The 144,179-nt window shown below is 42.1% G+C and overlaps 4 protein-coding genes across 8 annotated transcripts in view; 3 read left to right on the top strand and 1 right to left on the bottom strand.

Annotated features, from left to right (window-relative positions):
* The window catches only part of LOC111150709 (chromosome unknown C1orf112 homolog), a 49,100-nt gene extending 4,934 nt beyond the window's left edge, over nt 1–44,166 (bottom strand). The window contains exons 1-20 of one of the 3 annotated variants that reach the window (XM_022508256.1): nt 44,056–44,166; nt 41,944–41,983; nt 40,315–40,403; nt 38,158–38,262; nt 37,528–37,668; nt 36,164–36,329; nt 34,429–34,513; nt 32,108–32,246; nt 19,228–19,308; nt 17,813–17,877; nt 14,578–14,726; nt 14,200–14,329; nt 12,912–13,098; nt 12,093–12,175; nt 11,690–11,741; nt 10,101–10,190; nt 5,680–5,865; nt 3,577–3,699; nt 2,389–2,484; nt 789–902 (exon numbers count right to left, since the gene is read on the bottom strand). In XM_022508256.1, the coding sequence (XP_022363964.1) occupies nt 789–902; nt 2,389–2,484; nt 3,577–3,699; nt 5,680–5,865; nt 10,101–10,190; nt 11,690–11,741; nt 12,093–12,175; nt 12,912–13,098; nt 14,200–14,329; nt 14,578–14,726; nt 17,813–17,877; nt 19,228–19,308; nt 32,108–32,246; nt 34,429–34,513; nt 36,164–36,329; nt 37,528–37,668; nt 38,158–38,262; nt 40,315–40,403; nt 41,944–41,983; nt 44,056–44,166 (2,232 nt within the window). Of the gene's footprint in view, nt 1–788; nt 903–2,388; nt 2,485–3,576; nt 3,700–5,679; nt 5,866–10,100; nt 10,191–11,689; nt 11,742–12,092; nt 12,176–12,911; nt 13,099–14,199; nt 14,330–14,577; nt 14,727–17,812; nt 17,878–19,227; nt 19,309–32,107; nt 32,247–34,428; nt 34,514–36,163; nt 36,330–37,527; nt 37,669–38,157; nt 38,263–40,314; nt 40,404–41,943; nt 41,985–44,055 lie in introns of those variants that run through there. The other 2 variants (XM_022508257.1, XM_022508258.1) reach the window with 2 other exon arrangements.
* Nucleotides 44,167–44,944: 778 nt separating this feature from the next.
* LOC111150712 (methyltransferase like 18) lies at nt 44,945–46,743 on the top strand. Of its 2 annotated transcripts, none has more exons than XM_022508261.1 (2): nt 44,945–45,011; nt 45,370–46,743. In XM_022508261.1, exon 2 carries the CDS (start codon nt 45,578–45,580, stop codon nt 46,688–46,690), a length of 1,113 nt encoding a protein of 370 aa, XP_022363969.1. In that variant the 5' UTR covers nt 44,945–45,011; nt 45,370–45,577; the 3' UTR covers nt 46,691–46,743. The 2 variants fall into 2 exon arrangements, with proteins under 2 accessions (XP_022363969.1, XP_022363970.1); XM_022508262.1 differs by lacking the exon at nt 44,945–45,011 and adding an exon at nt 45,039–45,105.
* Nucleotides 46,744–87,547: 40,804 nt separating this feature from the next.
* LOC111150801 (selectin E) lies at nt 87,548–96,091 on the top strand. Of its 2 annotated transcripts, none has more exons than XM_022508410.1 (13): nt 87,548–87,599; nt 88,170–88,556; nt 89,081–89,188; nt 89,567–89,752; nt 90,519–90,704; nt 90,811–90,999; nt 91,936–92,124; nt 92,242–92,430; nt 92,639–92,815; nt 93,296–93,406; nt 94,141–94,162; nt 94,274–94,346; nt 95,221–96,091. In XM_022508410.1, exons 1-12 carry the CDS (start codon nt 87,563–87,565, stop codon nt 94,320–94,322), a joined length of 1,830 nt encoding a protein of 609 aa, XP_022364118.1. In that variant the 5' UTR covers nt 87,548–87,562; the 3' UTR covers nt 94,323–94,346; nt 95,221–96,091. The 2 variants fall into 2 exon arrangements, with proteins under 2 accessions (XP_022364118.1, XP_022364117.1); XM_022508409.1 differs by having other exon boundaries at nt 87,549–87,599; nt 94,277–94,346.
* An 8,266-nt stretch (nt 96,092–104,357) lies between these two features.
* LOC111150721 (selectin L) lies at nt 104,358–125,216 on the top strand. Its single transcript, XM_022508275.1, has 8 exons — nt 104,358–104,465; nt 105,529–105,610; nt 107,791–108,177; nt 109,099–109,206; nt 112,889–113,074; nt 116,423–116,551; nt 120,524–120,542; nt 124,828–125,216. The coding sequence occupies exons 1-8, from the start codon at nt 104,463–104,465 to the stop codon at nt 124,844–124,846; spliced, it is 933 nt and encodes a 310-aa protein (XP_022363983.1). The 5' UTR covers nt 104,358–104,462; the 3' UTR covers nt 124,847–125,216.
* The last annotated feature ends 18,963 nt before the right edge of the window (nt 125,217–144,179 follow it).

Genomic DNA, 144,179 nt, shown 5'->3' with positions numbered 1-144,179 from the left:
AAAGGTCCTCATCAGTGAGCTGTTGTTTTTTTTTTTTTTTAAAGGATGTATTTATTTATTTGAGAGGGACAGAGTCTTACGCAGACTCCTCGCTGAACACAGACCCGACGTGGGCTCGATCTCAAGACCCTGAAATCACGACTGGAGCTGAAACCAAGAGTCAGACACTTACACAGCTGCGCCATTCAGGCGCCCCTCAGGGAGCTTTTTATAGTCTCACCCATGGAGGTCAAAAAGAAAACAGTCAACGACCTAGAATTGCTGGATTCGACAGCACTGAGGAAGGCAAAACTCAGTTGAGGAGGAGGCTCTTTCACCGTGAGGTGGGTCTGAAAATTCAGAAGTGTATGCAGGCCTGTATGGAATTACAGATGCTCTGCAACACTTTCAGAAATATGGTCTTAAAAACAAACAGGCTCCCTTTCATGGATGTAAAACTACGAGAACAACTTTGATAAATTTCCTCATTATATACTCTTTCATAAGAGACAAACATGTCTTTCTTCCTCAGGGACTATGTGGTAAAGCCCAACTGGAAGGAGACTCTCCGACTACGGCCAACTCTCAATTATTTGTATGTCAAGATATGTTTTTCTAACAAAAACAGACAAACAAAAAAAACACTTAAAATGAGTTCTATTTGACAAAGTCACCATCTCTTCACAAAATACATTTTCCCCCGACTTTCACTGCCAACGATCCACAGAATTCCAAAAATTAAGTCAGAAAATTTTAGTAATTCTTACAAGGATCTTGTTAACACAGAACAAAAGAATTAAGAGTATTACCTGGAAAGCTTGAGGTATGAAAAACTTTCCTAGAGAAGATACAAAATCAAGCACTGCCAAACAAACATGGTCAGGAGGCTCTAATTTAAGCAGTGAAGTCTGCAAAGTTACTACCTAAAGTGGTAAAGATCAAAGAACAGTTATAAATGAAAGTAAATATTTTGTAGAGACATAAGAAGATTCTGATGGGCATGTGGGGGAGGGGAAACACAACAAAATCCAAAACAGTCGAACACTACGAAACCTAAACATATGTGGAGTTTGAATAAAATGATCAAGTGATGCACTTATCATAGTGTTCCTCCTACCAACTGCTGTAAAGAAAAAAAAAAAAGTGCTCCTGAGAAACTATATACCAGTGCTCTTCTTTCAAATCCTTAAAAATTGTTTTGTATTTTAAATTCTAGTGAGGGAGGTTCACTATTTAAAGCAGGGATTGGCAAACTTTCTATGAAGGGCCAGTCAGTCAATATTTTAGGTTTTATAGGTAATGTGTTCCTTGCTGCATACCGTTTTTTTATTTTTAAATTATTTCAGACCTTTGAAAATGTAAAAATCCTCCTTAGCTCTTGTCCTGTAAACAGGAGGGCAGAATCTAGCTAGGAAGCCAGAGTTCGCCAACCCCTGACTCAAAGGAACACAGAAAGTCGTCCATAAAAGAAGCAATGCCTAAGTGAACAATTTAGTTATGCTGAAATTTCAGTAATTCATGTTACACATACAGTAATTTAAAAATATACCTACCCAGTATTTGTAATGCTAAGTTCTTAATGTACACAACCACTAACAAAGCTACTAAAACCAACCATTAATAGTTTCACTTTCCAGCATATAGGTCCTATGACAGGGTGTTATTTCTTCCATCATCTTCCTAAATAGGAGTTAGTTTGACCTCATAACTTTGTTTCTACACGTGCCTGCGAACTCCGGCCGGCTCTTTATTTGGGGGATCAGTTCTGCCCAGTACAGACTAATTCCGGAGCCTCTAACTTCAGGAAAGTGCCTTTTCCTGTTGCCTTTTCCTCTATCAGCTTAGAACCTCCAAAAGCAGGTCATATCTAGGCATCATCAAAAGCGTCCCCTGACAGTGACCTCTGTTCTGCCTGCCCCAGCCATGCAAGCTGGGGGCCAGAGAGAAAACTCCGTAGTCCTCTTAACATCAAAATCATGTTATTTCTTCAAAGAAACAATGAGGATTACCCTTAAGTCCACATCGGTTATGTTCCATACTCCCACAGCTGCTGGAATGCCTTGAATGTGGGGTTCACACATGATCTATGACTCCTAACCTCAGGGATGTTCCGGAGCAGTTAAAAAAAAGTTCTGACTCTTCGGTATCAGGAGGTAAGGAAGAACAGATTTAGGCTGAATCAACAGCGCCATATACGAACCACACTCTACTGGAAGAGCGAAAGAGACGAGGACACCTCCCTAAGACGAACAGATCTGTGACACTGAAGTTCAGTTCAACAGGAAAGAAGTAACAAGCAAATTGAGGAAGAAATCACTAAAAAGGACTGTTTGTAGAAAGCTATTTTAAGTCCTGTTTTTCCAATAATTTCCTCAGCAAACAAAGTATCAACTAGCTTATTGTTCTTACCTGACTTATCAGATGAGGATCTAGAGTCTGAACGAAAAATCCCAATAGTGGAAGTAAAAGACTAAGCGTCTGCTGAACATGCGGCTGACCTGTTACCTTAAATAGGGAACACAAAATAGTTTGGTGAGAATTTTCAATTACATGAAAAGAGCAACCTTTTAGGGAGCATTTAATATATCCCAGGCAACCTGCTATGTGCTTTATACTACCTCACATACACCTTAGAACTTAATGAAGTAGAACTTTACTCACTTTACTAATAATTAAGAAAAAGGGGGAAAGAGGTTAAATAATTTGTTCAAGATCACAAGACAGGAAATTTAATGCAGGTGGAGACCTAGTTACTTCTGTTTGCCGCTGAGAAACTTGTGTATGCCTTAGTGTTCTTAAAATTCCATTTCTCTTCCCTATAACTATTGTTTCTATCGTAGTATTATAAGCTACATCACCGGCAGAGAATCCTCAGGGAGTACTCACTGAATGACTGGTGGGCACTGGGGAAAACTCCAGGCAGAATACTGCAGAAGGGAAACTGAATTCTACATAAACTTTAATGATAAAACATTATCCGCAAAACCATTTCTATGGTTTACCAAAAGTGTGAATGTTGCCTTCAGCTTCCAGTGGCTGGCACTACTTAGTCAAAGGAAACACATATCATATTTAGATTTTTAAACTAAATGTCATTTGTAAACTGCAGTAATCTGTGGGACACGCAGCATCCGAACTCTAACCCGGTTAACCCCCCGGCCTTCCGCCACGGCTAGGGAAGAGGAACATGAACCAGCCGGAGCCACTCCCTTGCCCCTGCCACCTTTAAGCCGAGTCCCTCCCCACTGCCCAAAGGATTATATGGAAGACCATGGAATCACAGAAACAGGCCACACTAGCCCAAAAGAGGAGAGAAACAATGGGAGAAGAAATTTGCTTTTTTAAGTAGGGTCCGAATGGTCATGAAAATAGCTGAACTGTCGCTGTTACTCTACTAGGTTCCGGTTTTACTCATGTAATTCTGTCACACTCAGAACTGGCTGGAGAGTACAAATAGGTATTTTAAGTTCTAATCACAAGTTCTGCCAAGCCCCTAAAGAAATTACATACATTTTACTCTACAGGGTATTTCGGGACTATGCTCTTTCTTCAGTGTTTTATTTGTTCTTCAGGGAAATAATCAGTTGCTTTCCTTACCAGGTTAGTGTTTAAAAAAGCCCAGAGCTGACTCCCAGTCTCCATAACCGCAGTTTGCTGTGGAATATCCAGAGCTTCACGGGCAGAATTACACGCAGCAAGCAACGCAGACAGCAGCGTGTTCTACAGGGGGAGAAACAGGGAGGAGTCCGAGGTCAGACCCCAGTCTAAAGGAGCTGAGGCCGCAGACGTTATGAGTTACTGTAACCTTCCTAAAGGCCCATGTCCACTTTATATTCTGAGACCCAAAGCCATCTTTTCAGCTACTTAATACAAAATTATTTTATTAGAGCTGGTTTTCCTCATACCCAGAAACATTTGCTTCATTTTCTAAGTATTTTTTCCTCTTAGGTTAAAATTTAGTATTAAAATGGAAACAGCATTGTATTTTAATAAATAGGCTCAATCAAACGGTCAGTAGCTCAAGCTAATTTAGAAAGTTCATCAACTAAAAATTCTATTGTTTTTCACATTATGCAGCTAGCAATCTTTTAACATGACTAGATTTTTATTGTTGCTCTTGTTTTATGTCTTTGAAATTCCTCAGCAACACTGCATTTAATAAGCAAATACAAGACTTGAGAAGTATACTTATCTAGATTTAAAACAAGACGACCTTTTCTAGATTCACTCCCCTTCATATATCAAATCTTTCTCTGACTGGCCAGGAGTGGGGGTGTTGGGGGACAGTGGGAGTAAAGTGAAGGCCATGTGGAAATGGAGTGATTAGTAACAACGCCTTTAATCCATTATACTTCAACAACACTTAAGTTTCAGTGGTTCCCGTACAGCTTTTTATTTAAGATTTAAAGTTGTAGTGAGGGCAAGGATATATTCAATTTTAGAAAATAGGTACATTACTTTCCCTAATACAAAAGATTTTTTATCTTCAACTACAAAAAATCAGTACACAGTAAATGCAAAACCTCAACAATTTAACCTACTTTTAACTAGCTGTGTAACAGTTTTCTCAAAATAAGTGCACATAAAAACTTGTATTCCCTTTGCGTATATGTTTTAAATTATCTTGATAATTATCATCAGATGCCATTATATAACAGTATCAGAACATTTACACTCAGTGTGGAGATAAAAGCCTTCAGAAAACCCTGACCGCCTAATTTAAAATTGCAAATAGGCCCCTAACCCCTTGAATGCCCTATCCCCATCCCTGTTTTTCTCCACTTACCGCAAGCTGATACAACATACTTATACACATATTTATTACTTATTTTACTGTCCACAGCTGAGTTACAGTGAGAGCTCATGAGAAAAAAAAACTTCGCTTTTGTTCCCTGATGCCTGGAACAGCACATGGCACGTAAGAGCACTCAAAATATGTTTGTTGGGTGAATGAATGAACAAAGGAGGAAATGAAACTAAACTGGAAAATTCAACCACATGTACTATAGTCAATTTTTTCAGTAAACTTTAAAAAAACATGTTCTTCTTTACTTCTCACAGATGAATTTCTTTTCTATTTCATTATTTTAAGAGGGAGTATTCTAAATGAAAAGTTAAATAAAGGCTCAGAACAGATGTGTATAAAATGGGGATTGTGTTTTATCAAATAGAAGAATCATGTCTGGGGCGCCTGGGTGGTTGTCGGGTAAGCATCTACCTTCAGCTCAGGTCGTGATCCCAGGGTGCTGGGACTGAGCCCCACATAGGGCCCCTTGCTCAGTGGGAAGCCTGCTTCTCCCCGGACTGCCATTTCCCCGCTTGTGCTTACTCTCTCCTTCTCTGTGTCAGGTAAATAAAATCTTGGGGAAAAAAAGTCTGCTTAATCTAATGATGTGTCAGCAGAAATACTACAAATATTTTATAACAGGTTTCATCTTGGTCCAGTGTGTCTTCAACTACAGTCTCCCTGCCCCCCCAATATAATTTACATCAGTCAAGATAACAGTAAGTTTCTCATAGACCCCTTTAAAACAGAAATCTGAAAATCCTGCTAGTTTCTAACCTGAGGGCAGAGACCGTATCTTATTAATAGCCCATCGCCAGTACCTTGTACTAGTACAAGTACTAGTACTGGTACCTTGAGCCGTGCTCAGTAAATAGCTGCTAAATGAATCAAATCCATTAAAATTCTTGTTTTACCAAAGATTCAAGTTCTCCCCAAGTCCGGCTACTGCTGAGCCATTCCTGACACCGTGCAGTCCCAACTCTGGTGACGTCATGTACCACTTGCTTCCGCAGCGCAGCGGGTAACGCCTGGAGGGAAATACACCGCCAGAGAGGCAGGTTTTCTGCTGCTTTGGGGGAGAACTTCTGGACAAACTCCACCTGAAACAAATTGAAGTGTAACGTGAGACAACCTGACGATCGAATGCACAAAAGCTAAATATTCGCTCCGTGTTTTATGTTTTTAAAAGTCTTTAACTGAGTAATAATATCACAAGTACCAGACCACGGCAAGCAGAGGAACACACACCATCATTTTTGCTGTCGTCGCATTTGTTTGCAAAGTGAAAAACACAGTTTAAATGGAACGTGATACAAAGAAACTGAGAAATGTTAAAAATAATGCATTTCATTATTAGTCAACCAGCTATTTTTATCCTATTATCTTCCTAAGAACTTTTGTGCTTGTGACCTTGTTCAGCTGAGTCCAAAGTAATATTCCAAAATATGCCAAAAGACTAATCTGGTAACCCTGGTGGCTGTTATCTCAGCTGACTAGAACACAGGACCTTAAGAAAGAAGCAAAGGTCATAGGTTTGATTTTCCACTGGGCTAGCTGGCTCTGCTCTCAGACAACACACAAAATTGGTTTCACAAATCAGCCCGGGGCAGTGTGGCTGGCAAATCTATTCTACCGCTGAAATAATTCAAAGCCTTTGCCAAGTTAACAGAAAAACAGCACTGTTTTGTTAAAATGAGGCATCAGCAGACAAACTAAAAACAGAACACAAAAGTTTAAAAGAAAAACACCAAAAACAGTTTAAATGTTAGTTTCCAGTAGAAAAACAGCAAAAATACTATTGTACTTAATTTCTGAATTAACTATAATCTAGGAAGTATATTAATGTAATTTTTAAGTAGAAGAATTTATAGTATCCCAAATCTGCTTGATAAATGACAAATTCCTATGTTAAGAAAAACCCACTGTATTAAATTTGACAATGAAATCTTCCTATGTTTTATATACTATATTTATATTTGAATTTTGTTAGCCAAAAATATTTAGCGATCAAAACCAAGGGGAAATTGTGTGGCTATCCACTGGAATAGCTCTTAGAGCCAGAAAAATGGACCCTAGAGGAGCTACGTGTCTATAATAACACGCTGCTTTATTCGTGAAACGAAACTGCTTCATCAAAGCCAAGAGAATTGCGCCAACTGATAAACATCAGTTGAACATGACCTTTCTTTATAATAAAATCCAACGAAAGTGAATGAACTAGTTCCTTCCCCAAAACAGAAATGATAAATAATGGTGCCCTGGACAACAGAGGAGGGTAGGCTCTGACAAACTTCGTTATGTACAAAGAGTGATCCATTTACTATTCTGAGTTTGAAAACCCTGGTCTCAACACAATTTTCAGTATTTAAAGCCACCAGTGTCAACAGAGGTCCATAGCGAGTGAAGTCTAAGTGAGTAATCCGCAGAGAATCAGAACTTCTCTCCTTTAAAGTGAGAAGAGAGAAAGAATACAAGAGTGGGCTTAAAATGCAAATAATTACCGTACTTTTTACTTTCCATAAAAACAGTAGCACAACTAATAGTGTACTTAAACCAGGTATATTAAATCCTTTCCTCTTAGGTAACGCTGTACTTTTGCTTGTTTCTATAAACAGAAATACTACCAATAGTTACACACTAAAGAAATAATAGGATATCAGTAACTTCTCTCCATATAGAAAAAGAAACACATTCTAATCTCCCTATTTATACTAGCATTTCCCCCAAATTATTACCACACTTTATTGTAGAGTAAAACATCACTGTGCTGGGATTCACTGTTTTCATATATGTAAACGCTGCATCACTAATATAAAAATCTGGGGTTTTATTTCACTTTTTAAAAAGATACCATCTTGTGTGCAAAGGAATAATTATTTCTAGCTTCATTACTTGCCTCTCCTTTGCTGCAGGCCCTGCTCTCTCCCCGCACTCCTGCCCCAGCCGCCTCTCCACCTTCCCCAACCTAGAGCCTGCATCGAAAATGCCTCCATCTCCAACAGCTTTCCCGGGTCCTACCTAATTCCCATCCTGCAGCTCTCCAGAAATGATCTTCTAAGCTATGAACACCCAACACAACCTATCTGTGCCCGTCTGGGTGCTCATTACGTACCACCGTCCACTACGAGCACATTCATAAATTTATAACTTCTACTAGAATGTATGTTTTTTCTGGGATCATGATCTACTACAGTGGTTTCCAAGTTTTTTATTTTAAACACTAATCGCTATTAAAAATGAACGAGCAAGCTTTATGCATGTAAAGAAAGCAAGCAGATTTCATACAGTTCAAAGGAGTAAGGAGGCAGAGCCAACAACCCACACACAGAGGAGGCCCCAAAGCAATGGCAGGAAAAGGACCTGAAGGCGACACTGGAGCAGTGGGAAGTGCAGCTTCCGGAGTGAGCGAGGTCTGGCTTGGATCCCACCTCACCCATCATCACGGGGAGTTTGCAGACATTCTTTTACTGCCCTAAGCTGCTGTTTCTTCATCTGTAGATGAACATCATCCACATACCCCATAGGCTGACACAGGAAGTCCAAGAACTGAAGTGTCTAGAACACAGCCCAGTTCTTACTGTTGTCCATTCCCCTCCCTTCAGGAAGAAGGGGAAAGAGCAGAGCCCAGCAGAAGAACAAACGCTTATGCGGTGCTCCCTTCAAGCAGCTTACGTTCCAGGCCTCCCCACATCTCAGGTTAGTCTCTCAGGTTTAGGATAAACCAACACCCAAGGACTCTCAGACAAGAATTCAAATTTAGGTATGTCCGTTTAAATTTTAACACTGTAATTTGACCAGGAAATTAGTATTTGATAACTGAAGAAAAAAATTAAATGTAACCCCTCAAATATCTACAACACATATACCTGATAGCCTCAACTACTTGGAAAAACTTAGAACTGAGGAGTATCTAAGAGATCTCTAAAATAAACTGGAGTTTGTTTATATCAAAGTTCTTAGATCTCACTGAGAGGTCATTCATTCTGAGTTGTATTATTCTAAACGTTAAAATTTCACAACAACCCTGGGAAAAGAATAATTTTATTCTCATTTAACAAATAAGAAAACAGAAGTAATCCCTCTGTGAGGACAACATACCAGGAACCAGGCACAAGAGTTTGAGAAGAGAATAAAAGGTATTAAAATTCGAAGGGATATGCAACAGACAACTCTTTCGGAGTTTGGGAGGGGAGCACATTAACCCTTACATATTTTCTAGAGGGCTAGTATGTGGGTCTAGTGTGCTTTCAGCCTCGGAACAACCTGCAAGGAAGACGGCTCGGAGGCTGGCATGGCTTCTCTGGTGCCCGACCAACCTCTCTCGGGCAGAAAGGCTGACACGGACCTGAGGCAAATTCTCTATTGACAAGTAACTCCCGGGGCACCTGGGTGACTCAGTTCCTACACCGACTCTTGATTTCAGCTCAGGACAGATCTCAGGGTTGCGAAATTAAGCCCCATATCGGGCTCTGTGCTGGGCGTGGCGCCTGCTTGAGATTCTTTCTCACCCTCTGCCCTTCCTCCCCTCTGCACACTTGTTCTCAAATAAATAAATAAATAAAAATAAAAATAACAGCAAGCACTCCCAATATTTACTGAGCACCCTTCTAAGCATGGCACTATGCTACATATTTTGTATATATGACCTCCAAGTCCTAACAAAAGTTTTCAAATAGTTAACACCTATCACTCTGTAGACAGGGAACCAAGTTCAGAAACTTCCCTGAGGTCACGGTAAGACCGGATTCAAACCAGAAGATTCAAACCCCCTTCACTAACCTAGTGGTTCCCAAGCTTGTGTCTGTGGGAATCATACAGGAATTTAACGACAATCATGCCACGACTGACGGCCTGCATCATCCAGCTTTAGCAAGAATCCTGCTGAGTCAACCTGGAAAGCACTCCCAGCCTCGGTGTGTGTCCAGCAAGAATCTTACCTGCCAGTTTAGCAAGAACTACCGCCGTAGCCCTGACATTTTTCCTCTTAGTAATTTGCACCCATCGACTTACACGTTGGTCCTTCATTATAGTCCCTAATAGGCTATGTTATATTCAGGCTTGAGCCCAGTTTTACACTGAGGCCTCTTTCCCCTACCTCAAGAATCCCAGGATAAAACTCACTTTTATCACTGTACGGCTCTGGTTTTTCTTTAACAACATCAAAATCTAAACACATCTAAAAGCAATAAGCAAAGTAATCAATAGGTCAAAAAATGATGCTCAGATCATATCAACATTTAAATGTGGAATAAATGGGGCAGTGGGAAGCCTTCAAAGAGTCTGAATCCTTTTCTCAGCAGATGCTCAAGGACAGTGACTAAGATGATGTCCTTGCCTGTTGGGGTGGGGCCATGAAGAAGAAGAGTCGCCTCAAAAGTATGGACAGGTTGGTGAGCTGGTAGCATTCTCCAGGGCAAGATTTTATCTGGGAAAAGACAGAAGAGGAGAGACTGAATTAAAATCGTGGCTTTTACAAGCTTTTATATGCTAAAATAAATAGCAGTTAATAAACAGTTTCTGAGAGAGAAGATTATAAGTTATTTAGATTTTTAATTTAGAGCTTTTCTTTGTTTTTCTTCCATTAACCTAGATTACTTTTATAATGAGAAAGCAATTTGACATTGTATTTATAAACAACCCTCAGGAATTTCTATTTCGGATTACCATTTGGATGATAACTTGATATGTTAATCTTCTTACTCAAAGACAACTCATGGAATTTTTTTTAAGATCTAAGCACAGTAGTGCAGAAGTGAATATAACTCTAGATATTAGCTCCATTAAAAGATTTTATAAGCTCAATTTTCTAGAGATCAATTCCTATCATAATACACTAGGAGAGCTTTTACTTAATTAAACAAATGTTTTTTATTTGAAGAAGATAATCTAACATAAAAATTACCTGGACCGGTCTTGTACAAGACATGTTAAGGGCTTAGAAGTGGGTACATGCTCCAGACGATTAGCCATGGAGACATACATTCCAGCTGTGAGGTTATTACACACTTCCCTGGATTTAGTCTACAACATCTTTAAACAATAAACTAAGAAATGTATGACATAATAGCTACTAAGAAATGAAGGACAAATGGACCCAGATGAGATCTTTATAAAAGGCCAGGGACAAAAAAAACAAAAACATGTCCATATCATATGGAATATATCAAGCATCTCAGAATTAAAAAGCAAAGGTCAACATTGAAAAAATTAAAATAAATCATCACTAAATCATTTTCTCTCTGTAGCTATTTACAAAGCATGACTTCTTTCCCCAAAGGCATCAATCACTGTCACATTTAGTCCCTCTCAAATCATCCTGAGATAACAAAACCAAGAGGCAGCTTATCTAAGTCACTTTAAGGAAAAAACAAAAACAAAAACAAAAAACAAACCTCTCATTAATCCACATTACAACTAACTCTTTTCTTATTTTCTACTTTGTGTTCAATTTTAAATTTACTCTTCATTAACCTAGTCTTTCTTTTCCAAAACAGTTAATAGAACTCTGTAAGATTTTGACAGTATGAAACAATTGCCCTAGTTTGACAGTTTTTGGCACATCTTTCTCAATAGCATCAGCATTAAGGGACAGGAAAGAAACTGTCAAAAAAATTTATCTATCATACTATCTGTCCTTTTGATATTCATATTCTTCAAGATTATCATATCCCTAAATGAACTGCCTGTAAAGTGAGTATTTTTTTTTTAAAGATTTTATTTATTTATTTGACAGACAGAGATCACAAGTAGGCAGAGAGGCAGGCAGAAAGAGAGGGAAGTAGCCTCCCCGCTGAGCAGAGAGCCCGATGTGGGGCTCGATCCCAGGACCCTGAGATCATGACCTGAGCCGAAGGCAGTGGTTTAACCCACTGAGCCACCCAGGCTCCCTAAAGTGAGTATTTTAGACCTTGTAATTCTACTCACCAGCTGAGCCACTATGGTGACATGGTGTGCACAGAGTTCAGCAGTCCCGTATCTGTGATACAAGAGAAGATTATCTTTCCAAAGTAATTTTTACAAGTATTGAGAAAACCAAGGTGATGAACTTCCAAAAAGCAATAAATATTCTAAGCTGCAATTTCTCCACGGCCAGGAACACCACAATATACAAAACCACCTGAGCAACAGTTACTCACTGACTTCAACCACAGAAGGAAAGAGGGAGCCTGGTTCCTGATTTAATGCTATGATACGAAATCAAACCATTTTGAGGAGCTACTAAGGGATTATCGAGACAAAATTTTTCTATAAACTTACAAGTATAAAACATCATTTACTGTCAATTACTACTATAAATCAATCCAAAAACCAAAAAAGCACACTGTACCGGGAAAGGAAGCACCATGCATCCATAGCTAACAGAGACGTGATCATATTAGCACTGAGCACAGCATTCAACAGAGCAACATCCTAATGAAAAACAGAAAGTTCATGATACATTACTATTCACATTACATTTCTCAGAACAATCAAACACCATCACAATCCAAGTAACAACAGAACCTCGATGAGAAGGCTCAACTTTCTAGTATCTGAAAGAGACTGTAACACCATTCCTTCCACATTTAATGAGCACCTGCTCTATATTAAGCATTGGGCTATGGAGAGTCAAAAGTGATTTTAAATGTGGTAACTCAGTCATTAGGATCCACAAAAATCCTAGTGCTAGATCTTAACCACTGTAAAATATCTCAAATGATATAGATCCTTATGTAAATTTTAAGAATTCTTTTCCTACAATTTTATCAACATATTTTCTACTTTAATTCCATTAAAGAAAATCAACATTATGCCCAAGATCTATAGGAGACTTGGTGCTACAGTCTACTCTCTACTTCTGATTCTCTTTATGAAACTGAATCAGGTAAAATCCTAACACTTTTCCTCTTTTCACTCTATCTTTCCGTATCTTGCCACCCAAATGCTTTCTCAAATGTTTTAGCTAGCCATTATATCGGAGGACTCTAGGATTACCATTTCCTAAGGCATAACTGAATTAAAGGGTAAAAGGTAGAAACCGAGAGAACAACATTCAAAAAGAATACACATTAACTATTCCTTTCTTCTGTACAGAAACCAAAAATTTCAACGAAAAGAAAGCAGAGGAGTAATAACCTCAGCATGGCCCAGCAGGTGACAAACTCACCAGTTCAGGGAACAAGGAGGGATGAAAGGAAGTGATAAATGCACAGAGATGAACACAAACGTGCTGATACAGGGTGACGGCAACTTCCACTTGCCCTTTACTCTTTACTCCTCGCAGATAAACAGGCAGAGAGAGTTCACCGGCACATTGCTCAAAACTGCAGAAAACAGCTTTGAACAGAGATATCCTGCAGGGAAATGGAGAACACTGAACCCAACACTCTTCACATTTAACATTTAGCAGGTACAATAATAATATGGCATATGGAGAGTTATTTTCCCAAAGCAAAATGTCTCAAGAGGTATGTATCAATGACAGTTTCAAATATGTGTGAACATGTAACCATAAAAATAAAATACAGTCACTGTTAGAGAAATTCCTTAAAGGAGAAGAATTTTTTTCCTGTATTTTTGCTTTTTACCATTTACCAAATGTTTATCATAGTACTGAACTACACAAAGACAAAATTCATCAAGGAACCTGAAATTTAAATATATATTAGCTATTATATAGAAAATAGGTGTAAGACAGAGGGGCCATTTTAAGATTAAAATAGTTTTAAGAAATCTTCATAGAGGATTTAAACAACAAATTAGAAATAGGCACAAATAAAGAGGCGAAGATGACGAAGCACGAGGAGAGACAGGTGTGAACAGCAGTGTGCCCAGAGCACGGCGCGTGCAGAGAACGAGTGTACCAGTGACAGCACGCGGAGCGACACTGGACTGCAGCGGCAGAGGGACAGATGTGGAGGCAGAGCTGGACCGGCCGGCATCGGGCTTGCGTGTCTGTGCAGGGAGGGGCGGGAGCTCACAGCCGGGCTCCACGAGGTGACTTGCTACCTCACACAGAAGGTGCACAAGGAAAGGGTGAATGCTAGGGCCCAGCAATCATGCGTGCTGTGAGTTGCAATGGCCTGGCAGCAGCGAGGAAGATGAATACGAGGAGTGATATTTCCCGGGACAGAACTGGCGGAATCCAGCATTCTGTGTATCAGAGCTCATCTTGGAATGTTAGCAAATACACCTACCATATTACCAACATTTATAACACTAAGTCTACACAAAAGCTTCTAAAACACTAAACAAAATTGATATATTTTTAGCATCTGTTTTAGATTTATGTTTATTTATATTTATAAAGTAGCAATATACGAGGCCTACACAGGAATTACTAACTAGAATTATCTGATGTAACCAAAAACTTCAATGTCAAGATCAGTCCAAATGACAGGGCATCCTAACCCATCTGTCAGGTGACCGGACGGGAACACCGCCGCGTCTGCTACCTGGCCGCAGCTTCCGGGAGCTGGCTCTCTGTGCACCACAGCGCCTGCACATGGTCGGGCTGAGACGGCAGCTTATCCATGATGACAACCAGCAGAAGACACTGTGGGAGCTGTAGGTCACAAGGCAGCTCTTGCAGGTAACAAAAACATATTCAGTAAGTCACAACAAATTGGTAAAAATACACTCTCCATATTTTCAACAGAAATCTGACTGTGATGTGTAAAGAAGTCAGAGGCGTAACTGCTTTTTGCAATTTTTTTCATTTAAAGAAAAGCAGAAGAAATTTTAAAAAGAATGATTATGTTAGGGAAATAACGTTGTTTCTAACAAGTCGTATTTATTAGATGATTTAAAATTAAAACTGTTTTGAAGCTTACCTAATTTACTGTCTAAAACCACATGCGTGAAAGGTTGGAATGTGAGAAGCTGACTGACGAGCGGGTCCAATGTAGCTAGGAAAGCGCCTGCTATTTCCTCCTGTTGCACTTCAGAGATCCTGGCAGCGTATAGGCTTGGAGGGAATTTGCTGGAAAGGGGAGGGAAAAATACATCCATTTACAGCTATCTCCTAATTTAGGTAGACATAAGTCTAAACTGATCTTCTTCCAGCAGTGAAAATATAAAGAATACACACAGCATGTATTTTATAAAACAAAATTCAAAGCACTAAATTGATACCACAATTATATAAAGACCCCGAAACTAAATACATGACTATAATTCCACAAAATTAAAAGTTTATAATTTTAGACAAATCTTTGGTATTGTTTTGATGCATTTTAACACCATTTTGACAGTAGTGTCCTTACAAAAGGACCGTGAAGGGGCGCCTGGGTGGTTCAGTTGGGTAAGTGTCTGACTCTTGATTTGGGCTGAGGTCATGATCTCATGGTCCTACAATCAAGCCCTGTGTTGGGCTCCACACTCAGCAGAGGGTCTGCCAGAGATTTTTCTCTCTCTCCCTCTCCCTCTGCCCCTCTACCTGCTTTCTCTCGCTCTACAATAAAAATGAATACATCTTAAAAAAAAAAAAAAAAGACCATGTAAATATGACTATCAAATAACCAATAAAAATACTATATATAGAAAGATATTTCTGATAAATTCTGGCTCAGTCGCTTCTGTTAAAAGTTGTTTTAAAATAAAGCAGGATGCTGAATTTGCTATGAATTAATGCTCAGAAACAAGGGCTTTGCAAGAATTAAACTGTATACTAGTCCTGGAAGAAGATGCAAAGACTTTTTCATGAAAGACTGTCTCAGTTAGTAGACTTGAAACGAAACTTTAGTCAAACCTATGTGAAGTAAAATAAAAACTTGTATTTTGGTGTATTTGTTACTTTTTGCCATTTTATTTTGAGAATTTTTAACTTGAGGATACCTGAGAAATTCCTGTCTACGTGCCATGCTCTGTTCCAGGAGCAGGTAACAAAGTAGTACAGAGAATGCACAAGGTCACTGCCTTTATGAAGTTCACATGCTAACGAAGGGGGGCAGTTAGCAAATAAATAAGCAAGTAAGTCCATAATATAACAGATGTTAGTAAGTGCCATGGAGAAAAAAATAAAAGAAGGTTAAGGTGGACAAAAAAATCCTACTGAATTTTGTTTGAATACTAGATCATTGGTGGGTTTGTACAGAGAAGTTCCATGATCTCATTGATGTCATATCACTCACTTTGGGTACCATATGGCCAAGAGAATAGAGGAAGGCAAGGGGGGAGGCAGAGAGTGGGCAGGATCTCTGTGGAAACTCAGGCAAGAACCCAGTAGTGGACAGCATCGGATGCGAGTTCTGGTGGTGAGAAGTGGCCGCGCCTGGGTACGCATACACAGCAAACACACAGTTCAAGTGTGTGATACTGACAACAGGCTAATGGATGACATGTGGATATGAGAACAAGGAAAAATGTCAGATATGACAGCAAGGTTTTTTAGGCCTGATCAATTTGAAGAATAGAGCTGCCATTTATTTACTGGGGGGGGGGGGGGGGGGGGGGGAGACAACGAAAGGGAGAGAGAATCTCAAGCAGACTCCCCGCTGAGCACAGAGCCTAATATGGGGCTCAGTCTCGCAATCCTGAGATCATGACCTGAGCCAAAACCAAGAGTCAGATGCTTTACCAACTGCGCTACCCAGGCCGCCTCAGAGTTGCCATTCAAACTGAGATGAGGATGCTACCAGGGAAGCAGGTTCTGTGCGCGGGTAGAGATGGAATGGCTGGGAATCAAGAGTTCAGTCTGGGTGAATGTGAGTTCAGATACCCTGACTGGCAGAGTTAGACATTAAAAGGGGAGATGAATTTAACACTGTGAGACGAAATGACCAGAAAGAGATCAATGAGGCCTGAGAACTAGTCACTGAGGCACACCCAACTTCAGTGAGGGAGACAAGGAACCTGCTAAGGAGAAGCAGCCAATGAGTTCAGAAGAAGATAAGACGGAGCGGTATCCTAGAAGCCAATGGAAGAAAGAGTCCGAGAGGAAGGGTCAAGCGTTGCTGACAGGTTACATAACACGAGGCTGAAAACTGACCACGGGATGCAGCAGTGTGGATGTCACTGATGAACTTGACAAGAGGGGTTTTGGTCATGTGGTGAAATGGAAAGCCTAACGAGAATGGTCTCAAGAAAAAAAAGTACAGACAGTAGTACAGACAGACAACTCCCAGGAGTTCTGTTGTAAACAGAAACAAAGAAGTGGGAAGGTGTTTGGAGGAGGATATGGAATTGACAGATTATGTTTGTATTCCTAGAGATCCCGGCACTCTGGTACACTGACAAGAAAGACCCAGCTGGGGGCGGCGGGGGGTAGACTGGTGATGCAAGAGGGAAAGGGAATGAATGCTAGAGTGAGGTCCCTGAGCTTGTGAGTGCGGATGAACCAATGCACCTTCGGAGAGGCCGGCCTCAGGCAGGCGCACAGCCTGTTCACGGGAACAGGGAGCACATGGGCTGAGACAAAGGGAGAGCAGTCAACATGCGGAGGAAGTCATGCTTCCATCTTAGTGACGTACACAGTGACGACATGAACTGACAATGGGGGATAGGGAGAAGGTGTTAGAGATGTGGGAAGTTTAAGGAGGGAGAAGTATGGAAAAAGCTGTCTAGGAGACTAGAGAGGACTGCTGGACAAATGAGATGACCAAGTATTTTAGTGTCAACTGAGGGCTCCTTGGAAGTAATTGTCAATTTCACATATTACTAGCTCCTATCTAAATTATGATACTTTTCTGTAATTTATGTTTTTTTCTGAGATGGAGTTCACTACTACTAGACTTAAATCTCACCGAAGTAAAATAAAAAGTTAAAAGATAAAAAAACAATATATCTACATACATATAACCTTTTTTTCCCGGCCTTTGGTATTTATCACCACACCAGTAATTCATCACTCAGGCATGAGGTACTAGTTAAGAATACAAAGGTAAGTAAAACTCACATGGAAGCTACTCTTTAAAAGCTTCCATCTCCAATTATTTTAAGCAAGCAGATACAAATTTACTAAAACAGTAAAAAATTACTCAGGTGTTTTATTTTAAATGGCATACACTTAAAGTTTGCATGGTTCAAATGTCACGTTACGTTCTGACAATGACATGGTGTTCTTCTTACCTGTGTATCTGAAGATAAAGCTGGTGCAGTGTACAGCAAGAATCAGAAAGTAAAGGAAGAAATTCCTAAAATAAAACAACTCTACTCATTCTTTGTATGCACTGTGCTTTTCTAACACATATCTTCTCACAAAGACATGCAAAATAAAATAAAATCCTGGATGTGCCACGTTAAAAAAAAAATAAAGGTTCTTGCATGAGAATAAAAAGGAGGATAAGGCTAAGCACCTAATTTACCACTAACACTATCACTATAACCACAGTTAGCAGCTAGCACGTACTGAATACCTACTAAGTGCTCAGTAGACATGCAGGAAATGACTTTAGTATATCACTTCATTTCACTTTAGCCCTCTCAAAAATCTTATGACACATTATTATCCCCATTTCACAGAAAACAAAGTTAAAGTATCAAGTAACTTGACCAAGTCACAAAGAAAAAACAAGGCTAGGATCCGAGTACAGCTGTGATTGCTCCATTACAGCTAGGCTATCTCTTAGGAAGTAAAGCAAATAGTTCTTACTGTATTATAGGATGTAGAAAAAAGCTCTCATTAACTTTTAAAAATTAAAGATTCCTTTGATAGAAAAGGATTGATTTAAAATGGCATAATTCGGCACAATTTTGCCTCCTACATACCAAACAAGTATCAGATGGGCAAGTACCCATTAAGTGCCATTGGTGCCAGGACCCTCTCAGCGGGCCCTGCCATTGATGTACCCATCCTACAAGTGCAGGAGCCAGGGTCCGAGCAGCCAACTACAAAGTGGCAGCCGCCCAGCTCGGGAGCACACAGAACAGGCTGGCAATGTGTCAGAAGTCAGTTTGCCTGCCACAGAGCCCTGATCATAACAAAGCCATTGGAGATCTTTATCTCTTCCTCCAAAGCAAGGAAGACAAAGACAAATTCAACAGGGACAGAGTATTTTTTCTTAATCACCAAAATGTATTACTAATGATATTTCTTTGACTAGCTGCTCTAAGCATTCTCTGCTCTTCTCTCCAAATAATCGGCCTTGATAACTTACCTACTCTATTCATGTATCTTCAACTATCACTGCTATCCTGATGACTCCCCAATATGCAAGTGTTCTTAAAATCAGTATACAGTTTTAAAGCTTTGAACATGTCAACAATTAAAACATTTAAAATACGGTAGAATTTATAAACACTATTCAAAGCCAAACTGAATTATCTTCTGAAAACTGACTTGTGCTTATATAAGTAATTTTATTCATACTTATACTTACCGATGTAACAGATGTTCAACATTTAATATTTTAAAATGAAACCTGTAAAATATATTCTTGACAAAATAACTTCAAAATATTGTTTTTGGTGGTAATGACAAAAGCAGGACAATTTATAATTTATTGTGGATTTCATATTTACACATTATAAAAAATAAGCCTTACCTTAGTATAGTGCAAAAGAGAGTTGGCAAAGAAACGACACAATTTGAGTGTTTTCTGAAATAATTTATAGTCAGCATTATCCTGTTCCAAAAAAAGGAAAAAAGAAAGCATAACGAAAAAGAAAATATGAAATCAGCTAAACGTATGAGACAATATTTTCTAAAAAGATCTGTTAATAAACAGAGTATACACATTTTCCAAGCAAACCTAACTCTTCTCTGAACTATTGTTAGAAGCAACACAAACACCAAATGACAGATATTTCAAAAAATTAAGCTCTACTGAAAAGAAATCTTAAGTTACAAAGCAAAAGAGGTAGGTGATCATTCCTGGTTGATCTGAAAGTGAAAGAAATTTAAATACCTTATTGCTCTTTGCTATACGGAAATGAACAGTCAAAAGAAAAAAGTCTCCAATCAATACAAGAATGAGATATGAAAGCAAACAGGAAAAAGATATGAGAAGAGAGTTCACAGATAATATAAACTGTCAATAAATTAATACTGAAAAAATTCAAATTATAACCTAATTATATATCTTTTGAGGAAAAGGGGGGTGGGCTATTTGATTAGCAAATATGAAAAAAGCTGATAGTATCCTAAAGTTGCTGAAGAAGTGAGGTAACAGGCACTTTGTTTTACCATTCCTAGGAGCATCAGATAATACACTCCTTGCATTATTATTAAAAGCTAAAGTGTTGAACTCCCTTGATCCAGGAGCAGTTCCACTTCTGGAAATATATCCTACAGAAACACTAGACAGCACAGAAATGCAATGCAACATTTTTATATAGTGAAAACTGAAATGAATGAAGTATCTGTCAAAAAATTCAAGGTATTTTCAGGGCGCCTGGGTGGCTCAGTGGGTTAAGCCGCTGCCTTCGGCTCAGGTCATGATCTCGGGGTCCTGGGATCGAGTCCCGCATCGGGCTCTCTGCTCAGCAGGGAGCCTGCTTCCTCCTCTCTCTCTGTCTGCCTCTCTGCCTACTTGTGATCTCTCTCTGTCAAATAAATAAATAAAATCTTTAAAAAAAAAAAATTCAAGGTATTTTCATAAACTGTAATTGCATAGAGCTGTTACAAAGAATTGGGTAGCTGTATCTTCCCAGACACAGAAAGCCCTAAGATAATTCAGTAAAAAATCAAGCTATAAAACAATATGTATATAATCCTATAATTATTTAAAACTGTGTGTTGTGTTAGTATTTGCTCCCTAACCCCACAAAAATAAGTCAAAACTTTCCCTGTGGATCTCTCTATAAAGATAAAAGTAGGATTTCACTTTCCATGTTAAATCTTACTGTAATGTGTGAGGGTTTTGTGAGTAGGTATCACATTTATAAACTGATAAAACAGCGGCTGAGTGTATGCAGGGGAGATAGAGACTATGGAGTCATACTGCCTGGACTGAAACCCCAGCCCCACTACAACTACTACATACCTTGGGAAAGCTATTAAACCTCTCTAAGACTGCAATGTGTGGCTTATACTACAGTTTATTTGGAGTTTTAAAGTGTCTGACATCTGGGCAACTTAACTCAATAAATGTGGGTTGTTTTGTCACTTCAAGGTATTAATACACACTATAATCCAAAAAGCTTAAATTAGTACCATAAAATTAAGTCAAATAGATACCTTACTATCTTTAATTCTGAGAATAATTTCATATGAAGTAACATAACTTTAATGTTAACTATGCTTGATTTCTTTCCAGTATAGCAAAACCTTAAGTAAACCAATCGAAACAGCAATGGACGGTCCATTAATTAAATATGACCCTTTTTTATTTTTATTAACAATATTTGGAAACAGTTAATTTCCTCACCAGAAATCAGATGAAAATTCACCTTCTGTGATAATAATAAACATAAATTTTCTCATAAAGTGTTATAGAAGCTTAAAATTATGGACATTAAAGATGAATCTAGGGACGCCTGGGTGGCTCAGTTGGTTAAGCGGCTGCCTTCGGCTCAGGTCATGATCCCAGAGTCCTGGGATCGAGTCCCACATCGGGCTCCTTGCTCGACAGGGAGCCTGCTTCTCCCTCTGCCTCTGCCTCCCACTCTGTCTGCCTGTGCTTGCTCTCTTGCTCTCTCTCTCTCTGACAAATAAATAAATAAAATCTTTAAAAAAAAAAAATTAAATTAAAAAAAAAAAAAAAAAGATGAATCTACGCTGACCATGTAATATACTCAGTAAGAAATCTTAGGCTTAGGTGTTGTATCACAAGAAATCTTCCCTGACTCCGTGACTGGGTTCCTACCTTTACTCCCATTAGCCAACATCAAGTTCTCCAAAGATCACACCATTCTCTAATTACCTGTTTATTTTTCTCCTAGCCTAGACTGTAAATTGTAGAGGACAGAAAATGTGGCTTACACAGAATAAGATCTCTGGAAATGCGTATTAAATAAATGGCCAGTGACACACAACTTACCATGTTTGCCTGCTTTCAATTTTTCTTTCTCATTCAAAGGAAAATTGTGGAATTTTCCCTTGCAATCCTTCAACCAAAGGATTGAAAGGATTAGTTTGGTTGAAGGATTAGTTTTGGTTCATCACTAAGCGTACTGATTCAATATAGAGCTTTTACGTTGACATTTTCAAAAGGCAAGTGTACGATTTATAATCCCATCTTCATATACTGATTAATTAATTTATATTTTATAAGATTTTATTTATTTATTTGACAGACAGAGATCACAAGTAGGCAGAGAGGCAGGCAGGGGCCGGGGGGGGAAGCAGGCTCCCCGCCGAGCAGAGAGCCCGATGTGGGGCTCAATCCCAGGACCCTGGGATCATGACCTGAGCTGAAGGCAGAGGCTTTAGCCCACTGAGCCACCCAGGCGCCCCTATAGTGATTAATTTAAAGCAGGAAGTGTGTAGGGGTGCTTGGTTAGCTCAGTTAATTAAGTATCTGCCTTCGGCTTGGGTAATGATCTCTGGTTCCTGGAATCAAGCACCATGTCAGGGTCTCTGCTTGGCAAGAAGCCTGCTTCTCCCTCTCCCTCTCTGAACATGTGCGCTCCCTCTCAAAGAAATAAATAAATCTTTAAAAAATTACACATATATAGTTATAATAAGCTATATATTTATGTAGAAAAGGGTATGTTCACTTTCTAAATAGCAACTTCTATAAGCATTATATGAACAAGTTAGCAATTACAGTGGAAATTAAATTTATAGTAACTGCCTTACAAATAAAATCTCCCTATCTTTATAAAAAACTAAATCATTGGTGGTTAAAAAACTAAATCATTGGTGGTTAAAAAACTGTATGTTAGAGTCAAGATGGCAGAGGTGTAGCACACTGAGAAGACATCAGGTTGCAGGAGTTAAGCTAGACAGTTATCAAACCACTGGGAACACCTACAAACCCAACAGGAGATCAAAGAGAACAGCAGCAATTCTAGAAACAGAAAGTCAACCACTTTCTGAAAGACAGGACGTGCGGAGAAGAGAATCTGAAGCCACAGGAACATAAACCACAGGGGGAAGGGCCGGCTCCCGGCAAGTGGCAGAGCAACGGAGCACTAAATCTGAACGTTTAGAAGTCTGCTCCACTGAGGGATGTTGCTCCAGAGGCTAAGCGGGGGTGAAGCCCTCGTGGGGACAGTGTGGTCTCAGGTCCCACGGGGTCACAGAAGGATCGGGGGTGTCTGAGTGCAGCAGAGCTCACAGGTATTAGAGCGGGGAAGCCAGCTGCAGAGACAGAGCCCAGGACTGAGCTCTCAGCTCTGGGTTACCTTAAACTCCGATCTGAGGCACAGTCACGCCACTGCTCTTTCAGCAGGGACCCCACAAGTGGCAGATCCAGGGAGACCCACCGGAGGAGCAGAGCGGCGGGAATCTGCTGGGTTTGGACACCAAATGGGGCCATGTGCCAGAGACAGAAATGCTCGGTCACAGGCTAGGGAACCTCAGAGCACGGTCGGAGACCAGGGACATGGGAGGGATTAATGGCTTTTCTCCGAGGGCACACTGAGGAGCTGGGCCCGAGCTCTCGGCTCCTCCAGCTGGAGACTGGGCGGCCGACATCTTCATTCCTGTCCTCCCAAGCAGTTCGGAAAGCGCTCAGGGAACAAAAGCTCCGAGCCGACCCTAAGCGGATTGCTTAGCCCGGGCCCTCGCAAGGGCGGTGCAGTTCCGCCTGGAGCAAAGACACTTGAGAATCAAGGCAAAGGCCCCTCCTGCGAGGATCAGCAAGAACATCCAGCCAAGACCAAGCTCACTGATCAAGAACAGCGGAATTCAGAGGAGAGGAAAGCAAAGCATGAAATTCATGGCTTTCTCCCATGATTCTTTAATCTTGCAAAGTTAATTAAATTTTTTAATTTTATTTTTTTCTTATTCTAATTTTAACTTTTCCTTTTTCCTCTTTTAAAGATTTTTAACTAGTTTATTTTAACAATACCTTTCTTAAAAAAAATCTTTTTAAACCTTCATTATTATAGTCCTATTTTATCCTTCATTGTATCTAACTTTATTTTTTGTACACACTAAAAAACCCTATACAGGGTTTTTTCTTCTAAAGAATTCTGGGATACAACTTCTTCTAATAGATCAAGATATACCCTAAATCTAGCACAGGGCTTTGTTTTAGTCTCCAGCCTGAGCAAATTCTACCCACTTTCTTTTCCCAACCAACTTATCAACTCCTTTTTCAGAGTATTTTGAAATTTTCATCTTTGCAGTCATATTCCATCCCTTCATAATGTTTACCCTTATTTTTGTGTATATACATATATAAGTTTTTCTTTCTTTAAAATTTTGGGAGGTAGTTTCTTCTAAGGGACCAAAATACACCCCAAATTAAGTCGGTGGCTCTGTTCTATTCACCAGTCTAATATATATATATATTTAAAAATTTTTTTTAACTTTTTATTCCCTTTCTTCTCCCCATGATTTGGGGGTCTCTTCTGATTAGGTTAACGCACATTTTTCTGGGGTCTTTGCCACACTTTTAATATTTTATTCTCTCATTCATATATTCTTATCTGGATAAAATGACAAGGCGGAAAAGCTCACCATTAAGAAAAAGAACAAGAGGCAGTACCGAAGGCTAGGGACCTAATCAATACGGACATTGGTAATATGTCAGATCTAGAGTTCAGAATGACGATTATCAAGGTTCTAGCTGGGCATGAAAAAGTCACAGAAGATATTAGAGAAACCCTTTCTGGAGAAATAAAAGCCCTTTCTGGAGAAATAAAACAACTAAAATAGAACCAAGCTGAAATCAAAAAAGCTATTAATGAGGTACAATCAAAAATGGAGGCTCTTACTGCTAGGATAAATGAGGCAGAAGAGAGAATTAGTGATATAGAAGAACAAATGACGGAGAATAAAGAAGCTGAGCAAAAGAGAGGTAAACAACTACTGGACCACAAGGGGAGAATTCGAGAGAGAAGTGATACCATAAGATGAAACAATATCAGAATTGGGATTCCAGAAGAAGAAGAAAGAGAGGGGGGAAGAAGGTATACTGGAGTGAATTATAGTAGAGAATTTCCCTAATAGGCAAAGGGAACAAGCATCAAAATCCAGGAGGCAGGAAACCCCCTCAAAATAAGAACAGGTCCACACCCCGTCATCTAATAGTAAAACTTAAAAGTCTTAGTGACAAAGAGAAAATCCTGAAAGCAGCCCAGGACAAGATGTCTGTAACATACAGTGGTAAAAATATTAGATTGGCCGCAGACTTATCCACAGAGACCTGGCAGGCCAGGAAAGGACTGACATGATACATTCAGAGCACTAAGTGAGAAAAACATGCAGCCAAGAATACGATATCCAGCTAGGCTGTCACTGAAAATAGAAGGAGAGATAAAAAGCTTCCAGGGCAAACAAAAACTGAAAGAATTTGTAAACACCAAACCAGCTCTACAGGAAATATTGAAAGGGGTCCTCTAAGCAAAGAGAGAGCCTAGAAGTAGTAGACCAGAAAGGAATAGAGACAATATACAATAACAGTCACCTTACAGGTAATACAATGGCACTAAATTCATATCTCTCAATAGTTACCCTAATGTAAATGGGCTAAATGCCCCCAATTAAAAGACACAGGGTATCAGAATGGATAAAGAAACAAAACCCATCAATATGCTGTCTACAAGAAACTCATTTTAGACCCAAAGACACCTCCAGATTTAAAGTGAGGGGGTGGAAAACAATTTACCATGCTAATGGACATAAAAAGAAAGCCAGGATGGCAATCCTTATATCGGATCAATTAGATTTTAAGCCAAAGACTACAATAAGAGATGAGGAAGGACACTGTGTCATACTCAAAGGGTCTGTCCAACAAGAAGATCTAACAATTTTAAATAACTATGCCCCTAACATGGGAGCAGCCAACTATATAAACCAATTAATAACAAAATCAAAGAAACACATTGTCAATAATACAATAATAGTAGGGGACTTTAAACCCCTGTCACTGAAATAGATCATTCAAGCAAAAGATCAACAAGGAAATAAAGGCTTTAAATGACACACTGGACCAGATGGACATCACAGATATATTCAGAACATTCCATCCCAAAGCAACAGAATACACACTCTTCTCTAGTACACATGGAACATTCTCCAAAATAGATCACATCCTGAGTCACAAATCAGGTCTCAACCAGTACAAAAAGATTGGGATCATTCCCTGCAGATTTTAGACCACAATGCTCTGAAGCTAGAACTCAATCACAAGAGGAAAGTTGGAAAGAACCCAAATACATGGAGGCTAAAGAGCATCCTACTAAAGAATGAATGGGTCAACCAGGAAATTAAAGAAGAATTGAAAAAATTCATGGAAACAAATGATGATAAAAACACAACTGTTCAAAATCTGTGGGACACAGCAAAGGCAGTCCTGAGAGGAAAATATATAGCGATACAAGCCTTTCTCAAGAAACAAGAAAGGTCTCAAATACACAACCTAACATAACCCTACACCTAAAGAAGCTGGAGAAAGAACGGCAAAGAAAGCCTAAACCCAGCAGCAGAAGAGAAATAATAAAGATCAGAGCAGAAATCAATGAAATAGAAACCCAAAAAACCGAAGAACAAATCAACAAAACTAGGAGCTGTTCTTTGAAAGAATTAATAAGATTGATAAACCCCTGGCCAGACTTATCAAGAAGAAAACAGAAAGGACCCAAATAAATCAAATCATGAATGAAAGAGGAGAGATCACAACCAACACCAAAGAAATACAATTATAAGAACACATTATGAGCAACTATACGCCAGCAAATTTGATAATCTGGAAGAAATGGATGCATTCCTAGAGACATATAAACTACCAAAACTGAACCAGGAAGAAATAGAAAACCTGAACAGGCCCATAACCAGTAAAGAGATTGAAACAGTCATCAAAAATCTCCAAACAGGGGCGCCTGGGTGGCTCAGTGGGTTAAGGCCTCTGCCTTCGGCTCAGGTCATGATCCCAGGGTCCTGGGATCGAGCCCCACGTCGGGCTCTCTGCTCCGCAGGGAGCCTGCTTCCTCCCCTCTCTCTCCCTGCCTGCCTCTCTGCTTACTTGTGATTTCTCTCTCTGTCAAATAAATAAAATCTAAAAAAAAAAAAAAAAAAAATCTCCAAACAAACAAAAGCCCAGGGCCAGACGGCTTCCCAGGGAAATTCTACCAAGCATTTAAAGAATTAATTCCTGGGGCGCCAGGGTGGCTCAGTGGGTTAAGCCGCTGCCTTCGGCTCAGGTCATGATCTCAGGTTCCTGGGATCGAGTCCCACATCGGGCTCTCTGCTCAGCAGGGAGCCTGCTTCCCTCCCTCTCTCTGCCTGCCTCTCTGTCTACTTGTGATCTCTGTCAAATAAATAAATTAAAAAAAAAAAAAAAAAGAATTAATTCCTATTCTCCTGAAACTGTTGCAAAAAATAGAAATGGAAGGAAAAACTTCCAAACTCATTTTATGAAGCCAGCATTACTTTGATCCCAAAACCAGACAAAGACCCCACCAAAAGGGAGCATTACAGACCAATATCCTTGATGAACACAGATGCGAAAATTCTCACCAAAATACTAGCCAATAGGATCCAACAGTACATTAAAAGGATTATTCACCACAACCAAGTGATTTATTCCTGGGCTGCAAAGTGGGTTCAACATCCGCAAATCAATGTGATACGATACATTAATAAAAGAAAGAACAAGAACTATATGATACTCTCAATAGATGCTGAAAAAGCATTTGTCAAAGTACAGCATCCTTTCTTGATCAAAACTCTTCAAGTGTAGGGAGAGAGGGTACATACCTCAATATCATCAAAGCCATCTATTAAAAAACCCATAGTGAATATCATTCTCAATGGAGAAAAACTGAGAGCTTTTCCCCTAAGGTCAAGAACACGGCAGGAATGTCCATTATCACCACTGCTATTCAACATAGTACTAGAAGTCCTAGCCTCAGCAATCAGACAACAAAAAGAAATGAAAGGCATCCAAATCGGCAAAAAAGTCATCAAACTATCACTCTTTGGAGATGACAGAATACTCTATGTGGAAAACCCAAAAGACTCCACTCCAAATCTGCTAGAACTTGTACAGGAATTCAGTAAAGTGTCAGGATATAAAATCAATACACAGAAATCACTTGCATTTCTACACACCAACAATAAGAAAAAAGAAATTAAGGAGTCAATCCCATCTACAATTGTACCCAAAACCATAAGATACCTAGGAATAAACCTAACCAAAGAGGCAAAAAATCTATACTCAGAAAAAAGTACTTATGAAAGAAACGGAGGAAGACACAAAGAAATGGGAAAATGTTCCATGCTCATGGATTGAAGAACAAATATTGTGAAAATGTCTATGCTACCTAAAGCAATCTACACGTTTAATGGAATCCCTATCAAAATACCATCAATTTTTTTCAAAGAAATGGAACAAATAATCCTAAAATTTATATGGAACCAGAAAAGACCTTGAATAGCCAGGTGGCAGCACAATTCCACACTTCAAGCTCTGTTACAAAGCTGTCATCATCAAGACAGTATGGTACTGGCACAAAACAGACACATAGATCAATGGAACAGAATAGAGAGCCCAGAAATGGACCCTCAACTCTACGGTCAACTAATCTTTGACAAAGCAGGAAAGAATGTCCAATGGAAAAAAGACACTCTCTTCAACAAATGGTGTTGGGAAAATTGGACAGCCACATGCAGAAAAATGAAACTGGACCATTTCCTTACATCACACATGAAAATAGACTCAAAATGGATGAATGACCTCAATATGAGAAAGGAATCCATCAAAATCCTTGAGAAGACAGGCAACAACATCTTCGACCTCAGCCGCAGCAACTTCTTCCTAGGAACATCACCAAAGGCAAGAGAAGCAAGGGCAAAAATAAACTATTGGGACTTCATCAAGATCAAAAGCTTTTGCACGGCAAGGGAAACAGTCAACAAAACCAAAAGACAACTGACAGAATGGGAGAAGATATCTGCAAACGACAGTATCAGATTAAGGGATAGTATCCAAAATGTATAAAGAACTTATCAAACTCAACACCCAAAGAACAAATAATCCAATCAAGAAATGGGCAGAGGACATGAACAGACATTTCTGCAAAGAAGACATCCAGATGGCCAACAGACACATGAGAAAGTGCTCCACATCACTCGGCATCAGGGAAATACAAATCAAAACCACAATGAGATACCACCTCACACCAGTCAGAATGGCTAAGATTAACAAGTCAGAAACGACAGATGTTGGCGAGGATGAAGAGAAAGGGGACCCTCCTACACTGTTGGTGGGAATGCAAGCTGGTAGCCACTCTGGAAAACAGCATGGAGGTTTCTCAAAAAGTTGAAAACAGAGCTACCCTACGACCCAGCAATCGCACTACTGGGTATTTACCCTAAAGATACAAATGTAGGGATCTAAAGGGGCACGTGCACCTGAATGTTTACAGCAGCAATGTCCACAATAGCCAAACTATGGAAAGAACCTAGATGTCCACCAACAGATGAATGGATAAAGAAGATGTGGCATGTATGTATGTATGTGTGTGTGTACATATGTGTCATATATATGGTATGTGTGTGTATATGTATGTAGGCAGAGGCTTTAACCCACTGAGCCACCCAGGTGCCCCAAGAAAGACAATTATTATATGACCTCTCTGATATGAGGAATTTGAGAGGCAGGGCAGGGGGATTGAGGGTTAGGGAAGGAAAAAATGAAACAAGATGGGATCAGGAGGGAGAAAAACCATAAGAGACTCTTAATCTCACAAAACAAACTAAGGGTTGCCTGTGGGAGGGAGGTAGGGAGAGGGTGATTGGGTTATAGCCATTGGGGAGGGAATGTGCTATGATGAGTGCTGTGAAGTGTGTAAGCCTGAGGATTCACAGACCTGTACCCTTGGGGCTAATAATACATTATATGTTAATTAAAAAAATTAAGAAAAAACTATATGTTAAGTAATCTAATACAGTATTCTCTTTCTGAAACCATGTTCAAGACTTAATAGAGAATAAATGCCAATCTTACAGCTGTTAGACGTTGAACTGTATCCCCCAAAAGGGTATGTTATAGCGTTAATCCCTGGTACTTCAGTGACTTTATTTGGAAACAGGGCCATCACAGATTTAATTAGGTAGGCTGAAGCTACATTGGAATAGGGTATACCCTCAATTCCGTACGCCTGGTGTCCTTGTAAGAAGATGGTGTGAAGACTCAGGGAGAGAACAGCACATGATGATGAAGCCAGAGAATAGAGTTCTCCAGCTGGAAGCCAAGGGATGCCAAGGACACCGGAAACTTACAGAATGGCATGGAGCAGACTCTACCCTAGAGCCTTAAAAGAACATGGTCGGGGCGCCTGGGTGGCTCAGTGGGTTAAAGTCTCTGCCTTCGGCTCAGGTCATGGTCTCAGGGTCCTGGGATCGAGCCCCACATCAGGCTCTCTGCTCAGCCAGGAGCCTGCTTTCCTTCCTCTCTCTGCCTGACTCTCTGCCTACTTGTCATCTCTGTCTCTGTCAAATAAATAAATAAAATCTTTAAAAAAAAAAAAAAAAACTTGAGATTTCTCTCCTCTGAACTGTGGGAGAATAAATTCTGTTATTTTAAGGCACCCAATTTGTGGCAATTTCTTATGGAAGTCCTAGGAACCGAATACAGGGACTGATACATCTGTATGCTTTCATAATTAGCATATATGCTATTATTTTGAAAAGTTTTATTTTGATTTTTTTAAAACAAAGTGAGATAACTTCTTAGAATACTTTTAAGATAATGGTTTGATTCCTCAACATATATCAATAGTGAACGGCAGAGGGCGTTGCGGCTCAGAATTTAGAGTTCAGAATGGAGAAACCAAACAGACCATCTTGTCCATTTCAGGCAATGGACAGTGAGTAGTGCTAGTCTCTCCACCAGTCCCACATTTTCACAAGGAAAAACATGAAAATTTGCTTGAATAGTTAGGAAAGTTTATAATGTAAATTCTTTGATTTCTACATTCAAGTGATTATATAAGCTGAACTTAGATACTTCATGTGCAAACAGCCAGCCTGGTCAGGCAGCCCCAGGACCTCTCTTCTCTCTTCCACTATACTATTGCCTGGGCTCTCCCCATGTGTCTCCCATCCTGCATCTCTTCCGATCTTACTCTCCAGCACTAGCTGGAAAGTCTGTGGGGTCAGGTTAAGCAAGAAGGAAACTGGGAAAAAAGAAGGTCAAGGTTGAGAATACAGATGTATAGGTTTAAAGTGAAGAAGGAACAACCTTCCTGCCCTGACACACGATACTCAGCCAAAAGCCTCCTCCTTACAGACGGGTGAGGGGAACTGGCAAAGGGACTTGATAACAGGAAGTGGGGGTGGAAAAGAAAAGGGGAAAAGAAAGGATGTAAGCAAAGAACAAATAAGAGAAAGAGAGGCAAGAAGGAAAAGGTGAGCCCCTTCCTAAAGCTACTCCTGAGTTCATTCCGAACTCCTTTTCAAAATTCCATCTTCCCCTTGGGTTAGTCCTTTCATATCACCTCTGCCCTAAAAATTACAACCAGTGTTTCAGAAAGGGAGGAACCCTTACACATCCACCCCCACAGCAGCTGGTTGGGGACAAGCACAGATACAAAGGAATTACCCGTATCTGTTAGCAAGTCCACAATAGGAAGAAATCTTACTGTTACTTTAGGGAAGAAACATTTAACTCATTTTCCCATTGAAATCATTATATACAACTTTTAGGTCCTGAGTACTATTAATGCTACAATTTAGGGCCATTATGAGTTAAATAAATTTAAAGAGCTAGTCTGAGAACAAAAGATACTATGTATAAATTGTAAGAAAATGAACTATTAATTCCCAATGAACTTCTTATAAATTTTTATAATACAGTATCTTTCGTAAATGGGATACCAATTCAACACTAACTTTCTGAAATCAAAATAAATGTAAGTAAGTGCACATCAATCTGAGAACACTGATACACACACACAGTTACATATCACATCACTACAGGTTCCAATAGATTGGGGAAGAACAGGCCAACTGCGGGTGTACCAGACAATCTTACATAAACACAGAGCTAAGGAGTTAGATTTTTGACCTAGGGTAGAAAAGAATGAAAGCATTCTGAGGAGAATGCCTTGACAACCAGTGATTACATAAAAAGGGGGGCTAGGCAGGAGACAGCTAGTTTCTAGAGGGAATAAGAGTAGGTAGGAGTCTAATGCAATGTTTGGGGTGAAAAATAATTATGGGCTGTAAATAATCCTAGATCGAAAAAACAACAACAACAACAACAAATTACAACCCTTTAGGTAAACCGATCCATAGATTCAAATGAGATTTAGTAACTGCCAAATGAATAGAGCTACTGTTCAACGTGCTGTTAGACCATATTTTACCTGTGCCTCTGACTGTGTCATCTGCTCAGCTAACTGTAAACAAGAATGGAAGGAGAAAAGAATGTCTTCACACAAGCTGGCAATTATATCTCTGTGTTTCAGCTGATTTTTTATAACCGACTGGTGCTTAAGGCTCTGCCTAAATGAGTAAAAAGAAAAGAACACAATCACAAGGAACACATCAAGTAACACAGGTCCATAAAAATATGACTTGAAGTAACATGTAAAAATCACAATGTGTCATATATATTAGGCATGGCATAATTAAGACGTGCTGATATTACCTCTGAAGCTGTCATGTTAGCTTATTAAATGGCTACTTTTTTACTTCTCCTTGTAAAATATTAGTTGAACTCTTACTAAAGTTCCAGGTATTCTCCTAGGCCCTGGGGATGGAAAAGTGAATGAAGACATAATCTCTGCTCTGTCTGCATGGAACTTCTGCTCTAGCACAAGAGAGAACATTAAATAATTTTAAGAATAATCAATTACAGTTGTGATAAATGCTAAGGTAGGGAAGTCCAGGATGCTACAGTAGAGAGATTTAAAATACCGTATCCTCAGGGTGGGAATATCAAAGAACACGATCACGAGGCTGGAACATGACAGCTGAGAACAGAAAGATGAGCAGGAGTCAGCAAGGTGTGGAGGAGCGTCCCAGGCAGAGGGAAAGTGGTGAGAAGGCCCTGGGGTAGGAAAGTTCAGTATGTTTGAGGAATTAGGAGCAGGGACAGAGCAGCAAACACAGGCTGGGGAAGAAGGCAGAGGCCAGAGAGGATTAGGTTGTAACCCACAGTAAAATGGGATGGATTTGAAGCAGTAGAGTGACATGATCTGACATTTTCAAAAGATCAGACTGAACACTGGCTAGCAAATGAACTGGAAGAGGACAAGAGTAGAAGACACTCAGTGGTAAAGGCGGTGATGTGGCAATTGGCTGGGCTATGGGCCATGCAGAGTTCTTAGGATTTCCTATTGATAAACTCAATTAATTCTCACTATAAACCCACCAAGAGGGAGCATGGTGGTTCAGTTGGTTAAGAGTCTGCCTTGAGTTAGCAGAGCAAAAGTAAAATTAAATCATGCATCCACTACACACACACACACACACATACACACACACCACACACACACACACACACACACACACAAAGCCTGCTTTCAACTTAGGTCATGATCTCAGGGTCCTGGGATCTGAGTCCCACATCAGGCTCCCTGCTCAGCAGGAAATCTGCTTCTCCCTCTCCCTCTTCCTCTTCCCCCTGTTTGAGCTCTCTCTCAAAAAAATAAAATTAAAAAAATAAATAAATAAAATACACCCACCAAGAAAGCTCTATTTTAATTACTCCCATTTTTGGATGAGCAAATTGAGGTTCAGAGAAGATAACCAAATTGCCCAAGCGTTCAGAAGAGTGATTTCAGAATAGATTCAAGCACATGCAGACTGGCTCTGGGCTGACACTTTAAGCCTCTCCACTATTACTTATTGGCAAGTTAATGATTTCCTGGCGGTGCAAGAAATGCACCTAACACCTAAAAATATTATACTGACCTTTACTTTTTATGCATGTGTATAAAGCAGAGGTTCTTAGCCATTTTTTAATACCTCAAATCCACCTCCTCCCACCCCCAGGAATCTGATGAACACTATGGGCACTCTCCCTGGTAACCTTTCATAATGCTCTAGCTAAAATTACTTTATAAATGGAATTAAACTTGAACAACTCAAAGGCATATAATAAAGGGATTATATTCAGCTCTAATTATAACTATTAATTTATTAATTTATCTAAGCCTGGAAATAAAACACCTTGTGGGTTAAATAACAGTAGCAGAAGGAAATTTCAGAAGTACTTGTGGGAGGCAAACCATAAAAGACTCTTAACCCTAGGGAACAAACTGAGGGTTGCTAGAGGGGAGGTGGGTGGGAGATGGGCTAAATGGTGATGGGCATTAAGGAGGGCACTTGTTATGAGCATTGGGCATCATGCAAGGGATAAATCACTAAATTCTACCTCTGAAATGAGTAATACACTATATGTTAACAGACCTGAATTTAAATACTATCTTGAAAAAGAAAAAAGTATTAGTAACAAAGTAGAACTTTTTAAGTTTTAGAAGTAGCAGATTAAAGAGGCCCAGTTTGGTTCAGGAGCTCTGTGTACAGTATCCGGATTAATCAAGACAGCAGTGTCAGTAAACATTATTTATACATACCATACAAAATGTTTTAAATGCAATCTACAAAACTTATGAATAATTAAGATTTGGGATATGGAAAATATGTTACAAAAAAATAAAAGTAAAGAAAGAAAACTTACTTAATTATAAATTTCCAAGTATTGGCATGAAACGCGTGGTCCATACTGGAAATAACAGAGCAGATATCCAACAATGAATGAATAACTACAAAAAAAGATAACAGAACTCTTAGGACATTCAAATGTCATACGGGGGAGTTTCTCCTATATTTAAAACTATCTACAGATCAATTTTGACATCTGTTAAAGTAGGTAATACAGTTAGAAAAAAAACTTTCAAAGTAATTTTTTAAAAAATAAGTGTCATACTTTTGACTTATGGTTTTTACAAACTATAGAAAATTAATTTTTGATATTTACACTACCTAAATAAAACTAAATGACCTAAATTAACTGAAATGTTCAGTAGAATAAAAGCTGTACCCTATTATAATTGAAATATTCTGTAGCTATTCTAATCCAAAATGACAAAATAAGCTGCAAAGGAAATACCAAACAAGGAATTAGAGCAAATATGCAGTATTTATGAAAGGCTTCTACTCTTTCATTTTATTTGTAAAAATGGCCAGTGACTTCCCCTTCTGAATCCACAGTTCCACTCCACATTGCTCTGGGGCTTAGCTGTACGACACGCGTTGGTCAGTCGGATAACAATAACTACAAGGTCAGCAAAGAGCTAAAAGCGCCTGCACACTGGGGCTTGCCCTCTCCTGATGATGACCCTGAGGCTGTCGTCAGGTGACCGATCCCAGGCTACTCTCCTGGATGGTGTGCCGCATGTGCCCAGCTCAGTGCTTCTGCCTCTGCCAACAGCCAGATGTGAATGTGGTTACTGCAAAAACGCCAGCGAGCGAGCCATGGCCCAGAGAAAGCTGTCCCAGCTGAGCCCAACCGAAACTGCGGACTCACAGAATCTCGCATAAATAAAGCAGGAATTGTTATAACCTAATAGATTTGGGGTTGGTTTTCTTTTTTTACAGATCAAGAGGTACCTGGTATACTGCACAAAGTCAACTTAATTCTTTTTTTTTTTTTTTTAAGATTTTATTTATTTGACAGAGATTACAAGTAGGCAGAGAGGCAGGCAGAGAGAGAGGAGGAAGCAGGCTCCCTGCTGAGCAGAGAGCCCGATGCGGGCCTCGATCCCAGGACTCTGAGATCATGACCTGAGCCTAAGGCAGAGGCTTTAACCCACTGAGCCACCCAGGCACCCCAACTTAATTCTTTATACAGACGCTATCAATGAAATCTTTGTCCTTATACATTACTGTTCTTCAAACTCTGGGTTATAATGCATTGCTGAGTGATAAAATTATGAAGCAGCCATCAGCAATTCTTTAAAAATGAAACAGTATGACGGAGTACATTACAGGTAAAACAGGTATTATTTTACATATAATAAATAAATGTGGTGTATACAGATACATTCACAAACATACCCATACACTTCATTTCTTACTGAACTATTGTTTAAAAACTCTGAAAGCTCCTGCCTCAGAATCTGGACTACTTTAGAAGGTATAAAGTTGCATGACTTTCTTTGTTAATCACTGTGGAAAAATCACGTATGGTGAATATTAACTGAATATACAAATTTATGTTAAGGCATCACATATCAATTTTACAAATTCTAAAATTTGGAAGATTAAAAATATATCAGGTAGGACTTAAATTTTTTTATACATCATGAGTAAAATACCATGAAGCATTAGAAACAATGTTGGGTTCAATAATTAGTGGATATATAGTTTAGTCAGCATATGTCACATATTAAGTAGGAAGTTTTCTCACTTACCTATTACCATATTCAAAATATCATCATTTTCATCTATTAAAGGGTCCATGCAAACCATATCCAGGAGTTCCATTAGCTGCTTTTGCAGACAATAGGCCTCCTTGAAAAGAGCCTGGAGAAGATCTGAAACTAGGTGTAAATGCCCAGAATAGACAGATTCACTATCCTGATCACAAATAAAAATGAGAGAATTAGCAAATCATAAAAAAGCTCAAGAGCCAAGTTTACTTTAACTCATTCCATCACTGCACGTAACTTTAGTGCTTTCTCCTGAATTACATATTTACTCATTAAACCAATGTTTAGTGACCATCCGTTATGTATCGTGTACTCCAAGAAACACAGACACGTATAAAGCATGATCTCTGACTTCCCAGACCTTGGAAATATAGAACTAAAAGTGAGATACATAATGTTCGGTCAGTACCTGACTCTTAGCACCCTATCACCAAAGAGAAGCGTTAGTTAAACCACTGATCTGATTCACCCAATGAAGCCCAGTATCAAAACTGCCTGTGACCCACAAATCCTATGCCAGCTTTTATGCTTTAAAGTTGCCTCAGGAATGTAGACACGGACTACAAAAGGGCTGGTGTCCTTTTATAGGCACCTAATCATTAAGGAATTCATCTGATCCAACAATACCATGACAGAACAATCTCAGGATTCCTGTGACTCAACACAAATCTGTGTCTCTTCTTTCTTTATAGAAAGGAAGAACAATAAAACAACAAAAAACCACAAAAGCCCATTTTTAATCACTTTCTTATAACCACTTATTTTCAAACAAGTATTTACATACAGGCACACCTCAGAAATATCTCAGGTTCAACTGCAGACTACTGCAATAAAATGAGTTAAATAAAGTTTGTTTTCCCAGTGCATACAAAAGTTATGTTTATATTACTCTGCAGTTTGTTAAGTGTGCAAAAGCATTATGTTGAAAAAAAGTGTATATACCCTAAGAAAAAACATTTATTGTTAAAAAATACTAACCAGCATCTGAGCTTTCAGCAAGTCATAATCACTGATCACAGATCACCATGACAAATAATGAAAACGTTTGAAATATTTCCAAAATTACTAGAATGTGACAAAGAGACATGAAATAAGCAAATGTTATTGGAAAAAATGGCACCAACAGACTTGCTGGACATAGGGTTGCCACAAGCCTACAACTTGTAAAAAAAACAGTGTCTGCAAAGTGCACACTAAGTGTGCCTGTACGTGGTTCTTTGTTCCATGGAAAAGTCTACTCAAGTAATACAGGCTAATATGTAAAATCTTATGTCCAACACTATTTTCGTCAGCCCTTTTGCCTGTGGATTTCAGGACATTTAAAGTATACTTAGACTCATACTCACCTTACAATGTACAAATGTACTTTTGATTACATGTAGGACTGAGGAAGGAAGACTATGAATGTTTTCTAGAATGATGGCATCCTGGGTGGCACAGACATGCTGAACACATCCTGTAAGAGCTGCTAAGAGCTGCACCATTGTCTGGAAATAAGGAGAGAAATTTCATTCACACTATGTTTTTGTTCACAAACATAAAAAGTATCAGACATGCTGGGTACTAGGGATACAGCAGTGAACAACACGGATCCTGTATTCCTCCTTCACTGAACTTTAGTCTATCAGAACTACAAATACTGGAACAACTGGCCAGCCATTTGGTTTTTTAAAAAGTCAGAATCCTAACCCACACATCAAAGCATATGGCAGGTGTTCTACGTACAAGTTTTGAAATTATAGGTAAGGCAAGCTATCTTCATCACTTGTTGTCTTATATAAGTTTGGTGTTTATTCAGCATGAAACTGTATAAAAAACACAAAAATTTTTTTTTTGCATTCTTATCTTTAAGTCTATAAATTTAATTCTAGCACTGGGCCACTACATAAAGGATATATAGCTAATTAATATCAGTATAAAAATTCTTACACTGTTCAAGGTCCTCCCCCATACCCTTTCTAATAAATTTGACACACCTCTAAAATATTCCTTAGAGTGGTCTGGATTTCTAAATTATGGCTTGACAGGCTTCTGGCTTGACTGGTTAACTCGCACATCATGTCATCAAATAATTTCACAGTCTGTGAAAAGCAAACATGTTAAAAGAGGAGTAACAGAAAACACAAGAAAGGGAAGACATATCTTTAAAGAAAAAAAAAAAATCAAACATTTTTTTATTAGTAATAGCCACGCAATATTATCTAGCTTAACACCTGCACTTAATAAACAATGCATATGTTTTTATATAAAGTAGTCATAAAACACAATCTTTTAGAAGCTTCAGACAGAAACTGATTTGTTTTCCATTTCTGTGGTTTGAATCTATTTAATAACATCCATGTAAAAATCACTCCAAGTTCATTTTTTGGTGCCATAACAAAGGTGAGTGCTGGGCGCCTGGGTGGCTCAGTGGGTTAAAGCCTCTGCCTTTGGCTCAGGTCATGATCCTAGGGTCCTGGGATTGAGCCCCACATCGGGCTCTCTGCTCAGCGGGGAGCCTGCTTCCTCCTTTCTCTCTCTCTCTCTCTGCCTGCCTCTCTGCCTACTTGTGATCTCTGTCTGTCAAATAAATAAATAAAATCTTCAAAGGTGAGTGCTACCCTAACCAATAAAGGTTGATGGTCTCAACCAATCGACGTTCACATGGGTATTTATAAGGGTATTTTCCAGGGGTGATGATAAATTTGTGTTGAATTACCTATTCACTTGCATTTTAACCAGTTTCCCGTTTTGATCAACTAAAAATACCATTCCTGGGTTAGAGGTACTATATGTGACCTTAGAACTAAGTTTTTTGGGCTTTTTTTTAATGTTATATTAATCACCATACAGTACATCATTAGCTTTTGACGAACTGTTCCAAGATTCATTGTTTACCTATAACACCCAGTGCTCCATGCAATACGTGCCCTCCTTAATATCCACGACAGGGCCAACCCATCCCCCCCCCCCCCCTTCTCCTCTAAAACCCTCAGTTTGTTTCTCAGAGTCCACTGTCTCTCATAAGAACTAAGTTTTTTTTTTGTCTGTGAAGTTAGCTACCCTAAGATCTCAATACTCAGATTTTTCTAAACAATTTAAATGGCCTAAACGTTGCAAGAATAACAACACAATGTAATCAAATAGGAAAGTTTCCCAAAGGCAAGCTAAGACTCAACATCCTTATTTTAATCTATGTAACAGCTGGATCTTTTTCTGGTTGTCAAGAACAAATTCTAAGAAACTTTTAGATAGAGAACAGTAGAATGAATATGAGTAATAGAAATTTTGATGATTATCTGCTTCAAAGCTAAACTTGGAAATCATTTTAAAAAATGTTTTACTTTTGGCACCAAAATACCTTTAATTCCTTCAATTAAAAAAAATGCCTGTGCTTTTCAGAGAAAAAGTATACTATATATACCTAAAAGGTAATAGGAAATAGAGTAAAAGGTAATAACATAGTTGGTGAACTTAATGTCTCCTCTTGGTTACTTGATTTTACCAACATTCCAGCCTTTTTTTATTCTAAGACTTCTTCAATAAAATTTGGCTCCAGGGGAGCCTAGGTGGCTCAGTCAGTTGAGTGTCAAACTCTGGTTTCAGCTCAAGGTCCTGATCTCAGGGTTGTGAGATCAAGCCCTGCATAGGTCTCCACACTCCCCAGGGAATCTGCTTGGGATTCTCTCTCCTTCTCCCTGTGCTCCCTCCCCCATGCTCTCTCCTGCCCTCTCTCTCTAACATAAATATATAAATCTTTTTTTTAAATTGGCTCCGTTTTTCTAGACAATAAAATTTAACGATTATTAATAAACTCTACAGAAAAGATCTTAGCTAACTTCATCACTCATCCCACATATTTATTGAATTGTTTTAAAATACAGAAGCACTTAAAATTACCTACAAATAATATAAATTCAATTAAAGGATCTACACTACTTAAAATTACAATGTTTTAATCACCTAATGATCACACTAACACCATTATGTTCTCACCTGAACTCTATTTCTTGCTAAATTATTTGTATATCAAATATGTCTGATACATTAAAAAATCAAGGAACCAAAGTTAAGAATAAATGATTTAAAACTGAGACTAGATTTAAACAGCCTTTATAACACGGAGACTGATGAAGATGACGACAGTACGACACCTTTGGCAGCACTTGTGAGAAGAAAGTCTCTTCCAGTGTCAGGTGGTTCATATGAGGTAAAAACATTTCCACAATAATTTTCAGAATTTCTGTAAAGCAAAATAATAACATATTTCTAAGTCACATGGGAGAACAAAGATCACCGCCACTTCCCCAAATGCAAGAATATGTAAGTACTACCAATCTGAAGCTTTGTAGTTTCAAAAATGCCATTTTCTAAGTAGAAAAACTATGTTTACTAAAAGATTTTATTGGAACACGTGGGTGGCTCAGTCACGTGTCTGCTCAGGTCACGATCCTGGGACCCTGGGATGGAGCCCAGCATCAGGCTCCCTGCTCAGGAGGGAGCCCGCTTCTCTCTCTGCCTGCCACTACCTCTGCTTGTGTGCTCGCTCGCTCTCTCTCTGACAAATAAGTAAACAATCTTTTTTAAAAATTTATTTATTACACACACACATGCACACACACACACACACACACACACACACACACGAGCGGGGTGGGCAGGGAAGAGAGGGAGAGGAATAGAAAGCAGACTCCTTGTTGAGCAAGGAGACTGACACAGGACTCAGTCCCTGGACCCCGAGATTATGACCTGAGCCAAAGGCAAACACTTAACCGACTGAGCCACCCAGGTACCCCTACGCAGAGAAACCATTAAGTATCTAAAATAATAACAAGAAAACAAAAACTCAAAAAAAAAATCTGTATGTCCACCCTTCGTGGACCGCTTAAAGGATGTGGGTACATCTACTGAATAGAATTTGCTATCATTAAAATCATTATTAGAGATCATTTAAAACCATGAAAAAATATTCACAGTACTTTAAGGTTAAATGATCAAGCTTCCAAAATAGTATAATCCCAATCTCAATATAAACATGTACATACAAAGAATAATAACCTGGTAAGAATGTATAGAGTCAAGATGAAAATGTTCTATACTAAAATCTTAACCATTTCAGATTAATGGATATTTCATTATCTTTTCTGATTTTCTGCATGTTTCAAATTTCCTACAAACAATATGTATAAATATTCACTATAGAAAGATAATACACTTGATCTTAGCGAAAAGGCCAAGAAGCAATCACTGTAGAAATATATATACTCAGGATTAAAAAAAAAATTACTTAAGAAAACTACACCCAACACACAACACAGATTAAAAATTATAAATATCCACAACCAAAGTGAAGTGTAAATAGAATAAGCTAACTCAAAATAGGAGTAAACTGTGTAGTCTGGTCTTTAATTCATCTCTTCTCCTAACTAAATAAGTAAATAAATAAGCCAAGTAAGATTAAAGAACACAGAGAAGATGAGAAAGTCAACCTGAAAGCAGACTGCAAATTAGGTTTTATGTGAGTCTAACCAGTTTAACAACCAACATTTAAAATTTCAATGTGCTTGTATGGACATTAACCACAGTTCAGGCACCCATCCGAAATAAAATTTTAAAACTTTAAGTACTACTTGAAAGAATTTGGTCATTTTAAGCCACTGAAATTTAGAGGCTGTAACACTAACTACTAGAATACATTTAAAGGGAGTATGAAACTGTACTGAGATATGAAGGACTCAGACTTTAAAGGCATCAAAGTAAACAATTAAGACAATTTTACTTACGAATATCCTCAATCCAATTGTCGGAATGCTGATACATAGAGTAAAAAATTAAGGAAGGTAACAGTATCACAGTAATAGGATATTCACTGCTAAGAATAAATCTACAAAGCAGCCTTCTTGAAGCTCAGGCAATGAGCGGTAAGAAATTGAAATTAAATTCCAATTACTGGCTTAATTTTACTTTTAAAAATTTAATGTTCTTAGGTAAACAAACTTCAAGGAAATACTTTCAAAACTGAGCAGGGATAAAATTGTCTTTTCAAACTATGTGTAGTTGACATGCTTTTGACAGAGAACAGTACTATAATAACCCACAGATTTCTGTTTCTAAAACAGAAAAGGAATTTCTCCCTCCTCTGAACCTCTCCAGTATTTTATTTGCACCTGCATTAAGTCACTCAACATGTTCTTCTTTTCATGCTACTCGTGTGACTCTTAAAAAGCTCGTCAGACTGAAATTCTCCTGCACATAGCACTTATAAATTGATAGTAAGTTTCCCTATGTCCATTACAAAAGTTGCGGTAATCCCACTATAAACTGTACTTGTACACCGTTAAGAATTATTAGAAATTCTCATTGTAAAAGAAGTTTTAAAGGATGTGTCAGCAAGAAAAATGAAGAGATTGTAACTCCAGAACACTAATACAAGAACTGATCTTCTGACATCTTACTTTGCACATACTAATTTTACAGCAGCAATCAAAATGAGGTGCAGTCATTAACTCACTTTACTTAGTTCAATAGGGTTGAATTTGTCTTACAGAAAAATTTCAGCCAAGGTCAAAAAAACTCTAGTCCCTTCCAAAATTAAACCTCATTTATGATTATGCAGACATGCAGGTAAAGGCTAGAAAAGAATATGTAAAATGCAAAATATGCAAATAATGTTTGGGTGATGTGACTGTAATTAAAAACTGATCCTGGGTGCCTGGGTGCCTGAGTCGTGGAGCGTCTGCCTTCAGCTCAGGTCGTGATCCCTGGGAGCTGGGATCGAGACCCGCATCGGGCTCCCTGCTCTGCGGGATCCTGCTTCTCCCTCTCCCACTCCCCTCTCTCGCTTTGTCTCTTTCTGTCAAATAAACAAATAAAATCTTAGGGGGAAAAAAAAGACAAAAGACAAGACTGGGGGAAGACGAGGTTTAGGCTGTCCTGCAGGTGAAGTCAGACGCAGAACCGAGCGGGAACGCGGACCTGCAGTTACTGAAGGCCCCACGGCCTGAAGCGCACAGAGGACCCGCGCTCCGCCCCGTGCGGCCTGGACCACCGCCCAGCAGGTTCGGAGCGGGCAGACGGCTACGCGCTTTCCCAGTCACAGTCGTCGAGGACCGCGGCTCTGAACCTGCACGACGGCAAGAAACGCTTCTGCAGCTCGGCGGGGCCGCGCCCACGCGACGCGAGGACGTGTCCCCGAGGCGGCGCGCGCGTCTGCCCGCGGCTGTGAGCAATCCGAGGCTCCCCGGACCGAAGGTGGTTCTTCCTTCACGCGCAGCTTCGTGCGGAAGGCGGGCCCCCGGCTGCCGGAGTGCTGGCCTCCAGGCGCCCACAGCGAGACTCACCGGGCGGCCAGCCCCCCGGACGCAGCAGGCGAGCCACCTGCGCCGCAGCAGCTCCACCTCCGCAGCCACGACGGGAAGCGGCACCAGGAAGAGGGCGGCGCGCGCGTTCCCTGGGGCGCTCACGCCCCCCGGCGCCAGGCACGTCTGCGCGCGTCGGTGCCCGCAGCGCTGCGGGGCCCGCACCGGCGCAGCCTCCTGGCGGGCAGGGCCGTCTGCCCCTCACTTAGCGGACCGGTCAGGCCCGGGTAGCCGCGCCCCGCGCTGCCCCGGCGAACGCGTCCGCCCTGACCGCACGTGCCGGGCGCAGAGGACTCAGCGGCACAAGGAATGGAGGAGACGCCACAGGCTCGGCCCCCGTCAGGCGGCCACCGGCGCGAACCCTCCCGAGCTCCCCGCGCGCCCTCCTCGGCCTCGGCGGCTCCTCCGCCCACCCGCACCCGGTGAGGGTTCAGACCTCAGAAGCGCCGCCCGCCCGGCCGCCAGCGCGCCGCGGCCGGAGCGAAGCCGCGAGGCCTCCCGCTCCTCCTCCATGGGGCGAGGGCCCGGGAAGGATATGAGGAGCCGCGGCAGGACGGACGGCAGCTCCCGGCGACACAGCTCCTCGGGCCAGCTCCTCAACTCCTCCAGCGGCGCGGCGCTCCCCGGCGCCGCGCGTCCCTCCGACATGCCTCGCCCGCGCGCAGCTTCAAGCCCGCCCGCCACCGCCCAGACCGGAAGCTCCCGGCAGGCCTTGCGAGCTCTCGCCGGCTCCGGGACCATAGAGAGGGGGCGGGCGGCGCTCCCGGGGCGCTCGAGCCGCGCCTGTTTGGCCCACGGAGGACTCGCCTCACCTCACACGCTCCGCTTCCCGAGGGAGGGCCCCGCGGGGCGCGCGGAGTTCCCGCGCCGGGTGCCGAGACTTGCCCCGGCCGCGGGCGTTCTCAGGTCCGGGTCGCTGACGCGCTGCCCTGACGCGCTTTGGGGGGTGCAGGCGGAAGCCCCCCGACTTGCTACCGCCTGTTCTCTGCGACTTCTGGGCTCTCGGGAGACCTGGGACTTGAGGCCGGAAACGAATCCGAGCCCCGGGGCCTGGGGGCGCAGGGGGTGTGGGTAGAAACAGGCACGTGTCCACCCACTTCCCCGTGCGCCCCCCCGGGGTAGGTCCGCTGTCCTGACGTGACGACGCCGCCGGCCGGGCTGGGCTGCAGCGGACGGCACCGAGGCGTCCCGCGGGGCCGGTGCCTCCCGCAGCCTCGGGGAAGTGGCTCCGCGTGCAGCGACTCTCCGGTCGGGCCGCATTTGGTTTCTCCGGAGCCAAACCGGCCTTCGCGGGCGGCTCCCGAGTCCTCCCGCTGCGGGCGTCGGCGCTGCGGGGCTTCGCCGGGCGCGTGGCCAAGGTCCCGGGCGGCGGACGCGCCCCGGAGCGCACACTCCCGGGGGCGAAGGGGCTCCATTCCCTGAAGCGGCAGCGGCCCGAAGTGGAGAGATCCCGCCGCTCCCGGAGGTCGAGGCGTCGCGGCAAGATCACGGCGGTGAGGACGAAGTCGGGCTTGTCTTTCCCGCTCGGCCGTTGTGGGCTTTCGTGTTTGTGCGAGTTGCCGTCCTCGTCTGTGTGAAGCCTGAGGGGTGTGTTTCCCCTTACATCCGTCTCCCTTCATCGCTTTTACAGAAAAGCAGCTGGGGGGGGGGGGTGCTGTGTAATGTTACGTTTTAGTGAAATATGTCATTTTCCTTTTTTTAAAAAAAACCTTTATTTTATTTATTTTTAAATAAGCTCCGTGCTTGATGTGGGGCTTGAACTCCAAGATCGAGTCACATGCTCGACCAGCTGGCCCCGCCAGGTGCCCTTCGTTTTACTTTTTAGTAACAATTTTCTTTTTTTTCCTCCAGAGCTAATTTGAAAGGAGAGAGAAGACCTCTAAAAAGGCGTGTGGAAATATCTCTCAGTCTGTGTAACTGTGTGTAAGCAGCGAAGGAAAAATTGATCCCCAGCAAAACTAACAAAAATTGAAGCAGGTTTATGTGTGTGTCATCGGTTCTACCCAGAAGTCGAAGACTCCTCCTTTGAATTGAAGGACTGTATGCCTCACTTGAGAGGATGACTTTTCAGTTTAATTTTACTGTAGAAAACCATCTGGAAAATGAATCCACACCCCTTGGAGATGGAACTTTGGCCCTGGATTCCTCCAAAGAGTCTTCAGTCTCAGAAAATAAAAAAGGTCGACGTAGAGACAGAAAACGTTCTACAGAACAGCTTGAGTGGCCTCAGGATCATTTGTTGGAGCGTAAGCCAGTGGGCAGCACAGCTCCCTCTCAAGACACAGACCGCTCAGTCAGTGCAGCAAACAGCTCACGTAACCTGGAGCCGCATGAAAACCATCCCTGCGTGAGAGTGGCCAAAGAGCATCCTCTGCCCGAAGATGTAATGAAAGTGCTAGAAAACAAAGTCGTGGAAACATTACCAGGTCCCCAACATGTTAATGTATCCGTTGTGAAAACCATCTTGTTGAAAGAGAATGTCCCTGGAGAAAACATAGTGTCACAAAGCATTTCTTCTCACTCTGATCTGATTTCAGGGGTTTATGAAGGAGGCTTAAAAATCTGGGAATGTACCTTTGACCTACTGGCTTATTTCACAAAGGCCCAGGTAAAATTTGCTGGGAAGAAAGTGTTGGATCTTGGCTGTGGATCCGGGTTGCTCGGTATAGCGGCATTCAAGGGAGGGGCCCGAGAAATTCATTTTCAAGATTATAACAGCACAGTGATTGATGAAGTAACCTTACCTAACGTAGTGGCTAACTTCACTGTGGAAGATGAAGGAAATGACGTCAACGAACCCAATGTGAAACGTCGCAGGAAATCAGAAGTAGCACAAGAATTATGTAAATGCCGGTTCTTTTCAGGGGAGTGGTCTGAGTTTTGTAAGCTTGTACTAAGTAGTGAGAACTTCTTTGAAAAATATGATCTCATTCTCACCTCAGAAACCATTTACAATCCAGATTATTACAGTACTTTGCACCAGACATTCCTTGGATTGTTAGATAAGAATGGACGGGTGCTTTTAGCAAGCAAAGCACATTATTTTGGTGTAGGTGGAGGCACTTATCTCTTTCAGAAGTTTGTAGAAGAAAGGAATGTATTTGAGACCAGAACACTTGAAATAGTTGATGAAGGACTAAAGAGATTTCTAATTGAAATGACTTTTAAGTAACCGATTTATTGTCCACCGAGTGTCCTATGTGAAACAAACAGCATAGCCAAAAACTTGTTTTGAATATTTGAGTTCTGCTTTGCTATTATTTTTTTAATTATGATGTTTGTTTGTTTATCCAAGTAATGTACCAGCTATATTAATAACATGTACTTGCTAGGGAAGACTGAATAAATAGTGTCCTGAGCATTTGATGAGATCTAGGTAATTATTTTGTGGGAACGTTTCCTGTTCTCTATCTTTATTTATTTGGCCTTTCTACCACCTTTGACATTACATAAATTTGTTCTCAAGGAAACTTAACACTTCTTTCTTTCTTTCTTTTTCTTTTTTTTTAAAGATGTTATGTATTTATTTGACAGAGAGAGAAAGAGTATAAGCAGGGTGAGCAGCAGAGGGAGAGGGAGACGCAGGCTCCCCACAGAGCAGGGAGCCCGATGCGGGGCTCTATACCAGGACTCTGGGATCATGACCTGAGCTGAAGGCAGATGCTTAACCAACTGAACCACCCAGGCGCCCCAACACTGGTATTTTTAGTTTGAACTTCTTCCCAGTCTTCATTAGTTCCTGTTTACATGAAGTGCCTGTGGTCAGATGACCCTTCCATTAATTCTAAGGCTATAAAGATGTATCACTAAATGGTACGAACCTAAATGACTAGACTGAACACCTTAGGTAACTAGGAAGAAGTTTTTTATTTTTTGTATTCATTTATCTCCTATAAGAATAAGAATTCTGAGCACTTGAATTCACACTGAGATGGGAGAAATAAAGGGGAATCATGATAGTATAAAAGTTACACAGAAAACCCAATAAAAAATAAACACTAAAAAAAAAAACCCACCAATTGATAACCTAAATTTTCACCTCAAGACACCAAAAAAAGACAAGCAAACTAAACCCAACAGAGGCAGAAAGAAGGAAATAAAGATTAAAGCAGAGATCACCAAATAGAGAATAGAGGAACAATAGATAAAATTCAACAAAACCCAAAGTGGGGTCTTTGAAAAGATCAAGACACTTGCCAAATCTTCAGCTAGACTGATCAAGAAAAAGTATCAAATTATTAAAATCAATAATGAAAGAGGGAGTATTATTAGTGACCTTACAGAAATGAAACAGCTTTTAAGGAAATTACGCAAGATTGAACTAAGTGAAAAAGACACTGTGTTCAGGGGCTGGGAGACAGTATTGTTAATTCCGTAAATTGATCAGATTGACCAGTCCCTAAGAAACCCTCACACACCAACATTTGTTATCTTTTGTCTCTTTCCTGGTAATCACTCTGTGGGCTCCTATGCACTTGCAAACTACCTTTTACAACCTTAAAAGACACAAAAGGCTAGTGTTGAACTATATTGAACTTAGAATTAAGCCTTTGGATCTCTGTATCTCAGTGCGGAAACCAGATTTTGAAAATTAAACTTCTTAGTTTTTCTAAAAAAGATTTTATTTATTTATTTGAGAGATCGGGAGAAGCAGACTCTCTGCTAAGCAGGGAGCCCAATGTGGAGCTTGATCCCAGGATCCTGAGATCATGACCTGAGCTGAAGGCAGATGCTTAATGAACTGAGCCACCCAGGTGCCCCTAAACTTTTTAAATTTGATAACTATGGATTCATATGGGAGAATATATGTGAAAAATAATGCAAAGAGATTTTGTATTCCCAATGGTGACATCTTGCAAAACTATGGTACAGTATGACAACTAGAAAATTGACATTGATATTGTCAAAATAGAAGAGTTTCATCAATATAGAAGTTCCTCTGTTGTCCTTTTTTTTTTTTTTTTTGACTACACCCACTTTCCTCTCTGCTTCCTTCCTTTCCTAACCCCCTGGAAACTATAGCCCTGTCATCTCTATAATTTGTCATTTAAAGCATGTCATACACAGGTGTCCCCATGGCACAGTCAGTTAAGCATCCAACTCTCAGTTTTGGCTCAGGTCGTGATTTCAGGGTTGTGGTCTCAGGGTGGTGAGATCAAGCCACCGGTCGGGTTCCGCTCCCTGCAGAGTCTGCCAAAGATCCTCTCCTTCTCCACCCCAGCACCCCCATCCCGCTCTCTCCTCTCTTGCTCTCTCTCTAAAGTAAATCCTTAAAACATCCTTTAAAAAATAAATAAAAATTAAAAATGTCATACAAATAGAACCGCACAGTATGTCACCTTTTGGAATTAGCTTTATTTCAGTTAACATAATCTAATCATCTAATGTTATTGCATTTATCAATAGGTTGTTCCTTTTTTCTCTTTTTGTTGTTGGATAGTGTTAAAAAAAAAAAAAACAAAAAACTTATGGTGCTTGTTGTTAACCCCTGTAGCCAAGGAGTAGGAGACCCTAGGGAAAAAGAATAGCCAAGGAAAATCCCAAATTCTAGAGAGCATAGATTCCTTACTAGTTAAATAAGAAAGAGGACAGAAAAAGGTTTTGATTCTTTTTTTTTAAGATTTTATTTTTATTATTTATTTGACAGATCACAAGTAGGCAGAGAGGCAGGCAGAGAGAAGAAGGGAAACAGGCTGCCTGCTGAGCAGAGAGCCCGATGCGGGACTCCATTCCAGGACCCTGGGATCATGACCTGAGCCGAAGGCAGAGGCTTTAACCCACTGAGCCACCCAGGTGCCCCAAAGGTTTTGATTCTAATGTGAAAATGTTCACATCTGACATGCCTGAAGTTGGGATCTGCCTTCCTATTTATAGCTGTAGCATAATTGGAAGTAGTTTTTTTTTTCCCCTTCCTTGGAGGTACCTAAAACAATCGTACAGCTTGGGCTCAATGAAATGTGCTCTTGACTGGGCATCAGTCAGGTAGGGACTTTTTATATAGCACCTTGCTTGATAGAACATTGTGAAGTATATATCACCCCCACTTAGTAAGATTATAGTAGCTACCAGTTTTCAGCATTTACTGTATGCTGGGCAGAAGAGTTTTACATAGGCTAATACTTCACATTCATAACGGCCCTCGATTAGGTTATAATTGCTATCTGCACTTTATAGATAAAGAAGTCAAGACTCAAAGAAATCGGTGAATTGATCCCAGTCACACCCTCCCCTGGACCCAGAATCTGAATAGAAGTCTTTTTAAAAGCTTTTCTGTTTCCACCAGCCCAATGGTCTTAACCTTACCAATGCCTGTCTTTCATTACAGATATTGCTTTTTTAAAAAAAAGATTTTATTTATTTATTTGAGAAAGCAAGAGAGAGAGAGAGAGCACGAGATGGGGTGAGGCAGAGGGATAGGGAGAATAAGACTCCCCACTGAGCAGGGAGCCTGATGCAGGGGCTCAATCCTAGGATCCCCAGGATCATGACCTGAGCCGAAGGCACTTAACCGACCAAGCCACCCAGGAGCCCCATCACAATTATTTCTTAGCACCCTTATATTATTCTGAAATGGAAGTCATAGTTAAAGAAACTAATTATACCCAGCATCAATTATATTGGGGGCACCTGGGCGGCTCAGTCTGACTTTGGCTCACGTCATGATCTCAGGTGCTGGGAGCCTTGAGCCCTGCATTGGGCTCCCTGCCCAGTGGGGAGTCTGTTTCTTTCTGCCCCCCCCGCCCCGACTTGTGTGCACTTTCTCTTTCTCTCAAATAAATAAAATCTTTTAAAAAATTATATTGTACGTAAATCCCTAATGTATATGTAATCATATATGTCATATACATGATATACATATGTATATTAAACTATAACGAAGAAAGTCACAAATAATTTTTATCTCATCAAGTCAGTGTAGACATGTAGCAATAGAGAAGACATGTCATGGTCAGATACTTACACCTGGGCTACCATCACTTTCCCTCTCTCCCACTCTCTCTCCCTCTCTCTCCCTCTGTCCCTCTCTCTCCCTCTTTCTCTGCCTCTCCCACCCCTCCCCCTACTCTCTCTCTCTCTGGATTGGATGAATAAATCTTTAAAAAAAAATAAGGGGCGCCTGGGTGGCTCAGTGGGTTAAAGCCTCTGCCTTCGGCTCAGGTCGTGATCCCAGGGTCCTGGGATCGAGCCCTGCATCAGGCTCTCTGCTCGGCGGGGAGCCTGCTTCCTCCAACCTCTCTCTCTGCCTACTTGTGATTTCTGTCTGTCAAATAAATAAATAAAAATCTTTAAAAAAAAAATAAGACCATCATCTACATCATCTATAGAGTAGGTTGTCAAAGGTTGTGCTTTCTCAGGATTAATACCCTATTGGAAAGGAACTATGTAAAAATTACAACAACAACAAACAGCTTGGTAATCCAACTATTACTAAAGACAAGAGGGTATTTTACTCCCCCCTGCCAAGAACAGGATAAGTGGCCAATAAAATTACGATCTCCAAAACAGGTGATGAAGAGGATGCAGTAGCTATCCCTTTTCCATGGTGTCCACCAAAGGAATGGGGAAAGATGGGAAGGCTGGCCTTTCGGGGACATCTATCTTAGGCCTTTGCAGTAGAATCAGAAGTACTGGGTCAGGGAACCCCAAATGCCTCAGCCACGCTGCTGCTGGACTGTGTGGTGACTTTGTGCAAAGAAAAGGAAGTTCTCTCCTCCAGGCAGAGTGAGCCCCGCGTGAGGTAGCATGATCGGGCAAGCAGAACAGGGTGTTCTCAGCTCTATTTGCCTCCTCGGCTCCTCTTGCTAGTCCAGTGGCTTAGTCCTGCAAACTTCCACAACTTTCCAACTGACGAGACATAGGAAAAGGGACGATAAGCTGAGGAGCATCAAGAAACTGATGCCACCAAATGCAGAGCGTGGGGCTGTGAGAGACTGCGTCTCACAGCCTCGCTGCTGGGGGCCAGCCTCCGGGGTGAGCTGGAGTAAGGCCTTCTCCATCTTATCACACAGCACGTGAACTTGAAGGAAACATTCGAACTGGGGGTTAGAGCTACAGAGGCAAGTGCTCCCATGTGGCCGCCCCCTCGGACACTGGACACTGTGGTATTGGTTATCAAGGGGACACTGAAGTCTGTTCCTATTCTCTTCAGGAGTCTCCGAGGTTCTTGGGCTGTCCTGGCTGCCTAGCAGCCGCAGCGCAGTTCTGAAAACCTCTTAACATATCCAGCTAGCCGTCTGCGATGCGTGTAGCTCGAGGAATTTCCTCAGCCCACTCTGTCATCTCCAACGGGCCCCCCCCATCAGCAAGGCCCAGCTCGTGCTCCCAGTATAACAGACGCGCACCATTCAACCGTCTCCCCGTCAGAAGCTACAGAGAACAAGTCAGTACGCCTCAGGAACCGACCATAAATGCACCCACGCTAAGAAATTCATTTCGTCAAAGAGATACATAGAAAAAAAATATTATCCTTGCTCTCTTCATGGAAATCTAAGGCGGGAAAAGTCTAGGCTCATTCAAATTCTTTATTGGTGTCGAAACTGTCCTAGAATTCAAAATTCCTCTAGGTCTCTGCTAGTCTGGGCTAAATCACTTCTGGTGGATGTCTATGAACTTGATTCTGAAACTTGTCTTAAATAACATGAAAAGACTGGGGCATTTTTGGGGAGAGAATTTGTGTGAAAAGATAGAAAAAAGCCTACAGACTCAAAACACCCCAGTTGGTCAGTGGCACCCCACATTCCCACTAACCCATCTTTTAGGCCAGCTTTTCTATTATCCATTTTTCTATTTCTATTTTCTATCCTATTATCCATCTTTTAGGCCAGCCTCTGTGTTTTGAGAATCTTCAGAGGGAGCTGCATTTTCAGTGATTGGCTTTTCTTTCCACAAACTGAACTCTGTTTCCTGTCTCCGTTACTGTTTTCATGCTTCTCCAGGATTTTTATAATAAGAACCAGAACAGATTCCCTGTTCTAAGGAAACTACCCCAGAGAAACATTTTCTAGGAAGAATGGCACAGATGTTTCTAATGCTCTCGGTTTTAGTTCCTTTAACAGGAAATGTGTTCAAACCTGTGTTTTAAACATTAAGCTACCACGCTCTTCTCTTTGTGACTGTTTCTCATTTTCCCACAGTGGGAAAAGATCTTATTCTGTGACCTCCCAACAAAATACTCCAGAAACTTTTCTTCCCTGTCTCCTATAGTCCTGTTACTTTAGCATAAAGAGAGAGAACCTTAGTTAGACGGAAAATCATTAGAGATTTTTATGTCTCTAGTAATTACAGTTTTCTATCGTCTATTATTACCAAATAGGCATTTTGCTCAATTGCTTAAAAGTAAGTGACAAAGTCAAATGTCAGAGCCTGAATATAAATTATTTTACCCATAACTGGTCTAAAGAGACATCCTGGGTAGGTTCACTATTTGCTGACATAAAACCATGCACTCAGAGATTTCTATCTCTTGGAGATATTTTAGGAGTAGGAAGAATTGAGCCACTCCCAAGTGCTAGCCCCTTCAGGTTGAATTTTCTCCAACACTTGCAAATCACACAGAATTCTGCCCTACTGTAAAGCCCAGGTGTGTTCTCATTCCAACAAGAATTCACAAAGTACTTACTTTGTGTGGAGAAGACAATTTGTGTCTTTAAAAATTTCTGTTAAAGAAATATAATACTTGTAAGAAAAGTTTATTTTTGTGGGGTGTAGTACCTGAATGCACTCCTAGTTACACCCCATTTCTCCCGGATCTTTATAGAAGTGATGTGATGAATAGAGGGGTCCTCAAATATATTTAACATTTGTGTACCCCTTTTACTGTGACTTGTGCATTTCCTTTGTTAATCAAGGTACTTTATCAAATTTAATTTATGAAGGCTCAGAGGTTAACTAACAGGAAACAGAACAATAGGGTAACTGATAGCTTTGGACCCAAGCCTCAGAAGAAGAGAGATGCAGACTCAGAAGAGTGGGGTTGGAAGTGCAGAGAACTTACTATCTGCCAAGCACATTCTTGGGTGCTGGGGCAGGAGACAAGTCTGCATTTCTAACGAAACTCAGGTGCTGCTGATGGTGCTGAACTTGGGTGGTCCTCTTAGAAGCAGAGCTCCAAATCGTGGAGCTACATGACCTGCCGGATGTGGAGACGTCTCAGAGAATGATGAAAGCTTCTAAAGCCAATATTTTTCCTGTTAAAATTTGCCACCAATTAAAGTTTCTTTGAAACTTCATCTTATGTGTTCTACAGGCACTTTTTTAAAAAAGGCATTCTTCTAAAACAATCTCACACAGTCCAGTATTTTAGTTTTAAATGGTATGACTGAGAATGAATATTTTTAAAGTGTGAGTTCAGTCTTTTAAAAAGCTATGCCCAAGGGGCACCTGGGTGGCTCAGTGGGTTAAAGCCTCAGCTCAGGTCATGCTCTCAGAGTCCTGTGATCGAGTCCCACATTGGGTTCTCTGCTTGGCGGGGAGCCTGCTTCCTCCTCTCTCTCTGCCTCTCTGACCACTTGTGATCTCTCTGTCAAATAAATAAATAAAATCTTAAAAAAAAAAAAAAAAGCTACGCCCAAGATTCAAGGAAAATGCCATCGTTCTTATCTGCGAAGCCCATACAGGTCTCTAAGCACAAACCCTTGGGCTTCACTTGCACGTGTACTGGTCCATCCGTGACGTGTGTTTCGTGCAGGGGCTGACGGTGCCGTAGGGCAAGTGAGCAGGCTCAGGCCGTGTTCTTATTTTAGTCTACTTGACTGGGAGCTTGGTACGTCTATAAAGCTCTCAGAGACAGCAACAGAAACCTTCCTGACATCGTCACTAGCAGTGTAGAGTGTTTGGACTTTCTATTGTTTCTTAACCACCAGACACATCTCAGACTCAGCCGCGCAGAGCAAAGGTAAGCGTCCACGAAAGCTTACAATGTGCTGGAGAGGCCCCTGGACTAGGAGTCGGACAGACGTGTGTCCTCGACCTGGCTCACGCCCTCAGAGGGCACGCGCTTCATCAAAGGGCCAGGATCTCTCTTACACTCTCCTCTTCAGTTTATCCCCACTGAGCTATGAGTTTTAAATGTAATATTGTATATTAAAGTTTCCTATGAATCTGTGACAGTCGCCTTATTTAAAACTGCTCTTGATTCCCTTTTCTTCTCATATTTGACTAAAACAAATATTCCTAGTGTCGCCACTGCCATTGTTTAGCTCATGGTTTCCTTTGTTTCTCTCTAATCAAGGATTCCCCAATTCACCCAATGCAAACTCAACCACTGCTAACCTATTCAACCCACACCAGCATGTAACAGTCTTCACAGCTCTCCAATTTCATTTCATCTCTTCCTTGATTAACATCTTTCATGCCTTCCCAATTCTCAAAGACCATGATCTCCAACATGGGGGTATAAGACCCCAAACTGCAATGCGGAAGAAGTATTAGACCAAACACTTTTATTTATCTTTTATCTAAAACATAAGAAGAAATTAATTCTAGATTCATCTCCACAGCATAAGATGTACCAGGAGGTTCGTACCATCTCGGAGTACTCCCCTCATGACTTTCTCTGTCTTTATTTACATTACCTCCGGACCATAACGACCATGCCTACAGAAAAGAGGACTCATGAAGCCTTCATAAAGAAGGATAAAAGTGGGGTCACTATGGAAGACTTTCCTGGAGAAATTTTAAGAAAGACTTGTATTGGTACCACTGATTATTCTAAGGACAGCCTGCTCCAACACACTTCTGGAGAAAGGTCTAAGTGCCTGAGAAAAGGGCCAGTGTCTTTTTACTCTTTTACCTAAAAAATTTTAGTATCTCTATTTTCTCAAGGATAAAGTTCCAGTGACTTAGTCTGCATTCAAGATGCACCTAACGTAGCCAACACTGGTATTTCCATCCTGTCTCTACAACATCGTTATAACTATCCCACTCAAATCGATCTTTCGTTATCAAAAGTTACTCACCCCCTAACAACCGCCTTCACTTCCTTTCTCTCTCTCTTTGGATTTTAATTTTCCTTTCAGTTTTATTGAGACATTATTGGCATACAGCACTAAACTGCATTAAGTTTAAGATGTGTAGCGTAGACTTGACTCACATACCTCGCAAAATGATTGTCACAAGTTTAGTTAACTTGCGTCATCTCATACAGAAACAAAAAGAGGAAGGAAAAAAAGAAAAAGTATAGTTTTTCTTGTGATGAGAACTTTTAGGATTTACTCTCTTGGCAACTTTTAAATATGCCATATATCAGAGTTAACGCTAGTTATCAGGTACTTTATTACCTCCCCAGTACTTATTTATCTTAAAACTGGCATTTGTACTTCTGACCCTCTACATCCAATTCTCTCAATCCTCTGATAACTACAAATCTCATCTCCTTTTCTGTGAGTTTTTTTTAATTCCATATGAGATCACACAGTACCTGTCTTTTTCTGTCTGACTTATTTCACTGAACATAATGCCCCGAAGGTCCATCCGTGTTGTTGCAATAGGAGGATTTCCTTTCTTTTTTACGGCCGCATAGTACTCGTGCATGTTGTGTGTGCGTGTGTGCGCACACAGCACATCGTCTTCCACTTCTCTGTTGATGGACACTTAAGTTGTTTCCAATCTTACTACTATAAGTAACACCGTAGTGATTACGGAGGTGCAGAGTATCTTTCTGACACAGTGACTTCGTTTCCTTTGTACATAGACCCAAAAGTGGAATTGCTAGATTGGATGATAGTTCTATTTTTAATTTTTTGAGGAACCTCCACACTCTTTTCCTTTTTTCCTCTTCGATTTTAACGTCGCACCCTTCATTCGAGGTTTACCTTAAGCCTCCTCCGTGGCGCCGATCCTAACCTTTGATCCTGTAGTTTGGCTCTTTTCTCTAAACCTCTCTGTAAAAGTCTGTGTGGCTCCAAATAAAAAGCTTTACAGTACGCACGGTCACATAACTGACTGCCCAAACTGGGGCAGTGCTTTCTCTACAATAGGAGGTTGATAAATAATGATGAACGGTTTCATTGATTTGTGGAAATACTCAGAGTTACCAGATTACATATTATTTCTATCATAAATACTAACATGCAAGAAATCAAATTTGAAAAAAAAAATAGGTTTTCATACAAGAAAGCACAAAACATTGAACTATGGCACAGAAAAGGTCCTCAAACAGCCATCCTAATGTCAACTTTTGCTCTAAAGTTAGCAAAAGGCTAAGATGTATGAAAACCTGGTGAGTAGAAATGTGAACCATTCTTTGTTGTTGTTTATCTTGTGTTCTATGTGGGGCTCTCTTGACCTGGTTGTGTCTTCAGGGGAGCACAGGGCAGTCATTCTGTGGTCAGCAGCAAACCTTCCCCTCAAGCCCACAGACACAGGCATCTGATACAGTGATACGGTGCCTTGTTCCCCTCTGGGTCTTTGACCCTCGGGTTCGTCGGCTGAGCCTGGTGTCAACCATCCCAGTACTCTTTTCACTGTCAGTTCTCAGGAGATATTCCCAACCTTGAAACAAAGGAAATCTGGCCTCTTCTTCATGATTTACATGTTATAGTTATTTTATGCTGAACCAAATGCATTAGCACTGAGCCTTTCAGGAACCGCCATCTCTTCCTGGACACCTTCACTTCCTTTAAGACCCCACTCTCCTTAATGGGCACTGCTGGGGCTTCCAGTGGGCACCACTGGTTCTGGTATCTCTTCTGAAACCCACACTTCCCACAGGGAGCAGCTCCAAGGTGCCTAAGCTGTCCCGATGTGAGGTGCACAGAGAACCTTCTGACCCCCTTTCGGGAGGGATTACATTCTGTGAGTGCAAAAGCGTCGGACATACTTGAACTTTTATTCTTTCCTTTATCAAAGCATTCAGCTCCAGCTCCTCTGGACTCTGCCATGGGTTCATTACAGATCTGGGCAGGTACAAAACTGGGAGGAAGACATCATAATTAGAAAACAAGCCTTCTTCCTTTCCCATCATCTAAGGATTTGCTACCAAATCAAGCTCTTTCTTGAAAATAGATTAGTCCTGTCCTGGGTAGAATTGTCAGAGAAAATACAAAGATTTTACTGGAAATGTGTATACTAAAAAAGAACTTATTGTTTTTCTGACATCTAAATTTAACTGTATGTCTGTATCTATATCTGCTAATTCTAGTGAATCCACTCCCTAGGGCTCCTCAGTCTCTCATAATTGTCTTTTGCTGAGTCCAGTTAAGACTCAAGACAAAAGGTTGCTAGTGGCTCCGTTGGTTAAACATCATCCTTCAGCTCAGGTCATGATGCTAGGGTCCTGGGATCAAGTCCTGAGTCAGGCTCCTGCTAAGCGGGGAGACTGCTTCTCTCTCTGCCCTGGTGCTCCCCCCCTCTCTCTCACGTGTGCTCTCTCTCTCAAATACATAATTTTTAAAAAAAAAGACTCAAACCAAAAGCCAGTGCAAATGTTTTTCCAATTTCCTTCAGGGTAGATCAACTGACATAAAGGAAATGGCCAAGAATGTGAGCGATGATATGGAAGAATCACATTGGAAATAAGAATACACCCTGTGATGGGAAGGAAATCACCTTTATCCTAATAAAGGAACTGACCACTTAATATCTTAAGTGGTCATTGCCTGTCATCATTCACTAGGCAGCAAAATGTAATCCTACCTCCAAACCTGCAAATAAGCCTGAAACTGGAAATGTATGTTAGAGAGGTAAGAAGGGAGACAGGACAGTGCGATGTCCTAGAAATGGACAGATGAATGGAGGGAGAGATCAACAGTGTCTAATGCTATAGATTGTCCAAGTAAGACGAAATCCACTGGATTTAGCAACATGGAGGTCAATGGTGATGTTAATGAGAGCAGTTTTGGTGGGTGATTGCAATGGAAGCATAAATGGAGCATGTTCAAAAGAAATCTGGAGGAGAGTGACTAGGGACAGAAACTGCCTACAACTAGCTTGAGGAGTGGAGATATAAAGTGACAGTTGGAAGGAGAAATGAGATTTAGGGATGGTTTCTTAAGCTGGGAGGGAAATAAAATATAGGATGTTTGAATGATGATAGACTGATTTCTCTGAGATGGAGAACTTGATGCAGAGAAGGAAAGAAAGATAATCACTGGGAAAATGGCCCTGGTTGGCAAGGCCGTGTGGAAGTGTTGGCCTGAGAAGCACAGACAGACAATACACCCACGGTAACAAGAGGAAATGCAAAGTAGATGGTACAGGGGAAGACGAAGCAGTGGGACTTTGTAGAAATCTTCATCTGATGGCTATTTTTTTCAGGGAAATAGCAAACAATGTCATCATTTAAGACTGAGGGTAGGGAGGAAGATCCTGGAAGTCTGAGGAGAGAGGGAATGGTGTGAAGAGTCATCCAGACAATAGGCAGATGAATGGAACTTGGGAAATATGGTATGAGAGTGTAGGGACCACTTGAAGTTAATAATTACAAATTTCAAGGAAGACCAGTGAGCAAGGTTTTGTGGCTTTTCAGTGATGGCGATCAGCTGCGGGGTGGAGATGCAGACTAGACAGAGTGTGACTGATGCAGCTTTGGGATTTGGCCGAGAGAAACCAATGACACGGAGTCCAGTGACTCATTTGTAAGATAACAATGGTAAATCCTGTGCCTGGAATACGTCTCCTCTCTGCCAACAGCCCTTGGATGGTAACACCCAGCAGAATCCTTGTACTGTGTGTGTTGCCTGAATAAAAGATTAGAATAAACATACTTGTGTGGTGCCTCCAGCTGTGCTAAGAAGGAGACCTGGTCAAGCCAGCTGCTCATAAGAACCCCTCCTATTCATATCCATTCTTTAGCTCTTCATATCTTTTTGCATTTTGCCAACTCGGATCAAGATGAAAAAAGTCGGTTGGCTTCAGCTGGGGGATTTTTCTACGCCACATTTCAATGTTTTGTGCTTTCCTATATTGGAAAATTGTTGTTTCCTCAATTTTGAATGTTGATGAGGATAGAAATAATATATGGTTGCTGGTGGCTCTGAGTATTTCTGCACATTGACTAACCCATCAACAACTTTTGCCAAACTCTATCTACGCCCTGTCTGAGGTAAGAGAGTAAGACCCATAGTTCCTGACTTGGTAATGGGTAGGCAACAAGCACTAAAAGCCTTTGGTGAGTGAGAGAAAACATTTTCTAGGAATTTAGAGAAAAGGCTAGAGTCTGGGGGTTTGGGCAGGCTTCAAGGAGGTAGGTCTTGAGGTGTAGAAGCAGCTAAATTGAAAAAGGAAGAGAAGCCATTGTGGGGAAAGTGTTGGTGTGGGGAATATTTGTTGAGGAAAGCTGAAGGTAGTGTTCTTGGAAACAGATGAGCCAAATCTTAAAGTCTTAAGGAATTTCGCCTTTTCCCAGAGACATTGGAAAACCATTTCACGTTTAGCAAAGTGTTGTGAAACACCGACTGTTGCTACATTCCTCATGGTGCTAGGGCATTCTGACAGAATGTTGTTAGGGCAAGCTGTACTTTGCAGGGGTTGGAAATTTTTTTAAATGGCTTTATAATATAAATTGAATGATGGTGCCACAATTTACAGTTTCGATGTATATTTTTAAAGCATTTGTATCTTCAACATTAAAAACAATTTGGCAAGATATTCTTGTGTATAAACCTTTGTGCACCTTCCTAATTATGCTGGCTGAATTATTAGGTCAAAGTGTACACATTTTTTTTTAAGATTTCTGATATATACTGACAAATTATCATCCAGAAAATTCGCACCGATTACCTGCCCAACATTTATATGTGAAATATTTTATTTTTTTCCAGGAAGAAAATATTCTTATACATTTTGCCTATTCATGGGGGAAAGGGGGATATTTCCTTATTTCAGTGTTTATTTCTTTTCTTGAGAATGAGACAGAACTTTTCACACATACGGATAATTTAGATTTTTTTGTTATGAGTTGCTTTTTTTGTAGCTTATTCTATTAGGAGTATTCATTGCTTTCTAATGGTATTTATGTATATACATATTTATTATATATATTTTACAAATATACATATAGGTTATAAACGCTGCAATTTTTTTTCTATTTGCTGCTTGCCTTTTAATTTTGTCTATGGAAACTCTTGATATAAATTAATTTTTTAAAAATCAGTATTTTAAAAACTTCTCATTTTATAGGGTGCCTGGGTGGCTCAGTTGGTTAGGCGACCACTTCTGATTTCAGCTCATGTCATGATCTCAGGATTGTAAGATGGGGTTCCCCCAGCAGGCTCCACGCTCAGCATGGAGGCAGCTTAAGACTCTCTCTTTCCCTCTCTCTCTGTCCCCCCACCAAAACTCGAGAGCACATGTGTGCACACTCGCTCTCTCTAAAAAACAAAACAAAAAAACTTCTCATTTATGGCAACTGTCATGATGTTAAAAAATGTCCCATCAAAGATTGTATGACTAATGATCCATATTTTTTCAAGTATTTTGTGGTTTCCATCTATCAAAAAAATGAAATCAGGGGCGCCTGGGTGGCTCATTGGGTTAAGCCACTGCCTTCGGCTCAGGTCATGATCTCAGAGTCCTGGGATCGAGCCCCGCATCGGGCTCTCTGCTCTCTAGGGGAGCCTGCTTCCTCCTCTCTCTCTGCCTGCCTCTCTGCCTGCTTGTGATCTCTCTGTCAAATAAATAAAATCTTAAAAAAAAAAAAATGAAATCAGTCCACCTGGAATTTATCTTAATGTAGGATGTGAGGTAGGAATCTAATTTTATCCTTCCCCTTCAATGATTAGATAGTTATCTTAACCTACCCAGGGCTATCCTTTTTGATGATCTGAAATGTCTTGTTTGTCATATTTTAATTCCCTATGCATACATGGGTTTTCTTCTGGATTTTCTATTCTGTTTTGTTATTTTGGCAATAGCATCAAACTGTTTTAATCAATGTACTTTTTTTTTAAGATTTTATTTATTTATTTGATAGACAGAGATCACAAGTAGGCAGAGAGGCAGAGAGAGAGGAGGAAGCAGGCTCCCCACCGAGCAGAGAGCCCAACGCGGGGCTCGATCCCAGGACCCCGGGATCATGACCTGAGCCGAAGGCAGAGGCTTAACCCACTGAGCCACCCAGGTGCCCCAATCAATGTACTTTTATAATGTAATTTTATAACTGGCAAGTAAGAATTTCCTTTCTTAAGTTTTTCTTTTGTAGGAGCAGTGAGATGTTATTCACTATTCATATATGTTTACTTTTCCCAGGTCAACTTTCAATCACTCTGACAATTTGTAAACAATTCCTTTGGTATATTGGTTGATGACATATTAAATGTATAGATTCTATTGGTGAGAATTGGAACACTTAGAATATTAAATACCTTAATCAGTAATTTGGCACATCTCCCCACATATCCAATTTTTTTTTCTTAAGGCCCTATTTATGTTTTTAAATTTCTTCACAAGTCCTACAAATTTATTGAATTTATTTCTATATATATTCTATTTTTTTAATTGTAAAAGTTTATGGAATTATTTCCATTACATTTTTAAGCTAGTAGTTTCTGGTAAATAGAAAAGTTATTTACATTGGACATTTCCCTTTTCTTAAGAATTTGTCTTCCATTAGCTTTGTCATAATTCTCTTTGTTGAGATACCTCAGATCTCACTCACCTAGAGAAGCAGCTCCCAGAGGTATAAAAAACATCTGGTTGAAACCATGCTTTGACTCTTAGTTCTGTACCTTAGTAACTGCATGACCTTGAACCAGCTAGCTAATTGGATCTAAGTACCAGTTTCTTTATCTATAAAATGAGGATTATAAAACTATCCTCCTGGGGTTTTGTGTGTGTGTGTGTGTGTGTGTGTGAGGATTAAATGAAATAATATGTGCTATACATTTACTAAGTTCCAGTCCTTAGTAAGAGGCACTCAGAACGTGGTCAATAAATGTTTGTCGAGTAAATATTGTCAACCGAGGGCCATAATCCCCCAAAAGTCAACTGTGAGTGGTTTTCCCTTACACTTTTTTCAGAGAAGAAAGTAATCAGGTAATAAATGAAACTCTAGGGGCACCTGGGCGGCTCAGGCGTTAAGCGTTTGCCTTTGGCTCGGGTCATGATCCCAGGGTCCTGGGATCGAGCCTTGAATGGAGCTCCCTGTTCAGTGGGAAGCCTGCGTCTCCCTCTCATTCTCCCCCTGTTTGTGTTCCCTCTCTCACTCTGTCTCTCTCTGTCAAATAAATAAATAAATAAATAGACAAATGAAAGGCTATCAAGCAAGTTTTGATCTAAAATCTGGTGCATGGAGATGCCTGCACACATCATATGATTGGAAGGGACCCAGGAACCCCCATCCATGCATACTTCCTCACCTTTTGTCCAAAGCATTTGAAATGGAGTAGGGAGCCTGCTGTTGAATCAAACCATGCTCTCTTCTGGGGACTCCTTTGAAAATATAGTTACATCAGGACACTAATTCTTTCATGTAAATTATTTTAAAGATTTTTTTATTCAATTATTTGACAGAGAGATAAAGAGCGCATGTAGGCAGAACAGCAGGCAGAGGGAGAGGAGGAAGCAGGCTCTCTGCTGAGCAGGGAGCCCGATGTGGGGCTCAATCCCAGGACCCTGAGATCATGACCTGAGCCGGAGGCAGAGGCTTTAACCCACTGAGCCACCCAGGCGCCCCTCATGTAAATTATTTTACTGAATCACTGTGTGTGTGTGTGTGTGTGTGTGTGTGTGTGTGTGTGTGTGTGTCTAGAAGTGAGAACCAGAGACAATGATACCTCTGATGGCTGTGGAGGAAGAAGACACACACACAAAGAGGGACTCCAAAGATTAATGTTGCTTGTGTGACATTTCCCCCAGTAATTTCTCTGAGAAAGGGAACCTGTTTGTAAGTGAAAAACTCTCATTTTCAGTCCAGGGTATTTCCTATTACTCAGTTATCGCAGCTTATAAATGTGCCCATTGTATATTGGCTAAGTACACAGCAATTCTCCAGGGGCTTCACAGTTTCAGGAACAAAGGGAGGAGAAATAGGGTAGGGCAAGGCACGAGGCTGCGGGAAACAGCTTATATCCTTTGTCTTACTGTGTTAGTCACTGAAGACTATTGTCCGATTGCCATGGAAAGTATCTTCTTAAAACAAATCTTGTTTGAGCATTGTTTTTCCATCATCTAGACCAAATATATTAGCAATTTTCTTCTTACTGATAAAATTTCGGAAACAGTTCATCCTAAGGACCCCAGTGAACCTTTGACCTTTCTAAATGGGACTTCAAGCTTTCTATCCTGAACAAAAATCAACTTTGCAACATATTAGCCACAATGAATGAAACACCAAATTTCCCATGAAAACATGTCAATATCAATGATCACATTTTAAAATTCTAAGCACACAATGTATCCACATTTCAAGGACTCTTTCAGTGTCTTACTTTCATGTTTTTACATGGAACACTGCATCAAAAACTAAGGATGTACTGCATGGTGACTAACAACATAATAGTAAAAAAAAAAAAAAAAAAAAGACTAAAACTCTAGAGCTTCCTGTGGACAGTGTTGGTTTATTTTGTTGCCAGTATCTCTTTTGTGGCAAATCATAAGTATCCATCCTTCCACACATCTGTCATTCAGTCAGTAAGAATGGAGAATACTCAACACACATAGCTCAATGCTGGGCAGTATAGTCGTATAAAAAGAGGATAAAATACTGTTCCTTGTCCCAAACCATTTCCATTTCCCATGGACAAAGAAGATATGTTAAGACTCCATGTCTCTATTCCCTCGTACAAAAAAGTCTCTGTAGCTTCTACTTGCTTATTTTTCATCATTTCCCTAATATATTCCAAATGAGCTTCTGTCTCACCATTTCACTCAATGGACCCATCACTCGTATTTCCTGGTCCAGGGGCGCTTTTCTGTCCTTGTATTTATACAACTGCGCGGGAGCTGACGACTGCCTTATCAAACCCTCTCTCCTCTTGCCTTCTATGATGCTGCACCTTCCTGGTTTTCCTCCCATCTCATTGACTGCTTAGTCTCAACCTCCTTTGTCAGTTCATATAGCTCTGATAACTGTCTAAATGTTCCCACAACTCTAAGGCCTTTGTCACCTCCTTACCTTCACTACTCTGAGTATCTCATCTACTCCCACGGCTTTAAATACCATGCATGAGCCAATGACGCTCACGTTATTTTCTTTGGCCCTTTCCTTTCTACTGAGCTCTGATCGTATGCCAGCACCTTCTCGAAATCTTCCCTTGCATGTCTAAAAGGCCCCTCTTGATAAATTTGGCAAAACAAGCTTATGGTTCTTATTCTTCTCAACTTCATTATCTGGACTCATAGCTCTCGTTCAGTTCAGGCACAAACACAGGAATCACTGTTACTTTTCCCCTTTCTCTACTCCCACATATGATCCATAAATAAATCACATGAGCTCTGCCTACAAAAGAGATTGTAAGTATGTGCCATTTTTATTTATTTCCGTTGCTACAGTCCTATTCCAGTCCTGGTCTAGGATACTGAAATGGGCCCTAATTTATTTCATTCCTGCATCTTCATAATTAATACTATATAATTATCTTTTTAAAATATAAATCAAAACCTCTAATGGTTTTCAAACGCTGCTGGAATACAATCCATGATAAATTTGTGTAAATTTTCTTATTATGTTCTATATGTTCTGCGGGGACTATAATATTCTGCCCTGTCTGTAATTCCAGCCCCAGCACGGCCATGTCCTCCCTTGCTCACCACACACACTACAAGCACACTGTCACTCTTCTGGTTGCTTGGACGGGCCAGGCTTGCTCCCACCTGAGGGGACGTGTACTTAGTCATTCACTCTAAACATCTGTGCCTGCATCTTTGCACACCCAGCTTCCTGGTGGCCTTCAGTCTGAGCTCAGTGTGCTCACCGTCTCGCAGAGACCTTTTCTAACCATCCCAGCTGGGGTCGACATTCTGCCTTCACCGTGTCGGTGTCCATAACCTGTATATTCTTCGCAACAGGTTATCATTGCCTGAAATGACTCTGTTCAATCACATGCTTACCGATTTATTGTCTATCTTTCCCCCTCTGAAATGTCAGGTCTGTGCGGTCTGGGATTCAGCTATCTCATTCACTGCTATATCCTCCGTGCTTGCAATGGAGCCTCGTGTGCAAAAGGCTCTCTATCTGTACTCATTGAATGGTTGAGTGAAAAACCCTTCGGCTGTTCCACTTCATGGAGGAATGTCCAGGGGCTCACTCCGCAGGGCTTACAAGCTGCTGCCTGCTGCCTTACCTTTCACCGCCCAGACCTCTCTGAACTCTTCTTGGCTTTGACTTGGGCTGTCACTGTTCAGCACCCGTATATACCGTTCTCTGTCCTTGGAAGCTCTCCCGCCTCTGTATCCATCTCTGCTGGCCTCGTTTCCGCTTACCTTTTAGGTCTTAGCTGGGACTCCATTTGCTCTGTGGTCATGGTTGATAATTTCGCCAAACTGCTTCCGTTCAGACCAGAAAGCTTGGAGTCCACATTTAGAAAGTTCAGAGGTCTCCTTGTCTTCTTGGAATTGGGTGTTTCCCTAAATGTCAATAACAAGACAAATGCTGGTGACTTTGACTGAGACAATGGTTGGCGATTTCTGATGAAACAGTGCTTTATTTATTTATTTACTTTTAAGTAAGCTCTATGCCCCGTGTGGGGCTTGAACTCATGACCCTGAGATCAAGAGTCGCATGCTCTACTGACTGAGCCAGCCAGGCGTCCTGAAAACTTATTTTAAAATAGTCTATTACCATAGCAATCAGAAAATAGTCCTAGTGACTAATATAGTAAAAAACAATTTTAAAGGTTAGGTTAAGCAAGGTGTTTCCTACGCACACCAACGGATTCTGTTTTATTACCCTTCTGCCCATGGGCACCTCAGCTCTTCACGGCATTTTCCTAAGCGATCATGTTGGGGAATCGGTCTCTAATCACCAAATTTCATGAGAATATTTCTAAGTCAGAGTCAGATGTCTGATTAATTTAAACTGGGCAATACCCTTGAAACTGAGAATTTGTCATTTGTAAAAGTTATTTCTTTCTTCAGGGCAGAAAACAGATGGGGGAAAAAAGTGTCCACCTATCTACACATTCCCTGTGATCTTGCAAGTTACCCTTCCTGGACTTTCAGACAGGATAAAGTTTCCCCTGCTCTGTGCACTAATTCTTCTTTTACCACAAAACAGTGCATTATAATTGTTTTTCTACTTGTCAGTTAGCAAATGAAATTTCAAGCATGCCTGTAACATACTGAAAGGCAATCATCTTATTCTGCTTGACATTTAATAAATATTTGTTGAATTTGTTGAGTGACTGGATTATTGAATGAAAATTAAAAGTAAGTGAGTCAGCATGGAATATCGCAAGCTCATCTGTGAACAAGTGCGAATTAGAGTCAGAAGAATGTCCTGAGGAACAGAATAGACAGAAATCACCGTGGGCTAAAGTAGTTGCGGGTTTCTTTGTAGGGGGTGGACAAGAACATGGCATTGGAGGTTGAATATGGTCAAGTAGAGCTGAGTTACAGTTGAGTGACTGGACACAGCTGAGTAGAGGATACTGCTCCGGCAACAATCAGTGGCAGAGAAGACTTGGGCAAGAGACACAGGACCAGTGTGTGGACGAGCACTGGGGTGGAATTAGGACCATGCAGTCAGGTTGAGGTATAATGAGGGAGAGCTTGATGCCCTGGCTAAGGAGTCAGAGCCTTTTTTCTATGTATAATGAGAAAACATTAAAAATATTTAACTGTGCAAGTAATGTGCTGCAAATTCAATTTAAGGAAAATTTATCTTGACATGGAATGCAGAATGTTTTGGATGGAGGAGAAAGTACGGCAGAAAGAAAGTAGTTTGGTGTCTCCCATGAGGTGTGAAGGGAAGACTTAGATTTGGCAAATGGCTTGGAGAAGATGGAAGCCCATGGTGGTGATACAGCAGGTTAGGGAAGAGAGGATCCACAAGTCCTTTTCTTCAAAGTAGTTGTGTGCTTGAATTCCTGGGGGCCTTTGTGGACCTCTCCCCCTGCATTCTTTATATGCAACAAGTCTCAGTGTCCTTCATCAATTCTAAATCAAGACCTTAAAATCCTTAAGATTAGGAGTTTACTTCCTTCCTTCTTTCTTTTCTTCCTTCCTTCCTTCCATCCTTTCTTCTTTGTAGTACAACAGATGTAATCTGGTGGACTGGAAACTCAGGCAGAACCTAATGCTGTCGTCTTGAAGCAGAATTTCTTCCTTTCTGGGAAACAACAGTTTTTGCTTTTAAGACCTTCAACTGATTGGATGATGTTCATTCACATTATCGAAGGTAGTTTCCTTTACTTAAAGTCAACTGATTTTGTATAACTATAGTTCAGCTCTAAAGGTTGGATACTGACATTGGTACAATACACAGCTTCGTCAGATTTCACCAGTTTTATATACGTGCGTGTGTGAGTGTGTGTGTGTGTGTGTGTGTGTGTGTGTGTGTGTTCTATGCAGTTTTGTCACATGGATAGATTCATGTAACCACCACCACAGTTAAGAACAGAACTCTTCAACCATATGGCTCTCTTTTATTGCTTAATGCTTATACTCTACCTTATCTCACTCTCCATCCCAAATTATAGGCAACCACTAATCTGTTTTGTTTTTATTATTTTGTTATTTTAAAATGTTTCATAAATAAAGTCAATATATACCATTTGACAATGGCTTTTTTAAACTTTACTCACCATTAATTCCCTTGAGATCATCCATGTTATTGCATGTATAAGTCAAATTGTAGCTCATAACTACATTTCTTTTTATTTCTGAGTAGCATTCCATTGAAAGGATGTACCACATTTGTTTAACCCTCTACCTGCTAAAGGACATTTGAGCGGTTTCCAGTTTTTTATGAAGGACGTTTCTACAAACATTCATATACAAAGTTTCTGTGTCAACAGATCTTTTTTTCATTTCTCTGGGGTAAGTGCTCAAAGTTCAAATGCTGGGTTGCATGGTAAGTCCATGTTTAGTCTAAGAAACTGCCAGGCTACTTCCAGGATGTCCTTGCCATCTTGCGGTCCTGTCAGCCTTCGGTTACTCTGCTCTCCTAAGCTCCAGAACTGTGTTTCCAGTTACCTCAATGTCTCATATGCTCGAACTCAGCTTGTTGAAACTTGAGCTCATTACCTTCCCCTACAGAGCAGTAACCCCGTCTTTGCTGTGTGGACTAACAACCCTTTCCTACCCAAACCAAACACCGAGAGCCATCTGGATTCCTCCCTCACACCTAATTACCTGTGCCAAATCCACCACTGGGGTTGGTCGATTTTATCTTTTACCTCTCAGACAGACCATCATCGACCAGAAATCATGATTACTTGTGTTCACATTAGGTTGTCCTAACTTGGGGTACTTTTGTCAAGTTAAGAGCAGGTATTTTTACAGTTGGTATTTATATTAATGCCTGAAGCAGAGAAAGTGAAAAAGACTAGCTGTTCACCTATAAGTAGGTCTAAATTGCCAGGTGAACTCAAATCCCTCCATACGGTAGCAGCTTGGAAAACATAGACCTATTCTTGGCAGAGCTCTAGCCTCAGACTTGGGTAAAACTGCAAATGAATACAATTATATTTATAAAAGAACTTATTTTAGCTGTGTGGATAATCAAGCATTTATAGGATAGTCTGAGGGCTTGGGTCCACTGTCAGTTATGATCATTTGTAAAACAGTCCCTAAAATAATTGCCCAGGAGTTTAGTTAATAACAATTGTGCTTTGGTGACATAGTTACTAAGTGTCTGTATTTAAGATTTCTGAAGGAAAGGGCACCTGGGTGGCTCAGTGGATTAAGCCGCTGCCTTCGGCTCAGGTCATGATCTCAGGGTCCTGGGATCGAGTCCCACATCGGGCTCTCTGCTCAGCAGGGTGCCTGCTTCCCTCTCTCTCTCTCTCTCTGCCTGCCTCTCCATCTACTTGTGATCTCTCTCTGTCAAATAAATAAATAAAATCTTTAAAAAAAAAAAAAAAGATTTCTGAAGGAAATTTTCAAGTGATTTGTGAGATGGGCCAGAACATGCTTGTTCCTGCTCAGCACTTGGGGTGCTCAATAGAATTTGAGAGTCACGACTCACTGCTGTTACTAGCTACCCTTACCTGGAGTCGACCGCATGACTCCAGACCCCAAACTAGATCTTCCTTGTCCAGGGAACAAACTATCCTTGGACCAAGCCTCAGTGGCATGACTTAATATTAATCAAATTGATAATCTGAAATAAAGTCCTGCTGAGATGTAAAATAAGGAAATACACAACACGGAGTCAGGTGGCAATCCATGCAGTGGCTTCCTAGAGATCTCTCTCTTCCAGTCCTCCCTCCTAGTTGCATAACCGTTTTCACTCCTAGGGGAAAATCCATCGACTCTTCTGCTCTTAGTATAAATGTCTATTAAGAAGTTGCTTATGGGGACGCCTGGGTGGCTCAGTTGGTTGAGCCGCTGCCTTCGGCTCAGGTCATGATCCCAGTGTCCTGGGATCGAGTCCCACTTAGGGCTCCTTGCTCAGCGGGAGCCTGCTTCTCCCTCTGCCTCTGCCTGCCACTCTGTCTGCCTGTGCTCACTCTGACAAATAAATAAATAAAATCTTAAAAAAAAAAAAAAGAAGTTGCTTATGTTGAGAGAAATCACCAATCCAATGTCCCTAGAGACTGTGTAGTGTGACTGCTTGGCATAATTATAGAGGAGGAAGCCAACTCAGCTTCGTAACAATAGGGAATATGTTCAGGAAATCCCCCATTTAAGCTCATTTCCAACCGGTTTTGCTCAACTAGAGCTAAGGGACACTGAAGTCCTTGGAAGTTGCAGCCATTATTACTGTTATGTCCTTCCTTAGAAACAGGTTCCACCAAGCTGCTGTGACCGCAGTCCAAGACATGTAGGAAACGAAGCCAGTTTCCTATCTCTTGTCTTCCTGCTTGAGCATAACTCATTTTCAGTCCCATTTTTCTTCCTAGCCACTCAGGGTCCAGCTCTGAGTTTCCTGTGGGTAGAATGCACACAGAGTGAGCCTAAGAAAGCGAGGCTACGGGTCTGGATGTAATATTTGCCACAGAGGCAGCTAATCCTCTGAGAAGCTTGCCCTGCCCTAGGCCCGGAGATCTGCAAAATTTTCAGGGAAGAACTCACTATCTGAATTCTTTCTATACTAGCTTTCCATTGCTGCAGTAATAAGTCACCACAAATTTAGCAGCTTATAACACAAATTTATTATCTTACAGTTCTGCAGGTCAAAAGCCTGACAGGGTCTCACCGGGCTAGAATCAAGGTGTCACGGGGCTGCATTTCTCCCTGAAGGCTCTAGAGAGAGATCCATATCCTTGCTTATTGGAGTTGTTGGAAGAATTCATTTTTTTGAAGTCCCTGCTTTCTTGCTTGTCAGCTGAGCACTGTTCCCAGTTCCGCAAATCTACATTCCTTGGCTTATGATTCCCTTCCTCCATCTTCAAGGCCGGTAGTAGTGGGTGTCCTCATTCTGTCACTTTGAATGTCTTCCTTTGGGGCGCCTGGGTGGCTCAGTGGGTTAAGCCGCTGCCTTCAGCTCAGGTCATGATCCCAGGTCCTGGGTTCAAGCCCCGCATCGGGCTCTCTGCTCGGCAGGGAGCCTGCTTCCTCCTCTCTCTCTGCCTGCCTCTCTGCCTACTTGTGATTTCTCTCTGTCAAATAAATAAATAAAATCTTTGAATGTCTTCCTTTGTCCTCTGTTTCATCTCTTTACAACCTAGGTAGGAAAGGTTTCCTGCTTTTAAGGTCTCGTGTGATTAGTTTGGGCTCACACGGGCATTCTGGGACACCCTCACAATGTCAGGGTCTGTACCCTTAATCATACCAGCAAACTCCCTCTCGCCATGCAGAACAACATGTAAGATTCGGGGATTTGAGTCTGGGTGTTTTGAAAGGAGGGAATCCATTACTCTGCCTCTACGTTATCTAAAAGAAAGGATTCGTCATTGACTTATTCAACAAATATTTATTTAGCGCTTGTTATATGCAAGACAGTTTGCAAGGCACTGGATGTTCTGTCCTATTTAACTAGTGAACTGTGAGAGGCGATGGAGAGGTTGTGCACTGAGAAAACCTACCCCTGAATGTCCTCTTGAGCCGTACTCATGCCGTCCACAAGAGGAGGACCAGGAAGGAGCTGATGAGGTGGGAGACCCTCAGACAATCACAGTACTGGTGCGTGATTATCTTTCCCTGACCCCCACGCTGATCCAACTCACTTTTCACGGGTGAGGGCCTGGGTGTGACATGAGTTGGTAATGTGGGAGTGCTGTCGAGGGAGTGATCCTTAATTCAGAAAGAACTCACGGAACAAGACATAAAAACTTCCATATGTGGCACGGGGTCATGCTTGCACGCGTCCATAGGCTTTGCTCTTTGAGACCTTACAGTACAGGTCAGAAGGTGGTTTGATGTCAGGGCAGAGCACAAGTCCATTTAATTGAAGCGGAAGTCGTGCGTCAGCTCATCTGCAGATTGAAGAGGGCACAACCAGTGTGGGCTAGTGTCCTGCGAGGCGCCTGCTTCTCCCGCCACCGGCTGCTCACCGCTGCGTGTGCTTTCTCTTACTCTGGCAAACGAAGAAAGAAATAAAATCTTACAATACATATTTTTTAAAAATACAAAATAAATATAAAATCTGTTTTTAAAAACGCTATTGCTGCTGTTTCCGGAGCACCTGCTCCGTGCCAGACACCGGGCCGGGCTACGTGAGCTGTCTCTGTCTTCCCGGCCATCCGATAAAACAGGCATTGTTATTCTCATTCCGCGGATGAGAAACTTGTTATGGGTAGAGATTAAATCAATTTCTTAAGGCCATTCAGCTAATAAGTGAGAATCAAAGGTTGGAGCCTGAACTACCTGCCTACAAGGACCAGTGCTTTTTCTTTTATACTATAGGCCACTGTTTACTAATAAACAGCAGTATTTTCCCTCTTTAGAAATACCACAAGGGGACATTGTACTTAACAACATGGGGGACACTTGATCATAGTCAGTGAGTCTACAAGCACAGAAGAATCTGACGTAGGAAATAAGGAAATAAGAACATGGCCGAGGAGAAAAGGAAATAAGGAAGTACGCAGGAAGTGGCTGGAAGCCCTTTCCAAAGAAAAATGCTGTTCAGAAACCAGTTATATTTAGAGGTTTCCAGCTTCCAGCCACGGAGCTGTAGGTCTAGCCGAGTAACTCTCCCCCAGAAAACGACCATAGCTCCGGACTCTGGAGAGCGGCCTGCGCCGGTGGGCATCGCAGCAGAGTCTGCAATGGGAGGGAGGAAGGACACAAAAATGAAAAACATTTCCTTTTTTTTTTTTTCCAGATTTTTTTTTTTACCTCAGAGCAAGTTAAAATTTAGATAGAAAAATCCAAAATCTTATCTGCCTAAAGAATCAAAGGGCAGAATTCAGGGGTGTCACAGGAGCTGGAAGGGTGAAATCCAGAAAATGAGATATCTAGGGAGTGGGAGCCCCCAGTTCTGCATATAATAAGTCCAAATCTCTAGCTTGCCGGTGACCTACAAACAGAAACGGTTTTCCAGAAGATGGTGTGAACACGTGCATGTCAGACACCAAGCAAGATTTCTTTTTAACCGTGTAAAGTCAAGCACTTCCCGAGGGCTCGGTGGTCCAGGATGGAGAAGAAAAAATAGGCTGAAAGTCATATTTCAGGATAGACCTTTCTTTTAAGTCCATACTCTCTGAACCTGGAATGTGCCAGTGGAGTTAAACCAACAGTTCTCCGGTGGTGTCTCCGAATAACTTTACCAACATAATGATAACAATTTTCCTGCGTTTGCCCTATAGACCTTACAAACCCTTGAGAGGCAGTGGAGTATGGATTAATATTCCCATTTTACAGACAAAGAAACAGGTTCAGAGAACACAACGTGCCCAGAGTCACACTGTAAATGGCAGAACAGGAACTTAATGCCAATCTCCATTCCGTTGACTGGGCGAGGAAGAGGGAAGGCCGGTTAAACAGCACAGCAAACAACTAGGAGCAAGCTGGCTGCCTCTCCTCTTTCTCCACTCATGGAACGGTAAGCAAAGTACAGTGAAAAGGGAGAACTTGGGTGGGAAGGAATTAGCAAACAGCTCTTCCTGATGGAGGCATCTGCTTCTGAATTCTCACGTGGCTATCTGCTCTGGAACAGCCGTCTTTCCTAAGATGCTTTCTCTCCCAGTGGCTGGTGCTGCCACCTCCATGCTGGACCTCCCAGGGGGCACCAATGCCCCCCCACCCCTAGCCTTCATGTGCTTGGGTATGAGAAAAAAAGTTGATAACCATTTACTATCTTCCATGTGATAGTGACTAAACTAGATTCTTTAATATCATCTCATCAAAACTGGAATTAATGTCCTCATTTTACACACAAGGAAACTGCCAGAATTCAGGAAGAATAGAATAATCAAACCTGTCTCTTTCTCCCTTGCAGTGATAAATTCTTTTGCATTTTAAAATTAAAATGGTGCATCAAGTATTAAAGAAAAAATTAAAACAGCAAAATCAACCATAATTCCTCATTCTAACAACTACTTTTTGTGTATCCTTAGGTACACATATTTTGCTAGAAGTTGTAATTGGATGCATACAAATTTTATGTTCTGCTTTTAAAATTTAGCATCAGAATTACCTTCCACATTATCACAATCTTCATAGTAGACATTTTAGTGGCAGCATAGTAAATTATTTCCCTAATGGACATTTAGGTTCTTTCCAGTATTTGGTTGCCCAAATCAAATTGTTATGTTTTGTGCTAATAGCATTTTGTTACTTTTTTATTATTTCCTTAGAATAAATTCTCAAGAGTCTTAATTGAATAGAAGGGTATAAACATTTTTATAGCCCTTTCCACATTACTAGGGAAAAAACCTTTATGAATCTAAGTGACACACGCAAGTAAATGTAGAGTTAGACATTTTCAAAAGAAACCTTGCTGTTTTCCATTTCTGGCAATACGATGAACATCCAAATTAAAGTAACTAACAGACTGAATAAAATATGAGAACTATCTTCTTAAAAATTACTAACCCAGGGGTGCCTGGGTGGCTCAGTGGGTTGAGCCTCTGCCTTCGGCTCAAGTCATGATCCCAGGCTCCTGGGATAAAGCCCCGTATCGGGCTCTCTGCTCAGAGGAGAGCCTGCTTCCTCCTCTCTCTCTGCCTGCCTCTCTGCCTACTTGTGATCTCTGTCAAATAAATAAATATTTTTTAAAAATTACTGACCTGACAAGAAAATAAAGAATCTAACATCCTCAAATTAAAATCAACAACCCCCGAAAGTAAGTAACAAAGCCGGTCTTCGCCTTAGGTGGCTTGTTCAACACGAAAGAAAACTACATTGACGGGGCTGTATTCTTCCCAATGTATCATTTTAGGAGACACATGATTCAATTTGATCCACTTGGTTATGTTGCATTTGATCATTAGAATAAGGCAGTATCCATCAGATTTCTCCATTGAAAAGGCATCTTTCTCATTGATAAGTTATCTGTAGGGTGTATCTTGAGACTGCATGAATACCTTGTCCCCAACTACCTTTACTCAATGATAATACTGCCATTAATAGTATTCTTGCCTGAAAGGAGGTGATTTTTTCCCATCATTTAACTATTGTCAAATTCAAACTGTTTCAACCAATTTGCACTTCTACCAGGAGGATGTGAGACTTTCCAACATTCCATATCTTCACCAAGCTTGCTACGGGCAGACTGACCAAGTTCTATCATCTCAGTGGAGATGGGATCGTGTTTTCTGTAAGCTGATGATTAGATCTGGAGGCGTGTTCTAGATTCCGGTTCATTTATTTAGTCAAGAATACTTCATACATGATGGCGCATACTTCCTATTCCATCACATCAAGAGGTGCGTGAATGTTTAGCTGTCAATCAACGGGTTCAAATGTGGTCGACCTGATCTATCAACTGACAAATAAGGTTTCTCATAAAAAACCAAAATCAAAAAACACTTGGCATATGGTATTATCTATTCTTTTTACAAAACAGAAGGTTTTATATGTGTATCCATATGTCTTTAAAATGCCTGTATTGCAATGGGACACTATGCAGCCATTGAAAGAAATGAAATCTTGCCATTTGCAATGACATGGATGGAACTAGAGGGGATTATGCTGAGCAAAATAAGTCAATCAGAGAAAGACAATTATTATATGATCTCTCTGATATGAGGTATTTGAGAGGCAGGATGGGGGTTTCTGGGGGTTAGGGAGGGAAAAAATGAAACAAGATGGGATCAGGAGGGAGGAAAACCATAAGAGACTCTTAATCTCACAAAAAAACTGAGGATTGCTGGGGAGAGGAGGGTAGGGAAAGGGTGGCTGGGTGATGGACATTGGGGAGAGTATGTGCTATGGTGAGTGCTGTGAAGTGTGTAAGCCTGACGATTCACAGACCTGTACCCCTGGGGCAAATAGTACATTATATGTTAATAAAAATAAGTAATTAAAAATAAAATAAAATAAAATGCCTGTGTTGATTAATATAATTGTCTTTTGCAAAACAATTATTCCTCCAGTTCTGTCATTTCTTCTTTATTTATTATTTAATATTCTTCTGTAAGTGAGACCTTCCCCTTCCTTTTTCCTCTATGGGTCTTGGACTCTTTTTTATTCAATGTGTTATAATTTATTAATCTCAATATTCTTTTTAATGCTCAAATTGTCCCAAATTTCACCAGTGAGGATTACTTCAAGCTGTCTCATGTGTCCTTTTGACATGTTTCCGTAAGATTTTGTGTACTTGCTTATTTCTGGCACAGCAAGAAATTCCAGGCTCACCTTGTACATTACTTGTTCCAGACCTGAAGTCAGTCATTTCCCCAAAGAAACCTTGTTCCGTTTAGAGAAATGTACTTAGAAATCAAGTTCCGTGCAACAGATGCACTTATTTCCAGTAGGATATCACTGAGTCTAGGTCCCATCAGTGGATAGAACTAGGATATGTATTTTTTTAAACAATGACTCTATATGGATATCTCACCACAGGGTCTTTCTCTCATTTGTCAAATCCACATTTATATTTCTCTTCTCCCACAGTGATAATCTTAATTCCTGATAACTTCAATGCATTTATTCATTTACTCAATCCTGTACTACACAAAAAGCAGCTTCTGGATTAGTGCATCAGTGTTATTACCAATAAAATCCTACAAGCTAAAGTTCAAGATACTTTTGTAATTCTTTTTGTCCTTAGACTATATCCACTGAGCATGGACAGTCAGGGTACTATGTTCCACTGGTATTTGGATTGACTCTTTTTTCTTCTTTTTTGAGTTTATGTTAGTTTATTTTTATTTTTGAATATGCAAATATAAGTATGGTCTCCCATTCAAAACCATATGTAGACACATATTCAAAGAAGCCTCGTTCTCTTCCACTCTATCACCACTAACAACAAGGAGATGACCAATCTCATTAGTTTCTGATTTAATTTCTTGGACTACTATTGCAAAAAAAGCAGATGAACACATATTTATTTCCCTTCTTCTACACTAAAGGTGGCATACTATACACCCCTTGGCACCTTGAGTTTGTAAAATTAGCAACATAATTGAAAAATACTCCATTGTAAAGATGTATTATTGTCTATTCATTATGTTTCCTCTTTTGTCCATTTAGAATATTCCCAATATTTTGCCATTAAAATTATACCCTAACATGCAAACTTGTGCATATATACTTTTATACTGTTGAAGTGTATCTTTACCCCAAATTCCTAGAAGTGAGATTGCTTAATTAAGGAATAAATGCATTGTGTAGTTGTGCTGCATATTGTCAAATTCCCCTCTCTAAGGGCAGTCCCATCTGCACCAGCAACATAGGAAAATGATGCTTCCCCTCAGCCTCACCAAAAGAGTGTGTTGTCAAGCTTTTGAGAGACTCCCGTCTCTTCAAATAGTTTAATCTCATATCGTCCCAATTCTGCTTCTTCCTGCCACCTTCCATAATTCTTTTTTGCTTTGTTAGGACTTTGTTTGGTTCTGTTAACTCTTCAGAAATAGCACAACCTGAGGAGTCTATCATACTTGCCTTGGAATTTTTGCATCTGCAACATTTGAGAGAGTCTGCTTGTTTGTACCTAGTTTGGTCTAAGGCAGGAAGGCTCTGCTGCATAGTCTGAGCACATCCAAACAAATAAGAACAGTTCTAAAAATGACTAGTACTGAAAAATTCACACGCTATTATGCTGAACTTTGCAAAAGCAAAGCCAAATTTCTTCTGGGATCAATCACTCAGCAAAACAAATCTCAAAATAAGTTTCTCCTGCCTTGAACTTTTACATGACTATGTACAAAAGGGAAAATGAGTGTCCAAGCCAACACCACAGGTTGTAAGACTGATGGGAAAAAAATGATAGGAAAACATTTTATATTTCTGCTTATGTAGGTAGGAGGTTGGAGAACCTTATTCTTGTACAAAATGTTTTCCTTATTTTTATCAACAGGATTATTTTCATTAGAAGAGAACCAATGTTTACAGAAATGCTTGTCTATACAGTGGGCCCTTAGCTTACAAAAGCAACTTATTTGCAGATTTGAGTGAATGAACATGCCATTTGGTAATTTATAATTTTGCTAAGACTGGAATTTGAATGGTTTAACAGCACACAAGAAAGGCAAGTACACATTGGTAGAATGTCCCCTCGCTAGTGGCTGAGTCATTCTCTCTAGGGCTCAGTGAGTTTTAATTATATATACATAGATTAAGGAGTGCATTTTAATTTAGATTGTTCCCAATATTCTGCTATTAAAAATTATGGCCATAGTGAATAACCACGTGCATACTTTTTTCATACTGTTAGAGGTGCATCAGAGAATGGGGTTGGAGGGGGAAAGTATCTATAATCAAGAGGATTGGGAACACACATCCACTCTTCTGAAGGACTTCTCAGAGCCTTTAACATGTTCTTCAAGACTGTTCAAGAAGAGAGCCACGTTATGCAGTGTTTCCCAAACTTATTTGCCTGTGATATTTTTTCCCACATCTGTGGAAAGTAGAGTTCTGGGGAGAATAGTTTGTCGACATATTTTGCTGTAGTGCAAGTATACAGCTGGGAACTCTGGCTGGCCTTGATACCCCCTTCACAGGAAGGTCAGCGTCTCCCTCCGGAGTTCAATCCATCCTCTCCAGACCTTCCAGACCGCTGTACTGCTCTACCACGGGCAGTTTTTCCTATTTCTTTTCCTTCATTCGATCCGGGATCTGCTTCCCAAGGAAAGGGCTTCACAACGCTAGCAGGGAAATTACTCGCCTGCCCAGGTGGATAGAGTCTATTTTAGGATTCTGGCATTTGCGAACAATTATTTAGTCCTGGTATAAAGGCCAGGCAAATCTTCAATTGCCATCTGGCAAAGCCAGGTCATCCACTCCTGAAAATTAGCATTTCTAGGGGCAACTGGGTGGCTCAGTTGGTTAAGCATCGGATTCTTGATTTCAGCTCAGGTCATGATCTCAGGGTCATGAGATTCTCTCTCTCTCTCTCCTTTTGCCCCTCCCCGCCCCCCAAATAAAATAAAATTAACATTTCTAGCAGTATTTTACCTGGTACTATTTATTGAGTGACTATATATATGCTAAGTGCTTTATTTATATTACTTAATGTATTTTTACTCTAAAAAAAAACCCCACAGCATTACAATGTAGAAAGAATTTCCATTTTACAGATACCATATTATTTTACAGATGATGAACCTGAACTTCAGAGAGATTTACTATCTCACTGAAAATCACAGCCCGTTTGTGGCATCATCTAAAATGTTTGTTTTGCTGATGTGCATAACTACAATGACCAGATTTTTCTTCTACTTCTCTGCTTCCCAGTAATTGAGCAAAGCCAAGACATTAGTCAATTATCTATTAGATACAGAAAACCCAAAAGAATGTATTTTTGCTTCACTTTTCTGAATATTTCAAGGGAGGAAAGTGACTCATTTCTGATCCTCCAGATAATTGCCTTATTTCTCTGAGTTTTTTGTTGGTGGGAATTATGGCCGGCTCACACTCCCATTGGAGAAAGTGTTTCATTTCCCTAAGTCAGAGGAGGCTCTCTTAATTAAGGGAAACATTCCACTTGTTAGAATCATAAAGACGCTCCCATGCTAATTACGTTTAGCCAGACTGACTGGAGGCATCTTTCTGTAAGATAAAGCGATAAAACTGAGCTTCTTAAAAAGGTATTGTTCATCTCTTCCTCTCTTCCTATCTACTAGAAGCAGAGATGAGGCCTTGCTGGTTTATGAAACGGCCCTCTCTATTCCTGTAACATTCCCCAGGGGATGACCTGTGGGTTTTTGAGCTCTGTTTTCTCTCCAAAATCAACATTGTTGAACAAGGAAAGGAACCTCTAACCATCCAAGGTCAAGGGAGCCAACGTCCAGAGAGCAAGGAAATTCTGTTTGGAAAGTTAGCCCCAAATCTTCTTCCGCAGTCCTCCTTCTGGACAATGCCTGCGTGCTCTCACTGTCAGATTTATTATTTCTTCCCTCTGCATGCTCTGCTCCACAAAAACATTAACTTAGCCCCTGCACCACTGGCAAGCAAGGTGAAGGGGATAAGGCTGACCGCCCAACTCCTGGGTCACACAGAGATGGCTCTTGTCTGTGGGAAAGGCACAGTGGTGCACACACAGAGGCAGGGCCAGGATGGTTGGCTTGGTGTGGGAAGGTCCAGACCAGGATCCTTCTTTCTAGACATCCTTATCATAAAAGAGATTGGTTTCCTACTTTTGTTCTAGCATTGTTGCATTTTGACATGAACCGTACAACTTCCCAGAATTAGTTGGGGAAGGTTCCACATATTCTAGTAAAATTTTAAGATTTTTTTTTTTTTTTTGTAAGTAGGCTTCATGCCCAGCATGGAGCCCAACACAGGGTTTGAACTCATGACCCTGAGATCAAGACCTGAGCTGAGATCAAGGGTTGGATGCTTAACACAGGCACCCCAGAATTTTAGGATATTTTAAAGAAGGTTTGTAAATGCTATAGTTCAGAATGATTCCTTATTGAGAAAAATCTCCTACTGCTTTTTAGAAATAAAAACACTTCTAATAATTGAGCCTTATTATTTTCAGTATGGACATGTTCCCCTAAAGGAGTTCTTGCTTTCCTATGATCTGACCACAGGTAAGCACTCAGCATGAAGAGGGATGTACATAAGCGTCATCAAACCTCTCACTGAGCTTCTCAAAGTTGGCATTCAGTTTGGTACTAGGAGATACTGAGGCTGGCAGTTTTTCCCATATGATTTTCTAACTTTACACTGTCCTTAAGAACCTAGATGTCTATCAACAGATGAATGGATAAAGAAGATGTGCTGTATATACACAATGCAATACTATGCAGCCATCAAAAATGAAATCTTGCCGTTTGCAATGATGTGGATGGAACTAGAGGGTGTTATGCTGAGCGAAATAAGTCAATCAGAGAAGGGCAATTATCGTATGATATCACTGATATGAGGAATTTGAGAGGCAGGGCAGGGGATCGTGGGGGATAGGGACGGAAAAAAATGAAACAAGATGGAACCAGGGAGGGAGACAAACCATGAGAGACTCTTAATCTCAGGAAACAAACTGAGGGATGCTAGAAGGGAGGAAGGTGAGAAGGATGGGGTGGCTGGGTGATGGACATTGGGGGGAGTATGTGCTATGGTGAGTGCTATGAATTGTGCAAAACTGATGATTCACAGACCCGTACCCCTGAAGCAAATAATACATTATATGTTATAAATAAATAAATTAATAAATAAGAACACTTCCTTTTTAGGGTGTCAACTATTCTGAAATCCATGATTAGGACACAAAAGCAAGTGTTTTACATTTCAAGTGACTTCATTCATTTCTTAATCCAACAAATATCTATGGTCATTTAGTAAAAGCCAGCCGAGCTGGGAGCTGGGGAATGTAGCAACAAATAAAATACTCTATGAGAAGGCATCGTTATGAAGTCCAGAATCACCCCCTTTTTTCAGTAAAAATTTGAACACCAGCACTAATGGGCAATAAATAAAACTGGGTTACAGCAAACATTTTGTTAGAAAATGACTCTATTGAGTCAGTCAGTCCTTCCATATGCCTCTTATTTAGAACAACTCAGCAAAAATAAAATTCCAGTTTATTTTTGGACAACAACATCACACACACATCACACAGGCCAAAAAATAAGCAGCAAGTTCATAGATCCAAAAAGGGAGAAAAAGAAACTTTTATCTTCAGCCTTGTTAACCATTTATACAAACCACTACTGATAGGACAGCTAAGTATAAACACACAAAAAAGTTACGGAATGCTCAGAATAAGATTTTGTTGTTGTTGTTGTTGTGTTTGCTTTTTTAAATATGTTTTATTTTTCTCCTTTGAGATTTCAGCAGATATGGTCACACCATAAGTAGAGTCAGAAGTAGGACAAAAAAACACGCACACGTTTGGTTAGGTCATCTGAAATCCTTAAAAATGGCTGAACTCTAACAACATGTAAAAAAAAAAATATATATATATATATATATATAATATAAATAAAAATTATAATTTTCCTTTTTTAAAGCACTTTCTTTTTTTCCCTAAGATTTTATTTATTTATTTAACAGAGAGAGCAAGAGAGCACAAGCAGGGGGAGCAGCAGAGGGAGAGGGAGAAGCTCTCAGCTCCAGCAGGGAGCCCGACATGGGGCTTGATCCTGGGACCCTGGGATCTGAGCTGAAGGTAGATGCTTAACATCTGAGACACCCAGACACCCCATTTAAAGTACTTTCAACAACAACAACAAAAAAAAAACATGGCCTTGGGATCTTGGTCCTTCTGTCTTCTGTCTTCCCCTATTTCAAACCTATGCAGAAGTGGTGGACAGAAGAGCAACAAGGCTCTCCAAGAAGTTGGAGAGATTTACGAGAGGGCTTCAAGCCACCACTGAGTTTGGAAGGTGAAGAGGTCATAAGCCAGGGCATGCAGGTGGCCCCGAGATACTGAGAGTGAACTCCTGGCAGCCAGCCAGCAAGGAAACAGCGATCTTACTCCTACATCCACGAAAGACTGGATTCTGTCGACCATCTGAATGACCTCGGAGGTAGATTCTTCCCAGAGTCTCCCAAGAAGAGCCCAGCTAGCTCACACTTTGATTTTGACAATGTGAAACCCAGAGCACAGAAACCACCCACCATACTCCTGACCTACAGAAACTATGAACTAATAAATTTGGGTTGTTTTGGCCATCAAATTTATGGTAATTCGTTGCAGCAGCGATAGGAAACGAACACAGCCGTCTTGTCCCAACATGACAGAGTTCAGATCATGTCATTTCCACCTGCAAGCACCTGACACTCTGTGGCGGGTTTTGTCCGGCCTCAGAAATCCACCCGGAAGTGCAGGGGCAGGGGGATTAACTACGTCCTCCCAGGGTCAGCCCTTAGCCCCTGACAGACTGGAATGGGTGGGCCCATCCCAGCTCCTGAACCCACCCTGGGGCTATTAGCTATCTCCAGAGCTCCCTGGTAGGGCTGAGGCTGTGATCCCACGGTGGTAACCTGCTTATCAGCATACCTTTACCAGGTTCCTTCCTCTCCCTGTCTAACTTCCTCACTCTCCTGCTGTGCTTCCTGGGATCATCTCCCAAATGAAGGACTTTCACCCACATCCTTGTCTTAGGATCTACTTTGAAAGGATCCCAACCAAAGACACCGAACTTACAGGGCCAGCTGGGGTATAGGAAGTGAAAGAGGTTGCTTTAACATTCTTTACCCCCACCGCAAAAACTAAGGTGTATTTCCTGCTGGGCTTTCTGTCTGAGCAGGCATGGAATGAACACAAAGGACGTGGTCCTTAGTAGAGCACAAACGTGGATCTGAGTCCCTGCTGACCACTTAGGAACTCAAAAACACCACAGACACATTGTTTAACTTCTCCGGGTCTGTGTTTTGTCCTCTAAAATGAAATTAATAATGTCTCCTTTTATTTCATGAAGTTTGTACGAAGTGATGCATGTGAAGCACTTGGTATCCAGTCGGTGCTTTATATACGGTGTCAATATTGATTAGTACCTAACAGCGTCACAGCTAGGAAAAATAATGAACAGATGGGTTTAAACTGGTGCCTTTTCCTAGATTTACGCAGAATGGTGTCATATATTACAGCAGCAAGGACTTCACTGAAGCACCTTTGGTTCTCAGATGGGAAATCTGGGGCTTTAAGAGACACAAACATCTTGCTCCAGGCCAGAGGGCTAACTGGAGTGAGAGAGCAATCCTGGGTATGCAAATAGTGACCAGACCCCAACTTTTCTGATATGAAGCCGGGAGAGCAAAGCTAAGAATAGCCCTTTAGGAAACCTCTGTGTTACGGAATAAGCAGCGTTGGGTCCAAGGAAAACAAGCGAGGGGACTTTTCTGAAACCCAGGGACATTTTCTGCAGTTAGTTGCCCAGTGTCGGCAAACGGTCTGGCTACACTCAGGAAAAGCTCTGTCAGTCCACCGGGCTGCCCACACTTGTTTCTTCCGCTGTGGGAATTCACCGCAGTTGGCTCATTTTGGAGATATTCCCATTAGCTCGTTCTTAGATCCCCAAACAGAAAACGGAAACTTCAGGGTAAGGCGCTGCCAGAGAGGAAGCGAGAAAACACATCAATGTCTAAGTCTCAGAATCATTTAGGAAGTTCACAATGGGGAATCAGAGGAATTGCAGGCTCCTTTGGAAGGGAGATAAGAGATTCACCGAATGTCTCCATACTTATATCACGTCTTCAGCAGTTTTGGTTAAAACCCACCTAATTTTCATGTCTAAGAACCCAGAGCTTCCACTCATCCCAAATATTCCTTGTTTGGGCCCAGCACTGCTACCAGTGGGGCCTCAAGCCTTCCAGCAGAGAGGATCTTAGGATTACCTACAGTGACATTTTGGTCAAAATAAGGTACCTGTAAGTGAGCACAACTATAGGGCCTTCTTGATATCCTCTCCTACATGCGGTGGGCCTGAGCTGTTACATCTCAAAGTCACCTTTATGTCTCAGAATCACCTGAGATGTCCGATGATATTGTACATTCCTGGGCCCACCCAGACCCCCTGGGTCAGAGTCTCTGAGGGCTGGACCTGAAGGTTTGCATTTAAACAAGCTCCCTGCTTGTGGGATGGGGGCTCAGACTGAGACAACCTGGGGCTCCTGCCTGACCCAGGTGTTCTGAGACAGCTACAAATGTGAAATGAGTGAACATGCCTTCCCGCAGAGTTAGTTCAGAGGGGACCAGACTGGTTTTCCATCAAATGGTCTTATGCTCTGACCAAACAAGAAATGCCATTTTATACCATGATACTGTTCATTTCATTTCACCATTTTGGGTGTGCGAGACATACCACATTTTTACTCTGTAGATAGAATTATATCCATATTGGGATTTCTTCTCCCTACAGTAGACTCTGCAGAAGTACAGTTGCTGTTGGCAGAGTAGAACTTTGGCAGAAGCTATCAAGGCTTTAAAAAAAAAAAAAAACAACACCCAGTCAAACTGCTCAGACGTAAAGGAACCAAACCAAGAGCCTCAGGAAGGCCGGTGCCCCGCCTCACAGTGCCCTTCAGCAGTGAGGAACCAAAGCCAGATTCAAACCTTGACCGTTGGTCTTGCCCCTGTGGTTATGGCTGGTGCTACCTCCCGTTAAACCCAGTAGTCTCCTGTCTGTAGCTTTCATTTGTCCCTAGCTATTGGTAGTATACAGGATGGCTTTGGATAAAAATGGGACATTTGTCTCGGCAACCCCCAAATCCTCTTCCTGGCCATCTCTCACTCCCTTGGGGATGCCGAGGGGACCTGGGCACAGAAGGGAAGGTGGGTAAAGTCCTTAATGCCCATTAAAGGCTGGAGAGGAGAGGACAAACGACTTCCAGGAAAAGGGATGAAGACGCCAGGAAGTGTGGCACTCACAGACAAAAGAGCTCTGGTGGTGGCACCTGGGGGTGAACCCATGTTTGCACCGTCTTTCCTCTTCCCTCAGCACCCCCTCCCCCAAGTGGAAACTGCAAGTATGAAGCCAGAGCTGAAACCCAGCACTCTGGGGACAGCAGGCTGCATCTTCAGAGCCTGGAAGATTCTACGGGTCTTGAGGCACTTCTCGTCAGCCTGTTCCTCAGAAAACATAGGTTTATTTGGGGAGGGGGAGATGATAGTCACTCAACACCCCCAAATAGTTAGTTCTCACTCCGTGTCTTCAACTCATCCTGCACCTCCAGCAAGTGGGGCCTCACCAGGTCCTCCCCTCACCGTCGTCCCTCCCCGCCTCACTGTGCTGAGTCTCTCCACGAGAGGCCGACGGGTCTGTTCACGGCCGCTGCCGAAGGCCTGAAGAAAGCCGCTCAGCTCCCGGTCGGTCCCCACGTGTCTGACTCGCCGGCCCCACCTCAGGGGCATGTTCTGGGAGAATGCGAGGGGGTGTGGAATGTCACACCTCTGATAAAGATGAATTATCTTCACTTTCAAATTCCTCCCATGCCTTATCTCTCTTACCCTCCTTCATGTGCTGGGTTCTCTCCCCGCGGTTCTCTCCGTGTAAATTTAGCCACAGAGAGAACGACAAGAGGCACGTTTGGGGCTATCACCCCAAGGAAATGACACTATGAAGAACAGAAGAAGTGACATTATATATATCTCCTTCGCTTGCATTTCGACTCAGGATTCTTCAAACTGTGTAATTTTCCTCTAAAAGTAATAGAGGGCCATTGTCAAAGTTGGAAAATGCTGAAAATAACCAGGAAAAATATAAAAGTTGCCTCAAGTCTTGCTGTCCAGAGACAGCCACGGTTAACATCCTGGTTCAGTTTTGTTATTCTTTGTGCATTCATATTTTAAAACTGTTAAGTAAAATTGGAGTCAAGTAAATATTAGTACATAGAGTTTTCATCCTTATTTTTCACTGAACAAATCATGAATAAACATTTTCCAGACATGGACAACTAAGTCTGTTTCCCATTTTTGTTATTTTAAAGAAAGAAGGCATTATTTCAAACATTTATCTGGGAGATGTTATTTCTAGTAATTTAGCTATAGCCATGCACAGAATCTGAAGATTAGCTAACACCTCCTGACCCATTCCTGTGAGACAGCATACCTTAAAACGGGTTGCACTGGTAAGTGAGAGAGAGAAAAAACAGAAGACTGTCCGCGGTGCACTGTTGACAGCGCAGATGGGAAACGAAGAACGGCGGTCCACAGTTACTAAAACCAATGCAGAGTTAGCTTATGTTCATGAAATTCTGGTTATTACAATTACAGGAGAGATGCTACTAATAAGCAACGTTTTCAAACTTTTTAAAGACATCGATTTGGTGTTATTAGAATTTAAAACCCCACATTTGTGCCATATTAGTAGCCTTGATGTAAAATTAAAAGACACAAACAAAGGAGAATTAGCTTGGAGGACTAGAGTCTGACATCACTGAAATTTTTTGGAGTCGTGGATATTCCCGGGAAAGTTTTTGGATGCTGCTGGGGAATTCCTCTTCACTGGGTTTGGACACATCCTTGTATTATTACTCACAGGAAACCAGCCTCCCTATAAAGGCGCTCCAGGAGGAGCGGTGCTCTGCGGCTCTCGGCTGACTTCACACCAGAACCGCTGACCGAAGGAGACAGAAGTAGCAGAACAAAAGCAGGATTTCCAACGCGGCACTGAAGCCAGGACATCACAGGACAGTAAGTGCAAAGAGCCTTTACAAGGCTGACCTTGAACCAGGGCTGTCGGTACAGAGATGCAGAAAGCCTTTGACAAAAGACCTGTGCACCTCCTTGTTGTATCCGAACGAGCTACACTCTGGTTTTTCTCTTTCACCTCCATGATGAAAATCTTTAATTTTGTATATATTCATTCCAGCCAACTTCCTTGAAACAAGCAAAGACGATGGCACTGTTACTCTTTACCTAAAATCTTAGGATGCTGCTGAAAACATCATGTAGAATGATCTCAGTAACTGGCTGCCTAGGATTTCTTTCTGTAATTAATTTTGTGCTCCCCCCCCCCAGAAAGGCATTTCAAGACTGAACTTGATAAAAAGAGCCCTAGAAGTCATGATCGCCTCACAGCTTCTCTCTGCTCTCACTCTTGGTAAGTCAATGTCGTTCATTAGATCAGGGTTTCTCATCCTGGGCACCACTGGCATTTCAGGCAGGATAATTCCTCCTCGTGGGTGGGGTGGGGAGGGGCGTGTGTTTTAGGGTGTTTAGCAGCGCCTCTGACCTCTCTGCACAGTGCAGTCTGCTGTGGGTTAGGGGCAGTTTAACCTCCATGTGCCTCCACTTCCTGATGCGTTAAGTGTTGATCATAAGTGGCCTATTCCCAGAGGCTTCGTGAGGGTCCACTGTCATGGAAAGGGCCTCACACAGGGCTTGAAAGTGCATATCAAGTGCTCGGTAACCTTACTTATTCTGACGATTACACTACTATAGGGATATCCTGGTAGATTGTGGTGGGTGAGTGCAGGGAGGCCCAACACCCAAAAGTATGCACAACAGCAGTTTCTCCCTCCAGACCCCTTCTTACTTTGGAAAAGGTGAAAAAAATTCAAATCTTTCCAAAGGCCCCTGGTAGATGAAAATAAAACTATAAAAAGCCCCGTGGATAGAGTCGAACTACAGCAGGACTAACCTCTCCTGCCTTCCCCACGTTCCCCTTTAGCACTTGTCCTGTTTGAAGAGAGTGGAGCCTGGTCGTACAACGCGTCCACAGAAACCATGACTTTCGACGAAGCCAGCGCTTACTGTCAGCAAAGGTACACGCATCTGGTCGCAATTCAAAACCAAGAAGAGATTAAATACCTGAACTCCGTGTTCAGCCATTCACCTACTTACTACTGGATCGGAATAAGAAAGGTCAATCAGCAGTGGACCTGGATAGGGACCCAGAAGCTTCTGACGGAAGAAGCCAAGAACTGGGCTCCCGGCGAACCGAACAACAAGCAAAACAATGAAGATTGTGTGGAGATCTACATCAAGAGAGACAAGGACACGGGCATGTGGAATGACGAGAGATGCGACAAAAAGAAGCTTGCCTTGTGTTACACAGGTACGGGGCTCGCAGCAGCCATGGGAGGGCATGTCGGGCTGTGGGCCTCTTGCCAAATTATTGACAGTCTGCAAAACCTGGTCTCTACCATGGTAATGTTATGCTCTAAAAAAATACCATTTTAAAACCATCTGCTTGGTAAATTACATCTTTTTGCTTCTTTGTGTGAGTGTAGGCAAGAATGTATGTAGCGAGGTAGGTCGACACGTATGTAGTGTGTGCTCATACAACGCATACTTGAGTTACTCACTTATTTGTAGAAGAGCTGTCTTGAAAGTCTGTGAGAAAGGGCGTTTTCTGTTCTTGATGCCAATAACAGCTCCACCCCCGACACTTGCACATGAACATCAAGGTTTAAAAGCTGAGCTTCAAACCCAGCTTTGTCCTTGGGCGAAGCCCTTTAGTTAAAATCTCTGGCAGTCCCTGTAACTGGTGACTTCTCTGTCATACACTGTTGCTCCTGAACCCAAAGGACAGCATTGTAAGCACGATGACGATCCTCTTCCTCGTTCTGTTTTCTGCAGCTGCCTGTACCCCTACATCCTGCAGTGGCCACGGTGAGTGTGTGGAGACCGTCAACAACTACACCTGTGAGTGCCACCCCGGCTTCAGTGGACTCAGGTGTGAGCAAGGTGAGTCCCCGCCTCACCCGTTCCTTCCCTCCTGTTGGTAGCGCCGTCCGTGTCCCAGCTGGCTTGGGTGTCCGCTCTGCCCATCCTCCCCTCCCTGGGACGTGTAGTGTCACGTGGTGGTTAAGAGCCCTGGTTTCAAATCCCAGATTGACCACTGTGACTTCAGACACCCCGATCAGGTGGTTAAACTCTCGAGTACCAGTTTTCTCGCCACAAAATGAGGGTGATAATGGTGTCAACCCCATGGTTAGGTCTAATTGAGTGACCATAGTGCCCGGCAGAGAGGAGGCGTTCGGTAAACAGTAGTGACAGTTTCCAGGGCTTCTTCCCTTCATGCTGGGCCACAGAGAGCAGATTTGATGAGGTCTCTCCTTTCAGTTGTGACCTGTCAAGTGCAAGAAGACCCTGAGCACGGAAGCCTGGTCTGTGCCCACCCTCTGGGACTCTTCAGCTACAATTCCTCATGCTCCGTCCACTGTGAAAAGGGTTACATCCCAAGCAGCACAGAGGCTGCGCGGTGCACTTCTGCGGGGGACTGGAGCGCCCCTCTTCCAGCCTGCAACGGTAAATGCCTCTGAACACACACCACCCTCTGACTTGTCCCTCGTGGCCTCGGTTTTTTTTAATGCAACTAACAGCACTTTCCAAACTCCAGGGAAAGTTTTTTTTGTTGTTGTTTTTAGTAAGATTCTCCCAGCCAACAGGTGTGGTCAGTAGGGTACCTGCTCGGTTTCAGAGAGGTTTTTTTGGAAAAACCACCGGGTTTGAGATGGGTTCTTCTGAGGCTCTGGTGATTTGTAAGAGAGTGCCCATGGTGCTGGGACCACACTCGAGAAACCTTCCTGATGTCTCCCACTTGGCCTCTCTCCGTGCAGCAGAAGAATAAGACCATGGTAGTCAAGCAGTCCCAGCAGCTTTTTCTCTCTCAGGCTTATCTTTGTAGGCTGGAGATGAAAACTTTTTGCATCCAGTCCTGCTGGGTGGACATCAATGAATGTCCTGTGTATGTCAGTACTTTTGTTATTACAACGATCATAAATCCTGACCGAGAATCTGGTTTTTTCTGTTTTTGCCTTCCGTAAAATAGATCAGAGACATGAGAGAGATGTGATAACATAGATCAGAGACCACCTAGCATAGCCAAAGTATAAATCAGTCAGAGAAGATGGAAGTATGAAAAAGGCATAAAAGCTTTATCATGTGTGTGCATATCCCCAGTAATTAATTTAGGACTTTGGGATCTACAGTTTGAAAGCTGCTTCCTTTGCCTGTTATAAGTTCCAGCTCAGTAGAAAGTAAACATATTCACGGTACTCGTTCAAATCCCCAGTGGTTGAGTGCAGTGCACTGACAAAGCCCGCCAATGGCACTGTGGACTGTCTCGAAAGCTCTGGAAGCTTCCCATGGAACACAACTTGTACCTTTGCTTGTGAAGAAGGATTTGAACTAATGGGCTCCAAGCGCCTCCAGTGTACCTCATCTGGGAACTGGGACAACAAGAAGCCAACATGTAAAGGTACAGTTGCTCCATGTCAAGATTCACTGTAAACATTCTTCTCCTCAATCTGTACCTGAAACGGTCAGGCCAGACCTGCTAATGTTCATGGGTGTCTGTGTTACAGCTGTGACATGTGAGGCCATCGGCCATCCTCAGAACGGGTCTGTGAGCTGTAGCCACTCCCCTGAGGGTGAGTTCACCTTTGGGTCCTTCTGCAGTTTCACCTGCGAGGAAGGCTTCCTGGTGCAGGGAGCAGCCCAACTTCAATGCACCGCGCAAGGGAAATGGAGTCAGCAGGTCCCAGTTTGTGAAGGTAAGCCCAAGAGCATCTCCTTTCTACACCCCTTCCTTAAAGGGCAGCAGTCTTCAAACTAGGGCAGTTAAAATGAAACCAGATGCCCACTTTAATTAGAGTAATCAGATTTGATGGGCAACATTCTTCTTATGTTTTTGAGTTTCATATAAAAGAACCAATGCTTATCCAGGGAAAGGATTATATGTACTAAGAGGGGATGTTTTGCTGGTTTCTTCACTGTGCTGTGCTAATATGGTTTCGTTGGCATTGGCATGGAGTAGGCAGAAACCCTAATCTAAGAGGAAATCACATGAGAACACTTAAAAGTAGCATTATGAGAACATGACATGATTTTAAAACTCTTATAATCACTTTTCTTCTGAAACTGCTCATAACTAGCAGTGAAGAGAATGTACGAAGTGTGATGTCATATGTAAACACACTAAAATTTAATCCACTTTAAAGCAAGAGTAGCGATGCTGAAAACAAGCAGTTTTCATTATCACATACTGGTACTTTTGTCACCAAATATAGCACAGAATGATTTCCAGTGTTAAGAAGCCACAAGACCAAAACCAAACTGCAAAGCAGACACATTTTATGGGCTGCCTTCTTACCTTCCTTCTGTGTTTTGGCATCATCTGTTAGACGCAGGACCCAAAATTTGCTCTCTGACTACATAAAATCTTTCTCCTGACTGTAACTTCTTTCAAATGTCAGGACAGTGCTCAGGAAACACTGGTTCTATTAAAGGTTGTCCTTTACTGAGTGCCATTATCAACGAAGGGACTGGCATTCAAAGAAGACAGTCATCTTCCCAACTGTCCAGGGAGGAATGAAGAGCCTTGAGGTCTCTAAACATTGTTTTGCCCAAAACGAAGGGGTTAATTCATCAAGTGAATGAACTCTCCAGTTCCGCTGCAGTATTTTCTGACCATCATTTTGGTGTTTCAGCTTTTCAGTGCAAAGCCTTGTCCATCCCAGAGAAAGGCTACATGAATTGTCTTCCAAGTTCTTCTGGAAGTTTCCAAAGTGGGTCCAGCTGTGAGTTCTTCTGTGAGAAGGGATTCGTGTTGAAGGGATCCAAAAAACTCCAGTGTGGCCCCACAGGCGAATGGGACAGTGAGGAGCCCACATGTGAAGGTACAGTTTTTGTTTTTACTTCAAGATAAAAACTATTGAAGACCTAGGGACTTGATTACTTGAGAAAACTGTTGCTTCCTGATACAGACTTCTAATGTGCTCACTTGTGTCTTCCAGCTGTGAAATGCGACGCTGTCCGGCATCTCCAGCATGGCTCGGTGAGGTGTGCCCATTCCTCTGTTGGAGAGTTCACCTACAAGTCCTCCTGTGCCTTCAGCTGTGAGGACGGCTTTGAGTTACATGGGTCAGCTCAGCTCGAGTGCACCTCTCAGGGACAGTGGACGCAGAAGGTCCCCTCCTGCCAAGGTAGGGCTGAATTTAGACTTTAAGGAGTTAGGTCAAATACTTCATGTGGGTTTGAAGCTAGATTGCCCATGGGGCTTGACCCTAATTTCCGACACGCTGAAAACTAGGTAATGCTTATAAGTTATGTCTATTGAAGAGTTTTCAGCCAGTTTTAGACCTTTTCCAGGAGACCTTTGTTAACCTCTCCCCATGTGTCCATCATTTGCAGTGGTACAATGTTCAAGCCTGGCAGTTTCCAGAAAGACGAACATGAGCTGCAGCGGGGAGCCCGTGTTTGGAGCTGTGTGTACGTTTGCATGTCCCGAAGGATGGACACTCAATGGGACTGCAGCTCTGACCTGTGATGCCACAGGACACTGGTCTGGGATCCCACCAACCTGTGAAGGTGAAGCCCTGACTGGCGCTGGCTGTCTGGGAGGCTAGACAGAAGAGGGGGAAAGTAACAAACCATTCGTTACGTTCAAACAAGAAAGGTTCTTAAGGTTGAGAAGCTGGTGAATAGTTTTATGGTGATAGAAAACAGAACAGCTGACATGTGGATGGAATGGGTAGAATTCTGACAAGTGGAAAAAGGGGAGCTCGAGGTCAAAGTCGGGAAACAGAAGACAGGTGAGGGAAAGAGCAGGCATGCAGTCTTGACCAAGGTGCAGTGGGTTCTGGGAAGGGCTTGACAGGTTAGAGAGCTCCCGACAGTGGTAGGAGACAAGCTGCCGCAGGTGGTTTGGGTCCGTCTCAGAGGACTTTAGTGCCTCTGTGTGTACTGAAGTAGCTCATCAGTGTGCAAAGGAAAGGGCAAATGGACAGAACAGAAAGACTTGAAATTCAGTTCCTTCTCGTGACAGTTCCTCCCTCTTGGTTTCCCTAGCTCCTGCTGAGTCCAACACTCCCCTGGCAGTTGGACTTGCTGCTGCTGGGACCTCCTTCTTGACATTAGCCTCGTTTCTCCTCTGGCTCCTGAAACGCCTGAGGAAGAAGGGTAAGGGAGTTTGGGAGCATACTCCAAAAATGTTTTTGAAAAATATATTTTTTTTCTCATCGATGAGTCATGTTCTCTCTTGCACATTTAAACAATAATTAGACTCGAGTTACCAGATAAACACTAATAAACAGTATAATTGAGCTGTGGTCTTAGAGGAAGATTTTTAGGAAATACACATTATTGAACAGTGGACAACTCCAAGAGATACCATTCACGGGGAGTTCTGCATCTCCCCTGGTCGTTGTGCCGTGAGGCTTTGGGTTTGTGCTTCCAGGAAATGGTTAAAATGTTTCCAAAACATTCTTTTGGAATACAGGCTTAAATATGGAGTATCTCCTGGGGACTGTCCCCTGCAAACACATATAGCCACACTCACAGCTTGTTTGGCTTATGAAATATTTAACACTTTTTAAAATCAAGTTCTGACATTTATAAAATGAGAACTCTCCCATAAAATCTAGGTTTGGGACTTCTCTTGAAAAACTGGCAGATCAACTCGGCAAGCTGAGCCTGCGGCTGTCGCTAGCATTAGGAAGCTGCTGGGCCCTTAGGATGAGTGTGTGCTTCGCACATCCCCGCCTTGCCCCAAGCTGTGTTTGTGCTCTGATTATCACAGGGGCCCTGAAGACTTGGAGCTTGTAGTCCCTGGTGAATAGAGCCATACTTTTTCTGAATGTGATATGTCCTTCAAAGTCCATTAGTCCAAATTAATGGTCTTCTTTTTCTTGCAGCAAAGAAATTTGTTCCTGCCAGGTAAGTTGCAGTTGCATTCTTGTCCAAAGCATGCCACTGAATATTCTACACATTTTTCTCTGTTCGTGTTGGGAAACAGAGCTTAATCTAGTGTTCTTGTGTGTTCCACAGCAGCTGCCAGAGCCTTGAATCCGACGGATCCTTCCACATGGCTTTGTAGTCATTTTTAGTCCAAAGGAATCAGGTAAGACTTAAAATCCCATATGATTTTGAAAGAACATAACCTTTCTTCATGTTCTGTTGCTCCCTGAGCTCTCCAAACCTGCTGGTTCTTTGGGGGAGAATCACCACCTTTGTGGTGTTTTATGAAAAGTTATTTCATTTCTTTGCAGAAGGAAAAGAAAACATAAACAACACTTGGCCTAGAGTCATTTCACTTGTGAAAGTTAATAATAATGATGATGATCGTTAACCCTTATGTGGCACTTACTATCTTGTAAGAAATCTTGCCAATTGCTTATCATGTGGGTAAGAATATGAGCAACAGACAAGTTACATAAACTTGTTTAAAATCTTAAATCTAGTGAGTGGCGTAGCCAGAATTCAAACTCAGGCAGAATCTGTGTTCTTAGCCACTCTGCTGTGCTGAGAATTGGAAGGGTCAGCTCTCCCCTGAATATATTTTGTAAGTTAATAGACTTTATTTTTTTTAGGCAGTCGTAGGTTTACAGAAAAAGTGAGCAGAAACTAGAATTCCAACATACTCCTTGACCCTTCTATGTCCTCTTTTAGTAACAACTTGTGTTAGTGGGGTATTTTGTTACAATTGATGGGTCAATATAGATACATTGTTATTAACTAAAGTCCATCATTTACATTAGGGTTTCCTTTTGGTTTTGTATATTCTATGGGTTTTGACAGGTGTATAATGACGTGTACCCACCATTCCAGTATCATACAGAATAGTTTTGCTGCCCTAACTAAATAGAATTTTGTTGTTCATGCTTGGACTCTCCAATGAGAGAGAACACAGTGGTCTGGGCTAGAAGGTGAATTTTGTTGTTGCTATTAATGCAGAATATTAAGGGTCCTTGACAGTATGCATTCTTTGTTTGCAGGAACACAGGTACCTCCAGGGGACTAGACCAATAGCCTGATGATGGCAGCGACAGAAGGGGATCCTCTGGTCTCTGGTGCTTCTCAGCTCCCACATCCACCACCTTGACAGCTGAGAGCATGGACCCCATGAGGACTTCAAAGGCCCAGGCTCTAGTGGGCAAGGCCAGCCTGTCACCAGCAAGACTCGGCTTTCTCTTTCCTGTTCTCAGCATCTGGAAAGTGCTGATGGAGGAAAAGGATATTTTCTTCTGGACAAAAGTGAAGAGACTCCGGCTCCAGCGTCTCAGGATTCCTGTTCTAACTGTCTCCCTGCTCACTGTGAGATCTCAGTGGAGAAACATGGTATTTTGTGGTATTGTTTCTTTCTGTGTTTCAACTACTGATTGATTACATGGCTGCTGTCCTCGGGATGAATAACCGTCAGGAGTTTAGGGAAAACAAAACAACTTGGCCAAAGATACTCTATTACCAATGTGCAAAAAATGACCATTTTTAAAAGCCCACAGGCGAGTGCATGGGGAAATCCTATTTAACACTCTGGGCAAAGATTACTAAGCAGTCTTAATCACTTTTATCCCTGTGGGATTCAGTGCTTTATAAAGTGTTCCTAGAGATTATGTTCTTTTATTTGCATTGGCTAAAGAACAACCTTCCCTAATTCTTAATTCAGTGTAAGTATTGTAGGGACTTTAAAATATGTGCAGGTTAAGACTACGTTTAGGGTAAATGTTACTTAAACTAGATCTTTATTTATTAACAGGTTCTGTAGTAAATTTATTTCAAAAAAGGGCAAATGCTGTCCCCCAGCAATATATATTGTTAACCAGTATAAAGTCGAGATTTTTACTATAGTTACTTTTAAAAACATGAGTAGCTGGGCACCTGGGTGGCTCAATCCATTAAGTATCTGACTTTGATCTCAGCTCAGGTCTTGGTCTCAGAGTCACAAGTTTAAGCTCTGCATTGGGCTCCGTGCTGGGCGTGGAGCCTATTTAAAAAATAAATAAATAAAAACAGTAGTATCAGGAGAGTAGAATCCCAATGGCATACACTTGTACAGTGTCAGCTTTGTTTTCAGAAGGATGTGGCTTTCTATGACAAAAACTTCCATTAGGCCAAGTGTTCTGATTTGAAAAAAGCATAAATGCAAACAAATAAAAGTACACTTTCATGAATATCTTTGTTGAAAAAAAAACAGGTAGAAAATGGATGTGCTTTCCATTCCTACAAAGATGTTTATCAGATGTGATGCATCAACATATCATTCTTGCATATGACATAAGATTTTAAATTCATGATGAGAACTCTCCGTGAAAAGGATTTATCCAGTGGATTTTTTTTTAAGTGAAGGCTTTTAATATTAATTCCTTAATTGTGTTATTCTGTTTGTTAGGGTGTTCATGAAGAAAGGACAGTCTGTATGAATGAATACTTATGTTTATTTATGAGGGAAGTTAAAATTCCTATGGAATCTTCAGTTATCAGTTGATCATTGGCAGTGAGAAATTCTTGGCCCATCCATCACCAGAGCTTCTCACTCCATCTTGCCAATGATATGAGAATCAAAACTCTCTAATCTAGCTAGATTCACTAATCTGGCATGTACTGAAAAATCAGTTTTGGAGAAGTGCTGGCTGCATGTTGGCCAACGCAAAGCCAAAAGTCAACAGGGAGGCATGCTAAGGGTCAGAAGGTCAGAGATTTTGACAGGGCAAAAGAACTCTAGGGAGTAAGGGAGAGAAAAAATAAACAACTCTGCAAGCAGGCTACCTATGGAATAGCTTATTATTTTCTCTGAAATTGCTCAAATTTTGTACATATAAATATTTATATATACTGCAGTGGAAATAGCTGTGTGAAATGTAAATATGGTCTGTGTTTGGGTTTAACAAAGTATTTTAAATTATGATTTAAAATATTTTATAGTTTTTAAAGTATGTATTTATTTAAGCTTATGCCATACCTATTCTGTGTTTGGCATGGCAGTACAAAGTTTGATAATAAACATGTTTATATTTAGTTCTGTGTGTAGGTCCTTTCTTAAAAATTCTATTCTCAGGGGCACCTGGGTGGCTCAGTGGGTTAAAGCCTCTGCCTTCGGCTCAGGTCATGATCTCAGGGTCCTGGGATCGAGCCCCACATCAGGCTCTCTGCTCAGCAGGGAGCCTGCTTCCCTTCCTCTCTCTGCCTCTCTCTGCCTACTTGTGATCTCTCTCTCTGTCAAATAAATAAATAAAATCTTTAAAAAAAATTCTATTCTCACAGCCTATGTTTTTCTTCCTTCCTTTAATTCTAATGAACTAATTATTGAGTAATTGCTTAATATCTGTCTTTTCTGCTAGATTCTAAGTTCCTTAAGGGTAGGAGCAAATTATCTTGTTCATTGCTGTATTTCTGGTATTTAATATATACCTGATATGCCACAGATACTCCACAAATATGTTTTGAATGAATGAATAGATAAGTGGACAAACAAAGGCAGACACGCTCACGATAAGGAGCAGAACCACTTTTCTTAAAAGGAATGAGTTGTCTCAGAAGGCAAGGTTCAAAATCCTGTCATAGAGACAAGATAGGTTCGACAACAGTACAGAACAGAATGGAAATGAAGAAGAAATGAAGGAGCTAGTTAATGGCCTGGAGGTTCAATGAGGTACAATCGACAAGTGCTGCAATGAGGTAGTCGAGCACTAGGTCTACAAGAGGGGGTGAACTACGGGGGTGGGGTGCTGGAGTATGTGATTTCAGAGTTGATACAGTTTGGGGTGAGGTCAAGGTTGAGGCTGTGTCCAGGGGAGAAGGTAGTTCAAGTGGAGGAGAGGAGGAGGATGCTATTGGAGAACAAGCACCTTGGCTGTGGGGTTCCTGGTCGTTGTGTGAGACTGGGTGTTCCTTCTACCCATGATAAATTTGTGTTGGAAACTGCAGTGAACACAACCTTGGCTGGCAGCAGTGAGCAAGCTTTGCAGTCATCTGTGATGGGGATGGGCACAAGGGAAGGACAGTGGTCCTTCCTAAGGACCTAAGGCTTCTTCTGTTGATGGTATTCATTGACCCTTGCTTCAACCATCCCATGGTGGGCAAACAGCCCTCCAGCATTAGTTTCACTCTCTCTGGGGTTTTGCAATGGTTTATAATGTTCACCTACTCATTCTAGTTCTGCCCTTTGGGGACCACAGAATAGCCAAATAACCACTCTTCTCCTGATCACCCTTCAGGTGGCTGCTAACATGTCCCATGACCTTGCCTACCCCACACCTTCTCTTTAGACTGAATGTGCACTATTTTTAAAATTTTATTATTGAGGTAAAGTTTATATAACATGAAAGCAACCATTTTAAGTGTATGATTCAGAGAGGTATTTAGTACATTCATAGTGTTGTACAATCACCACCTCTATCTAGTTAAAAATATTCTCATCAGGGTCGCCTAGGTGGCTCAATGGGTTAATCCTCTGCCTTCAGCTCAGGTCATGATCCCAGGGTTCTGGGATCGAGCCCCGCATTGGGTTCTCTGCTCAGCAGGGAGCCTGCTTTCCACTCTCTCTGCCTGTTTCTCTGCCTGTTTGTGATCTCTGTCAAATAAATAAATAAAATCTTTTTTAAAAAAAAATCACTTAAAAAAAAAAAAAAGGAAAACCCTAAACCCAGTAACAGTCAGTTTCCATTCAACTCTCCCCTCAGCCCCTGGCCACCACCAGTTTGTTTCCCATCTCTACGGACTTGCCTATTCTAGGTATTGCATATGAACAGATCGCACAATATCTGGCCTTCTGTGTCTGGAATCTTTCCCTAAGTGTGAGGCATTCAAGGTACAACCACACCATAGCATGTATCAGTACTTTGTTCCTTTTTATGGATGAATTATATTCCATGGTATAGATGAATGTGCAGTAAATTTAAGCCAAATTTCTCACTGTAGCTTCAAAATGTTTTTAACCAATAAAAAATCCATCCGTATGACTCAAAAGCATCCATATGAAAAATGCCTTGATAAAAGCCAAAACCCACAGCACCGATGGACTCGGTGAGAGGACCTTCAGAGGGGCGAAGCTGTGGTCTGAGTCCTTTATTTTATTATTTGTTTGTTTGTTTGTTTTTGAAGATTTTATTTATTTATTTGACAGAGATCACAAGTAGGCAGAGAGGTAGACAGAAAGAGGGGGAAGTAGGCTTCCTGCTGAGCAGAGAGCCCGATGCGGGGCTCAATGCGGGGTTTGATCCCAGGACCCTGGGATCATGACCCGAGCCGAAGGCAGAGGCTTAACCCACTGAGCCACCCAGGCGCCCCCTAAGTCCTTTAGAAATCTAACTTGATATAAGGCCAGAATTTAAAAATGTATAGAAAAGTTGTCTATCTGACAATGTCACTAAATAACTCCTCCCTCTAAAATCCAATTTTGGATGGACCTAAGGTCTCTCCTTCTAGGACCTGCTGGCGCACCATATAAGCATTGTGTGAGTCTGGAGCTTGAATGTCAGATGACCTAGACCAGCTTTCTGAAGAAAGCCCTGGATCTTGGTTTTCAAAGAATAAGAATGTCCAAGAAACAAATAGAACAAAAAGATATCCAACAAAATAATGAGACCAAAAAAGATTAAGTCTTTCCTTAAGAAAGAAAAGGATATTTGCAGTTTATGACCCAAAAGGGGTTTATTTACCCATTTACCCAATGGCATTTATTAATGCTGGACCTTCTTCTTCTGAAAATATAGAGAATGAATATCCTGAAAACGCACCTGCTGTAATATTTTTAATTTCTAGGTGGATTATAATACCCTGTTTAAATGACTGGCTGAGCATACAAAAAAGAATGGAAATCTCAGAGGACAAAAGTGATTAGGAAGAAGGTGCTGGGCCATGTAAGATTTTGTAAGCCAGAGTAAGGACTTCAGATTTTACTCTGTGTAGGATGAGAGGCCACTGCAGGGTCTCACTTGTGCTCTCTCATGCTGGTTATTTTCTTCCCCTCTGCTACCCTCCTTCGCTACCCGTCCATTCTCAGGCCTCCTTGACCTGTGCCCCAGAGGCTGAGCCCTGCAGAGTGCCTCACTGGGCTGGTGTCTGATTGGTTTGACTACTAAGAGGCTTGTACAGGAGATCAAAGAGCAAGAGAAGAGAGCGGTCACCCACCCTCTCCCTGTGCAGGTGTTCTTTCTAGAAGCATTGTATCTCTCCTCTGCTACAGGCTCTTAATGGGTTGCAATTCTCATTGGATCCTGATAACACCGTCTCCTCCCTTGAATCTTCAGTCCCGGGGATACCACTTCCTCCGGATACTTTCAGTCTCTGGTTGCCTTGTCCTCTCATTTGTTTTCTTAGCCCTGCCCAATCTGTGGTAGTGGTCCCTCTAGTAAAGGCTCTTCAGTGGGTGAAGATTTAACTCATCTGGGGTGAATTCTGTTTCTGGCTGGGACCCTGACTGATACACATTTTAACTGAATCATTTAAGTTGTTTTGTTGAAAATAGGCCATAAGAGGAAGAGAGTAGACACATGGGATCTAGATGGGGGGCTTTTGCAATAATAGACGTGAAAGATGATGGTTGTTTGGGTGTATACTAGAATGGAAGTGATTGGATATTTTGATGGCATACCCAAAAAAATTTGTTGACCTTTTGGGTATAATTTGTCAGAAGGAGAGGGGAATCTCAATGAACTCTAAGGCTTTGGCTTATGTCACTTGAAGAATGGAATTATAATTACTGAGATGGCAAGAGGCTTGGGAAGAGGAATTCAGAAGTTCAGTTTGGCATGTGTAAAATTTGAGAGGCTTTTTAAACTACTGAATGGAGATGATCAGGTAGGCATTTGTGGCTGGGAAGTCCTTGCTGGAAATAGAAATGTGGCAGTCATCAAACACTTAGATGTTCTTCAAGATGACGGCTAGGATCACCAAGTCAGAAAAGAAGAAATCCGTGGTGATCCCTGGAACACCCTGCAGGCTTACAGAGTGGAGAGACGACTGCAGACCAACAAATGACACAGAAAAGGAACAGTCCATGAAGTAGGACGAGAGCCAGGGGCTGACTGGACAAATAATGTGAGCACAGAGAATTGGTTGCTGGCTTTTCTGAAGTGGAGGACCTTGGTAGGAACAGTCTCAGGGAATCAGTGTGATTGAAAGCCTGATTGGACAAGGGTCAAGAGAGACTTGAAGGAGGACACTCAGAAATAAAAGTGTAGATATTCCTTCAGGGTATGATAGCAGGAACAGGCACTTCATGGAGCTCCCTGGCTCCAGGTTTGTCCCCACTTCAATTTGTCTTCCAGAGCCCTGGCAGAAGATGTGCCCCCTAATCATCGGGCTCATGGGCTTCAGAGCTGACTGGCCTGGGTTCAAAATCCCAGCTGTGCCTCTTTCTAGCTTTGTGACCAAGCACAACTTTCTGAAGCTCCATGAGACTGCTTTAAAATGGGGATGATGATAGTGCCTGCTGGGGAGCAGCAGTGCTTAGCCTTCCGGAATGTTCAGTAAGGTGACCCATGGACTGTGTTGGTCAAGTTCTCCAGCTACCGCTGTTGTTACTCATTTTTCTAAAATTTAAATATGGGCAGGGAGCGGCAAGATGGCGGAGGAGTGGGAGACTTAAATTTCCTCTGGTCCCAGGAGTTCCGCTAGACAGTTACCGAACCATCCTGAACACCTACAGACCCAACGGGAGATCGACGAGAAGAACAGCAGCGATTTTAGGAACAGAAAAGCACCACTTTCTGGAAGGTCGGACGCGCGGAGAAGTGAACCTGAGGTGATATTTGGGCGGATAGACCGTGGGGTGGGGGGAGCCTCCGTCATCCACTTACCGGCAGGAGAGAGAGCCGCGGGGCGAAATCAGACGGATTAGAAGTCTGCGCCCCGGCGGGACGTCGCTCCAGAGGCTAAGCAGGCACGGGGTTGTGCGTGGAGCCCTCGCGGGGACCGTGTGGTCCAGGTCCCTCAGGGTCACAGGAAGACCGGGGGTGTCCGAGTGCGGCAGAGCTCCCGGGTATCGGAGCGGGGCAGCCGGGGTCGGAGACAGGCCGAGGAGGGAGCTCTCAGCTCGGGGTTGCCATAAACTGTGGTCTGAGGCACAGTCGGGCCACTGGTCTTCGAGCGGGGACCCCAAAAGGGGCAGATCCGGGGAGACCCCCTCCGTCCTCTTCCAGGAGGAGCAGTGTGGCTGCGCGGCACGAATCCGCTGGGTTTGGAGACTCCACACGGGGCCGCGCGCCAGAGACAGAAACGCTGGGTCACAGACCGGAGGAGCCCGGAGCGTGGCGGGAGACCAGACCGGGAGACAGGAGGGACTGACAGCCTTTCTACGAGGTCGCACTGAGGAGCCGGCCGAGCTCTGGGCTCCTCCGGGGGAGACTGGGCGGCCGCCATCTTCATTCCCGTCCTCCCAAGTGGTACGGAAAGCGCTCAGGGAACAAAAGCTCCGAGCGCGAACCCGAGCAGATTGCTGAGCCCGGCCCCTGGCAAGGGCGGTGCGGTTCCTCCTCCGGCAAAGACCTTAGAGAATCACAGCAGGCCCTTCCTGCAGAAGATCAGCAAGAACGTCCAGCCAAGACCAATGGGCAGAGGACATGGACAGACACTTCTGCAAAGCAGACATCCAGACGGCCAACAGACACATGAAAAAGTGCTCCACATCACTCGGCATCAGGGAAATACAAATCAAAACCGCAATGAGATCCCACCTCACACCAGTCAGAATGGCTAAAATTAACAAGTCAGGAAACAACAGATGTTGGTGAGGATGTGGAGAAAGGGGAACCCTCCTACACTGTTGGTGGGAACGCAAGCTGGTGCAGCCATTCTGGAAAACAGTGTGGAGCTTCCTAAAGAAAGTTGAAAATGGAGCTACCCTATGACCCAGCAATCACACTACTGGACATTTACCCTAAAGATACTAATGTAGTGATCCAAAGGGACACGTGCACCCCAATGTTTATAGCAGTAATGTCCACAATAGCCAAACTATGGAAAGAACTAAATGTCCATCCACAGATGAATGGAAAAAGAAGATGTGGTATATATATACAATGGAATACTAGGCAGCCATCTGAAAAACAAAATCTTGCCATTTGCAAAGACATGAATGGAAGTAGAGGTTATTATGCTAAGCGAAATAAGTCAGAGAGGTAAAATTATCATATGATCTCACTGATTTGAGGAATTTGACAAACAAGACAGAGGATCATAGGGGCAGGGAGTGAAAAATGAAACAAGATGAAACCAGGGAGGGAGACAAACCATAAGAGACTCTTAATCTCAGGAAACAAACAGAGGGTTGCTGGAGGGGAAGAGGGTGGGAGGGATAGGGTGGCTGCGTGGACATTGGGGAGGGTATGTGCTATGGTGAGTGCTGTGAATTGTGTAAGACTGATGAATCACAGACCTGTACCCCTGAAACCAATAATACATTATATGTTAAATATAAATATAAAAAATCTAATTTTGTCATCACTCTTCCTTTCCATCATATAGGTCCTAATTTCATATGCAGTCTATTTCCTTCACATTTTACACTCCAGAAATAAAAAATGCTCTAGGGCCCCAAACTTCCCAGGGCAAACACTTCCCCAGGGCTTTGCCTTCTTTAGGGCCGAACTCTAGGAGGTGCCATTGCCAGGGACCTCCAGGAGGGGGCACGCAAGGAAAGAGGGCACAGGAACCGTCTACTGAAGCTGGGCCAGCATCGGGAATTGGTGCCAAATGCTATTTTGATCGTGTGTTTTTTGCAATTATCTGGGACCCGTTACCATGGATAGCCAAGAGGTAGTGCAGGGTTTATCCAAGAAGAAAGGAGGGAAAGAGAGAGAGAGAACGGAGTGGAGTGGAGAAAGGGAGGAAGAGAGAGGGAGAAGGAGGAGGAGGAGACAGAAAGGAAGAAAGGCAGGAGGGAGGGAAAGCAGGAAGGCAGGAAGGATGGAAACAAGGAAGGAAGGAGGGAAGGAGGGAAGGAGGTGAGAATCTAACAACATGTCCCGGTCAGCAGCTCTTCCTCTCTCAGGGTGATGACAGAAGCCAGGTTAGGAAAGGGGTGGAGAAAGGGGAGCAAGAAGGGGGGAGGGATGAGGGGAGGGAAGGAAGACGTAAGACTCAGTCTGAGAAATGAAAAAAAAAAGCAACCCTTTCTGGTGGCCTCCACGCAGCCTCCCCAAACGCAGCACACCCAGCTGTGGGTGAGGACCCAGACACCCTGGTGCTGAGTGGAGAGGCTGCGTTCCAGAAGAACTAAAGAAGGACAAATAAAGCCATGGTGAGCTTCTCAGCCTCAAAGATTTCCAGGTGCTCAGAACCCCCTTGGGATTGCAAAGACAGGTGGCAAAGGACAAGAAACGAGACACTTCATTTTTGGTTTTAACAAAGCCAAGAATTAAAAATGCTGAGTCTAAAGGGTGCTTCTAGAATCTTTCTTCTCAGATGTGCTGATTTCTCCTCATTGACTTGTTTCTGGTGAGATCCTTGAGGAAATTCTATCTTGTTGAAATGGGCAGTTTTGCAGCTAAAACACTGGGGCTACCTGAAAGGCAATAAATTCAGAAGCTATGGTTTTAAGGTGTGCAGAGAACTTGTGGTCTGGATTCTGCAAAATGTATTTCTTTTTAAATTGAAAAAGAAATGAACTGCTTTTCTTTACTGGTGCCCGACTAGCTAATACTTTTAAGTATTTGAAGCATTGAACCACTGTAATCTAGTTTAAGATTTTAGCATTTAAATCTCAGACATCAGTAGTTCATTAAACAACAAAGAACACTTTAAGGGGTGCCTGGGTTGCTCAGTGGGTTAAAGCCTCTGCCTTCAGCTCTCAGCACGATCTCAGGGTCATGGGATCGAGCCCAGCATCAGGCTCTCTGCTTGGCAGCAAGCCTGCTTCCCCCTCTCTCTCTCTGCCTGCCTCTCTGCCTACTTGTGATCTCTGTCTGTCAGATAAATAAATAAATAAAATCTTAAAAAAAAGAGAACACTTTAAAAATATACATGTTAGATATAAAATAGTTTCATCTAACAACTCAGCAGAAAGTACAAAAATTATTGAAATGTAGAAAAGAATCAGGGTAGTAATAATCAGCAACCTGAGGCTAAAAGGTAAGGGTAGAAAAAAAGCAACAAAAGAAAAGCTACAACTCTGTAACGGTTTTGAAGCAAATTTAATGCTACTTTTTTCATGCACATCTAAGAAACCTCTCACTTCAGACAGGGTTCATGAGCAGAGGTATTTTATTTTGAATTCTAAGAAGGTTGCAACCCCCTCCTTAAGGTGCTGTAAACTTGTGATTTAAGAATATAAATCTAACTATAATTCTGTATTTTCTTTGCAGATATTTCCATGGAGATGTCAGGGCTTTCAGAGGGGTTCGCGGACTTCCGTCAAGGTGTGGGTCTGGGCCGTGCTCTGCTGTGGTATGTGACGGTATTTGTTTATTGCTAAGCCCTTCTTTAACCTGTACTTAGTTTCCTTAAATATCCCCTGAGTGCATGCAATCGCAGGGAAGATTATGAGGTAGATAGTTGTTAGTTCTATCCTTTTTATGAACATCTTTTTCTTCCTGTTACTTTCAGTACCTCCCCCAGAAACCTCCTAACCCTGACACACCTTTGTTGGACTGTCTAGATCTTGATAATTCCACAAAAGTCTTAATTATGAAGAAATAAAGTCAATTAAGAAATATCTGATGAGACACTTACAATCCATACCAAATATTTAGCAGGGAACTTTCTTTCTTTCTTTCTTTTTTTTTTTAAGAGTTTATTTCCAAGTAATCTCTACACCCAACATGGGGTTTGAACTCAAAGCCCAAGGTCAAGAGTATCACATGTTTTCCAACTCAGCCAGCTGGGCGCTCGGTGCTCTTGTTTTCCTTCAGTAGTTTAGTGCACATCAGTGTCATTTCTACAACGGAAGTGTGAGCTCCTGAAGCTCAGAATATACATATATATATATATATATATATATATCACTTAAATTAACCTTTAAATTTAATTTTGAATGTATTTATAAATTTATACATATTAATGTATGATGTATTTCTTATATATTAATAATATATTAGTTAATATGGTGATAATATAGAATATATTTATTATATTATATAATATATTAACATATATTAAATTTATATATAAATGTAATTTTAAATATATATATTTATTTTAAATATATATATGCATATATATATTTCTGCTCCCATTGGTGTGGTGAGTTTTTATGTCTGATTCTTTTTTTTTTTTTTTTTATTGTCTGATTCTTGAAGATTCTCCATCACTTGTCTTGAACCTCCTTTCCCCTTCCTAAGTAAGCTGGTGCTTCTTACCCCCAGCTTAGATTTTGAGCTCTGGCCAAGCAAATGTGCTTTCCTCTGCCCCTGACACATTCCTTACACCATGTCTACCTCATGTCACTTGCAAAGCTAGTGCTCTTTTCATTCAACAAGTGTTTTTACAAGTCCCTCTAATGTGCCAGACACTGTTCTAGGCCCTGGGGAATACAGCACCAAACCAAACAGTTTCTTCCCTCTTAGAACTTATATCCTGGTAGAATGTTCCTTCAAAACTCTGTTCCAAATGTGTATTTTGTTACATTCTTTACTCATTAATCATATCTGTTTCTCAGTTCTCTGTTCACTTCTGGTATGTTTAATTGGATCAAGATTAATTATGTTTTCTTTACGTCTGTTATTCCTTGTTCAGAATCTTTAGGAGACTGTGAAGATTGGATCTATGTTTTCTTTGGTATTTCTCCATGGCTTTTGCGCTGCACAATGAAAACTCAATAGATATTGATGGCCACAAAAACATTTACCTTAACGGGAGCACAGTGTTTCACATAGATCATACCATGCTTCGAATGGCATATAATACCATGAGGTCATTGCGTAATTATGTGTTTGTTTCAGTCTTGTTAAAGCCCTCATATTTGAAGCACCCTATGATTACTAAACACCATCAGCTGAATATCCTTGCGTACAGAACGATCTAAATCAATTTCATAATCCTGCAGCATTTAGTTTTTTTTTTTATAGCTTTCTTTTTTTTTAAAAATAGGTTTTTTTTATAGCTTGAGCTATGTATGGAGGATTTCCCAGAAGCAGCTCTTCCTGTGGTAAAAGATTACCTTTTTGATATGAAAGAGAATACTTAAAGTATGTTGTTATTCCTGTCCTTATATTACTTCTCCCATAGAAACATAAATGTTGGCTTTTAGGAAATTATCCCACGATAAAAAGAAGTGGGCAATACATTTTAAGGATATATAATTATGCAGAAATAGAAAAAGAAATATGAATTTTTAAAATATGGTGATTAAATTTCACTTGGAAGAATTTTGGGGAAAAATGAGGTTATGAAATAAAATCTTAGAAGCTACCAAATTTGTCTAAAATAGAGCAATGGGCAGAAAGTATTACATGTTACTGTGAAAAGTGATTAGGACCTAAAGGTCTAGGTTCTACCTCAAATCTGCAAATGACTGATTCTGTGGTCTTGGTTTTGCCATCTTTAAGTGGTAGGCTCAGTCTGGATTACTTCTCGCTTCTTTTCAGCTGTAACCGTGAGCCCGTATAATTCACGCTCATGTCTTGCAGATTTCCTTGCACGTGATGGAACCGACGGCTGGACTTACCACTATTCTGAAAAGCCCATGAACTGGGCAAAGGCGAGAAGGTACTGCCAGGAAAATTATACGGATTTAGTTGCCATACAAAACAAGGGGGAGATTGAGTACCTGGAGAGGACACTTCCCTTCATCCACACTTACTACTGGATAGGAATCCAGAAGGTAGAAGGGATATGGACGTGGGTGGGAACCAAAAAGTCTCTTACCAAAGAAGCAGAGAACTGGGGAAATGGAGAGCCCAACAACAGGAAGTCCAAAGAGGACTGTGTGGAGATCTACATCAAGAGGGTCAAAGACGCAGGAAAGTGGAACGATGACTCCTGCTACAAACAAAAGAGAGCCCTCTGTTACACAGGTAAGGAGGGGCCAAAGTGTGGAGAGCGATGGGACTCATCCCAGAGGGATGGCAGGGAGGGCAGCAGCTTCCAGCACATTCCAAAATAAATCCAGTCCTCTAAATAAAGAATAATAAAATAAAAATCAGGTCATCTCTGTGCATTCTTGGTGTGTGAGGCTGCTCCTAACACCCAGAAATGACACCTCGAAATCCATTTCTGTCAGTATGTAAGTGTGTGTAAGAAGTAAGGCAGGAAAGTGGAAGCAGAGATGGATCTGGCCGGGAGTTCAGGCTCACGTGACCTCTGTTTCCTCGCTGTAAGGTCGGGGGCTTTATGCTCATTCCTCCTTCTTGGCTTAATCTTATATCATTCCATAGCACAAAATATTGCTGTGTTTCATTATTTGTGGAGGATGGAAATTTCTGTTTTCAGTTCCAAAACAGCCAGTGTTTTCCCAAGTCATATGTCAACAGTGAAACACAGTTCATTTGCTCTCTTGTATATTGGGCTCTCTACTGATTTAGCAAATGCAGACTTCTTTCTTTCTCTAGTACTTTCTATAAAGGAAGGGATTGCCAGGCATACTGCAGAAATGGTTGAGGCTAGGTCATAACTAACCTACTTGTAACATTTAAAACAAAGTGATTCCAAGGGTTTCAGAGTACGACACTAAGTTTCCCCAAAATGCTATAGAGTATTGGTGTTGGCAAATTCATTCTATGCATATGTCTGTGGCTATACGGCCGGTATATCCCATAAATTAAAAGATTCTAGCATTTGGTTTTATTGCAAAGCAGCTACGAATGTGCAAATAAACCTTTCCTGTTCATTCAAATAGTTGCAGCCAAAAACTTACCTATACCTGAAGAAATGACTATGAGTACTAAGAAGTAATCATGTTAAAATAATTTATTTCTGACCCCCGCATCCCCTTAAAGCTTCCTGTCAGCCCTGGTCGTGCAGCAACCATGGAGAGTGTGTGGAAACCATCAATAATTCCACCTGCAACTGTGATGTGGGCTTCTACGGGTCTCAGTGTCAATTTGGTAAGCCCCTTCCTGACTTGATTCTTGCTGTGTATAGTCACAGGGTCCCTGTAGCTTGTGGAGGTTGACTGGGACAAAATGATACTAGCCATTCCGAGAAATGAGAACTTTCAATCAGAAGAGTATGCTTGCACAATGTGGTTATGTTTCCTGAATGGTTTCATAAGTCAGCATGAAACTTCAGTTCACTTCTAGCAAACCGCCCAAAGAAGGCAGTTGGTAGATTCCTGTTCTTAGGGGACTCAATCCCACCAACTTGTCGGATTCATTAGAAGTTGAAAGCTTGAAAGAAACATTGCCATTTATAGTTAGGAGGGTAAATTACCTATTAGGTAATCTTAATTTCTATGTAGTCCTCAAAATTATGACAGGATGAGGCTGAAAAGAAAAGTTCACATAATGATACAAAATGTAGGTCAGAGAAATATGGTAATAAATCCAACACATTTATTTGGGCTAGGTATTTTGGGGGGATAGAAAAGGAAATCTATTATAGATTCTGCCCATAAAGGATTTGCAATTAGCTAGTGGAAGTTATATATGCTCATAATTTCATTTGATGGAAAGCAAGGTAAGTTGGAATTAAGTACCTAATGAAAGAATCTGGCCTTTACTTGATAGCAGGAGGCCACTTAGTATCTTAACACCTGCATTTGGACACTATTCCTAGAAGCAATGTGTAAGATGGACTGGAGAACAGAAAGAGAAGATGGAGAGAATCAGTAGGAGTCTCCTGAAATCATTCACAGTCATGGTGATAGAAACAGAAAGCAAAGAGTACATAGACTCAAAGCCAAGGAGTCTTTGACCCAGTCAACTCACTACTGAAAGAAACATCAAATCCTTTGATTGATATTGATTGGGTTTCAAAACTATGGTTGAAGCGTCTGGTGCACAGTATAGAAAATTATAAGAAGAGAAAAGCAATGTCTGTAAAGGGTAAAGAATTAAAGCCAAAATAAATTTCAATGTCAACCAACCGGAATAGGTCTTACTCATTTCACTCAATTCTTACCCAATACTTTCACTCTACTGCTGAAGTTTATTTTTATTATTTATTTATTTATTTATCCTTAATATTTTTATATTTTATTTTTTTAATTCTTATATCATCGGCATGCCCATTTCACTCTCTTTCAAACGTTTTACTGTTTTTTTTTTGTCTCTGCTTTCATTTTATCATTCTTTTCTGGCCTTCTTTCTACCTATAATCATTTCTCCTTGCATTTCTTCATGGGCACTTACTTACCCAAGCCCTTATGCTACCACTATTTCTCATTTTATGTCATTCTGTCTTTCGTCCAGGGATTCTACATGACCCCACTTTGGTTAAACTTACCAACTTCTGTGGACTCACAGATTCATGTGAGCTTTGGACTGACAAATCTTTGTCCAGCCCTGAATTCCAGATATCCTAAGCATATCTTTTGCGATGCCCCAAAGATTATAAAATCAGTTGTCCAGGCCAGCTTTCCTTTTTGTGTTTCTATCTCATTATGGGGCACACCACCATTTACATGAGTACTCTGGTATGAAACTCGTTCACCTCCGTTTACATTTATGCAAAGGAACACAATGCTCATTTTTATAACTTACTGTTTCTTTAATTTCCTCCTATTTATCGATGCTGCTACTAGTGCCCCCATTCCTCCTAGATTATTGCTTTAATTTCTTAGTTGAGTTCCACAAGGTTAAATTAGCTCCCCTTAATAATACTGTTCATGGGACGCCTGGGTGGCTCAGTTGGTTGAGCAGCTGCCTTCGGCTCAGGTCATGATCCCAGCGTCCTGGGATCGGGTCCCGCATCGGGCTCCTTGCTCATCAGGGAGCCTGCTTCTCCCTCTGCCTGCCATTCTGTCTGCCTGTGCTTGCTCTCTCTCCCTCTCTCTCTCTCTCTCTGACAAATAAATAAATAAATAAATAAAATCTAAAAAAAACAAAAAATACTGTTCATACTATAGGTAGGCTGATTAATCAAAAACAATCAAACTATCGTTTGTCCTACAGGATGAAACCTGAACTTCTCAAGCTTAGAGAAATGCTTAATACATAATAGGTACTCATTAAATACCTGAAAAAAGATAACTGCATTTTGCCTTAGCTCCTACCTTTCTTTCTTTTTTTTTCTTTTTATGATTTATTTATTTATTTATTTGACAGACAGAGATCACAAGTAGGCAGAGAAGGAGGAGGAGAAGCAGGCTCCCCGCTGAGCAGAGAGCCCGATGCGGGGCTCGATCCCAGGACCCTGAGATCATAACCTGAGCTGAAGGCAGAGGCATTACCCCACTGAGCCACCCAGGCGCCCCTTCCACCTTTCTTTCTAATCTCATTCACATCATCCCCTGCATCCTCTTTCCTTCTAGTAACATCACAAAGCTTGTTGTTCTCCACACTTTTCATGTGTGCTTCGTATCTCACTGACTTGCTCATGGTTTTCTCTCTCATTTTGACATGGCTAACACACCTGTTCATCTTTAAGACATAGTTCAGGAACCATTTTTTTTTCCAGAAAGCTTTCTTTGGACCCTAAGGCAAACTAAGTCTCCCTATTCCCTGTTTCAATTGCTGCACATGTTTCTTTCTTGTTTGCCTCACTTTCGTTGGAGTCATCCATGCGCTTGTCTATAGTCCCTGGGAGACTGACGCTTGAGATCAGTAAGTACTGTTTACTGCTTCCTATGGCAGAATGAGACTAGGCCTGGAGTATATTAGGCATGTGCTTACAGGTATGAGTTAAATTGGAGAAAGTAAGTTAATTTGGACTTGTACTGTATATGGAAAATATAAAAATCTTCTAATGTCTCTAGTCCATTCTTCATTGAAATCTCAAAACTAAGGTCACAATGATGACTCAAATGTGATCATCAATAGGACACAAGACTTGAAGTACTTCCTCAAATGGCATGGCAGGCCCTACAAATGTGAAATCACTATTTCTAAGGCTCAGTTTGATCTACTGTGAACCACAAGTCAGGGACATAGACTCTGGAGGGGCTGAAGGTAGGACCTAGAAAGGGTGAAGACAGACTTAAGACTGATGCTTCCTAAAGCCTCCCCACTCTTTTCCACATCTCCTGCTCCCAGCATTCTAATATACCTAGGAACTCTGATGTGACAGCTATTTCCAAACTGAGCTAATCATTCCCATGTAAACCTATGTAGGTTTAAACATTCTCTCCCCAGATAATGCCAACAATAATAAAAAGACTTAGCTTAGTGTTTAATTAGGACTTCCTATGAGCCAGGTTCTCTTCTAAGTCCTTGACTTACATTAGATCTTTTAATTTCCACCCCAGCTCTAGGAAGTTAATACAGTCATCATGATTCCTCTTTCTTCCTTCCTTTTTTTTTTTTTTTAAGATTTTATTTATTTATTTGAGAGAGTGAGAGAGAGCATGAGCAGGGGCGGGGGAGAGGCAGAGGGAGAGGGAGAAGCAGGCTCCCCACTGAGCAAGGAGTCTGATGTGGGACTTGATTCCAGGACCCTGGGGTCACGACCTGAGCCGAAGGCAGAGGCTTAACCAACTGAGCCATCCAGGCGCCCATGATTCCTCTTTCACAGATAAAGAGACCGAACCTGGAAGGGTTAATTCACCTTGTGCCAAGGCAGAGCTAGGAGTTAAGCCCAGACATCAAGTCCTCTTCACACCAGCCAGTGCTGTTTCTTTTCTTACTGCAGTGATTCAGTGTGAGCCTTTGGAAGCCCCTGATTTGGGGACCATGGACTGTCATCAGCCCCTGGGGAACTTCAGCTATTCCTCCAGGTGCACCTTCAACTGCTCTGAGGGAACAGAGCTCATTGGGATTGAGGAAACCACTTGTGGACCTTCTGGAAACTGGTCATCTCAAGAACCAAACTGTGAAGGTGAGTAACTCTTCAAGCCAGAGGTTTTGTCATGGCCTCCTTGGGTTTACGGACTAAGAAAATGCAGTAGAGACTTGCTAAGAAGTCTCTGTCCTCTTTGGAACACAGTTTAATCTAACTTAGATCGCACTGTGATGTTTTTTAAAGGGATTATTGTTGCTTAAATTGAAAAGAAAAACCACAAACAAAAAAACAGCCAAATACCTCTGAAACCATCTCACAGTATATACATAATTTTCAATAATACATGGTGTGGCTGTGAAGTGTGTAGGCCTGATGATTCACAGACCTGTACCCCTGGGGCAAATAATACAGTATATGTTAATAAAAATAATTAATAAAAATAATAATATGTGGTGTAATTATACTGTTTTATTTTAGTTTTCTCATTGTCATGGCATAAATAGTCAGTCTTGTTGAACCTCAGTTAAATGTTGGTTGTTCTGTCCTCTCAGTAACCCTTTTTATGTGTCATCTTATTGAACACCAACCAAATTCCTTCCCAGGGGGTTGACAATTTTGGTGTTCTGGTTTTGGGGGGTTTTGTTGTTGTTGTTTTAAAGTGGACTCCACGCCCTGTGTGCCCAACATAGGGCTTGAACTCACAACCCTGACTGAGATCAAGACCTGAGCTGAGACTAAGAGTCAGACACTTAACCACCCGAGCCACCCAGGTGCCTCAGTAGGGTTTTTGATTGTTTTATTTGGTTTATTCTTTTTTTTTTTAAACATTTTATTCATTTATTTGGCAGAGAGAGATCACAAATAGGCAGAGAGGCAGGCAGAGAGAGAGGAGGAAGCAGGCTCTCCACGGAGCAGAGAGCCCGACGCGGGGCTTGATCCCAGGACTCTGGGATCATGACCCGAGCCGAAGGCAGAGGCTTTAACCCACTGGGCCACCCAGGCGCCCCTATTTGGTTTATTCTTAAAATCATTTTTACCTCCCCCCCCCCCTCTTTGAACTCTCAGGGGAATAACAACTGCTGTGAAAAATAAACACACAGTCTCTTGATCTCTCTCTCTCTCTCTTTTTTTTTTTTTTCATTTGAAATATGGTGGGTTTTTCTTTTTAACTGTCAAGAAGACTATCCCTGGGGCGCCTGCATCGGGCTCTCTGCTCAGCGGGGAGCCTGCTTCCTCCTCTCTCTCTGCCTGCTTGTGATCTCTGTCTGTCAAATAAATAAATAAAATCTTTAAAAAAAAAAAAAAAAAAGAAGACTGTCCCTATATGGGAGAAAACTGGTGGCATCTGAACTTGTGAAGTTTTGGTTACACTTTCTACATTTATGCAATGGAGTCACAATTTTAACTGGCTTAATTCTCAAAAAGTTATCAAAATCACATTGAAATCATAGAACTAAGTTGAGCGACCTGCTGAATTTTATAAAGGTTGAGTGACTCGCCTCAGAGAATTGGGGTGTTTTTCAACACTGCTTGCTTTAGATCAAGTGACAGGTGGGAATGCTGTGCCCTCACTGAGCACATTCCCTGACTGCTCTCGTCCCTCTCCATGTCATCTCCAAGGCCATGTAGCATGGCAACTTTCCAGCAGTGCTGGAGAATTACCAGGACTGGGGCAGCAACAACTCTACCCTCTGCCACCTTCCCCCCACCAAGGGCTGTCAGGGCCCCTGGCTTCCCCTCTGACTCACCACTCTCCATCATCATCAGGAAAATAAAGTCTGGGAGCGGCATTATCAGAACTAACTTTTTAGAGATAATAAATGTCTAGATTCAGCCAGGTGGTTCCACAGTTGAGTCAAGAGACTTTGGTTAAAAACTTTTGGTCAAGGGAGGGTCTCTGTTCAGAAATACTCAGAAATAACTTTCCTTTTTCATCGAAGTGATTCGGTGTGAGCCTTTGGAGGCCCCTAATTTGGGGGCCATGGACGGTAGTCACCCCTTGGGGAACTTCAGCTCTACCTTCACGTGAACCCTCAACTGCTCAGAAGGAATGGAGTTAATTGGGGAGAGGAAAACTCTTTGTGGATCATCTGGAATCTGGTCAAGCCCTAGTCCAAAATGTCAAAGTGGATAAATTTGTCCTGATATAATGAATATTTAAAAATGGAACTGGTGAATGGGAAGAGAGTGGGGAAGATAGATTAAACCTTTAAATTTCATTGTTAAGTGTGTATGGCCTAAAGATAAATTTGTACACATTAATTTACTGTAAGATCCTAGGCTGTTCTTATGTCTTCCTTCAATGGCAGCCTTTTCTCTCTTCAGCTGATTTTTAACTCCTATCTTAACAGCTAGGCACTAGATGCTTAGTGTTAGATGTTCTTATCTTAACAGCTAGGCACTGTCTTGGACTTATTTCTTACTCATTCTTCCATTCCACTACTATCTCATTTCTGTTAGTCCATTTAAATGTCTCTACAAAGGTCACCAGTGACCCCCTAATTCCCAAAATAGCAGATATTTCTCCATTATCACTAAGCTGATGCCTTCCTAATCTGTGTATGAGAAGGACCATGTCTTCCTCGTTTCCATGGACCCCCCCCCCCACTCGACACAGTGCCCATGCTAAATAAGGTGAATAAAAAAGTTGTCCTCTGTTTGGGTCATCTGGGAACTTGAGCCTATTTTCTATTATACATTTGGGTGTGAAGGAGGATGCACCTTGGAAATATTCATCAAAGTAACACAAAGAATAAGGGACACAGACCCTCTACTAATATATAAAAGTACATTTATTTGATTGGTGGTAACAGAACATAGTTTTTTCATATGGGTAGTTTTTCAATAAAAGTTCCCAAATAAACTTAGCTCACTCTTTCAAGAGGATAGAGCTGTATTCATCTACTTATGTGTAAAGGAACTAGAAATACGTGGTAAGGCCACATCACTTGAAAGATAGTTTAGTGTAGGTACTTGCCATGCAAACAAGTACATTTGTTTGCACAGCTGTTTCAAAATAAAAGCATTAATAGTTTCCATTGACTGATAGGTTACCTGGTTCAGATCAATGGCTTTTATTTTTCTTGAAGTCATATTAGACATGTTAGGTCTTCTCAGCATCGTCAAGTCCCAACTATTGAACAAGGCCATGGAAATAAATACAACGATGACCACTTTTTGCCAAGATTTTTAGGTACTTCTTCTGGGAGTTCCACGAACTGCAAATCTGGAGATTAAGAATTTATAGGCATTGGGGTAGAAAAGCTTGTCTTGTCTCTACCTCTGCTGTAGACTCATCTTGGTCCTTCCCATGCCAGTGTCCTCATCTGTCAAATGGCATCACGTGGGCTCTTACTAGGAGATGTGGGGAGGAACAAAGCCTAACGTCATGAGTTGCTCTGAGTGAGGACTGCCATGGTCTCATGCTCTGTATCTCTCTTTCAGAAGTGGACAGGAGCTTCTCAATGATCAAGGAAGGCGACTATAATCCTGTCTTCATTCCGGTGGCAGTCATGGTTACTGCTTTTGCTGGGCTGGCATTTATCATTTGGCTGGCAAGAAGATTAAAGAAAGGTATGTGAGTTCACCTTCATAGAGAGTAATACAATTCAAAGTGGAAAACAACACAGAAACCCACAGGAAATTAAGTATGGTCAGTTCAACTGAAGTGGGATACCAAGTTCTGTGTCCTGTTGCCAGCATCCCTGGGGATGTGTGAAACAGCCCATGCACACGTCCGTGACAACAAGTTGGCTGATTTGTGCTTATCCTCTGACAAACCTTTAAAATACCTACTGTCTTCAAGGTACCGTGCCAGGGTGATAACAGACAAGTGAGATATTTTAACGGTTCTTTGCTCTTCTTTAATTCTGAACAAAGGATGCATCATCTCTGTCCTCTAAGACCCTAAATGCCTTTGATCTCAGTGCTACAATTCCACTAGAGAAGGAATCTAATGACCAATAAGGTTTTTAAGGCACTCTTCCCCAAAGCCTGAGTCACATACCTGTCTGGCTTCTGACGTGTGGGAATTGCATTGTCCCTGGAAAGAAACCCTCACGTTTTCTCCCCAGTGTCCATTCACTGAGGATACAGCTTTAACCCAATGCACAGCATTCTCTCCCCCCGCCCACCCCTCCACACCCCCCCACCCCCACCCCGACTCCGGCCTGGAGAGGAAAAGCGAATAAGGAGGGCCGTTTGAGGAGCCGCTGCTTGGAACAATACATGGGACAGCACGGGGGAAGAACAACAGCCCCACTCCCCTCACCTCCCCCCAAGTGTGTCCAAACCCTAAACTGGGACCGACTTGCTGGTTATGGGCCCACAGTCTGTGGCAGGCCCTGAGTGTGCACTGCCACATCTGGCCAAACTTACCTGGCAGAAACATTTAAGACTAGGAAGTTCAGGGACAAGACCAGCTTTTGAGCTCTCCCTGCTTTAAGTTCGGAGGCCATCGGTGACCTCGAAATAACTGCTAACCAGCTGTTTGCGTTACCTTTCTATGGAGTCAATTCATCGCCATTTTCATTTTACTTCCATCGATTATTTACTCGATTCTGCTCAGTGAGTGCGGTCTATAAAGGCTGCCCCTCACCCATCCTCACCGTCAGTGGCAGGAATATTTATCTACCCAACCCTAATGGTCTTCTCCTGTGATCTGATCTTTCATCCCCAATTTAAGAATGACACTAGATTAGTTTTATAACCAACCCAGAAAGATGATGGAAGGGACACTGTTGACGTGCAAGCACCTCCTTAGGGCCAAGGGAGGGCACCAAGCAGTTCGAATGTTTCTGCTCCTGCTCTTGGGAGTTCTGCTAAGACTGGATCCCATCATCGTACAGTGCGATATGACACACTCAAGTACTACTCTAAGGCATGGGAAGAAAGAAGGTTTTTTTCCTCCCACCACAGATGATCTTTTCCACTGAGACTCCAAAGCCTGACGCCAGAGTCCTCTTGAGGGGTAGAGAATGCAGTGGCCCATTACACACCGCCCTCTGGGAGACGGGGGCTGTTCTCTAAACAACCTCTAAGGATTTGGGGGCTGTGAGTCACCTTAGTAAGGAGCATAGTCCCAAATTCCAAAGTCTTTTTAATAACTGTTAGTAGAATCAAAAGACCAGAGTGAAGTCACTTGCATTCAGTAGCAGGGTGTGGGGTGCAGGGCGGGGGTTGGCTGGCAAAGGTGGTTCTCTCAGCAGGGGTGAGAACAGCAGTGGGGTTGTTTTTACATTTTTTTACATTGGTGTCATTTCTGTACAAGATCTCAAACTGATAACGTGAAAACTACATGCCCCTGCTGTGGGATTAAGTGTGGGGCAAACAGGAAACAGATAACGGGCAGTGAGGCTAGATACACGTATGCTAGCAAAGAGAACAGAAGCCCCAAAAATCACTCACTCTGTAGGGAAGTCGGGTGCCTTTAATGTAGCATTTTAATAGACTTCATCTGCGGAACGCCTTCTGATAGCTCCAATTTTCAAGTGACTTCACCTTCCAAAGATTGTAGTTGTCATTTAGCTTTTTGCAACAAGAAGAATGTTTTTACTATAGAAACAGTGTTAGGATGATGGTTAGGTTCCCAGGCTAACCCCCCAGAGCTTTTCTGACAGTGTAGCTGACACATTTACAAGAAAAAAAGTTAAATGCAATAAGTCTCATGTGTATAGTAGTTATCAGCTCCAAGGATGTCACAGGTGTTTGGGGTTCAGCAAGCTGGAAAAAGAAGACAGGCGAATATTTAAGACCTAGTACCCAGTGAAACGACTGGATTCTTGCCTCCTGTCCTGTCCTCAGAGAAATCTTCTAAAACTACAGTTCGGCACCTGCCCTAATTGTCTTGATATCCAGGTTTTGCTCCATTGTTCTGGAAGAGAAATAAATCCAGCCTCCAGAAATGCATGTCCCTCTGAATGGGCTTGCCTAGAAACACGTTTTTCCCCTAGATAATCATTCTCTTATGAGTCATTATCATTGCCCCCTTTGGTAAATAAGGAAACTGACGCAGGGATTTTAGGCCAGATGTCTCACATCCCATATCAGCAGGGGCCAGAATCAGAGATCAGATCCCCACCCTCACAGGCCCTCAATACTGGCAGTCTTCAGATTAATGAGGCTCTATGTTTTCTCTTGGTTGGAAGAATTCCCCACCCAAACCAACCCACAGGGTTAGAATAGGACACGAAACTGAACACATGCCCCTTAGTTCCTTTTTCTTCAAGCAGACCTCTCTCAGTAGTAACAGATTCTTGCCCACGTATTGTTATGTGTGTCATTGGTCCTAAAAGGAAAATGTATTTCTATGAAGATAAACAAACGGAGCCTGAAGTTAGCTCAGATTTCATTCTCCTTGGTCAAATGTATTCAGCCCATGTCATCAGAAGGCTGAATTTTGGAGGAAATGTGTAAAAGAATAAAGTCTAACATTTTAAATGCTTAAAACAACATCCGAGCACTGTGTGTGTGGTAGGCCCTGGCCTAAATACCTGGAATACATTTTATTTTACCAACTCGGTGTGGAAGATGTGATTATCACGCTCCTTTCACAGATGGAGGAACTATGGCCGGAGAGACTAAGCCGCTATCCGGACACACAGCACAGCTGATAAAGCAGGGTTTGCATCCAGACTGGATGATTCTAGAGCTTCACGTAATCGTCACAGAAGCACAGTGCTTCCCAGCGATTTGTCTGTTTCTCAAAAATATTTTTTTTCTTTTTTTGCTTTTATTTCCTCTGGAGCCTAACTCTGCAGTTTGTTCATTAATCTACTTAGTTACACTCTTTTGTCTTTGGAAACAATGTAAGATGGTTTATGAAATGCATTCCACAGAGTAAGTTAAAATCAGTTTAAAAATGGGTAAGAAAAGGAAGGCTAAAATTTAGGGCATAAAAAGAAGTTGGATCAAGAGGTGGAGTTAGGACACAAGAAGGTAGGTCATGAAATCCTGTACACTTGCTAGGAAAGGGTCTGGCTCCCGGCAGCCAATCAAAGAAGGGAGTGTAGCTGGTCATGATGTCACTGTGTTTGTAAGGTTAAAAACACATCAGTTACTCAGATGAATGAGTAATTCCTACCCCTGGGACCCGAGTTAAATTTCTTTGTGGATTCTCACAGACAAGGTGGTGTGAGACGCAATGACACATACTTCCAGCCCCCAAGTCTCTTAGGGGAGAATCTGAAGGTGGGCTGAGATGGCAGGCGGGAGGGGTAAGCATGTGCCTGGGCAGAGCAGGTCTGCCCGTCTGGCAGTTGGAGCTAGACGTCTGTCCTTACGATCAGCGGAGAGGATGAAATGGAATGCAGAAGCATCTATGTCAATGGGTCTGTTACGCACGAGTATACACCACTGTTTGAATTAGCACGTAGAGCAGGAATCTCAAATCCCCTTACACAAAGATGGGGTTCACCAACAAATACGCAGTACACCCCAAAAGCCAATTTTGGGAATGGGACTCTGCTTTTGCTCTTACTTTAAAAAAAAAAAAAAAGGAAATATCTGCTCTCGCTGATGCCATTTTTCTGTTTCTTCTATTTTTAGGTAAAGAGTCCCGGGAAAGGTAAGTTTCATCAGCGAGAAGTTTCTACATCTGTTGATCTTTTCTCCACCTTCCTTGAGATACTTCCCGTTATAGTCAGACATGTTAACTCCTTGGTAGCTACATGAGGTCTCATTCAAATGCGGTTTCTGTATAAAGTGATAATCTACTAGCCTCTTTTAAAAACTGTGCTTTTGGCTTCTATGTGTGTGAGTGGTTTTTGCTTTAGGGTCAAGGGATTAGAATGAATGAATGAATGAATGAATGAACAAATAATGCCCTGTGAAGAAAGGACAGCTACATGAAGGGAGCTCTTTCTGATAATCCCTGAATTTTCTGTAAGGATTGGAATCACGACAGTGTGTCTCTTCTTGTCCTAGAAAAATATAAGGGCAATACCAAATACAGTGTTTGTGAAACATTCATCAAGCATTTATTGAGAAACCAATAAATCCCAGGCCCTAAGAAGGTATAATTCTGGACCCCAGGCCTCCGCGCCTGGTACAGGAAAGTAAATGACTACTTCTCTGATAAGCGTTGACCTTCAGAAACGTGGAAGAGGTGGGGAACATGAATTCTGCCTGTGGCTTCCCCAGTGAGGCAGTTTCTTTTAGCCTGGTCTTGACCCTCAGACTCTTAACTACAGGGAACAAACTGAGGGTTGCTGGAGGGGATGGAGGTGGGAGGAGATGGGGTAACTGGGTGATGGGCATTAAGGAAGCACATGTGATATAATGAGCACGGGGTGTTGTAGGCAACGGATGTGTCACTAAATTCTACGCCTGAAACTGATAATACCCTATGTGTCAACTAAATTGAATTTAAATAAAATATTAAAAAATGAGAAAAGGGGGAGATATAAGGCAACATAAGCCAGATCATAACTTATAAGCCCTATTAAGGAGTGTGGACTTAATTCTGAAGTCTTTGGGGGTAAAGCAGGTGAATGCCGTGCTGAAATTTTCACCTTACGAGGATCATTCTGCAAATAGGGGAGCTGGATGAGCCCAGAGGCGAAGAGCAGTTCTGGAGGCACTTGAAGTTATTAGGTTAAAGCTGATGGTTCCCATCTAGAGAAAGAACAGTGAGTTTGAGTTCTGAGGTAAGAGGTAAAATCAGTGAATGTGGTAATTAATTGGCGAAGTGAGAGAGACAAGAATCAAAGAGGTCATCATGGATTTGGTCAGGAACGGGTGGGTGGTTACTGTCTATACTGTACTATTTGCTGAGAAGGGAACACAGAAGAATGAGAAGTTTTGGAGGTGAAGGTCACAGGTTCGGTTCTGTCTGTGTTGAGCTTTAGGCGTCTGGGGCTCACCCACAGTTCATTGGTTGCACAGTGGCCACCTTGGGGCAGGAGAGTGGATTTGGGGTTTCTCACATTCCAGGAGGTTAACTGCTCTTTTGGGAGCAGGTACAGTCATCTGGGTAGCACGTGGAGTGGGAGAACAGAAGAGGTTGGGGGAGAGGGGGCAGGAACATGGGGGACATCTGTATTGAAAGGATTGATGAAGGAAAGGGAATGGGGAGAAGTTGCCAGAGAGGCAGAAGGAAGATGAGGAGAGTCTGGGTCATGAATGCCAAGGAAAGAAGGAAGCAGAAATGGTTTCCAGGGCTGCTGGGAGAACCAGTGAGTTCCCACTGGATGTAACAAGGGTATCAGTGCAGAGACTGTTCTGTGTTTGAGGTCATGACCGAAGTCTGATAGCCAGGCGTGGAGGGTTCAGCGGGTATGAGGAAGTGGAGACAGAACAGGTAAGCCATCTCTTTTTAAAAGCTTGGCTAGATGAGACAGGAAGTGGATGACTGGATAAGGACATGGGGTCAGTGGAGGTTCTTACATTCTAGTTTATTTTATTGTCCTATCTTCTGTTCAGTGCCGTAAATGGGGAACTAGACCCTTCTCTGGGCTGGGCTCCCTATTTCTGTGGGCAGGAAATCCACAAGATGTAGAGATTTCTTTCATGCTCACACCCATTGAGTGAAAGTCTTTCCTGGCACAATCTACCCAGAGCTGTTTTCTCATCACAGGAACCACCTGTTTTTTAATTGCCACTAGATAGAAGCAGACCAGTTCAACTTTTTAGAAGATTTTGGGGGACAGGAAGAGAGGCTGGCAGGAAGAGTATTAGCATTAATTTAATTACCACACTCAGCTAATTCCATATAAATTGTAATGGCTCACTGATTCTGACAATGAATCAGTCAATAGTTGTTTATGGTGTACTTTTGTGTTGGAACAATGCTAAGCTTTACTGAGACACCAGCAGGAGTTAGTCCTTAGCCCTGACCTCAAGGAGATTTTTATCTAGCTGAGTAGTGAAGACAGAAAAATAAAAAAAAATATATTTTCAGAAAAATATAAGGCAGAGGATGGTGATGGACAATGAACTCTGTGTTAAAGGATTTTTTCAATACAGAAAATCTTACAAAGAAGGTGGATCCTGGGTTGGTTTTGAAGAATGGATGCCATTTAGGTGTATGGCGAGAAGCAGGGCAGAAAGACTACAGGGAAATGATTTAAACATGCTACGGCATGGGGCTGGCACAGCGTGTTCAGAGGGCAGTTCAGGGTGCAGAGGAGCTGTCAATAGAAGTTGGAAAGGAAGGTTGGCCCCATCAAGGTAGGTCCTGAATGCATCACCAGATGTTCTAGAAGGATCTAGCAAAGGAGCATTATTTGCCCAGGTGCCTTGAGACAACTCTCATTTATTGACCAAGGTGACTTCAATTCATAGAATTATAAAATTTTAGGTATTGAAGTGATCTTGATGGACATCATGATCCAACTCTCTTTATAACTGAGCTATTTAAGTAACGTTCCTATAGGCCCTGAGCTAGTGACATGGTTAAGATAATTGTAAACATTTATGAAGCGTTAATTCCACACTGCACACTGCTCTGGGTGTTATAGGTGTCTGAAATCCTTCCGTGTTGCCTATAAGCCCCCGGGGGGGGGGGGAGTACTATTAATACTCTCATTTTACGGGTAAAGGAACAGATGCAAAGAGAAACAAAACGTCCAGTCTGAGGTCATGAAGAATGACAAAACTGAGATTTGTACCCATCTGGATCCAAAGGTCACGCTCTTCATCCTTATGCTTCTAGAACTCTGGACTCACTGATAAGAGTCCTGAGTCCCAGACACCCTCCTCCCCCAGCGATGTGATGATTCTTCTCCCTGAAGCCATTTGTGATGGCACTGAGGATGGGTGGGATGGAAGAAGCTGAGCGTGTTTCTAGAACAAGCCAAACATAAAATGAGAACCATCACACTAAACATTGGAGCGTTTTTTCTAGAGCTCTGGCGCCAACCCACACAGCCCTGGGTGCTTATCCTTCAAAGCTCTTCACCGGTGAATGACCGACTCCTAGGGCACCTGTGGTTTCAGTTCTTGCCGGGTTATTTTCACTGTTCTGCAAATTGGTTCTGTTTACCACCTCATTTGGTTTCCAGTGTCTAAATTCTGCCTGGGTAAAAACTACACCCAAGATACGCAGGGAGATATGATGCCAACCTCGGTGGAGGGCATATGTGAAATTTTGTTTTCAGAAACATTTTTATCTCTGCGTTGGCAAGCGCGTTTGCAGCTGCTGAACTGTGGTCTGCCCTGGCAGGTCATCATGAGAGCAGAGTCTCAGAATCCAGTTCTCCCTTGGAAAGGTGCTATTAAGACCCGCTCTGTTTAGCTTTTCCTCCCCCACCCTTTCCCCCTCCCCTGCAAGAAGGAGACAACGGTGTCACACACACACAAAGGTGTCGTTTATTTCATGAAACTAGATTCGTCACCATTTCCTTAACTCATGGCCCACCAGAATCAGGCATTTAGAATCACCACTGTACCTTGCGTGAGTTTTGATTTTTCTCTAATTTCCCTTTTTATTTGAGCATTGTCATCTTCTACCGCTTTTCCTTGACTGCCTGCTGCTCAGAATCTACCTAAAATGCCCCTCATACTCATCCGATCTGAAAACAAAGGCTGTGCCCCAGAAACGTCTTTAGGTGTGGTGCATGGACCAGCAGCATGGACATCACCAGGGAGCTCATGAGAATGGCAGCATCTCGGGCCCCACCCAGACCTACCGAATCAGTCCTCGTTTTCACACCGCCTCTGGGTGGAAGCACCCGCAAGTGTGAGAAGCCTTGCTCTACGGTTTGCTTCTCATTCCTTTGCTTTAGTGAATCTCTTGTCCAAACCTACCTGAAAGGCATTTCCTTCACTCCTCTTCTGATATTTGAACACGGTTCAGTTTTGCAATTTTTAAGCTCCTTATTTTAATTTCTGTTCCCCTGTTTTTCTTTCAGCATCAATGATCCATATTAAAGCACCCTTCGTGGAAGAAAATTCTTCAGCTGCTCAGGTGTTACTGGACCCTTCAGATCCGTCCCCGGAATGTATCACGTGGTGTTGTCTCCCACTTTGAAGATGAAGTGCATCTGTTCCAGGGCATCTGGAAAGATTTTGGCGAGACCGGCAAGCTCTTTCTACTCCCGCTGTGCCCCTCACCCACCCCTGCAGCCCCGCCTACGGCTGTGCATTATATAGCTCAGTGTTTTATTCTCTTTTTCATGGACCATGGGGGAGAGGATTGCTATGGAATGTAAAGATGTCCAGTTTTGCTCTCTATCCTGACTCCATTTCCAGTTCTAATTCCGCGCTATAACTGCTGACCTTAAATACAGTGGAAACCTGACCCATGTGTTCCTACTGCCTCCGTTTCGTTGCAAGTTTTATCTCCCTTGCCCTCCGGTTGCCTCTAGGGGTGCATTCTTACACATAAGTTCATAAAAGTGATGTTGTTCTTGCTTTCCAACTCCAACAGAGTAATGGGGTTCAGCTCCAAACAGAGAACATTCTGCTTGTACGGTAGCCTCACCTTCTGGAAATGAAGGTCATCCTATTTAACTGCCTCCACACCCCCCCACCTTCTGCCCCCCATTCTGTCTCTTGTTCCCAGCTGGCTGGCTTCCACATGGAGCATCTCATGAGGACCAAATCAAAAGAGAGAAGAGAGAGATAGCCTGCACTGATTTTTTTTAATTTATTTTTTATTCTTTGGTTTTCAGTGTTGTTCTTTGTACTGGACCCCCCAAGATATCTTGTATTTGATGCTTTTTTTTTTTTTTTTTTTTTTGTTTTTTTTTTTTTTTTTGCCCCCCCAAAATTTTTTTTTTTTTTTTTTTTTTTTTTTTTTTTTTTTTTAGTGACCACTCTATTGTTAATTTTAAAAAATCACCAGAATGCTAGCTGCAGGCAACACTTTGATGTCAGGTTAAACGAGTGGAAAGAGATTCCTCCCACCCCAACCTTCTTAGTGATCTACTGAGATTCTCTGGATCTTTAAGATCCATCTCAGTCATCCCTGCCCCCAACTTCTTTCATAACTAGTCCTCTCACAGCTGGTCCAGACCTGTGGCCTCCTGCTGCAAGATTGGTCTACAACATGCAGTTTTGTGCTTAGTTGTTTTTTTTCCTAACATTACCTAAAAGTCAGCATGTGTATGTTTTCTCCCAGTGACATTCTACCTTCCCTAAAGGCACAGATTGTGTAGGAGCAAATAGTGTGTTGCTGGTATGAATGGCCACAGGACCTCTCTCCATGCATACGATGACCCGAGCAGACACTCATCCAATGTGGCTAACTTCTTCCAACAGGATAGGGACCTGATAAAAGCCAGTTGAAATCCCGTCTTGCCCCATGGCCAACACCGCTTTCATACAAAATTATACATGTTATGGTCATGATTTTTTGGTAATGATTGTATTTTCTTTTCTCGAATCCATCTCAGATCCTGCTTTACAATATGAGCTGTTGCCAAAAAATTCTCCATGTTCTACACTATGAATCTAGGCTATATTATTTACATTCATGTAGCTTAAGATATATCCTTTAGAGTTGTACAGTGCACAACCTGCACAAACTCACACAGCGGCCCTAGTGTCTATTTCTTGGGAATAAGGTGTATTTAGACTTAAAAACACAGTCCTTAGTTGAGCCCTAAGGCTACTATGAGATCCTAGGAAATATGTCATGCTATATCTATTAGATAAAGATTCATAACACTCATAAAAAATAAATAAGGGTTCATAAGATAAATTTTTCTAAAGACCATGGGTTTAGCCTCCCTGAGACTTAGTTTCCTGTTTCCTTACCTATAACATAATGAAACATGCCTTCTTTACCTCCCGGGGTTATTGCGATGATTGAGTCAGGTAGGAACTCGTTTTGTGAATGGAACCTTAAATTTAGATTGCTTTCCACCAAAATCTTGCCTTCTGTGCTTTCTTGGTGTAGGATTTTGGATCTTATGCATGGGCTTGAGCAGAAGCAGGTCTGAAAACTTGTCCTAAGCTTAAAAACCAGAGGGTCCTTCCTTTATGTTCAAATTGGAACCCAGTGCTCAAATTCCCACCACAGGTCAGCTCTGCTACCTGCACCCTTGCTGGAGTGACACGGAAGTTCACGGGCTGGGGAGCCCCACTCGGTGGGAATCCTGCCTCTACCTCTATGGGGTGACCCTACAAGTCATTCACCTCTCTGGATTTCAGATTTATTTGTGAAATGGGACTACCATTATATTCCTCACATAGTTGTGCTTCAGATTAAACGAAATAACCCCTTTCTTTCATAACTCAGAATACCAACCTTCATGAAATTGACAGGAGTCCAAGAAACAGAATTACCCATTCCTCTGGATTTGTTTACCAGAGCTCAGTGAGCCTGGGCCATATTAATTCAGTTTCCTAGGGAAATATCTCTTTAAATTGATATTTAATTTTATGACCTTAGCTCTGATATAAAAAAACCTGTCACCCGAATGTCACACACTTCCCACATACGCCCTAGTTTTCACCCTTGACCTTCCCAAGACTATGCTGTGTTCTTTGACACAGTCTGAAACAGACCAGCTCCATAACGATTTAATGAGAAACAGATGAGTCACCGTAAGAGCCTTCCTATCCAAATCAGACTGTGGAAAATTAGTAAAGTTATCCTTTAGACGTCTATGCTCTTCCCCTCACAGACCCTATTCTCTGCCATCTGTCTCTTCATTTTGTCTTTTCCACAAAGTTCCTTGAACATTTCCCCGTCTTGACTCTAGCAATTTGATTCTTCCCCCTGTTTACATGCCCCATTCAGGAAATAAAAGTCACTAGAACCAAAACAACCCGTAACCCATGGCAAAGGACAGGGAAATTATTAGCAGAAATAATGAGATTTTCACTTCCCTTTAGCCTTACCAGTCTTGTCTTATCTAACAGGCTGTCAGCATTCCATGAAGTAGAGCCTTGTCTGTGTGACCTTGAAAGGTTAATTGGGACTAAGCTTTACTCGGGACCTTGGCTGAAGCTTGGTCCAAGCCACACTTCTAGTGTTAGCGTTTCCAGTACTAATAGTTGTAACAGCAGGAGTTGCCATGATGACGATACTGGTAGGGTAAGAGATTTGTAAATTTTATAAATTCGTAAAGAGATTTTGTAAATTTGTTAATTATCTTCAATTTATTTTAGTTGACATCCAATTATCTTATTTGACATCCAAGTCCATACCATATCAGGAAAAAACTGTCTTTTTTTGATAAGGCTCTAAGGTAGAAGAATTTTACAAGACAGATTACCAGAGGCTGTGGACACAGGGGGCATCGGGTGGAAGGAAAAAGCACCTCTAGTTGCAGGTCAAGGCAGCATGTGCTATGGGGTATTGAAGAGTGCAAGTAGGAGATGCTGCAGTTCAGAGAGGCAGGGACCACGTGGCAAAGGGCAGCAGAATTTATAGGTAGAATCAGATCCTGATAGAGGTCTAATTAGCAACCAGAAGGTGAGGTAAGTATCCAAAGCAAAAGTGTTGAAGGCAGAGATGTCAGACAGGCTTTATGGGCTTTGCAGAAGACCAGCAATGAAAACGGCACAAAACAGCTTTAAATCCCAGGCGAAAACTTGCAAAATTTATTCTGGAGTTTCTGGGAACCCTTGAGCAAGAAAGGGACAGGACCACAGTGATATTCTGGGAAGATGAACACGTCCAAGGGTTTAAGAGTGGAGAGCAACGGAAGCAGGGAGACTCGTCAGTAAATGTAATTATTCCAGCCTGATGATTAGGGTGGGGCCAGGAAGATTCCAGTGTGAAGCTTTTGGTCTCTGACTCGCTGGGGTGGAGGGACAGGGAGGGGAAATGCAAGGGAGTGCAACAAAGCATTCAGAAAGGAAAAACGTAAAACAAAGGTTCTGGTTAAATATGGTTTATGCAAAATTTTTTTTTTTCAAAGAACTTGTAGGAAAGTCCCTCCTTTGTTATATTTCCCCTTCATGAACGTATCTCTTTTATTGTTAATATAGGATTGAGTCAAGGATACAGTCAAAATGGCTTTGGATTCACAAAGGCAGTGGTGAAGACTGAGAATAGGAAAAGTCCCCAAACTCAGAGCTCTTTAAAATGTGGGTTTGAATCAATTCTGACTCCTTAAATGAAAGCAATCTGAGTAGATTCAGAAATGCAATTTGGATAGAGACCCTGATGCAGGCTGGCCAACCTTGTCTCAAAGTGCTGAGAAGTTTCTGAAAATACCTGACGGGGGGGGGGGGGGGCTCACTTTGATTATGTGGTCTAAACCCTGTTTCACGTGGATTTAGACCTAATAGGCAGAAGGCATGTTTGATGCAGCATGTAACTTGCATGATGTGCTAATTACTTCTGGAACATTGTATGAACTTCCTAGAGAAATCAGCATCTCTCTAGAAAGCATAAAACCACAGGACTAGGGGCGCCTGGGTGGCTCAGTGGATTGAGCCGCTGCCCTCGGCTCAGGTCATGATCTCGGGGTCCTGGGATCGAGTCCCGAGTCGGGCTCTCTGCTCAGCAGGGAGCCTGCTTCCCTCCCTTCCTCTCTCTCTACCTGCCTCTCTGCCTACTTGTGATCTCTCTCTGTCAAATAAATAAATAAATAAATCTTTAAAACAAAACAAAAACCACAGGACTAGTTTCCAAATTTTTCTATTATGAGGAACACTCATTGAAGGTACAAAATTGAAAGATAGTAGTTATTTTTACTACCCAATAATTCAGAAAACACAGATGTATGGATGGATGATGTAAAAAAAAAAAAAAGACTTCTTACCTGAAGGGTAGTTAAGGCCCAGAGATTAAAAATCACTGCTTGTCCCTACCTTGTAATTTCTTTCTTTTTATCCTTTTTTTTTTTTTTGAGATTTCGTTTATTTGAGAGACAACACGTGCCAGAGCAGAAGCATGTGTGGGGGGAGCTCGGAGGGAGGGGGAGAGGGAGAAGCAGACTCCTTGCTGAGCACGGAGACAGACCTGGGGCTCGATCCCAGGATCCTAGGATCATGACCTGAGTTGAAGTCAGATGCTTACCCCACTGAGCCACCAGGTGCTGTGAAATTTTTGTAAAGAGCCCGGCTTTACAGATAATCACTCTTTTCACCTTCATCACACTGTGTATTCACAGCCAATCCCCATGCAAATACACCTGTGCTTGATTTTATGGATGAATACAGAACATTTCACTTAATAATTAAGCAATTCTACTACATACGAAACACATACAGACATAAATCATATATTGGACTATAAAGCAAGTGTCAATTAGTTTCTAGGAACTAGAATCATACAGATTAAAGCCTCTTCTGTTTCTTATAAGTTAATAATAAAAATAAATTTTTAAAAATTTCAGTATGTTTAATAATTTAAATATAGTTAAGTAACTCATAAGTCAAAAAATCACAAACAAAATTTTGAAATTTTACAGTTGAGAAATGTTAAAAAATAGTGCATACCAGCAACGGTGGGGTGTAGCAAAAGAAATGTAAAGGAAAATTTATCATAGTAATGCTTATATGAGACAAGCAAAGAAGGCTAAAACTTAAAACATCCAACTTAAGGATTTAGAGAAGAAATAATAGAATAAGCCATAAGAAAGTAAAGAGATAGAAATAACATATTTAAGAGCAGAAATTAATATAGAGAAACAAAGGACAATAGGATCAAAAAGGATCAATAAGTAGACAATCTAATAAAAATGGCACAAATATGCAAAATCAGGAGTATAAAAATATGTATCTAAAGATATCATGGATGATTTTTTTAAATTAAAACAGTAAGAACAGCTTTAAAAAATATATTCGGTAATGATCAATTTAAACACATTTGCTAAAAAATAATTTACTTGAGAACTTTATTCCCCCCCCAAAATAGAAAGACTGAATTGTCTCTTATAATCATTTAAAAATTTGAATTTGCAGTTAAAACTCTCATAACAAAGAAAACATCAGGCTCGGAGTCCCTAGGTGGCTCAGCCGGTTAAGATTCTGACTTTGGCTCAGGTCGTAATCCCAGGGTCTTGGTCAGGCTCTCTGCTCAGCGGGGAGTCTGCTCCTGGTTCTCCCTCTGTCCCTCCTCTTCTCTCTAAAACAAATAAATAAAATCTTTAAAAAAAGAAAAAGAAAAGAAAACATCAGGCTAAGATAGTTCTACAAGTGAGTTCTACCAATTTTCAAACAAGGAAACAAAAAAACCCCAGATTTTACCACAGACGTTCAACAATTTCTAGAGATACAAAATAGTGAACTAGTCCCCAACTACCCTGTGAGGCCAAAATGTTGTTTTGTTTGTTTGTTTTTTTAATTAATTAATTTATTTATTTTGCAGACAGAGATCACAAGGAGGCAGAGAGGCAGGCAGAGAGAGAGGGGAAGGGAAGCAGGCTCCCTGCGGAGCAGAGAGCCCGATGCGGGGCTCGATCCCAAAACCCTGAGATCATGACCCGAGCTGAAGGCAGAGGCTTTAACCCACTGAGCCACCCAGGTGCCCCCAAAATATTCTTAATTCAAAAACCAGATAAAGACTTTGCAAGAAAAAACAGAGTCTAACGTCACTCATGAATATATGTGAACAAATTTTACACCTGGTATTCACAAGCCATATATAGCAGAAAACAAACAATATAATCTGTGCTCAGGTGAGGTTTATTTCTGGAATCTAGGGGTAGAATTTACATTAGAAAATCTTTAATTGTAAATCACCAGACTAATAGATTCCACGAGAAAAACCGTGTCATCACTTCAAAATTGCAAAAAAAATTGATGATCCTTAAAAAGAAAAACTTTGGGTAAGCCAGAAAAGAGAATTGCCTTAAACACACACGCGCACGCGCACGGGCTACGCAGCAAGCACCGCCGCAAACATCATCCTCAGTGCGGGTGGTTAGAAGCTGTGTCTCTGCACTCAGGAGACCTTCAAGGACGCCAGCCAGTCGCGGGAGCCGGGGATACCACTGGGATCTCGTGTCCAAGGGTGGAGGGGACTGACCAGCCGGCTGCGGCGGCTTCGGGAGCTGAGGCGACACACCCCTTGGGCTTCTCCCACGCCAGCGACCGGCAACAATTACGACACAGCACAGGCTCACCCTGCGGGGGTGGGGTCCTGCCCGGCCGGACGCTGCCTCGATTCCGGCTGGTGGGCCCGGGCTGTCAGGGCTGTGCTCCCTCCTCCCTTCCCTAGAGGTGTCCTGCTTTCACCCCGTTCTAGAGACCCCCCCCCACTACGATTTGTTCCTTTTAGCCTTCGTGAGTGTCTGTCCTAACGCAGCTCTTGAACCAGAAGGTGAGCGAAGTATCTGTGTCCTCGTCCAAGTGTCTGGGCTTGGAGAACATGACGCAACCCACCAGCACCGCTTCTGCTCCCCACGACTGTGTGCCGGGCGCCCCGCATGAAACAGCCTAACACGAAACCCGCTCACTCACGCCAGCACCTCTATCCCGGGGATAGCAGAGTAAATGTCAGTGTGGACCCAAACCCGAAGATCAGGTTCGCCTTCTCCCTCCAGGAGGGACCCTGAACAGTTCCTCCCTTAAAAAAAAAAAAAAAATATATATATATATATATATATAGTTTCAACATGTCATTAAACCGGGGTTCCAGAAGTTCTTGACATCGGTCTTATTAAATTCCTCTTGCTGCAACCTCAGTGTCGTTTCTCTTTTGGGACTGGGGGACTGGTAGAGACAGAGGCGACTGGCCAACGCTTCCACAATATTCTAGCGACAGTTAACCCAAGATCGTGGGTTTTTGCCAACGCTGGAACGCCTTTGGAACTCTCAGCAGAATCCGGCGGTGGTCCGGAATGGTAGCCCTGGGGAAGGGTCTGCTTCTCCCGGTGAGGGCTTGCCCTTCTCCCAGATGGGCCACTTCCTCAGAGCAGGAGAGACTGGGCGAGCCTTCTGGAAAAGCGCCTGAGGTTATAGGTCACCACTTCCCCTTCCTGCTCTGCTGAAAAGTAATGCCCAGACTTGGCCGAGGCCTCCCCGGCCAAGCCCTCGCGGCCCCCCGGTTGGCCCTTCAGCGACTACTCACCGAACACTTCAGGACGATGCCCAGAAGCCAGTCCTAGGGAAGCTTCGGGCTTGGGGCCTGATTCACACCCTGGTCGCCACGGTGGCAGGGCGGGCAAAGGACACATTCGGGGAGCGGAGCCTGGCGGGCTAAGTGGAGATGAGTTTAGCTTCAGCTTTGTAATGCTGGCAAGGAACGTGCCAAGAAACTCACTTTTCCTCAGAAGGAACTTGTTATTGCCAAATACCCTGCTCATACCCCGCTCATCCCCTAGCAGAGGGGCCCCGTGTGTGTCCGGGCCTCCACCCTGACCGGGGCCAGCAGCGAGGTGGGTGCAGGGTGGGGTTGGTGTCGGCCAGACGGACGCTGACGACTGTCGGAGGAGCTCGGGGCACCGGCGACCCACACGAGCTTTATTCAGTTTCCTTTATCCCTGTCCCTGCGCCACTGTGTTTCCCGGGCCTTGGAGATCAGTGGGCCCGACGTGTAGAAGGCTTGAGCTTGACGCCGGGTCCCAAGTCCACCGCTGGGTCTGTGTCCATGGCTTAAAAACGAGAACGTCACGTGTGGAAGGTCTCTGCGGCCCGTGCTAACCCTAAATCGTTCTTACGGGCCCCAAGTACGTCCGGCCCCGAGAGACTCTGCTAACCGCTCTTGGTAATGGCCGCGATCTGCAGGGTCTGCTGTGCACAGCCTCGGGCCCCTCGGCGCTACTCCGGGGGCTCCACGCGTGTTGTGTCTTGTGGACGGTGCCCCTGGGGCCAAGCAAAGCTCTCGCTCTGGATACTACCGCTCGATACTTGTAGAGGAGGAGCTACCACGTATCGGTCAACTCTCACAATTGTCTCAAATCTGCATAAACATGTTGTGAGAAGGAATATCTCTGGTTTATTTTTAAGATTTTATTTACTTAACACAGAGGGAGAAAGCAAGTAGGCAGTGCAGCAGGCAGAGGGGGAAACAAACTCCCGCCTAGCGGAGACCACCCTCCCCACCCCCATGCCAGGCTCGATCCCAGGACCCTGGGATCATGACCTGAGCCAAAGGCAGACGCTTAACCGACTGAGCCACCCAGGCGCCCCAGGATTATCTCTGTTTTATAAATGGGAAATCGGAGGCTCAGAGAAAATCAGTCAGTGGACCTCCCCTATCCCCAAAATGTCAACAGTTGAGGATGAAGGAATAAGGTGTGAAATCTGTTTGGGGGCACCTGGGTGGCTCAGTCGGTTGAGCGACTGACTCTTGATTTGGGCTCAGGTCATGGTCTCAGGATGGTGAGATCGAGACCCTCCTCGGTCTCTGCATTCCCCAGGGAGTCTCCTGGGGAGTCTCTCTCTGTCTCCTTCTCCCTCTGCTCCTCCCCCCACTTGTGGCAAGCTGTCTCTCTCTCTCTCTCAAATAAATAAATAAAATCTGAAATCTATTTGTCAGACTCAAAAGTTTGGGCGCTTCCCACTATTCTGTCAGTCTCAAATGCCTCAGCAGTGAATGGGTACCCCTCATGCAACAGATGGTTATCGAATCCCGCTAATATGAGCAGTCCCTACTGGACACACAGTACGTCCTAGGCTGAGGAGACCATGTGGACAAGACTAACAGTGAATACGTTGGGGCTCGATATGTGACGTACATTGTTCCATGTGTTTTTCCTACATTCATTGAATCCTCACACCAACTGTGTGAGGTAAATATTACTTTTTTTTTTTTTAAGATTTTATTTATTTATTGGACAGACAGAGATCACAAGTAGGCAGAGAGGCAGGCAGAGAGAGAGGAGGAAGCAGGCTCTCTGCTGACCAGAGAGCCCGATACGGGGCTCGATCCCAGGACCCTGGGATCACGACCTGAGCCCAAGGCAGAGGCTTTAACCCTCTGAGCCACCCAGGCGCCCCGGTAAATATTACTTTTATCTCTGTTTGCAGACGAAGAAGCTGAGGAAGAAGAGTGACTTGCTCAAGATAACACAGCTGGTCAGGGACAGATCTGGGGTTGAGCCCCAGAGTTCATGCGCTCCACTCCGGGCAATGCTAACAGGGACCAGTAAGTCACCATTTCATGGCTGCCGTGATACATATGAACTGTGGGGACAGGCATCGTGTTAAAGCAAAGAACATTGTATTAATTCATTTTTATTCAAAGGTCACTGATCTCTCAGTTTTTATTAAAAATCTATGTATGCATTTACACAGAGAAGGAAATCTAGGAATATTGTATACATGCGTGACTGTGTATGTGGACGTATGTAGAAATTCTGTATCAGATTCTTACCCACAACAATCTCCGGGTGGTAGGATTTCAAGTAACTTTTTAAAAATTATTATTATTTATTATTTTTGTAATATCTAGTTTTTGCCAACAAGAATAATATATTAATTCTGTTATAAACATGATAACACATTTTGGAAAAATATCCTACGTACTAGAAAAACGAGATTTGGATTTTAAAAGTATCTTTCAGTGAGGTTGATGGGGAGGAAAAGAGCTAATGTCCAAAGAGAAAAAATTTCGCACTGAATCTTTCCATGACTTATCTCTGAAAACATACGTGAAAATTGAGACCTACATCCACCAAGTTTCTCAGCTAAATGTCGAAGAGTCCGTTGGCTTCGGAAGATATGAAATTATACTGAAATTTTTGATCACTGAACAGTAAATCTCAAACGTTTAAATCAGTATTTGCCGGACTTAAACACCAGGAAGGAGCTCCTCGCCTGGGAGGCATGCCGGACTGCGGAAGAGCAAAGGCTTCCCAGTCACTCAGAGCGGGGTGGGAATCCCGACTCTCCCACTTCCCCCCTTAAACAACTGAGGCTCTAAGTCCACACCTGTATGTATCGTGGAGGCTACGTCCGGGCTGCAGGGTTGTTAAAAGACTCAGCTGCCCTGTGGGATTAAAGGGCACGTCTGTAAGGGGCCTGCCTCTTTGCTCCACAAATGCTAATTTCTCCAGAGAACATAACATTTTATTTTAACACCAATGGTCAGATTTACACCACAAAGCGTTTTAACTGTTCCCCCACCTTCTTTTGAGTCAAATGTGTTAGCAATCCCCAGCAGGTATTAAGAGAGAAAGAAGGCTGGATGGCGTATGTTCTACGCATACATGTACCCAGGCGTGTACGCGCTATTCACATAACACAGTCTTTACAATCATCTCTGGGTGATAGAATCCCAAGTGACTTTTAGAAACATATTCCAATTAAGATGACTTTCTTCTGCACTTGGCTCTCAGTGCCAACGTGAGCTTCTTTGGGGAATCGCGCCCGACCCCAGTCTGCTCTTCAGAACCCGCTCTGTGGCGGAGAAATGAAGACGTCACGGCAGGTGGGACGGTCTCCGTGGACTCAGAAAACAGAACTTAAGAACAAAGAAGGAGAAGTCTGAAACTTCCATCCTATGGTATACATATATTTTCAGATTCTTTTCCCTGGCAAGTTTTAAATAATTTCTACTCCATCTGATAGGAAGTAGAACCAAATTTCCCTTTTTACCAAGAGTGCTTAAATGCCATGTATCTGCTGTTGGAGGTGGAGGTTGTCTTCTTAGAAGAAAAGGACAGCGGACTCAGACTCCTCGAGGGTTGGAATCAAGGAAGAAACCATGCTCTTGTAATTTGTGGGGAATAAACCTATAAACGTAAGAAACCTATGACCTGATAAATGTCCTAATTACACCCAAGTTCTGAATCTTTTGTTCCCATTCCCCTCCCCAAATTCGCCCATTCTTAAAATGCTTGACAGCTTCTTTTCTGGACAGGTGAAACCGTGAGCAAGAGAGAGTGCTGAGGCTGACTTACCAGTCATTATTGCCAGTGACTGTTTGAAATTTTTGAAATACAAAATGCACATGAAAAGGGGTCCACATCAAGAACGCACAGCTTTACTGAGTTTTCCCAAACTGAGCACACCTGCGTAATCAGCGCCCAGATCAAGACGCAGACCATTACCACACCCCAGAAACTTCCCTCCTTACCTCGCCCAGTAGTCAACGGCCCCCCACCCACCAAGGATAACCCCTTTCCTGGTTTCTAACAGCACAGATTGGTCCCCTGTTTTGAACTTCACAGACTCTTTCAGTTTCATTCTGTCTCCTTTTCTTGGTTTCCAGTCTGGCTTCTTCCACTCAGCATGAGACTCGCATGTTGTTGTCTGGGGACCGTGGACCATCCTTGCCTAATAGCAACCTGTTCCACCTGTACAGTTCTCCTTTCTCAGACACTCGTTTTCGACACAGAAACATGTTTACGTACTGATGTTAGCCTTTCTTTTTCCAATTTCCTAAACTCCCTCCCCGCATGGAGTTTCCTAAAGGAGATCAGCAAGGAAACTTTTCACTGTACAAAGGAAGATGTTGGGTTCCCGTAAAGTCTGGTTTGTTTAGAGTTTCCCACAATGGAAGGTATCGCAAGGGAAGTACCATGTTGCCTGGGAAAGGCACCACTATTTATGGTTCACGTTGGCCAGGGCCATGCGGTAGATCTCCAGGAACTGAAGACAGGAAGAGACGCTGTCGCCTTGCCGCCTGCGTGGCAGTGTCCAAACCAAAGCTGGGACCTGGCCCACTGGGACCCAGGTTAAGTCAGTCTCTGCCACTGCCCCATCCTGCTTATCACCATCTGCCCACCTTATATCGCTCCCTAAGGAGCCTGTGCTTACGGCCCTCTTTTTCATCTGTAGGTGCACACCGCCCGGAAGCGACTGAAACTGGGCGTTTGCAGTTGCTTCCCCATTGCTCATTCCCCCGTCGGGGTCTTAGAGATGGCAGGAGTAAGGCAAATTTCCTAGACCATGCCAGGACCCCTAGTAGGTCGTTGAGTCTTTATACCAGAGATCCTGGAAGAGGATCTCTTTTTTTTATAATTTTTAAAATTTTAATAGAAACATAGCTGACGTACAATATTAAGTTAGTTTCAGGTATACAGCAGTGATTCAAGAATTACATACCTTACAAAATGCTCACTAAATAAGTGTATTACAGGGACTATATTCCCTATGCTGCACTTTCGTCCCTGAGGCTGACTGACTTATTTACTGATTTATTTTAAGGATTTATTTATTTTTTAAATTTAAATTCAATTAATTAACATATAGTACATTATTAATTTCAGAGGTAGAATTCACGGATTCATCAGTCTTATATAACACCCAATGCTCATTACATCACGTGCCCTCCTCTACGTCTATCTCCCAGTTACCCCGACCCCGCCCCACACCCCTCCAGCAACCCTCAGTTTGTTTCCTAGGATTAAGAATCTCTTACGGTTTGTCTCCCTCTCTGACTTTATCCTGTTTTACTTTCCCCTCCCTTCCCCTGTGATCCTTTGTTTCTTAAATTCCCATATGAGTGAAATCATACAGTAATTGTCCTTTTCTGGTTAACCTGTTTCTTTTAGCATAACACCCTCTGGTGCCATCCATGTTAAATGTCTCTTAAGCAGAAGACTATGAGTTGACCAACCCAGTAACACAGGGAAACTCAGTGAGGATATGAACCTTCTGCAGGCACTGGAGAGCAATTACGATTCATACTAAAGACTAGGGTCTGCTCGTGGCATTCTTCTGGAACAGTCGGGTCAGTCATCTGCCTGGGAATGGGAGGACCCAAATATCTGCCACTTCCCTCTGTGCCTCCCTTTACCTGTTTTGTCACGGTCATACTGGGGAAATCCAGCTTTCTTCACTCTTCAAAATATTGGTCATCTCTTTCTTTTTCTTAGGTAATTGTTTAATCAACTTGCGTTGTACAAACCATTTGCTCATCCAGATGGCCAACAGACACATGAAAAAGTGCTCCACACCACTCAGCATCAGGGAAATACAAATCAAGACCACAGTGAGATCCCACCTCGCACCAGTCAGAATGGCTAAAATTAACAAGTCAGGGAATGACAGGTGTTGGTGAGGATGCAGAGAAAGGGGAACCCTCCTACACTGTTGGTGGGAACACAAGCTGGTGCTGCCACCCTGGGAACCAGTATGGAGGTTCCTCAAAAAGTTGAAAATAGAGCTACCTTACGATCCAGCAATCACACTACTGGGTATTTACCCTAAAGATACAAATGTAGGGATCCAAAGGGGCACGTGCACACAAATGTTTAGAGCAGCAATGTCCACAAAAGCCAAACGATGGAAAGAACCTAGATGTCCATCAACAGATGAATGGATAAAGATGTGGTATGTATATGTAATAGAATATTACTCAGCCACCAGAAAGAATGAAATCTTGCCATTTACAAGGACGTGGATAGAACTAGAGGGTATTATGCTGAGCAAAGTAAGTCAATCAGAGAAAGGCAATTATCATATGAATTCCCTTATATGTGGTATTTAAGAAACAAAGCAGAGGAGCATAGAGGAAGAGAGGGAAAAATAAAATAAGACAAAATCAGAGAGGGAGACAAACCATAAGAGACTCTTAATCATAGGAAACAAACTGATGGTTGCTGGAGGGGAGGGGAGTAGGGAGATGGGGTAACTGGGTGATGGGCGTTAAGGAGGGCACGTGATGTAATGATTACTGGGTGTTCTAAGCAAAGGATGAATCACTGAACTTCTCTGAAAGAAATACATTATATGTTAATTAATTGAATTTAAATAAAATAAAATTAAAAAAATAAAAACAAACCAAACCATTTTCTCAACAATAGTGATTGTATTGTGCCTGTCTATCTCTCCTAGGGATGTTGGCATATTGATAGAAGATCCTGAGTGCCTAAATCCACAGAAGAAATACCAAGTTTATTGGTTAACATAATAATGGGTATTATTGTATTATTTTATAAAGCATAATAATAATAGCATTATTTTATAGAGCATCTGCTGGATGCCAGATTGATAAATGTATTATCTTGTTTAATCCTATTGACCTCACTTTAGGAATGAAGCATAAAGCTCTAGTAATTTTTTCAAGGCCATGTAGCCGAGAAGTGACAGAACTATGATTCAGCTACAGTCAAATCTGACTCAGGAGCCCACTTCTCAGTCGTACAGACCCCTTTATGCTGTGCCTTGACTTTTCCATGGCAACAATTGCCAATTTTAGCATTATTTTCTTTGCTCTATCACATATTGTGAACTTGGTATTTTTTTCTCCTATTTATCCTGATGCCATTTCCTCTTTTATTTCACTGAGCAGAGCAAATAACAAGTTGTGTAAATAGGTCTCCTGATTCTTCAGATTCACGAAGTAAAACCTTCCGGAGGAAGGCTTTGTGTAGTTCACAACTTGGTTTCTCCTTTTTAATCAATATTTTGTAACTTTTCAACCATATTATGTAATTTCTTACTGCACTGTACTTGACATACAACAGGGTTTTAGTTTTAGGTGTACAACATAGTGGTACAACATTTATGTACATTATAAATCAGCGCCATAAATGTAGCCACCGTCTGTCACCATACAGAGCCGTTACTTTATTAACTATATTTCCTGTGCCGTACATGGTATCCCCACATCTTATTTTAGAACTAGACGTTTACACCTTTTTAAGCCTCGTTTCCTGTTTTGCCCATCCCTCTACCACTCTCCCTTCTGACAGCCACTGTCGGATCATTCTCTGTATTTATGAGTCTTTTTCTTTCTTTTTCTTTTTTTGTTCATTTGTTCTATTTTTCAGATTCTACATATGCTACCGGTCTCTGATTTTCTTCACTCGGCAAAATCACCTCTGGGTCTGTCTACGTTGTTGCCGTTGGCAAGATCTCATTCGGTCTGATGCAGCGTTATGCATGTATACGGGACACGTAGGTCACCTCCCTATCATGGCTGCGTAAACAGCGCTGCAGTGGAAATGGAGCGCGCATATCTTTTTGAATTAGTGTTTTCATTTCCTTTGGGTAAACACCTAGAAGTGGAACTGCTGCATCGTAAGGTAGTTTTGTTTTCAATTTTTGAGGAACCCCCGTACTGTTTCCACAGTGGCCGCACCTGGTTTGCATTCCCACCAACGGTGCACTGGGTTCCCTTTTTACCACCTCCTCACTGACACTTGTTATTTCTTTCTTTTTGGTAATGGTCGTTCTGAAAGTGTGAGGTGATCGCTCATGTGGTTTTGATTTGCATTTTCCTGATAATTAGTAAAGTTGAGCATCTGTTTTGTGAGTCTATTGGCCATCGGCATGTCTTCTTTGAAGAAATGTCTGTTTAGATTCTCTGCCCATTTTTAAATTGAATTGTTTGGTTTTTTGGTATTAAGTTGTTAGAGTTCTTTATATATTTTGGATCTGAACCCCTTATCAATTATGTCATTTGCAAATATCTTTTCCTGTTCAGTGGGCTGCCTGTTGATGATTTCCTTTGCTGTCTTCTCATTTTTGTGCAATCTCAGAGTGTTTATTTTTACTTTTGTTGTCCTTGCCTTAGGAGACATTTGGAGTTTATTTTTATTTTCTTTTAAAGATTTTATTTATTTATTTGACAGAGAAATGCACAGTGAGAAAGGGAACACAAACAGGGGGAGTGGGAGAGGGAGAAGCAGGCTTCCCACAGAGCAGGAGCCTGATGTGAGACTCCATCCCAGAATCCTGGGACCATGACCTGAGCCGAAGGCAGTCACTCAATGGCTGAGCCATCCAGGTGCCCCTGGAGTTTATTTTTTTATCTGATATAAGGAAATGGTCCAGTGCCATGCTTTTGTATATAATTGTCCAGTCTTCCCAACACCACTTAACGAAGAGACTGTCTTTTCTCCACTGTGTGTGTTGGTTCCTCTCTATTATGAAGTGTTTCTTTTCCATACTATTTAGTTTCCAAGTCTGACTTGTTGATCTTCATTGCCGTCTGTCATTCACAAATACAAAAGGGAGTTATAAGTAATCATCTTACTTACTGACGCTTCTTAGGACAAGGCCGCAGTCAGAGGCCATATGGGGTGGTAACCCTAAATTCACACCAAGAGGGCTACCAGGATTTCCTTAGCTAGGATGGGGTATACACATCCCAAACCCCGTTTCTGAGGTGTAGTCGTGCACAGATGTTCCCTCCACGATGCACCTGTATGTCAAGGGTAGGCAGTATAGAGGAGAAAGCCAGACGATGGCAAAGTCTTACTCGGTTATGGGACAGGAGGGAGACTGTGTCATTGCGGCAGTTACTGAAAAAGCACCGACTTATAGTAAGGCTCGGAAGATAAGGAGGTTGCTGACATTGCTGTGGAGGCCAAGAAAAACAAGGCTGTACCCACCCCGAGTCTAGCCCTGACATAAGTGCAGCCATCTTGATGTTCCAGATTATCACAAAATATTTCTTGGGTTCTGACCTACTTAGGTTAGCACTTTAAACAGTCCCTCTCTCCTTTAATGATTGGTTTAAACCCCTGGATTCAGCTGCCTCCGTCTTTCGTAACTCCCCTACACATTCCCCAACTGATCAATGTTGACCCGAGTAAGTAGGGACAACTCTATGCCCCTACTCAGCAGGAAGAAGTTACAGAAGTTGAGACCTTCCACCTTCAACAACCTTAAAGATTTAAGGGTCAAAATTGTTCAGCGGGAAATGTGGAGGCTGAGAAAATTAAGGCCATCCCACCTCAAGTTTAGCTGATGTGGGAAACAGAGGGAGAAGAAAATCATTAAAATTGCTCACCTATTGACAAGCCCTTGAAATAGACAGAGTGGCTCTTTCCTGGGGACTTAACTGCCCTCACCCTGAGATTTTGCTAAGGACAATCCTAGCCTGACCGACTCCCTACCCCAACAGGTCTGACCAGAATCCTGTAAGTCTACTTTAACAATTCCTTTAGGAAACTTTATCTCTAAACCTCTAAGAGAGTGTCGAGAATCATTCCCAAGTATATGACCCACTGATACACATCTAAAGGGTGTCACAAGAAGATTTTTATTATTGGTAATGAATAACCTTTTCCTCAGACAACAGTTAGCCCTCAAGGTCCTGGAGACCTCACTTCCAGAATTCCTTAGAGACTTACATCATCCATAACCCCCTTTGTCCTCACCCACTGCCGAGTCCACCCCTACTCTGCCTTTAAAAATCTGGTTCGGGGTCCAAGTCCCTACTCCGCTGGGTCGGGTATACTTGGGCCCAAGCTTAAGCTTGTCAAATAAACCCTCATGCGATTGCATCAGTGTTGGCTCTTGGGTAGTCTCTTGGACGTGAAAACTCGGGCACAACAATTGCCACTTACTCCGTGGTCCTCCCAGAATTCCTGCAGCCCGAATCTCCAATTATGGGACTTTTTGAAACTGAAATAGCCCAGGGAGGATACCTTCTAGAAGAGAAGCATCCCTCCCATCACAGCGGCTGCCGCTTCCCCAAGCAGAGCCCCATGACGCCGTGTCGGGGCAAACCCTCATGCCACACTTTGCTGCTGCTCCTGGTGCTTCTGACCTGTGCAGCCTTGTCAGAGACGCTCTGTGGGTGTTTCAGAAGCATTTGTGGCTCCACAGAAATACACAGAGGAAGGTACGGTGGCTCGTCTTTTAGCCAAACGAGGTCTCAGAAACCTGCAGGGTGACATGGAAAGAACACAGGCTTTGAAGTGAGGCTTCATGGCCTGGAGTGTAGACGCGGCTCTAACATTTACTAGCTCCATGGCCCAGGACGAGGCAACTAGCTTTCTGACACCTTAACTGGTCTGTAAAGTATCACCGACGGCCTATAATCAAGATATTACACGGTAACTACAGGGCAGTGCCTGGGAAGGCCTAGGTGCTCGGTAAATGTTTATTCAGTCATGAAGAAACCCTAAATAATAAAGAAGGCTTATGGGGTTCTTGTTAGACTTGTGTTAAATCTATAGGCCAGTTTTAGGAGTATTCTATTTTTATGATTCATAAACATATCATTTTACTTAGGTTTTCCCTAACATTTTCAATAAAGTTTTATAATTTTTACTAAAAGGACATTGCACATATTTGGTTAAATTCATCCCTAAGTATCTGAAATTTTGATAATACTGTAAAAGCCTTTTAATAAAAACATCACGTTTTCTAATTCTTTGCGTGGATGCTTGGAATGGCAACTTAACTTTGTCTGTTGTGTCTTTACCGAGCCACATCTTGAAGGCTTTTTTTCCCCATTAACTCTAACAGTTTATCTGCAGATGCACTGAGGTTTTCTGCTCAGATAATAGTATCATTTGTAAATAAAGAACATTTGGTTTCTTACTCTCAAACACTTGTATCTTTTATTTTTTTTCTTTTATTCTTCACTGTCTTGTCTAAGACATCTGGTACTGATGAGGGAGCAGGAGGCTGGCTGAAGACAAAGCAAAAGCCAGCACCTTGCACCCCTCTCCACCTGCTCCCCTCGGTAATGTGTGTGACATTCCTCAGGCACCCCTGACTGCCA

Source organism: Enhydra lutris, unplaced genomic scaffold (assembly GCF_002288905.1).
Source record: "Enhydra lutris kenyoni isolate GAN:26980312 unplaced genomic scaffold, ASM228890v2 scaffoldscaffold24, whole genome shotgun sequence".
NCBI lineage: Eukaryota > Metazoa > Chordata > Mammalia > Carnivora > Mustelidae > Enhydra > Enhydra lutris.
The sequence above is the reverse complement of the archived record's forward strand: the minus strand, read 5'-3'. Positions and strand labels throughout refer to the sequence as shown.

Excerpts from the sequence above, each read along its gene's own strand:
- LOC111150801 (XM_022508410.1), top strand. The coding sequence starts at position 87,563 with ATGATCGCCTCACAGCTTCTCTCTGCTCTCACTCTTG. Across the intron at positions 90,705-90,810 it reads CAAGAAGCCAACATGTAAAG|CTGTGACATGTGAGGCCATC; the intron begins GTACAGTTGCTC and ends TCTGTGTTACAG. Across the intron at positions 92,125-92,241 it reads TGAGGAGCCCACATGTGAAG|CTGTGAAATGCGACGCTGTC; the intron begins GTACAGTTTTTG and ends TGTGTCTTCCAG.
- LOC111150712 (XM_022508261.1), top strand. The coding sequence starts at position 45,578 with ATGACTTTTCAGTTTAATTTTACTGTAGAAAACCATCTGGAAAATGAA.
- LOC111150721 (XM_022508275.1), top strand. Across the intron at positions 105,611-107,790 it reads CTGGGCCGTGCTCTGCTGTG|ATTTCCTTGCACGTGATGGA; the intron begins GTATGTGACGGT and ends CATGTCTTGCAG. Across the intron at positions 108,178-109,098 it reads GAGAGCCCTCTGTTACACAG|CTTCCTGTCAGCCCTGGTCG; the intron begins GTAAGGAGGGGC and ends ATCCCCTTAAAG.